Source organism: Musca vetustissima, unplaced genomic scaffold, assembly GCF_032173495.1.
Source record: "Musca vetustissima isolate MV318-11 ecotype Yass unplaced genomic scaffold, APGP_CSIRO_Mvet_v1 utg31293, whole genome shotgun sequence".
Classification (NCBI taxonomy): domain Eukaryota; kingdom Metazoa; phylum Arthropoda; class Insecta; order Diptera; family Muscidae; genus Musca; species Musca vetustissima.
In genome coordinates, this window is record NW_026877557.1 from 13,011 (window position 1) to 157,189 (window position 144,179).

General features: G+C 35.0%; 1 protein-coding gene across 1 annotated transcript; it reads left to right on the top strand.

Moving 5' to 3' along the window:
- The first annotated feature begins 37,812 nt into the window (after positions 1-37,812).
- On the top strand, positions 37,813-40,899 carry LOC133322165 (uncharacterized). Its single transcript, XM_061531209.1, has 5 exons — positions 37,813-38,041; positions 39,792-39,950; positions 40,082-40,286; positions 40,362-40,654; positions 40,706-40,899. The coding sequence occupies exons 1-5, from the start codon at positions 37,828-37,830 to the stop codon at positions 40,897-40,899; spliced, it is 1,065 nt and encodes a 354-aa protein (XP_061387193.1). The 5' UTR covers positions 37,813-37,827.
- Positions 40,900-144,179: the final 103,280 nt, after the last annotated feature.

Below are 144,179 nucleotides of genomic sequence, written 5' to 3' on the forward strand. Positions count from 1 at the left end.
TGAAAAAGCCACGAAAAATAAATGAAAGCATACTTCCCTCAACTTACCCACTTGCTTGACGAAAGCACTCCTTGTCCCGATAATAATATAGAAGCACAATGGCAAAGAATTATCTACTCCCTACAAACTGCAACAAAAGTAACACTTGGGTACCAAAAACCACCGTATTAAGAACGACGATGGAGAATTATAGTGAGAAAAGGAGACAGGAGAAACATATTTCAGAAAAAAAGAAGAAAAAACAAGAAAAACGTGAGCGTGATCAAATCGAGATGTAGAGGAGTCTGAATGAAGTCAGGGAATTTTACCAACGAGTAAAACACCAAACCGCAGGCACATCATCCTGTAGAAATGATCGAAACTTGGTGGGAGATACAGACAGCGTGTTGTGGATCTGGAAGGAGCATTTTGAAAAGCTTCTTGTATCAAATAGTGGCGGTGAAGAAAATACCCCAAAAACAAGAAGAGATGACGGCATAGAGTGTAAACAACCTAGCCAAGATGAGGTCAGAATAGCAATTAATCGGTCGATGAACAATAAAGGAGCAGATGCCGATGGATTACCAACCGAACTATTCAATACCGGTGGTCAGATGTTGGTCAGGAGCATGCCCCAGCTGATTAAATGAATTCATGCCCAATGATTGGACCCTCAGCATCCTGTGTCCCATTCCAACTATAGATGAATAAGTTTCCTTCCCATTGCATATAAAGTGCTATCCAGTGTGGTGTATGAACGATAGAAGCCAATGGTCAATTACATTATTGGACCATACCAAAGCGGCTTCAGTCCTCCATTGACCACTTCTTTACTTTGCGCCAAATTCTGGAAAAGACCCACGAAAAACACATCGATACATTCCACCTATTCGTCGACTGTAAAACCGCATTCGACGAAAAACACATCGATACATTCACCTATTCGTCGACTATAAAGCCACATTCGACAGCCCTATCCGTTCAGAGGTGTTTAAAGCCATGTCTGAGTTTGGCATTCCTGCAAAGTCGGAAATGACCTCTCGGAACCCTTCAATACCGAACGAGGATTCACACAAGGTGAATGTTTGTAAAGTGACATGTTTAACATCCTGCTGGAAAAGGTCATACGGGGTCTGAGTAAGCAAGTCAAAACCAAGCCAGACCATACTTACGCTGATATTACCCGTGCTGTTGTATGGATCTGGATCTGAAGCATGGGTACTTGCGCAAGCAGATGGGGCGACACTTGGAGTGTTTGCGAGAAAAATTTCTCCGGAAAATCTATGGACCTGTGTCGATGGCGAATATCACGGTCGAATGAACCATGAGCTATACCATATATTCTACGACATCGACATAGTCAGACGTATCGAGCTGCAGCTACTACGTTGGCTAGGCCATGTTGTTGTTGAGAATGGGCAAACACTGAAAACCTCATTCGAGGAATTCTTAGAGCAATTGATAAATCAAAATGTTATATGGACACAATAGACATATAAACTAATTTGCAAATGTTTTGCAAAACATTCAATTCATGGAAGTCTTCGTATCGTCGATAACATAAAATATCAAATTATGGTCACTCCGATTGGGAAATGCATTTTTAGAACCCGAAAACTTCAGTTTGATCCACTTTGGCTAACCTACGTTAAATACATTTTTACGGAATCCTCCAATTACACTGTGCGACAAGATTTACGGGGTGAACATTCTTTATTGGGGATGAAAGACTTTGGTAAGTATATGAAAACCCCAGAAGGAAGAATTCATTATAAGTCAACGTTCGGAGATTTTTTTTTTTTTGCTTACGACCATATTATAATTGGGGAGATAGCTTCATATCTTCATTTGTAGCTTTTGTATGTAAAATCGATAAATCCGGTTCAGTTCTACATAACAAGGAATGTATAGTGAATTTATATTTACAAGAAACAGATAAAATTCAGAATAGACCAAAAAACGTTAGAATATCGAATTCTCGTCTTTGAGGACCCCAAACATAAAAAATCTTATAGCGAGGATGAAAATTCGGATCTGGTGATAATTGGAGTACAGTTTAATAAATTAAGGACGAAAATTACACATAAGGAAAAATATCTCATTCGATTTTACTAAAGAAAGTTAATACCTAAAAATAAATACAATAGCTACAAATGAAGATCTGAAGCCATATTTTCATGTAAAATAGGTTCGCCAGCAAATAAATGATCCTAACTTTGGCCTATGACGAATGTTCCCTTCCGGGTTTTTTTATATACTCACCAAGGTTTTACATCCCCAGACCATGAGGCACAGGTTTATTAATAATATCCATTTCGGTTGGAAAACGATCGTAAGCTTCGGGACCGATCATGTGAAATCCTACACCATTACCTCTGGAGAGATAAATTCAGCAGAGCGAAAATTAAGAGGCAAGTGATATTTTGTCCCTCCGGTGTAATAATAACTAACTATACTAACAATATATCCCCAAATGCGAATAGTTGGACTATGCTTAACCGGGAGATAAATTTTTCAAAATGTAGTAACCTAACTGATTGAACCAACATTTTTCTTCGAGTGTAGTTTTAGTATTAACGTCATAAAAGTTACATTGCAGTGCATTTCTTCGAAGTTCCTTTTGGCAGCGGCAGAGGTGGAAATGGGAGAAAAAAAAAACTTTTTGCTATATGGCTCTGCATGTTTTTGGTGTACTCTTTTTTATTATATTTTTATCCTCCATCCTGGGCTCCCTCTACGGCTCTATTTTACCCCTCTGTTACAACGCAACACATTTGGCATTTTGACTAGGCTGGGCTAGGCTATTGTACTTTAGGCCTTATTATTTTTTATTATTATTGGATGTGATGGTGTTTTTGTTGTTGTTGTTGCTGCTGTATTTTCCATTCTATTATATTATATTGTGTGTACTCTGATATGATGTACTTCATCAGTTGTGTCTCTATGTATGAATCTGGGTTTGTGCTATTTTTTTCTCTTTGGTCTCTCTATGACACCTTAATTCATCAGGCATTTCCTTGTGATTTTTGAATTCGTTTTACATTCGTCTTGGCATTGCGTTTCGAGTTTTTATTCTCGGGTGGCACGTCACCTTATATTTTATTTTAAATAACAACAACAAAAAAATATAAAAAAAACGGGGATTGGAGGTTGGGACAAATGGTTGGACTGGCTATGTGCATATGGCGGTGTGTATTTTTTTCACTAACTACATGTAAAACGCTAGGAAATCAAACCATAAAAGGAAAATAGAAAAAGTAAAACAAATGCCAAAGACGACAATGCGATGATGGCGACGAATATGAAAAATAAAGAAGGTAAGCAGAAAAAAATTCTAACTGGAAAATTAAAAGCAATGTGTAAAAAATCTATAATTCAGCCAAACAATGGGTTAAGGAGGAATTGAAGGTATCCAAGAGCCGATGTCACCGCCAACCTACCCACTACACCCTTGCAGTATAAACGGTTCAGATATGTTGAAGGGACTACAGAGGTGCAGTGGTGTGGCAAACACCTCAATATACTAAGTATATATGTATGTAGTAGTCAACCCAAAGCAACAATGGCAATCACAATTTATTTAAATATTCATTCCAAAACGTCATGGAATATTTATTTGCCTTTGCCATACAGTTAGCAGTAGTTTAGTGTCATTCCATGTGGGATATGGTTGTAATTGAAAACACGTGTCTAATGCTAAGTGCACTGCTGCCTATGTTGGTATGTATGTATATATCCAAGTGAGTGTAATGTAAAATGTACTTACAATTTCTGCGACGAAATTCGAGATATTTCGAAAGTCACGATAGAAGCTATAACTGTTTCTGGTATAAAAGCCTTTAAATGTTCCGCTCCTTTAGGTTTTATGCTCAGTTTGAAGATTTTTTTCTTGTTCTACAGCTAAACTCTATCTTTGGGTAAAATATTAAAGAGAGTGTTTTTTTTTGGCTGTCCTTCTCTTCATTCGAAAGAGAGCTTTTTGTTAAACGTTAGAAATTACAGCCTGGCGATTAATATCCGTTTTACATTATGGCACTTCTGTTATATTCATCAACTTACCTAAAAAGAAACAGAAAAACATAAATCGAATTAATGAAACAAATGTAAAAGGGTTAAAACGGCGTTAAATTTGGCCGGAACGAACTTTTTATATCCTCCAGCATAAGGGGTGAATTCAAAATACCTAAAGCCACTTCCATGAAAAAATAAGGCTAAAATCTTCAAAATATAGAAAATGGGGCTAGACCTTCTTAATTGGGCCTATGTCAAAACATTGACCTATATTGATAATTATGTACGCAGATGTATGCCATACTCGAAGAATCCGAAATAAGATGTTAGATTAGGCTGAAAAGAGGGGTGGTTTAAGCCACAACATGTGCGATTGTAGGACATATACTTAAACCTGCGAAATGTATGGTTTACGTTCTAGAAATAAATCTTGATATAGGGTTTCCTATACTTCTAAGAATTCTGTGTTCTTAGTGAAGCCCATCACTATTTTTCCTCAAATCTCCATAGTTCATTTAGATCATGACTAGTATCATTCCCAACAGTGGGGTTCAAAAGTTTGCAACGATTTACAAGCGATTCGCTGTCTACCCACAAGCTCTCTGTCTTCTGATCTCCTCGAACCCAATATCTTTTTCCCAACCAGAACAATACCAAAATATTACCACTGCTGTTCGGAAATTGGCCCGGACTTTAATAATATTTATGATAGGGCGGGACCTTTCTAAGGTAGCTGAATCAAAAGAAGTATATAGTTTTTTGTAGGAATATTTAACATCCAATCATTAAAATGACATTTAAATACCGACTACCGCTATATGAGGACTGTATTATAAACTTGAACCGATATCGATAATTTTTATTAAGAGGATATGAAAACGGGATCATAGAGGGTCACTATTCCTAATTTTTTTAGGGTGTACCAGAGGAGAGGGCAGACGGGTCCCACCTGCGGACTTGGTTTTGGTAAAGATAATTGATTGTGGACCAATGGGTGCCATCTTCGGACTTGATCTAGATGTGGTAAAGACAACAGGTTGTACCAACCATGGTTCAAATTGGACATTCCATTCGCCTGATATTGGATTTATAAATATTGAAATTTTGTATCCTTTGTGTGGGAGGTACCAGAAGTAGTGAACCAATGGGTCCCATCTTAAAACTTAATCTGGAATTGGTAACGATGATAGGTTGTGCAAAGTTTGGTTCGAATCGAACATTCCATTCGCCTAATATTGGATTTATAAATATTAAAAATTTTAACCCTTTGTGGGGGAGGTAGCAGAAGGAGTGGACCAATGGGTCCCATCTTCCTACTTGTTCTAGACTTGGTAAAGATAATAGGTTGTACAAAGTTTAGTGAAAATCGGATAGTCCGTTTCATGTTATTATAAAATTAATTTTAAGCAGTTTTGAACATTTTGTGAGGGATGGATTGGATGGATTGGACTTCTTAATATTTGGAAGAAATATTAAGATGTCCAATGTTTGGATGAAATCAATTATTCCCTTCGAGAGTTATCGTGTGCACCAGCCAGACAGACGAACAACGAACGGACATTTGTAAATCGACTCCAAATTTTCTGAATCGGATTTAGTCCAAACAAACATGGGGTCTAAAACCAATATTTTGATGAGGCTGACGGTATATAAATGCAAACACTTTCCCAGGATGTCTGGTATTACAAATGAAAAGTATCAGCCCACCCTTCGATATAGCTCTCAAAAATTCCTTAATACTCTGAGCATATATTTTTCTATAGAAACAAATTCCTTTGACGAGAGCCACTGAGGAAGAAACATTTTTTCATAGCCTTCCTCAATGCCTGAGGATTATTTGTCATTGGCTGAGGAATTTTTATATCATTCAACACACTGTGGTACAGGGTATTCTGTCTTTGTGCATATGTTTGTAACAACCAAAAGGAAACGAGATAAACACATGCTTCCTTTGAGAATACGTATATTATCACTTTCTGAGTCGAACTATGTATGTCCGTCCATCTGTCCATGTTAAATTGTAAACAAAGTACTGGTCGCATTTAGATATAGCTTTCATATATAGTTTCGTCCGATTTTTAGTAAATGATGCACAAAAGCCGCAAAATGTGGCCGATTGACACACAATTTTGCACATCGTACTAACGTTACTATAACATAACGTGTGTCAAGATGTGTTGAAATCGGTACAGATTTCGATATAGCTCCCATATATTTGTTGGACGTCTCTCTCTAGATCATGTAGGTCTCCCCTTACGTGCCTGGGTGGGGGAATTCTATCCATAAGATTATGGCATGGATGATTCCTGCGATAACACCCAAGCAGGTACTGCATCGACAACATCCTGTTGTGACGATGTACGGGTAAGACCATTGCCTCCTCATGTAAATGGTCCACTGGCGTCATTAGGAGGCACCCTGTCGCAGTTCTCAGGGCGGCATTCTGGCAGGTTTGTATGTTCTTCCACTGCGTATGGCGTACCACACTGGCGCCGCATAGCTTACCATCGACCGACCTATTGCTTTGTAAGAGGTCAACAAGGTCTCTTTATCAGCACCCCAAGAGCTGCCGGCAAGCGACTTGAGGACCTTGTTCCTACTTCTCATCTTATCGCAAATAGCGGTGGCTTGCGCGGACGAGCTACATGAACTAGATGTTCATGAGCTCCCATATATAGTTTCATCCGCTTTTATGTTAATAGTGAACCAAAGACCCAAAATAAAGCCGATTAACACACAATTTTGCACAACGTATTGAACTGATGTTAGTAAAACCTAACGTGTGGAAAGTTTCGTTGAAATCGATTCAGATTTATTTATAGCACCATATATATTTTCGTCCTATTTTAATTTAATAATGACCCAAAGACCCAAAATATTTTCGTCCGATTTTAAGTAGATGACGCATCAAGAACACAAAAATATGGCCGATATGCACAAAACGTACTGAAGTTAGTATGACCTTAATCGTTGAAATCGGTTCGGATTTGGATATAGATTCGATATATACTTTCGCCCGATTTCATTTAAATGGTGGACCAAACTGCTAATGTATATCAGATTGGGATTTGTAAAAATGCAGACATATATATTCGACCGACTTCATGTTAATTGAGCTCCAAATAATCAATGAGCGTCCGATTGAGATTTGGTTTAAATCCATTTACATAATTTTGTCCAATTGCAAACAAACGACTCTTTATCTGTTCATAAGAAAAATTTAGCATAGGTTGCTGAATGCAATGGCTATTATTGATTTAGGTCGGTTCACGGTTAGAAAGAATATGTAATCGTTAGATGATATCTCTATAAGGATGCACCGTCCGACTTTACAACTTTCCTTACTGGTTTCTATATAAAAAGCCATCGTCAGCTACTGAACATTATAGAAAAAACTTCCTAATAGAAGTGAGGATTTTTTATATAAAATATACCCTTCCTCAGGAAACTGAGATTTTTTCTATAGAAAAAAACCTTCCTAAGAGGACTATTTTCAAGAGAAAAAAATATTTTTTACAGGTCTATTGGGGACAAACATTAAAATTTTACATTCCAGATTGATTGTCAACTTCGTTGCATATAAGGATACCACGACTTTTTTACTTGGTCTATGTCAATTTTTTCCAATCGAAGATTTATTTGCAGGTGAATAGTTAGATGTTTTGGAGAAAAACTATTGTTGTGAGGAATCTGCTTCCAAAAAATACTGTGACGGTTAATATTTGCCAAAAAAGAGAACAATGAAAATCCGTTATCAAATGATAACTCGATTTTCTTTATTATTTTTTGCATTTTTTATGAAACGAAATTCGAGCAAAATCTGAAACGTTCTTCTACCTGATATTTATTAATAAAAATTGGAAAAAAAACAACAAGCAGAGCAAAATGAAACTTAAGAAGAGAACAATACCGGGGAGCAAGCGAATAAAATACAGATCGAATACCAGAACAACATTTAAGGTGCTTGTGACCGTTAGTGTTGGTGAGTAGGGGAGTGACTGAGTCAGACAGTCACTGCAACCGACCGACAGATAGAGAATCACATAACAATTTTTGGCTGAGTGAAAGAACAAATGAAGTGAATTTGGGGGCAATAAATAAAGTGTGTAAATATTTTCGGTTTAAGATAAAAAGGCTACCAGTCAGCCAACCATGCCAGACCAAAGAAGCCAACGAACAAATGAACGATTTTTGTTTTCATACATTTCAGAAAAAACGAATACCAACAACAAAAAATGAAAAAAATGGATTTGGATTTGTTTTCAATTCCAGCGAGTAAAGTGTAGTTGTCGCAAGTGTTGCTGGTGCTGCTGCTTAAACAGAAAAAAAATGTTCGCATTGTTCTTGGCGTTGTTGTTGTTGTGGTGGCGTTGCTATTGTTGTAGCCCCAACGTCAGACAGTGAGTCGAAGAGACACACGGACAGTCTGCCAGTCAGTCAGTATGGATTGGCTGTCTCACTGGCTGCTGTCGCTTTTGACGTTGGGGAACGATGTTGCCAAATTTCACTACTATTTACAATTAAATAATTTTACATTGAATCACAACAACTGAATGGAATAAACATAATCGTTGTTGTTGTTGGTTGGGACTGCTGCCCGCTGCCTTCCTATGTCGTCTTGGTGCCCCAATGTTGTTTATCTGCTCGTCTGTCCATCGGCTGTTTGGATGGTTAGTTGGTTCGGTTAGCTGGCTGGCTCGTTGGATGGATGGTAGGTTCAAATGGGGGAAAATAAAAGGAAAAACTGGAGAAGAAGGAGATACGAAGACAGAAAATTCATACATACACACATGTAAATGTGTATCTATGTGTACCTGTTTGTATATGAGTATAAACAATAAGATGGAAGCAACAAAAACAATATGAACGTCATTACCAATAAAAACCAAAAAAAAAGTTCTATATTTTATGGTGCAATGTTGTCACATTTTTTTGTTCATATCAAACAGTGGTGACAACTTGTATTTCATACACCACACTCGAACCACACCTCACCATACAGCTGAAAATCTATAAGCTGAGAAAATAATATATTAGATACCATACAACAATATTCTTTAAAAAATCCACGCCTAAGAATAATCCTTGAAAAAATATTCTTTAAAAAATCCACGCCTAAGAATAATCCTTGAAAAAATATTCTTTAAAAAATCCACGCCTAAGAATAATCCTTGAAAAAATATTCTTTAAAAAATCCACGCCTAAGAATAATCCTTGAAAAAATCCACGCCTAAGAATAATCCTTGAAAAAATCCACGCCTAAGAATAATCCTTGAAAAAATATTCTTTAAAAAATCCACGCCTAAGAATAATCCTTGAAAAAATATTCTTTAAAAAATCCACGCCTAAGAATAATCCTTGAAAAAATATTCTTTAAAAAATCCACGCCTAAGAATAATCCTTGAAAAAATATTCTTTAAAAAATCCACGCCTAAGAATAATCCTTGAAAAAATATTCTTTAAAAAATCCACGCCTAAGAATAATCCTTGAAAAAATATTCTTTAAAAAATCCACGCCTAAGAATAATCCTTGAAAAAATCCACGCCTAAGAATAATCCTTGAAAAAATCCACGCCTAAGAATAATCCTTGAAAAAATATTCTTTAAAAAATCCACGCCTAAGAATAATCCTTGAAAAAATATTCTTTAAAAAATCCACGCCTAAGAATAATCCTTGAAAAAATATTCTTTAAAAAATCCACGCCTAAGAATAATCCTTGAAAAAATATTCTTTAAAAAATCCACGCCTAAGAATAATCCTTGAAAATCCACGCCTTGGAATGATCCTTGAAGAAAATATTCTTTCAAAAATCCACGCCTAAGAATAATCCTTGAAGAAAATATTCTTTCAAAAATGCACGCCTAAGAATAATCCTTGAAAAAATCCATGCCTTGGAATGATCCTTGAAAAAAATATTCTTTAAAAAATCCACGCCTAAGAATAATCCTTGAAAAAATAATATTTAAAAAATTCACGCCTAGGAATAACCATTTAAAAATATTCATTACGAAATCCACGCCTATGAAGAATTCTTCAAAAACTATTCTTTAAAAAATCCACGCCTTGTATAGGTCCTAGGAAAAATGTTCGTTAAAAAATCCACGCCTTGCAATGGTCCTTGAAAAATATTCTTTAAAAAATCGTCGCCTTGAGTAAGTCCTTGAAACATATCCTTCAAAAAATCCTCGCCTTGGAATGGTCCTTGAAACATATCCTTCAAAAAATCCTCGCCTTGGAATGGTCCTTGAAAAAATATTCCTTAAAAATTTCCGCATTGGAATGGTCCTTGAAAAAATATTCTTAAAAAAACCACGCCTTGTGTAGGTCCTTGAAAAAATAGTCTTTTAAACATCCACGCCTTGGGTAGGTCCTAGAAAAAATATTCTTTAAAAAATCCAAGCCTTGTGTAGGTCCTAGAAAAAATATTCTTTAAAAAATCCACGCCTTGTGTAGGCCCACGTCTTTAAAAAAATATTTAAAAAAAAAATTAAAATAGAATTAGATGAAAAATTCGAGAAAAAAATAACTTGAGTACACAAGCGTTGTCATCTTCATATAGAAGAACAAAAAAAGCTGACACATACTTTTAGTAATGCATGGGGAGTTGCACTCCATCGGAGCCGCTCACCCCCAAACACAGCTCGTCTTACCCACGATATTTCAAAAGACCAGAGAGTTATACAAACTAGATGAGAGAAAATTCAACCTCAATTTGAAATGCAACGTAAAATGTTGGAAAATATGAATATATGGTGGTAGAGGTTAGGGGAGGAGATGCCGAACGAGAAACTGAACTCTGAAACCTACATGCATGCATCAAAATCTATATAAAAATGTAAATATAATTAAAAAATGTAGCACTTTGTGCAGCAACACACAAACGCACCCCCCTCTTGAAACAGGGGGATGATGATGGTGATATGAATGGAATGAAAATGGATGCAATGGAAAATGAAAAATATAAAAATAAATACACACTTTCTATTACAATGAATTCTCCTCCGTATTGAAGGCGACAAATAATTTATAGCATTTTGTTTTTGTTGATGTTGTTGTTTTTTTTTTCAATACTACAAAAATACAATGAATTTGCTTTGTATCTCTTGTTTGACTGCTACATTCTACTCTTCCATTTGAAAACGAGGTCGTCAGCAGATGTTTAATATCCAATACTCCACAATGTCAAAAATAACAAAATTAATGAAAACTTTTGAAATTCTTCCAAATTCGATTTTCTTTTTTAATATTTTCCAACTTACAAAACAAGCATCGATTTTTTAAAGAATATTTTTTCAAGGACCATTAAAATGCGTGGATTTTTTAAAGAATGTTTTTTTCAAGGACCATTCCAAGGCGTGGATTTAATTTTTTTTCAAGGGCCATTCCAAGGGTGGATTTTTAAAGAATCTTTTTTTAGGGACCATTCCAAGACGTGGATTTTTTAAAGAATACTTTTTTAAGGACCATCCAAGGCGTGGATTTATTAAAGAATAATTTTTCAAGGACTAATCCAAGGTGTGGATTTTTTTAAAGAATATTTTTTTCAAGGATCATTCCAAGGCGTGGATTTTTTTAAAGAATATTTTTTTCAAGGATCGTGGATTTTTTAAAGAATATTTTTTTCCAAGGCGTGGATTTTTTAAAGAATATTTTTTTCAAGGATCATTCCAAGGCGTGGATTTTTTAAAGAATATTTTTTTCAAGGATCATTCCAAGGCGTGGATTTTTTAAAGAATATTTTTTTCAAGGATCATTCCAAGGCGTGGATTTTTTAAAGAATATTTTTTTCAAGGATCATTCCAAGGCGTGGATTTTTTAAAGAATATTTTTTTCAAGGATCATTCCAAGGCGTGGATTTTTTAAAGAATATTTTTTTCAAGGATCATTCCAAGGCGTGGATTTTTTAAAGAATATTTTTTTCAAGGATCATTCCAAGGCGTGGATTTTTTAAAGAATATTTTTTTCAAGGATCATTCCAAGGCGTGGATTTTTTAAAGAATATTTTTTTCAAGGATCATTCCAAGGCGTGGATTTTTTAAAGAATATTTTTTTCAAGGATCATTCCAAGGCGTGGATTTTTTTAAAGAATATTTTTTTCAAAAAAAAAAAAAATATTTTTTTTGTACTACCAAAGAGGCTTGGATTTTTTATTGAATATTTATTCCAAGGGTAATTTTTATTGCAGTGCTAATGACTTTTGCTAAGGCATTTAATTAGCCTCAAAGCCAAAAATTAATCCATAACCACCCCCAGGTTTTTAGACCCTGATGACGTTTGCTCATTTCAAGTATTTATGTGTTGTTGTTGAGTTTGGTGGTGAAGACGTCTGTCTCTCCTTCCCCTCTACTGGAGAGGGGGACTTAGGACTGTTTGGTCGTCGTGTTGGTATTGGATAATTTTGTCATTTTGAAAACGCATTTGAAAATGTATTCCAAACTGACTCACAACACACACAACTTATTTGCTGAAAAAAAATTTAGTCGGGTTAGTTCGAGGGTATGGTTTGGGGTTTATAATGTGATTGGTAGAGTCGTTGTTGTTGTTCTGTTTGTTTTTTGTATTTAGGTGGATTGGTTTGATTTTAGCCTTTTTTATTTGCAGACATCGACATTTAGACTGACATGACAGTCTGAACGACCGACGGACCAAACGACCCACAGCATTGTCAGTTAGTCAATGAGTTTCGTCATACACGTTTTGTTATTTTGTCGCATACGTACACACATACGTATGTGTGCATGCATATATGTGTGTATGTATGTGAGTAAGTATGTGTGTGTCGCACACGTTTCTTGTTGTCGTGTTATTGAGGGTTACTTTTTTGCATTATTAAAGATACGACGATTATTTGTCGTTTTGCTAATACCACCACTTACTTCAAAACGTCAACAACAACGTCGACGATGACGACGACTACTACCACTAACCATGTGTGGTAATCGCTTGTAGTCCAAACCTTTTGGCCGTCCGTCCGAACATCTATCCATACTTATTTTTTGTCGCGCCTGCCTCTAGCTCAGCTCTAGAGAGGTGGATTCAAAACAACCATAATTGTCCGTCCAACTCCAGAAGTCTGTCCGTCCAAGTATTTGGATTTGGTTTTCGTTTTGTTATTGTTGTTGTAGCTTTCTAGAGTTAAAAAGATTGTGAATTTTGTTGGTGGTGTTGTTGTTAGAGGGGGGCAAAATTTTGCTCATTTTCTGTTTTTCAATTTAGTTCACAATTTTGTTGTTTTCTTTCTTCATAGTCATTCTATTTTTTAGGTCTTTGCTAAGTTTTCTGGGCTCTCTCTGTGTGTGAAAGAAGCCAACAACCAACAACATCAATAATAATAACAAAAAAATAATAATTGTTTGCGTTTTTTTGTTCGTTCGTTGTCTTCTTCTACTTTTCCTCTTCTCTTAATTTTTTGCAAATGCAAACTCTGTTCGTCGTAACGTCTGTCTGCCGGACCGGTTGAATTTTTGTCTGTCTGTCCGGCTATCCGTCTGTTGTTATTTTTTTATTATATCTCTGTTATGGATACATATTATATACCTATATTATTTTTTTTATATACGATATATACAGACAAACAAACATACCTACACATACAGATATGTATGTCCAATTGTGTAGCAAATTCAAACATACTTGTATTGTTTTTTTTTTGTATTTATATACATTCAAATATATGTATGTATATATAAAAAAATATTTGTCTTCTATATACTCAACCAAGTGATGAGTATATAGGCGCAAGTACATACACACATATGCATGTAGATATGTAGATTGTTGAGTATTCATTGTAGGTACTTTGTGTGTTATTTTTTAATAATTTGTTCGTTTTTTGTTTTTGTATTTTTTTTACTACTCGTTTTTTATCAGCATTGCAGCGAGTGGTACTTTCTCACTTTAGTGTGGGCTTTCGTTGGTTACTTTATTTTTTTTTTGTTTTAGTTGTATCTGGTCGTTCTTTAATTATGGACAATAATCTGTATAACATGTGGAGAAAAACCTCAAATGGACGTCACACATATCGGATGCATATTGCTTAATCAGAAACAATTATTTGTATGTGTGTAACAACTCTGAGGGACTTTTAATTTCAAACTATAGAATTTTTATTGTATCCAAAGGCATAGATTTTTTAAATAATTATTTTTTCAAGTATCAAAGCAATTTTGGATTTTTAAGCGATAATATTTTTTAGAGATCGAATTCTTTTCTCAAGACGAATTCTTTTTTCAAGAGCGTGACTTTTTTAAAGAAGATTTTCTCAGAGACCATCATTGCATGTTAATTTTTTAAGATTATTTTTTCCGAGACTATCAAAGCGTGGATTTTTTAAGAATACTATACAAAACGATTTAAGAAAATAACTATAAATTCCTAAAAAATTTTAAATTTTTTAAAGAATATCAAACCTCCATTCTGGAGCAATATATGAATGTCTCTACAAAATTTCAAGTGAAAATCTCAAGAACTCTTAAAAATAACCGATTTATTGTGTCAGCATCAATGGCGTAGATTTTTTAAATAATTATTTTGCAAGTAACAATACAATTTTCGATTTTTAAGAGATTATTTTTTCAGAGACAGCATGAATTTTTTAAGAATATATATTTTAAGGGCTATTCTAAGCACTACTTTTTTTAAGAAGATTCTCTCAGAGACCTTAATCCTATTAATTATTAAAGATTATTTTTTCCTAGACTATCAAAGCGTGGATTTTTAAGAACACTATTAAAAAATATAGATTTAAGAAAATATTTTTTGAATCTTAAATAATATTTTTTCAATGATCATCTCAAACGTAGACCTTTCTTTTTAAAAAATATTTTTTTTTTAAAATACCACTCCTGCATGTATTCTTAAAAATATTTTAATTTTTTAATTATTTATTTATATATATATTTATTTAAAAAATTTTATTTTTTTGCTGGGACCATCATAGCAAGTTTATAATTTTAAAATAATACTTTTCTCCGTGACCAACCTTAGCCTGTATTGTTGAACGACTATTTGTTCAAAGAAATGGATTTTTTAAGAATTTTTTTTTTTTAAACCTTTTGAAAGATGTATTTTGTTCAAAGACTGTCGAATCCTATAATTTTTTAAAGAGCAGTTTTAAGGACCCTAAAAATTTAGTTTTTTTCAGGGATCATTCTAAACATTTTTTCGTGTATTTTTTAAACGTTATTTTTATATGAAAGATTATTTTGCTTTTATAAAAAACAACTATTTATTATTGGGCATTGTTCGCCAAGAGGTAAAGCTTCCCTGCCTTACTATAGTTTCGGATTTCGCCACTGATACTCATCGGTTCCCTTTGTTGTTTTTTTGTTGGGATATTCTCACCTAATTATAGCTTCTTTACAAAAAAAAAAAAACCTTTCATACTTAAATGTCTTTTGTAACAAAGCGAAGTTCTTACGTTACCAGCTATACGACCTCAATGAGAAGTTCGTTGGCGCTGACTTCGTGGTTAACAAGACATTTGCCGAACAACTGATATACATTTCCCACTTCTATGTGTCGTCACTGGTTGGTAATGCTAGTTAAAGCAATAAACCATTTTGATCGTGCCTGCGATTATTTTTTATTTAAGCGTGGAATTTGTAAAAAATAAAATTTTTCAGGGTCCATCAAAGCGAAGATTTTTAAAAAATATATATTTTATGCATAGATTTTGACAGTGTCGTGGATTTTGTAAAGGTAATTTTTTAGGGTCCATAAAAGTGTGGCCTTCAAAGCGTAGATATTTTCTCAGAGGCTATCAAATGCGTTAATTTTTATATATATATATATATATCTTTTTTAAATTTAAAGATATTTATTTTTAGTTTCAATGAAAGCGTGGATTTTTTAAGAATAATTTTTTCATGATCCATTAAAGGCTGGATTTTGTAAAGATTATGTTTTCAGGGTCCATCAAAACGTGGATTAGTTAAGGATTATTTTTTTCTGGGTCCTTCAAAGATTGGATTTTTAAGAACATTTTTAATGACCGTACAAGGCGTGGATTTTTCAAAGAATAATTTTTCAATGACCATATCTAAGGTTTCGATTTTTAAAATAAAATTATTTTAATGATCATCTATGGCCTCTACTTTTAAAAGAATATTTTTTCAATAAACACCCAAGCCGTGGATTTTTTAAAGAATATTTTTTCAATGACCATCATATTTTTTCACTGACTATCCTTGGCGTGGATTTTTTAAAGAATATTTTTTCAATGACCATCCAAGCGTGGATTGTTTAAAGAATATTTTTCAATGAACATCCAAGGCGTGGATTTTTTAGAGAATATTTTTTCAAAGACCATCCTGAGCATGGATTTTTCAATGATTATTTTTTTAGGTTATATCAAAGCGTGATTTTTTTGAGGATATTTTTTCAGGGTCCATAAAAAAATGCATTTTTTTAATACATTTCTTGCAGTGACTTCCAATTTGAGGACTTTTTACTGATTATTTTTTAGGAACCTTTTGAGGCGTAAAGACCTTCCTAATCATGGATTTTTTAAAGCACATTTGTTTAGGGATCACGAATATCTTTTCAGGGATCAACGAAGCGTAGATTTCGTAACGAATATTTTCTAAGGGACAATCTAAAATATTTTTGAGGACTACTAAATCAGGATTTCTACCTCAAGCTTGGATTTAAAAATAAATATTTTTAAAGGACTATCCACAACAAAGTTTGTATTAAGAAATCAAGGACATGCATTTTATGAACAATTTCAAAACAAACAGTATTTTTTAAACATAACTTAAAAAAAATATTATTTTTTAAGGGAAATTAAGTAAGAAAGTTTCACCAACTCTGTCTTAAATATTGTAATATCTCTTGTGATATCCACAGACAGACGGGCACCGGACCAGGTGAATATTTCGAGGTGTTGCGTTCCACCTTATGGTGGAAAATATTTTTCTAGGACCATCGACACTGGAATTTAAACAAATCAAGGACAACCAAACACAGCTTTTTCCAAAACATTAAGGCGAATTCATTAAAGTTTCACATAAAACGTATTTAGATCGAGCTCCATTTCTAAACCAAAAAACTTGTCTGAAATTTTCACAATAAAGACAATTATGGTATACGTATAGTACTATATCCCAAAATATTAAATTCGTACCATTCATCCGACTAGCCAATATTGATAATTTGTTATAACTTGCCCAAATTATTCAAATACAGAAATGTATGAGGTGCTCATATATATGAGGAGGCTACTCTATAAAGTGGACTAACATTGACAATTTAGGTATGAAAATTTGTTACCCAATTTTCAAAATATCGAATATTGGGGTACCTTCACGAGAGGGCTCTACCAAAACGTAGACGTATAAATTTCAATTTAAATTTTTAAAATCAAACAAACGGGCTACTTGAAACAAAAAACAAATCGTTTTAGCATAACTCCAAACTGTGGATTTTGTTATTTTCGAACTATTCATCCGCCGTCCCAATAATAATCGATAGATAATATCATCGATTATTTGCGACGGACTTATTGCTTAACTCCGGAAAAATGCCAAATAATATTAATTCTAAATTATCCCCTAAAATAAGAGGGTAGTTTCAAATACGTACAGACATTCTGGTACTAAGCCTATGAGTCATCGTAGAAGCACGATCAAATTGTGGTAGGCCTGTTTAAATGAGGTCATCTCAAAAGCGAAACGAAATAAAAATAGGGGTTCAAAACAAATAAAAACAATATTGAAATTGAAAACAAAGGGCCAAGGAAATCAATTAAAATTGCTCTTGACGATGTAAATAATATTTCAATTCAGTATTGTGGTATAAGAAAAACAAAAAACGCTGGTAAAATAAAAATTAAATTGTAATAAAGGGTAACTTGAGAAGTTTTACACAAAACTCCTTAAACAAAAATATATTTTTTCCAGGTAGGGTAGTTATTTGAGAAATATAACGCAAATTAATATTATTTGCCACGATTTGTAAGAAGTAAGAAATTAATAAAGGGAAAACACATACATACAAAAAAATCGCATATAGAAGTGAAAATGAGTCAACCGGAGTAAACAACAACCCTTAAAATTTTCCACACACAAAGAAAAATTAAAGAAAGAATCGAAATTGATAGAAATATTTACACAAGGTAATGGATACGACGGACGAACGAACAGACTTTTTACCTAGAATTATTAAAACCTTTGCAAACCTCTAACAAAGTTATTTATTTTTTGTTGGTTGTTGTTCTCAAGAATGTCACCACAGCAAATACAAAAGACACGAGCAGCACTAAACCCGTAATAATTACGCATTAAAATAAAATTAAACGGAGTAAAAAAAAGAATTATATATTTTGTAGAGAGGAAGAAGAAAACGAAGCAAAAATGTGCCAAATCAAATATTGGAATGAGAGGGTAGAATGAAATATTTAACTATGTACACACACGTTCTTACATATATACATACATACATAGTGAGCTAGCTAATAAAAATGTCAAGGTCTGATTACAAATTCCAATAATAAAAATCACAACAACAAAAATTGTATACATGCGTCATATATAAACACATTGTGCACATTATTAAGCAATATATTGAAAATAATTTTGAAATAAATATGAAAATAAATATGAAACCAATCGGACGAAAATCGTGCCCAACAAACTAAAAATACCGAATATTTGGGGGTTCCGTTCTACATTACGGCGGAGGGTCGCTATTGACAGAGATGCTTAGAGTACGTGGGTACCTACCTTGCGGTCTTACCCCACGGTGCTGTAAACACCAGTTAATACAAAGCGTCAACCAACGCCCCACAGTGTCACGACCGCGGCCAAAAATGGTCAAAACCAAGTACCACGGAGGACAATTTTTTTGATGAGGATTGATAAAAAACACTTCAATTAGAATAAATATGAAATTTTATATCGATATGTCAAGTAGTTTTGTCTCTACAAAGGTTCAAATCTGATAATTATGTTTAAACTGATTTTTTACCATATTTTCGAAAAATGGGTGTGTTTTTCTGATGCTCAAATATTTGAATATTCAAATTAACGGTTATTATAAAAGTGTTTATTTTGGTTGCTGTGGATTTAAAAACTAGGATTCGCTTTAGTTTGTATGTATATAGATATCATATGGTGTATACCGTCGTCCACACTTGTAGTACTTAGTTCATCAAATTTTGAAATTAGTGGAGCAGAAAAAAAAGTTTAAAAAAGGTTAGCTCTAATTTTTTTATTTGAGTGGTGAAAAGTGTGTTATTTAAGCAATAAAAAAAATTAGCTGCGTAGTCCTGCGGTCCTAAGAGTTATTTAACTTTTTAGGTGACCACCTTATTAAAATATATGGCATATTCATGAAATGCTTAGAAGCGAATGGTCAAATATGTTATATATACAATTAAATAAGTTATTGAGGGTCAAATAGGAAGGAGAATATGTATTCAGAACATAGAAATAATACAATATTTTACATAAAATATGCAATTAAGTGGTAAAAACGTTATTCGAAGCGAAGATGTGGGAGAATGGGATTTAAAATATAGCTTTTAAAAAAAATTTCAGTCAGTTTGAAGATTATACTTATTTATCAGATCATTTGAGACATAATCTTATAATCTAAATTTAGATGTCGCACATGAATTACCTATGTAAAAAGTTCATACAGAAAAATATTAGTTCATGGCATGGGATATGCAAAGTGCAGTACACTACCTCTTGAGCGACTTTCACAAGATGCTAACAAGTCATGCCAACACATAATTAGTAGCAGCCCGAACATTGGTTAAAGCCGAGTTAACCCTTTGAGCCCCGGATATTTTTTCCGTAATTATAGAACAATTTTCTGTTCACAGATTTCATGCAACTATCCTAGATAAAATATGGACAAAATTTGACATCGCAACATCCTTGCATTCGGGAGATACAGTGCATTCTTTATGCAAATTAAAGGCCCAATATCAAGAAAACCAAATGCAAAATCTACGAAAAAATCATTTTAAATCATTCTCTATATTCTGTTTCACAAGAATCAATAATAATTCGGACGGCAGAATTCGTATATTTCGAATACGATGCGATTTAAATAATTTGGACTGTATACACAAATTAGTACTGTACACATTTGTCCTCTTCTCTATATTAAAAAGCTCATAACTTTACCAAAAATTAAATTTTTTTAAATTTTTCTTCTGATATGTGTCGTCCATAATCAGGTCTTGACATATGAAATCCAAAGAATATATATCTACAAGCAGTATATTAAATATAAGCGCTAAAACATTTTGTTGCCTGTGGACAACATTGGGCCACAAAGGGTTAAATAAGGATTTTATTTAGAATTTTATATTACAATCCGACCTTGTTATATCCTTAAACAGCCATAAAGTAAAGGCCCGAGATTATAACGTGGATAATACTAAATCGTACATTTGGGAAGACAATATTTTATAAATATCTCTGATGTGTGTTTTGAAAATTTTGTTAATGATAAAAAAGTAATTTATTAGTAACTAAAGTATATCAAATATTTTATTATAATAAAAATAACAGTACTATACTTAATTTAGCTGCATATAACGATTTTATAGTACAGATAGTTAAATTTTTAGGGACTTTTGGTATGATAGGTACCTGAAATATGGGCCAACAACTAAATTTGATGTAATTTGGACGAAGACATGAAAATTGTCCTGCAATTTGGATGAATATAAAAAATGGATAGGTCCAAAATGCGGATTTTTCAAGACCTTTTGTATGGGAGGTATATCAAAACTTGGCCCAATGTACCCAGTTTTTGGTCCTTTGCTTTATAGGCATAAGTAAATGTAAATTGCCAATTTTCATTGAATTTGGTTGAATATTAAAGATTATATAGCCCAAAATAGTAAAATTTTCAAGACCCTTTGTATGGGAGTTATATCAAATCTTGGTCCGATCTACCCAGTTTTTGGTCAGTTGCTTTAGATGCCTAATTAAATGTAAATTGCCAATGTTCATTGAATTTGTTTGAATATTAAAGATTTTATAGGCCAAAAAGGGTGACATTCTCAAGACCCATTGTATGGGAGGTATACGAAATCTTGGTCCGATCTATCCAATTTTTTGTCATTTGCTCTTTAGGCCAATAATAAGCACATGTACCAAATTTCATTAACTTACGATAACTCCTTCTATTTTTGGCCGCTGTTTATATGAACTCGCGACATAGTGCGCCCCCACACCGAAACGCAGGTACCAATCGATCACACGTATTTAGACGTGATCACCTCCTGAGGAGCGGAGCCCATCTAAAACTCCTGCCATTCTATTGGTCAGGCACCCGGTTGTAATGCAACTCCACACCGAGCCACAGTTCTACCCGCGATTTGGGTATAAACCACATCCAGCACGATGCTCCCCGAAGGGCCAACACCAACTGCCAGGCTAGATCCGCAGACCTAGGGGCCCTGACACCCGTGCTACCGAAACCTTCGGTCAGGTTCATAGCCAAAGCTATTGCCAGTAGAACCCCAAACAGTTCGAGACTGGTCACTCACAGACTATAGCCTCTGCCCGGCTTCATAGCCAAAGCTACTACCATTAGGACTAACATGCAGGCTCTCTACAATGAAACAATTGCTGAAAGGGGATACAATGCAAAAGTAACCACCAACATCACATGATATTGGTAGCCGCCATGCATCTCACCTCTCCCAACAACTGTTCCACAAGCCTGCTAGTCCGGGAATGGTCCCCCACAGACTAAACTCTGCACGTTTTCGTAGCCGTAACTACTACCATTTGAACTAATTACTGCAAGCTCTCCACAATGGAATGACCAGATGCAAAACCCAACACCTCTCGATGCTAATTCCCACACCGTCTCCATCCTCACCCAATGATCATTCCACAAGCCTACAAAGTTCGAGAATGGTGACCCTACTAGTTTCGATCCACGATCCGGGACTAGTAAACCCAAAGACACCACCGGAACGCCAGAATACTCTCACGGTCGATATTGACAGTATAAACGTACCAAAAATTCCCAGACTAGCCAATATCGATTTTTTTTTGGAGATTTTCTACCCAAGATGGTTGGAAAACGTGCTGAAACTCATCAACCCATATATCGGGGTTATCCTATAAAGTGGAATAACATGGCAAATATGTTGGTAGGAAGATTTGTTACCCATTACATCAACCTCGTTGTCAAAAATTCTCAAAATACAAATATTGGAGGAACCGTTACATGGGGACTACATGCCAAAAAGTGGACCTATAAATCACAATAGATGTGCAACATTTTAATGGTCTATCTTAAATTTTGCCAAAAATCATCAAAATACCGAATATTTGGGATACCAAAGTACCGATGTTGATATCTACCGAATACGATTACAAAATAAAAATTGCATCTGAAAGCCGCATAAATAGCTTTGCCTCGTCAATTTTCGTAGTAGGTGCCTGGTCTTCGAAGATCCGACGATTGCTGGTTTGTTTCGGGTTCATCCATAATTCGTAACCGATGTTGCCTTATAAATGCCTTTATTCTGTTGACATCACCTCAGATTCAGATATAGCTCCCAAAAATATCACTATCATCTGAAAGGCGCAGAAAATACTTTTTGGATCCCTAAAAATGCGTGGATTTTTTAAAGAATAGTTTTTGAGGTCCTCAAGGCGCGTGGATTTGTTATATTTTTCAAAAAATAGCATATTTTAGTGATCCTGAGGATTCGTGGATTTGCTAGGCATATCTCTATTGCTCCTAAAGATGCGTGATTTTTTTAAAGAACATTTTTGATAAAGGTCAATAAAATAATAGGGGAAGGGCCCAGATGAAATTTTCCTATAGAAATCAGTACTGCGGTAATGCCGAGCTTTTTCAATAGAAAAATATTCAGTCCTGCGGTCCTGTAAAATTATTTTTATAGAAAACAGTCGTGACCGTTTTTTTCATTAAAAAACAAGTTCTGCGGACCTGACTGACCTGTATGTATATAAACTCAAACCTGCGGTTCTCACGAATTTGTTTATAGAAAAAAAAAATAATTCTGCGGTCCTCACGATTTTTTTCTACAGAAAAAAAATAGTCCTGCAGTGAATCATGCGAGTTTGAACTTTTGCCATAAGTTTTCAATATCCTCAGCTGTATACCTAATGAGGACATATACACTTTGCTACGATAAAAATGTGCCTTATCGAAATATCTTTGAGTCAAAATAGTTTCGAATAATTTGTAGCCGATTTACAAACTCCCCCGTCAGTGGAGTTTGTAAGTCCATCCCAAATCGACAAAATTAAAACGGGGTAAAAAAACATTATATACACCGAATGGCGAATCACGTGTAGGATAATCCCAACGAACCACATTTAGTGCAACTATCGGATATATAGGTTCATCGTACCACTTAAAAACTGATCAATGTGACTCTACATCTGTCATTTCCCCCTCGGTCGGTCTACTAAATAAATCTGCCCTAAATTTCACAATAATTCAGCACATCTAATGAATAGCCTACAGTTTTGGAAAATTCTAACCTAAAAATCATTTGGTTTGAAAAAACATCAATCAATTATCAAAATGACAACGCCAGCACCAACAACAACAAGTACGACAAACATGTTGGATACAAAGGTTTTAACCTTGAAAATGATAACATCAAACAAAAATATAAGGGTTAAACGTTTGCACATTTTTCAACACCCCGAACCCTGGGCATGTGTCCGTCCTCCTCCACATTCTCCAGATGACCGACCACCATCCCCCTGCAGTTACTTTAATACGAATTTAGTATTCTTGATACGTTTTTGTTCTTTTCAAAACTGAAACACAGAGCCAAACACAAAACGTAAAGAAGAAGAAAATAAAAATGAATATTTGAAGGGTTTGAAAGAATGAACGAGAACGAATATCGGCCAAATAAATTCCTCAGTCAATTATGTAAATTATCGACAACAGATGATGATGCTGACGAAGAGACGACAACAAACGAAATCGCACGTACTGAAAGAGTCAGCCAGTTGCTAGATAGAAATTCAGCTGTTCAGCTGGCTAAGGCGGGGGTGAAGAATCCACCAGAGGAGAGAATCATAAAAGGTCACAGTGATGAGAAACAAACAAAAAAATATCAACCCAAAAGAAGGGCAGACAACGACGACAATGTCTAAACAAAGAATAAACTCCCTTAATGTGATTAAATATTTTTTTTCGAACAGACAGACGGAATGGCCGTCAGACCGAAAGACCGACCAACAAATCAACTGAGGAATGAACAGGCAGGCATGAATAGAAACAAAAAATTAAACTGAAAATTGTTACATTGAATTTGTAAGCAGAGCACAAACCGAACCAAATGCTTGTCATGTTTATTTGTTCTCTTTGTAAATTGTTGTTGTTGTTGTTGTTGACGGAAGAGGAGATAAAGGCGGTGGAGGAGGAGGGTGAAGGAAGGAAACCACTACTCTCCAGTGGAACCCACATAAAGTGGCTGTTTTGTTTCCATTCAAAATCTATTAAAGGGAATGGAAAATTACCACGAAAATAAATACAGATGAAATCTATGAAAAGAAAAAGAAAAAAAGGCAGATTGTGGTGATAAAGAGAGGGTGTAATGTGTAAGAAGGGAAGAGGAGAAGAGAACAAACAAAAAAATATTACACCCTTTTGAGATAAATCACGTCATCATGATTTGATGTTGTTGCAGTGGGTTTTTTTATTTTCCTCTATTTATTAATTCAATTATAACCAGTGTTGCGGATTTTTTCGTCACAACAGCTGAAGGGGAATAATGTGAGATATTTTCCAAAACCTGATATAGGTTTACATTTTGAAATTCAATATGAATGTATGCGGGATCAAGAAAATTTAAATATAGCCAGAATTAATATGTATAGGGCTATTGAAGAAGTATAAAAAATATGCCCCAAGTCGTGGTATTTATTCGATGTGTGGGAAATATGTCTTGCGTCAAATTTAATGAGATTTTTTTATTTCTCCATCGAGATGAGCTAGAAGGAATAGAAGGAACATTTTTGTAAAACATATCCTCCTTCAACGATAATCTAAATGCCACAAGACAAGCTTTGTTGGCCTTCAGACATTCTACATACTTGTCGCTCAACGATTTTAAACAAGAAATCGATGTTCGTATGTTCAGATTTAGATATAGTTGCCATATATATTTTCGTCCGATTTTATGTAAATGGTGCACCAAACTCTCATATATATTTCGTCGATTTTATTTAAATGGTTCAGATATATTTGTCCGATTTAGACTGAATTAAGTCCAGTTTGATGTCTGTTGTGTTTTGTCGTTCCATATTTTCATATAGCTCCCATACATAATTTTGCTGGGTTTCATACAAATGTTACACAAAAAATCCAAGTCTGCCAGATTGACATGCAATTTTTCATACATTTCAGAATAGTATGTGTATGGTTGTTTTATAGGTTCAAATCACAAATTTTTTCGCCCGATTCCATTTCAATGGTATGTCATCTTCATTATCATCTCTTGGTACGACTTTTGTTCTTCCCTTACTGGATTTTCAGATACATTGCAAAAAGTTAACAAAACTACATAGTAAAAGCGTTGTTAGGTTGGGAAAGGTGGACCTATTTATACCCTCCAGTGTGACCGATTGGGTCGATTGGTACTTCTATATGAGCCAATATAATGATAAATCGCTTCAGACTCAGATGCAGCTTTCATATATAAATCAGGTGTCCAGTGTCCTTGCAAATATAACTCGATTCTAAAAAGATTTGGGGTGTATCCGATTTTTATACGAGAAAGAAGACTTCAAAGCTTTTCTAATGATGACAGGCTGGTAGACGGAGATCCAAACCGTAATGGAGTGGTGATAATCTAAATATTACCATAAAATGACTGACGATGACTTTAAGCCTTAATCCAATGACCTTTATTTGCATGGTGATAAAAATCTTTTTTACCTAAAAAGCACGATACTACCTTCTCAATGATGATCAGCTGCTAGACGCAAAGAGGAACCGTTTAGGAGTGTTAATTAAAAAACATTCGTAAATAGGAAGGCATCTTGGGTTTTCCATACAATTTTATATATCTTAAATCTAAAAATTTAACCGAACCGTTAAGGAATGGTGGTTAATTATATATAAAATGACCCATACGACGGAGTCAATGACGTACAATCATGATTACGCATTAATCCGGCTCAATGACCTTTTAATCATGTTCCAATGATGTTCAACAATCCGTCATCGATTGTCGTTTAATCAAAGTCAATAAAATATTGAAGCAATATCCATACTCTAAGTGTGATTCAAGTTTAATTATATGAACACATAAAATTGTTACTCACATGGAAAATTTATCATATCCCATTATATTCCACAAATTGTTTAATTGCTTACCTGAAATGAGAAAATATAAATATTTTGTTAGTATATGATCGATTTTTATTAAAACTTGTCAAAAAATGTCAATCGGTATTGTCGATATATGTATACCCTCTAATAGCTTTGGTGGGGGATGTATCAGGGATAATGGATCTATATATATACTATAATTGCACTAAACCATACATAATTTACAATTCAGTATATATTATATACCAAATCGGACACTCCAATCGCTGTAAATGAAATTTATAAATATAATTTGCAATGTTCACCCTTTATGGTGGAGGTACCAGAAGGACTGGAGCAATGGCTTTCACCATAGAACTTGAAAAATTATTACGATGTGCAAAGTTTGTATTAAACTATTGTGAAGGTGGTACCAGAAACAGTGGACCGATTGACCCAATTTTCAGACTTCATCTAGGTCTGGTAGTAGAAATTTTCCAAATTTTTCTGAAGAAAAATGGGCCGATAAGCCCCATATTCAAACATTATAAAGGTTTGGTTACTATATTAGGTAGCACAAACTTTAGTTCACATTTGTAAAAAAAAAAGTATATACACTGAGGGGAAAACACGTTGCGAAATTAACACCGATCGTTGCCGACTTTTCATCATGCTTTGTCACTTTGGTTTTGACAACGTTTGTTGCCAACAGGCGTTTACAATTCTTAGTATTTGACCACGATACGTTATCATGTTTGAGAATGTGACAACGGATGTTATCAAATTCGAGAATATGCGAAAATCGACGATGATATTATGCTGGTCAGTAAAAGATGCATTTCAAACGCTAAAGTTGCTGAGGACGCTGATGACGATCATCAACTTAAAAAATCCTACAAGCCCAAATATCCAGTATGTGTATAAATACATAAAAGGTTAGTAAATTCGATTAACAGTGTTCAGTATTAGGTCCATATTGATGTATGCGAAGTTTTGTTGAAATCGGTTCATAGATATAGCTCTCATATATATTTTCATCCGATTTTAAGTAAATGATGCACCAAAGACCTAAAGTTATACCGAACGACAAGAAACTTTGTCCAAATGAAAAATTTAGTCTAGGCCGCAGAATGAATGATATGTTTATGGTTTGATCTAAGTCGTTTCACATTTAGATAAACATCACATATTTTAGTTGATCCAATTTCATGTTAATTTTCTTTCAAAAATGCGACGTCTTTTAAGATGCATATGTCGGCCCCGTCCGACTTTTCTACTTTCCTTACAGGTTTTTATTTTGGATTGTCATTGGATCAAAAATTATGAATATAGTAGTCAAATTTTACTACCAGAAATTATCAAAATGGAACCACAGATAGCACCAACCTAAAAGTCTCGAACAAATGTTGGCATTTTTATGGTGCACCTCGCGGAGAAAGGCACAAAAAGTTTGACCCGGCCTTTTGTCCTTTTGTCACGAGAAGTATATTTTCTTTATTATTATAAATGTAATATAAAGAAAAAGAAAACATTGTGAACTGGAATAAGAAACATTTTTTTATTTTCTTATCTTCAATGAGAAGAAATCATTCTTCATGTTGAGAAATGCCACATATAACAAATCATTCTAATAAAATATTCAATAATAACCCGGAATTTTAATTTAAGATACCACAACTACAGATGTGCCAATATAACAGATCATTCGATTATAACCTTAATTATTTATATAAAAATTGTGATGTAATAGTCCACAATATATTTTGTACTTCAAAAAAATTAGAAAGGAGTAACTAAACAAATCAACATGACAGCTCTTAGCGTCAATTATTTAATACGTAATAATGTCATATTGACACTTAGAGCACACATTGTGTAAATAAATATGTATAGCACATAATGGAAGAAGAAAAAACACGAATTGTAAAACAATAACAACAAAATTAATGTAAAAGATGGCCCAAAGTGATAATAAGATATTAGTGATGCGTGTTTGTGGATCCGGTTTTTTTTCAACTGGTTGTATATAGAATAAATACACAAGTGTATGTATCTATATGTACTTTTTAAGTAAATATCTTGTAAATATGTTATGTTGGGTATAACATTTTGAGTTATTATTTTCAGCGTTGGAATGGCGAGGCGACGACAACGATGGTGGCCACTTGCATTTTTGTTGCTATTTTTGCTTTGATCGAGTTTTATCACCAGTTATTTTTTCAACATTTCCCTGGGTTTGTTTTTTTTTTTAGATATTTTACAATGCCAACAACAACAACAAAGGGGGACACAATCAGGCATGGCTGCTGCTGATATCATGAAAATGATTTTGAAATAAAAAGTTAGAAGAAGAAGCAGCAGCATTGGAAATAATGGAAAGGGGGACTTACAGATAAAAAATAGTGTGAAGTAAAAGGCAATAGCAAACAATCGAAATAGCAAGCTAGCAACAACACAAACAACAACAACCAAATCGACGATAATAGGGAAAAAAGTCGTGCAAACATTGTTCAGATATTTTTTGTGGTTGTTGTTGTTGCTTTTGGTTTTATACCCAACCAAAAAAGCAACAACAACCACAACCTCGAGAACAAATTGAGTTTTGTGAAGAGACTTCGGAGTAAATAAACGGCGTAAAAATCAACTAGGTATGTATCATTGTGTGTACATGGTGTATTTATATACATACAGAAGTATGTATGTCGATGCATATGTATATATATATTGGATGTACATATATATACAATGTAAGTATTATATTTATGTGTCAACGAATGTATCCGTGGCACTAGCTAGCTATTCTTGCTAGCAAACCCGAAGTACATTATGTAAATGGTTTGTATATAAGCGGAAATAAAATATGAGAAACAAAAAAAAACACACACAAATTCCACACTCTATCTGCACTCTCCAATTTGCCTTTTGTTATGGGAATGACATCAATGAATGGACAGTGATTCGAAAAGTAAAACGACATTGATTCAAAAAAAGTCGTGGAATTTATAAAAAATAATTTTTAGGAGACCCAATAGGCATTGTTTTTTTTAAGAATATTTTTCCTTGGATCATCAAGGCGTGGATTTTTTAAAGAATATTTTTCCTGAGACCATCATCAAGGCGTGGATTTTTTAAAGAATATTTTTCCTGAGACCATCATCAAGGCGTGGATTTTTTAAAGAATATTTTTCCTGAGACCATCATCAAGGCGTGGATTTTTTAAAGAATATTTTTCCTGAGACCATCATCAAGGCGTGGATTTTTTTAAAGAATTTGTTATCAGAGTTTTCTTTCGCAAACACTGTCCACATTATTCCACCATATCCATGGTGGAGTGCAGTGAAAATAATAAATGAATGAAAGAAATGTTAAATATCCATAATCATCTCAATACGCCTGTATAAATACAACCACTTTACAACACACAACATCTACAAACAAAAAAGGTTTGAAGCAAACAAACACAAAAAAGAAAATATTTTTTATTAAAGTATTCTAGAACGAGAAGTAAATTGTGGCTAAGGCTGCTGGAAAAAGTGGTGACCATCTTCGTTACTTGACATGATATTATTCGCCGTGGTTTTTAAAGAATAATTCCACAACCAGAAAGACCGAACAAGAAACAATAAAGAAAATGAATGAGGGGGACGACGACGATGAAACAACCTTTGAATAGCCACAATCTCAGGTCTTAGGCAGGCGAATTCAATAAATTCAAAAGCAAATATATTTTTCAGCTAAGAAGTATTATAATACATGGGCGGACGGACGGCTGGCAGGGCGTACAAATATTTGCCAGATACTTTGATAATAAAACGGCGTTAACGTCACGACTTCAATGGAGTAACAACAAGAAGAGTTGTTTACATTTGTGTGGTAGAGGAAAACAGGGGATACGACCAGGGTGGAATACAATATCATCCCATATACATATGTGTATCAATGTATGTAGTAGGTGGTTTGTTTGTTTGTGAAAAAACGTATAAAACCTCTGATAAAAAGTCATTGGAATCGAAAATAGTAAAAAATAGATTAGAATTGATTTTTTTCAACGATATAACTCTGTAGAGCATGTGTGTACATTCAAAATAACTGAAATCAATCGGGTATTTTAATATTGGGTCTATACCATGGTAAATTGCTGCCAGGAAAAAAAACTAAAATTACCAATACTAAAGATACCGAGTTTGAAAAATTGTGCTAGGACCTCGACATTGAAAACGAAAATTACGACGGTATTGAGATCTATGTAAAAACATGGAATTAAAAAAATTATTGGATGAAATAGTTCACCTATCAATATCCCGGGATACTAATTTACATCCATTTCGTAATGCTAAAATACCATTAAAATACCTATAAAGAGTCTCATATGGGGTTATACACAAACATTGTCAGATAATTATAATGTTTGATAGGAAAATTTCAAATCACCACAAACACTCACTTGATTCCGATGATCAGATCCCCATCACTGTGTAATATTTCGTAGTTTTACGTGAAAAAAAAAATACAGTCTATGGTATATAGTTCAGCCTTAGTAAAATGTCACCACGATCGGTACACAATTGTCGCCGGTACTTTGATTGCAATTGTCTAGTTATACATTTACAAATGGATCCAGATCCCGTTCGAAATTAATAACAAATGAGTTCGCCAGAAAAATTATTTCATAATATGAATTAAGGTTATGATGAGTATTTTGAAAGTGGTTTTTATACCCTCCATGGGGGCTTTAATCGCATTTTTCGAACGATGTTTTTTTTTGTAGCCGTATATGGTAACAAATCTCCCTCCCAAAAATTATTAATATTCACTCACTTTTAGGGGTAGTCCCCCTATAACGCCCTTTTTATACCCTCCACCAGCAACGTTTTGTCATTCCCTTTGTAACTCATCGAAATATTCATTTCCGACCCTTTAAAGTATATATATTATTGATCAGGGTAAAATTCTAAGACGATCTATCCATGTCCGTCCATCCGTCTGTTGCAATCACGCTAGCTTCTGATGGAAATGAGATAAATCGCCAACATTTTGCCTGCAGGCAGGTCAAGATCGAAGATGGGTTATATCGGTCCATGTTTAGGCATAGCCCCCATATAAGGGTACCGCCCAATTTTTGTCTGCAGGCAGGTCAAGTTCGAAGATGGGCTATTATCGGTCCAAGTTTAGGCATAGCCCCCATATAAGGGTACCGCCCAATTTTCGATATTTTGGGGTTCTTGAGCAACAAAATTCGCCGAAATTTAGTACATTGGGTTCTTTTTGAGTAGCAAATGTTTATACCAAAAATTATAAATATAGCTCCATTTTTTTCGGGTAGCCTCCATATAAGAGTACCGCCCAATTTTCGATATTTTGGGGTTCTTCTGCGCGTTTTTCAACCGAATTTTCTGAAATTTGGTACATTGGGTTCTTTTTGTGTACCAAATGTCTCCACTACAAATTTTAATGATAGGTCCACATTTACTGGTAGCCCCCATATAGCGGTACCCCCCAATTTATGGTATTTTGAAGGGTTTAAGCGCGTTTTAACCCGAATTTGCAAAAATGGGTTCTTATTGGGTGCCAAACTTCTTCATTAAAAATTATAAATATAGGCCCATTTTTCAGGTAGCCCCCAAAAATTACTCGAAATAGTCAGTTTTTCCCCACAAATTATGGAATTCTAAGACGATTTAGCCATCGGTTGTAATCATTCCGCTTTCTAAAGAAATCGTGATAACAAAACTCGAACCTGGCGATAATTAAATATATCGGCCAGCATTTTGGCATCATCCCCATATAATTATACCTGCTGAAGGAAAGAATTGAGACACAAAACAAAAATATTGCGTTCGAAATTGACATATGTCGGTCATTAATTTGGCGCAGCCCTCATATAATTATAACACCAAATACTCGCTAATTCCTAAACTATGTATGATATATTCTACCATGCGTTATTAATATCAGTCTACGCTTTGGGGTTTTCATTAAAAATTGCTGAAATTTGTATTTGGTGACATAAAGGTTTACAAAAACCGCTTTGTAGAATTATCGGTATAGGTTCACTTTTTGGTATGTTCACTATATTTTCATTTCATGTATCTGTCAGTATAGCGGAAGGCATCCAAAGTTCGGCCAGGGCGATCTTCAGGCTTGTTTGTATTAAAATCGTTATCTGATTTGTCCCAGGTTTGGGTCTAGTTTTAAGGCTATGTTGCAATCATTCTACCCGCGGAGGATATCAAGATACAGGATATGTGATACAAAAAAATTTAGTTTCGAAATTGAGCTATATCAGGCCTCAATTAGGCATAACACCTCATATAATAACAACAAATGTTCGGTAATTGGCCCCGCTTTAGGTATGGCCTCCAGGGACGTACCCATACAATTTATTTCTGCAATGACAATTTTCATATTGAACCAGCAGCTTTCACCAAACTCCCCGAAATAAAACCTGACCACTAAATTGGTTCGGCCCGGCCGAACGCTTTTTTCACTTGTTTTTTATAATGTGCTATTTAAAGGATTGTCTTTGGTTTCTTTCAAAAATATATATGTCATGTGGTTTTAATTTTGTTTGTGGCATTGTGTACATGTTAGGATATGTATGTAACGTAATTTGTTTTGTAAATTTAACTAGAAACCCAAGATATGTATCAGAACTTAAAATGGGATTAAACCATTTTAAAAATAAGCGAATTCAAATCTACTACTTACTTGTCGACTATAAACACTACCTTCAGCTTATCCATAGGCGATACCTATTAGATCGCCTATAGGAGAATCCATTTCCACAAAATCTAAAACTAAATACGGTAGAACTATGAAAACCCTGTATTACAATCTTTTGGATGATAACAGTCTATACAATTTGTCATAATAATAAGTTGTTGAATTCCTCTTAATATTGAAGAATGCTGCAGTTTTTAGTTTAGCACAATACTATAAATAATATATTATGTCTTTATTTTTTTTGTCGAAAAATGGTTTATGTCATCATTATGCATTGTTTTATAAATATACCTGGGCTTGACCGCCAATTCCTTCATTCTGACGTGTCGTCACCCCTTGGCAGTCATTCGTTTTGTCAGATGCATTGTCTGAATCACATTTTTTTATCCCAATTTGCTTTGTTGTTAATTTTGTTGTATTTTTATTTATTTATTGAATCAGACATTCTCATTCATTCACTAAGACGGAATATTAAGGCCTTTAAAATGATTCACTTATGTTTCACTTGCAAATAGTTAATCATTATCACGAGATATGGTTAAATATATATATATATATATCTCTAATTCTTAAAATAGTATAGATGATTAGCGAAACTTATTTTAAATTGATTTATGTATTTAATTGTAAGCGATAGAGATGAGAGATGCGTAACATTATTTAAAATTAATAAATTGGTATTTATATTGATTCAAATTTATCACGATATTTTACCTTCCAAAAATCAATATAAGTTTTTTTACATAATTTGTATATGTTTTTGAAATTAGTTATTCCGCGTATGAAATAGTTTCAATTTTTTTCTTTTGAGTTTTCATTGGGTGACAAATCTTCCTGCTAAAATTTAAAATATAGGTTGGTCATAGGGCATATTTCCCATATAAAGCTCCTTTTATAGGTACTTGGTCTTTGGCGCACTAGTTCCTTTTTTAAAAAGGAACTAGTTCCTTTGCTCCATTTAGTTCCTTTACACCATACAGTTATTGTGCTATTTATAGTTCCTGTGCTCCATATAGTTCCGACTCCTGCATTGTTCCTTTGAATCTCTCTCTTTCATCGTTCTTTTTTTATTTTTTTCGCTCACATAGTTCCGTGTTGATTTGTTAATAAATGCAAAAATTGAAAATTGTGCAAAAAGGAAAAAATGAAATGAAGCTACAGAATTCAACTGCAGGACGATAAGCACAAAATATTTTTTTCATAAATAAATAAAAATATTTAAAAAAAGAGAGAGCTGGAACTAGTTCCGTGCGTTCCTTTCTCGGAATAGTTCCAATGAACTAGTTCGTTCCGGAACTACCCAACTCTACATAGCACATCAACATAAAGGAGGTCCCGAACGATAAGAATTCATAGATTTAGACCTTCAGAAGATTTGTATGTTTGCTCCAAAGGTATTTTTTTCATTGTCAGATTCCAGAGATTTTCAATCCCATGGTTATATGCTTCATATATTTATTCTTAACAATAAATGTAAAAAATTTTCTTCGCAAAAGTTCATTTTTTTATCTCATTCCTTCCACTGTGCCATTTAAAAAAATATGTGATCATTCATTTGTCATTAAAATAAAATTTATATACATTTAAATTCCAATGACAACGTCGATGAATTCATAAGTTCCATTGGTATTAATAATAATTTCAATTAGGTTTTTGAATCATTGGAGATTGGATTTTTTGCAAAGATTATTCTATTGAAATGTATTGATTTTATTTTAATTGGAAATCTTACAGATTCGTAATCAAAGTGATGACATTTATTAACCCATAAAATGCAACTGATATTTTACTTCCGCAATGTAGATTCCCGCTAAATTTAATGGTATGACTCCTAATTAAAAACAGTTTATTAAAAAAAATATTGAATATGGGTAATATTGCTGTAGACATTGTTTGAAGGAAGTGTTAGTTCAAACAATGATTACAACATTTGGTGGAAGAGAGGGTTAAATATTTTTTTATTAATCAGATTCAAATAAAAACTCAAATAAGCTGTACAGAAATTCAAGTAAAAAACGAAAACTGGAATGAATGTGAATATAAAAGTTGCAAAAGAAAAATCAATTTTTTCATAAGCTATAAATGGTGAGAAAAACTAAGGGAACAGATCAGTATCAGTAGCGAGATCCGAAACAATAGTCTTCCCTATCCTTACCCCTTGGTAAACAATGTCATACTTTTCCACTAATAAATAATTTTGTTTATAAAAACTACAAACTGGGATAATGCCCGACTATTTTGCAATAAATAAAAAAATAAAACAATTTTTTATTCATAACAATATTTTTTTTTATTCGAGAGCAAACAAAAAATCTGCATTCAGATGCAACATTTTTCTGCACTCAATTACTCTTTACCATCAACCACCTATCCCCTTCTGCATTTAAATTTGCTTGAATAGCATTCGGCTTAATACACTGGGGCTTGTTTGCAAATAACAAAAAAAAAAAACAAAAATCTGACAGAAGAAAATCTCACTCAAGCTATGTTAAACAACAGCAGCAAGATAACTGTGGAAATTTCTATCGGATTCGGTATTTTTGTTGCAAAATATGGAATGAAGCTAGTTCGTTGTGAAGTTTTTGAGAAAAACTTTGAGAAACCCCACAAAAATAAATGACGTTTGATATACTCTTTAAATAATCTTACGAACAAGTAAGGAATAAACAACATGATGCCACTTCGCTGTTGAAACCCCGTCTGACATATAGATGCGTTTTTAACCGAGAACCACACCACAACATCAAATCTAGATGGATATCGACCATGTGGTAGTCAGCCCGATATTAAGGGGACCCCCCCCATTCTCGGGTTCAAAATTTTTGTTGATATAATTCGAATCTACACTGATTAAAGAATGTCTCTACAAAATTTCAAGTGAAAATCTCAAGAACTCTTGAAGATATAGCCGATTTATTGTGTCAGCATCAAGTGACGGCTGAAGGGCTTCTCAAACTTTAATCGCGTTTTTCTCTAAACATTTTTTTTCCGAATGGCGGGCACGATAAGTCAAAAACTAATAATCCAATCGGTTCCAAATTTTGCAACGTTTCTCTGGGAGTGTATAGCTCTCGTATGAACTAGGATAAAGACAATCGGTGAAGATCTTCCTTATTTTTTAACTTGGTTTTTTGTAAAAAATCGTCGATTTTTCCAAAAATATCTTTTCAAAGGCCCACCATTTTGTTAATTTTAGAGCGAAGTAAATAATCCTAGTTCATACGAGAGCTAGACATGTACTCTTTCTAACACCGTTGGAATTTTCGGATTCCGATGTTCCAGTGATGAGTTATCATGCCCGCCATCAAAAATAAGGACTTTTCTTTAATTACAAAAAACAACAACAAAACAATAACAAAAATTTTTTGTAAATTATTTTTCTTCTCTTTTAAATCTTCAGTTATATATGTGCAAAGTTACAAACCTTAACAAGCATTTGTATTCATTTACCAGCCCATTGAAAATCTTGAAAAATTAAAATCGGGAATGGGGGGGGGGGGGTTCCCTTAAATTCGACATAAAAATTCAGCGGCTAAGGTAGGCTAACAATCTAAAAATCGTAAACCACAGGCCCCTATTTTTTCTAACGGTAAAATTCACAAAACTATGCACTCAAGGTTTACTTAGAAAAAATGATCGAAAAAAATTGTAGACCACAGGTCTCAATGGTATTCTATAAAAAAAATCGTAGATCACTGGTATCTAATTCGTAGACCCCAGGTCTATGGATTTTTTCTATAGAAAAAAAATCGTAGACCCCAGGTCTACGGATTTTTCTATATAGAAAAAAAATTCGTAGACCCCACGTCTCTAGTTTTTTTCTGTAGAAAAAATTCGTAGACCCCAAGTCTCTATTTTTTCCTGTAGAAAAAATGCGTAGACCCTAGGTCTTTAGTTTTTTTTTTTCTATAGAAAAAAATTCGTAGACCCTAGGTCTATACTTTTTTGACCCTAGGTCTATAGTTTGTTCTACGATTTTTTTCCATTGAAAAATGTTTGTAGATCGCTATTCTTTGTATAAAATAATCGTCTTTTTTGGGGTAGGTTGCGGATTAATTCGATAATTTTTGTCTTTTAATAAAATGCTAACACACCGGTTGTTGTTTTGATACTAAACGGCATTTCTGTCCAAAATAACAAAATATTGAAAATAATATCTGCATTTCCGAAATCTCCTCTAATTTTGACACATTCGAATTCACACATTTTCATTGGATTTCACAATAAAAGTGAAATTTCAAATATGCACGTATTTTATTTTATTTAACACCTATTTTGCAATAAAAGAAATTGAAAAGTAATGAATGAAATGTAAACCCAGACCCATCGTCATGTCAATAACTCAGGCACTCAGTCAGCCGGCCAGCTGGTCAATGTCGTAATAGAATCGATGCAAATTCAAAAAATTTACACAAAATCCGTTATAACGGACCGTGGAAGGGCCAGCGATGGTGATGATCGCCATGAAGTGTTTATGAATTGAACACGCTGCTTACTGAGCCAATTATCACATTGAACTTGAAGATGATGACCAGACGGACGGACGCACGGTACAATGACAATCGGAGCATGGACCCATCACCCAGTGTTGTTGTTTTTATTTTTGGAAGAAAAGCGATAAAAATTAGTGCATATAAAAAGCTTGGCTCAAATTACAATTCAGTAGCAGTTACATTGTGTTAGGGACAAAGTGAAGAAGTCTTCAAGGAGTGGCAATATTCGACAATAGAAAAAATCAAAACTTATAAAAAAAATTCCGAACAAGGACCAAAAGGATTACACACCGAGTGATTAAAGAAACGAAAAGAAAACAAAAAAAAAACAAAATGAATAAAAATACATTGTGGTTAATGGTTGTGCTTTTGGCCATGTATTTGACATTGGTGTTTTGTGAAGAACAACAGCAGCAGCAACAACAAGAACTACAAGAAAATTCGGAAACTGCACTTGAGGCTGCAGTAAAAGAATTTCTAGGAAGTGATTCAACTGAACTGTCGCAGGATGAAGCCAGAACTAGAAGAAGACATAGGCATCATTTGTGTAAGTAGATCAGTCAAAAGGACAATTTTCCCTTGGGGATTAAAAATAAAAAAAAATTCCGACCAGAGGTCTCCAGAAAAAGAATTAGAGAACCCGGATCTCCATGGTTTCATAGACATAAGTTCTCGATGTTTTTTCTATAGAAAAAGAGTCCTGATTTTTTTTCTATAGAAAAAATTGAGAACTGAGTTCTACGAATTGTTTTCTTTTGAATAAAATCGAGAACTGAGGTCTACAAATTGTTTTCTATAGAAAAAAAACTAGAGACCTGAGATCTACGATTCTGTAGAAAAAAATCGTATATCTCAGGTCTCTATTTTTTTTCTATCGTAGACCTCGTAGAACTCAGGTCCCTAGTTTTTTTCTATAGAAAAAAATCGTAGACCTCAAGTCTCTAGTTTTTTTCTATAGAAACGAATCGTAGATCTCAGGTCTCTAGTTTTTTCTATAGAAAACAATTTGTATACCTCAGTTTTCGATTTTATTCTATAGAAAACAATTCGTAGACCTCAGTTCTCAATTTTTTCTATAGAAAATAATTCAGGACTCTAGTTTTTTTTTCGTAGATCCTGGGTCTATGTTTTTTTCTATACAAAAAAATTCGTAGACACCGGGTCTATGGTGTTTTCTATAGAAAGAAAATTCGTAGACCTAAGGTCTCTAGTTTTTTCTATAGAAAAAAATTCGTTGCCATCAGGTCTCACTGTTTTTTTATAGAAAAAAAATTGTACTGTTTTTCTATAGAAAAAAATCGTAGAACTCAGGTCTCACAGTTTTCCTATAGAAAAAATCCGTAGACCTCAGTTTTCTATTTTTTTTTTGTACAAAAAAATTCTTTGACCTCAGTATTCGATTTTTTTCTATAAAAAAAAAAATTGTAGACCTCAGTTCTTGATTTTTTCTTATAGAAAAAAAATCATGCACCACAGTTCTCAATTTTTTTTTTTTAGAAAAAATTTGTAGACCTTCGTATTCGTAGAAAAAAAAATACAGGGCTGATGTTTTGTAGACAAAAATTGTAAGGAATTTTTTCTATAAAAAATGGTCACTAGCTCTTTACTATACAATAAAATTGTCAGGACTGGTTTTTTCAATAGAAAAAAATCCTCGACTGCAGGATTTTTTCCTGGTATAAGAACTGACTATTTTATATAAAAAAACCCTAAACCCCTTTGAACTTTATCCGGTTATGGGCCGTATGATTGCTGACAGTAGTCATACGCCCTCATATACACCATATTATTATTAATCATACGTTTTAATAATTTGATTTTTCTTGTTGTTGCAATAAACATATGGGCCTAGGTAACTCCGCTGCAAAAATTAAAAACAAATCGCTGACGTAACAACAGTTATTTTCCAAATAATAATTAACACCTTCTTATGTCATATTTATCGTAAGAGTTCTGTTTTTTTATTTATGTATTATCAATTTTTATGGCTATTATTATTAAATCATAGTCTCATTACGAGGGGATTTTTATAAATGATTAGCGCCCCCTGTGCCGCGATGGAAAATAACAATCCGATCCAAATAAAGAAGTGTGAAAGTTAAACGAAAGTTGTTGATTATTGACTGAAGGCGAAGAAGAAATAGTTGCAAATGCAGAGATCACGATTTTTCCCGCCGCAGAGGTGGCACAGTGCGAATGCGTAACACAATTAACACTTTCACTTTCGAGAAAAAAATTATGCAACAACGCATTATTTTTATTAATTTGTTTATTTTTTTTCGTCTCGATATTTGCAGATGCCAGATGGGGCTGGACTGCCATAGCCATTGCCTATTTGATTAAAATCAAGGTTGTCATTGTGGCCTTCTTTGTGGGCAGTGCCGTGTATTTGGGTCTGCGTTATTTGTGGCCCCACAAATGTCAACCTGAAATTATTTTGGATCATCCTCCACCGTAAGTTTCAATTATTTAAAAAATTCAAAAGCTAACATAAGAATGGATTCCGTTTGCTCTCTTTTTCGCAGATCATTCTCTCATCATCATGACCATCATGATCACATTCCCTATTCCTCGGACCATTCGGAAGTCATTAGTTCATCATGGGGAGGCAGTAGCCCTGGTGCCTCATTCGATCCTTATTCGGCTTATGCTGGTTCATATGGCAGTTCTGATGTTTCACCACCCGAAGCCCCCTCCGCTGACGTTCCCAGTTATCGTATCAAACGTGAAGTCATAGAAAATGTAGAACAAGAAGAGTCCAGACAGATGGGGCCTGCAATCAATGAAGAAAAGTAAGGAGATCATAATCACAAAAATCCCTCTACAATCCAAACATTTCCCTATTTTTTTTATATCCCCTCTTCTAGAATCGGCAATTTCATGTTTATGTTTTTGGGTTTGGATTCCATGGCCTGCCGTCGCCGTTTCATCTGTGAAATGGAATTCCGTTCGAAGACCAACCCCCTAACGGCCATGGCTTTCCGTGTGGTGGGACGCAGCTTCTTTGCCAAATACACCAACGATCGCAATGAAATGGGCCAGGCGAATTCATTTGAAGAATGTGCCGCGGTGAATAGTGAATGTGTTTTCATTGAAAACGATAACAATAATCAGGAGCAGGAGGAACAGACACACGAAGAAGAATCATCACTAAACAATAGCAACGAAGAAGAAGTGGAAGATGCAAATACCGAAAATCAAGTTGAAGAAGCAGCAGCAGAAAGTGAATCGAACAACAATGATTTGAATTCGGATGCTCTGCCCACCGAAGAAGATGCCGATAATAATTCCATCGAAAATAATAATATTGAAGAGAGAGCAAATTATCAAAATTTAATGGCCGAGAGAAGGCATTCCTATTGGAGACATCGTAGCGTGCGAGGAGGTGGTGATCGCCAATTTTAAACTTTAATTGAACGAAAAGTAGTGGTGTTGTTAAAAGTGAACTGGTTTCACATAAGAAGACAACAACAAAAACATAGTTTAATTTTATTTATTTATTTCACCTAGTTTTAAGTTCTAATAAAACTTGCCTTTATTAAATTATTTAAAAAAAATCTGTTGCTTTATTGGATCTACTAATCTTGTTCTAGAAATAAGGTGTACCCTATGGCTATTTTTTTTCTATAGAAAATGTTGAGAGCTGAGATTTTTTTCTAGATGAAAATACATAACTCACTACTCCAGCTTTTCCTAGAGAAAAACAAAAAATAGAATCATCACTCTCCTATAAAAACCACCAGAGATCTGAGGTCTACGAAATTTATTTCTATTGAAAAAAATCTGTCATGAGAGCTTGCCAATATATTTTTAAATAAAAAAAAAATCAGCAAAATATTAGACGATTTTGTAAATAGAGAAAAAATCAATCCTGAAGGCCCGACTATTTCTTTGAATAAAAAAATTATTCCTGAGTGCCTGACAAATTATTTTGTATTTTTCAATAGAAAAAATCAGCCCTGAAACATTTTTTATATAGAAAGAAAGCTGTTATCTGTTCTCTAAAACTGACAAAATGTTTCTATAAAAAAACCGTCATCAGTCGGAGGGTCCTGAGGACCCGACGAATTTGCTTCTTTTCAGAAAAAAAGAAGAAAGAACAAGAAAAACGTGAGCGAGATGTGCAGGAGTCAGAATGAAGTCCAGAAATTTTACCAAACAGAAGGGATTGGTTCAGACACATCTTCCTGCAGAGATGAAGAAGGAAACCTGGTGACAGATACAGACAGCGTGGATCTGGATGGAGCATTTAGAGGATGTGGAGGGGGCATTTAGGAAAGCTTCTGGTATACCAATAAGAAATGACGGTATAAAGCCACGATGAGGTCAGAATAAAAATCGGCTGAAGAATAAAGCAACAGTAGCGGTGGGTTACCAGACGAACTATACCAGACTGTTGGTCAGATGCTGGTCAGGAGCATGCATCAAGTGATTAGTACAGACAGCGTGGATATGGATGGAGCATATAGAGGATCTGGATGGAGCATTTAGATGATCTGGAGGGAGCATTTAGGAAAATTTCTGGTATCAAATAGTTTCGGTAAAGAAGATACCCCAGAACCAATAAAAGATGACGGTATAGAGTGTATACCACATAGCCAAGATGAGGTCAGAATATCAATAAATCGGCAGAAGAATAAAGCAGCAGCCGATGGGTTACTATACGAACTATACAAGACTGTTGGTCAGATGCTGATCAGGAGCATGCATCAACGGATTAGTACAATTTGGAATTAGAGGAATGCATGACCAATGATTGGACAGCATCCTGAGACAAGACGATATGTGCCAACTATAGAGGAATAAGTCTCCTTCCCATCGTATATAAAGTGATATCCAGCGTGCTGTGCGAAAGACTGAATCCAATGGTCAATGATATTATTTGATTATACCAACGCGGCTTCAGACCTGGCAAATCCACCACCGACCTGATTTTCACTCTGCGCCAAATCCTGGAAAAGACCCTGCACATCGACACATTCCATGTTTTCATCGACTATAAATCCGCATTCGACAGCCCTATCCGTTCAGAGGTATTTAAAGTCATGTCTGCGTCCGGCATTCCTGCAAAATTAATACGTCTACGCAGGATAACTTTAAGTGGCACAAGGTCAGTAGTTAATGTCGGAAAGGACCTACTGGAGCCCTTCAATACCGAACAAGGATTCAGACAAGGTGACAGTTTGTCGTGTGGTCTTTTTAACATCCTGCTGGAAAAGGTCATAGAAACGCAAAGGTAAACAGAAATGACACTCTGTACACCAAACAACACATGTTACTCGCCTACACCGATGAACTCGATATAATTGGTCGAACATTGCGAGCGGTAACAGCCATCTTTGAACAAATTGAAAATGAGGGGTTCTGACAGTAAATGGCGAGAAGACCAAGCTAATGGTATTTATGAGCAAGACGTCCAGAGACTTATACAAACTGTGGAAGTTGAAGACTTCAGCTTTGAGGTAATCAGAGATTTTATCTACCTCGGTACCCCCATAAACAAAACAAGTGACGTCAGTTTTGAAATTCGGAGAAGTATAGTGCTGGCCAAAAGATGCTACTATGGTCTAAGTAAGCAGTTTAAAAACAAGGCCACCTCCCGCCAGACCAAACTCAAACTTTACAAGACGCTGGTACTACCCGTGCTGTTATATGGATCTGAAGCATGGGTACTTGCGCAAACAGATGAGACAGCTCTTGGGGTGTTTGAGTGAAAAAAATCTCCGAAAGATATACGGGCCGATATGCATCGACGGTGAATATCGGCGTCGAATGAACCACGAGCTTTACAATCTATACCCGGAAATCGACGTAGTCAGTCGTATCGAGCTGCAGTGACTAGGCCATATTGTGCGAATGAATGAGATTGCTCCAGGCATATAAAAGCGAGCTTACTGATGGTTCGCGCAGAAGGGGAAGGCCACGAATTAGATGGAAAAATCAAGTAGAAGACAACTTCGCGGAACATGGTCTTTCAAATTGGAGGAGATGCACACAAGAAGCGCTTGGAAATCTTTTTAAGCTCGGCTTATGGACCAATCGTTCTGTAACAAGCCAACTAAGTAAAGGTGAACTTTGCCGTATGTTTGTGGTCATTGTCCTGTTGGAACACTCATCGATTTGGCATATTTTCTTCTGCATAAGGAAGCAAATGATTTTGTACAATGTCATGACATGCTTCATTGCTGAAGCTGTTCGATCATTTTCGATTTGCTCCCCAAAATTATCTAGGTCATTCACTTTGTTCCATAGTTCACTTTAGTTCAATCATTGGTACACGTTATGTAATTCGGTCAATGATCAGAAAATTAAGATGATCGATTTGAGCAAATGGAACTATGTGACCGACAGAAAGAAACGGTTGGAGCAAAAAAAACTAGATGAACGAAAGAACCCAACCTAGCACCGAAGGTTCCTTTTGCGGAATAGATTCTTTGAACAAGTATTTATTTCGCTAAAGAACTTCAAATGCACTTTAACATTTTTACTTTCCAAGCACTATGAACTTTAAGGTTCTCTTTAATTAGTGTTGTCTTCGAGTTGTTGATGAGTCGATATTAATTTTTAAATAATTTTTGCATATGTTTCGATTAAATAAATGGATCCACTAAAAAGAATCCACTTAATTGTACTTTCTTCCAGTATTCTTGAAACTTCAAGCTTCCTTGCAATTTTTATACATACAATTATTTCCATATTTTTGCTAAGTGAGTAAAAATTATACGAAATATTGTAATACTACGTTTACATTGTACCGATTTATACAGGTTAAACAGAAAAAAGTGTTATAGAAAAAACACTTACTCCTGGAACCTAATTTTATTCTTTCTATTTGGGAATTAGGACGCGCAAAACATTTCATTTGAATTTTGGATTAATTAAAATTATAAGATCACAATTTATTATCCTAACCTAACCTCAATATCAAACAATTTACTTTATAATTCCTACAGTGTGTGAGGATAAATAATTCCAAATACAACAGCACAAATACAACAACACAAACAAACAACCAACCAAGCACCGAAAGAAGAAGAAAACAAAAAACACATTTCCAACCAACAACATAACCTACCAGTAATTCAGAGCCAGCAATAAGCGAGCAACAGAAAATAGAAAAAAATAGCAACTTTATATCAACAACAGAAGGCAACAACGACCTTCTCTTTATTCGCTTTTTTCTGATATTAAAAATTCATTCAGAGCCAAACACAGCAAGCAACAATCAAACAAACGAGTACAAAAAATCAACGAACAACTACAATAACAACGCTGAGCAAGCAATATAATATGAAAAGCCATAGAGTAAAAAATAAACAAACAAAACGACGACGAAGACCATGACGAGGAACGACCGACCAACAACCGAAAAAATAATAATCGTCGTAAGCGAAACTAAACGACTCTGAGCGCCGTATACAAAAAAGAATGAGAAGTCACATTTTGCGCGTTTGAAATATGTGAAGAAATGAAACAAATGCAGGCATACATGCAGGCCAAAAACAACAACACACAATTCGTTCGTTATTTACTCACATTATTACGAACGACCTCGAGAGTGAGTGTAAGGAACTTGCTGTACAGAGCCCCGACGACACAAGAAGCTTTTACCCATGCCAGCCTTCCTTCCATCAACAAAACAACAGAGCAACAGAAACGATGAGAGCAGCACAACAACAACACAACCTGGTACAGCCATGATACAGTTTTAACATTGTGTGTGGGTAAGAGACAAAGAGCAAGAGCCGTTTACATTGAGTATACGTGTGAGCAACAGAGAGCACTCCTGGCAGGCATGTTTAAAATTCAGTCGTTGTCGTTGCCGACATCGCTTCTGTAGTTGTCGTCGTTGAGTAGCAACATGATGACATTGTTTGTTTACATTGAATTCATTTCGTTCGTTTGTCATGAATGAGTTTTGTCTACTACTGTCTGCCTTCGTTAAATTGTTGAGGTTGGCACTGTGTTGTGTAGTGGCGGCGGCGTCGACGCCTCGTCGAAGCTCAGCGCACACTACACACTTAATAATTCTCTTGTTGGCTGTTTGATTTTCTTAGTAGGCTAATCATGTGTTTTGCTTTTCATCACCGATTCATTTAACAACGAACGGCACGTTGGACTGGTGACCGGCTGCATGGAGATGGTTGGCTGACTGTTGTTCGACTTGTCTGTTTGTCCGCACATTTGTGTGCGGCGGGTAAACCGGCAAAGGCAGCATGGCATGCACAAACACGCGTCATAATATGAGAATTTTTGCGGATTATAAATGAAAACCGACCGGCAAGCACACAAATTTGCGCTTTGTGGTGGTGAAGTATTGGCGTGATGATGGTGGTTCGGTCTGGTTGGTTTGTTGGAAGCAAAACAAAAAATATTCACACGCTTCAAGTACCAAGCAAAAAAAAGACAGCAGACAAAACAGCATGTTGTTGTAGTGTAGTTAACCCTTTCAGTGTTTTTGTCGAATATATTCGACATTTAAAATTACTCTCTTCCTTTGCAATTTTTCGATTGTCCTATGTACCGTTACAATTGATGTCCTTGTTTTTGCTGAAAGACAGACAAAACTGTCCGAGGGTTAAAACAAGAATTGCTTTTTTTTCTAAACTTTGTGCCTTGATATGATTTTAAGTACAAAATTTTAGATTTTTATTCTGACCAAAAATTTTTTTGACACTGAAAGGGTTAATAAACGGCAGTGAATTGTTGTGTACTTGACTTGGGGCTACAGTATTTCAACGAGCATATCCAGCTTAGACCGAAGAGGAGTTCGTTCGCTGTTACCGTCGTTTGATGGCTTTGGCTGAATGAGTAAGTGACGGACTGTTGGCTGACAAGCAATAGTAACCGAGCGCTTGAGGCGAACAAAGTGGTTTGCATGATTCCATGGATGGTTGGTTGGTTAGACGGTTGAAGGTGGGTGGTGAAGTACAAGGATTATCAAAAAGGCGTTTGGCTGGTGTTGCTTTTGGTATGACTTGGTTCGATTTGGTTTGTTGCGATTCGTTCGCCTGATATCCCCAACGATTTGATGTAAATAAAATGCTCTAAATGTTAGTTGGTTAACCCAACGAACTTATTTTCCCCGCGATGACAAAAAAACGGCGGAGGGAGGAAGCTTAGTGTTGTGTTCGTTGGTACTTGTCGGCGGCGACATGGTATTAATGTCAGTTCAATTTGCTAAAAGTTTAAGTTGTTGGCAAATGTGTGGGGAAATAAATATATTATTGTGCCGTGGTGGGCCCAACTCGTTACTGGTCTCAGGAGGGAAAATTCGTTGAATAACTGCGCAACACATATTGCTCTTATAAGTGGATAGCTGGCTGGCAGATTGTCTCGCTGAATGAATTCCGAAGATGATGACTAGATGTTAATGTACTCTACAATGTTCTTCGGTCATTGTGTTGCCGAGTAGTTCGTTCTTGGCTGGTAAAATTTACGACAAGAGGGTGGAATCAGAAAGACATTTAAATGCTCCATTTGTTTGGTGGTGACGAAGGAGAACCAACCTGTTCAGCAAATACGCTGATGGTGGTGGATTCGCATTACACTGTAAGCTTTACAGCGTTACGGTCAATGATGTGACGACTGTTGCCCGACACGATACTCGTCGCAACATTCCATTTCGGCTGCCTGCTGCTCCCATTGTTATTTGTTTATATGGGAAAAAGGATTAACAGCACAAACGAGCGGGGCAGAAACCAAGCAACAGCACCACATTAAATGATTGCTATCTCGGTTTCGGTTTATTACCACCATTCAATTTCTGTTGTCATTAATTTTTTTTTCTGCTATAAAATGAAATCTGGCAAATAAAACGCCAACTATTTAGCAACGTCGATGGTGACAACAGTTCAGGCTCTCAGCATAGCTGAGTAGGCGAACGAACGAACTTTTTTCGACTACTACAAAACCGGACGTACTACAAACTATAATATGTTGACGAGCGCAATTTACAGATACAATGAAAAAGAGAGATAGAGAGGGAAAGAACAAGTTTTCACACGACTCTTAGTGGCTGATTTTACAACACGTTCGTTCCTCTTCAGGGCTATAAACAGCTGCTGAATGAATTGCAATGTAGGAGGGTAGTTTAATTAGGGAGAGAAATAAATTTCATGTTAAAAAATCACATAATTTTTTAGTTAGAAAAATCCTTTCATGAGTGGAGCCTAACGTGGCGCTTTACAGACTACACCACTAAATTGTAAAGCATATGTGGGTGATGGATGTTCATTCGGTGTAACCTCTCGGTACTGGCATATGGCTGAACGGTTGTTCCATAAGCCAGACATGGCTTTAAACACCTCGGAACGGATATGGCTGTCGATTGCGGTCTTATAGTCGACGAATAGGTGAAACGCGTAGAGTGAAAATCTGGTCAATGGTTTATTTGCCAGCCCTGAAGCCACATTGATATGGCTCAATAATGTCATTGACCATTGGCGTCAGTCTTTCACACAACACACAGAATATAACACTTTATATTCGATGGGTAGGAGACTTATTCTTCTATAGTAGGCACATATCGTCTTGTCTCCTTTTTTGTGCACAGGACACAGGAAGATCTTTTGCACTTATATAAGTTATAGCATTTCTATTAGAACATCTCTTGCTATTCAAATTATGATTGATCTTACTTATGAGAGGATTCAAATATTTTCTCATTAGAAATTATGTAGGTCTTTTCATTAGAAGCCGATTAGAAATACTATATATCCTCCAACAAGTCCGGTAAGTAAGAAGGTCAATTGGTCTTTCAATTAGAAGGTGGAAAATATATTAAATTAATCGACTCCTCTACAATACCTTGAAATATTCGTCGGATACAATTCCATATCATCTCAGAATATTTCCCAATTAAGTCCTCGTTGTGGTATAGCCTCCGATAACGATACCGACAATTTCAGAAATTGAAAAGATTTGAAATGTCTTTAAGTTAGCATTTCGGATTCTTGGTGGGTGAAACAAGATGTTTTGCGGATAATTATCTATATAGCTTCATATATTGGCATGGTCTCAATATAAAGTTTATGCGCTATTTTAAGTTTTTTTTTTTTCGAGCGGAAGTGTCTTTATTCATTAATCCGGGTTCTTCTCCACAGAGAATCAACATTATATATCCCCCTTCTCATCTTCGATAAGTTGAAGGTCAACATTTGCAAACCTGAGTGTCTGTAATTTTGCATTAGAGTTTATATGTCCGAATTCCCATTTTTAAGATCCCTTCTTCTCTTTTATTAAGTTGAATGTTGTTGAAAAATTGAGCGAATCTGTAATTTAGTATTTCGTTTACTTAGAGTTCGGACTTCCGAATTGAAAGCAAAATATTCGAACTGAATTAAAATCCATTTAATAAATTTTATACAGCCAATCATTCAAAAATCGATGTGTCTGCCGTCGACTTCGAAAATTCGCAACGTTCCCACAATCATCGAACTACCCCACTTAAACCAACAAATATGCTAACGAGCTGCAATAAACGACACACTCGAATAAAATAACAACAGAAGTCCATAGCAGCAGACACAGACCAGCCAGTCGAACCAGCCGCACAAAAAAGTCAGTCACTTAATTTTCCAAGCGGTCGTCGGTCGGCGTCGTAGTCAGCATTTTAAATTTATGGCGTTGTTTTTATTGCGCCAAATAAACGGAACGAAACGAAAAGAATGTGCATACGAAAAATGTGTGCCGACAATGGTGCATCACGACGACGATTGATACGGCGAGCGAGTAAAACGAATCGAGTTCGCACACATAAAAGCCCCAACTAGACACATGTTCACAGTCAAGCAATGACCAACAAACAAGCAGCCAGCCAATTTAGAGAAAAACAAGACCTTAACTTTTAAAAAATATTTTCTGAATCAGTCAGTCAGTCGTGCGTTGGCTGGCTTGCATACCAGAAGTCAGCCAACTTGTCGTCTTAGGCGGCGGCGTTAAAAACCAAAACAAAATTTATAGACTGCTACATAATATTAAAACTGGTTGTGTGGCTGGTTGTTGAACTGAACGGCGACGGACGACGAGTCATGTTGGATGACGATGGCGGGATAAAAAAAAATAATAAGCGAAACGGCCAGACAGTAGTATTGAAGGAACTTGATACGTCGGCATTTTTTGCAATGCGAAATATAAGACCGCCGACAACGTCAATAATAATAACTATGACGGCGTTGGCGGAGAGAAGGAAACGGCGTTGTTGGCAACTATGGCCAGCCCCACACATTCTCAACAACGGCCATGACAAACAAAAATTGTTCGTTGGTTCGGGTTGCTTTGCCTGACTGCGATTTGAAACAAAATCGTTCGTTCATTTCAATTGCTGCTTGTTGCCTGCCTGCCTGCTGGTGCTTGCCGTTCGCTGTCTGTTTTGCTTGATTTCTTATTAATCGCATCGGGGGAATTAAGAAAACCCCTCATGACAGACGAGAAAAATAAAACAAACACGTAAACAAATTAAATAAATAATGTATGATAATAATACTACAAAATGAATGCTCCCGAGCAGGATTATGATGGTGGTTGGATAGAGGCAACAAAATATGTTGATGATGATGATGCGGTGCAAACAAACGAACAACTTTGACGGCGGTGGCGGCATTGTCTGGTCTGGCATCATCATAGTTGATTGTCGTCGTTAAAATCTCATCGAAATCGAGATTCGATATTCGAGGGAAAAATTAGGCAAACAGCAATAACAGTAGGTGTTATCGCCGCAGAAAAATAACGCAAACCAACCAAGCAACACAGAAAAAGCAGGCAAAAACTTGTCGGCAACCAAACACAACAAGAAGAAGCGCACTCGGTCAAAATAATGGAAACAACAACTCTGCACACAGCCAGTGTATGGGGTTTGTTTACTCTTGCATATACATGAGAGAGACAGAGAGAACACAACTCACACTCAGATAGCTGTTATTTTGTGTGCTCTTTCTCTCACACCACCACTGTGCCAGGGAATACGATTGCCTGACTTGTGTGCTTGGCACAACATGTTTTGGTGGCTGTTATAAATTTTACTTCGGGGTTTTCTCGCTTTTTGTTTTGGGCGCCGCATCATTCATTTGTTGGGCCCGCCGTTATTAGTTTGTTTACATCGAGAACGCCAGTCATCCACACAACCAACTATTTTTATATTTTGCCGCCGTTAGTCACAGTCAAGCCAAAAACACATGTTTTATCGAGCCAACCACAAACAGCTGAGTTGGTTGGTTGGGTACACAAACACACGTACGCTTCCACGTTTCTGCTACGCGCAACAGTCGTTTCCCATTTCGTTTCTTTTTCTGGTTGTTGGTTGGTTGTGCGCGTCAACCAGCCGGCCATCATTCAACCAACCTGACGACAACGTGTAACCGCCAATGTATTAGGCGAACAGAACTGCTATATGAATTCGTAGCAAGTCGAAGTCGCAAAAACCGTTTTGGTTCCGTATGTTGGTGTCGTCGATACACGTGAGAAAGAGACGAGCATGAAACAACAACAACAAACGCACACACACATTCACTCAGCTATACTTTTCGTTGAAACGAAGAAAATAAGAACAAAAACAAATTGAGTGTGTGCACGCCAGCCATCCGAATAAACGAAAAGCTGCAGTGTTGCCAAAAGTTGGCAAAATGTAAAATTTATGACTTGGATGGATTTTGGGTTTTTTTTTTATTCCGACCATGACCCAATAATCAGGTCGTGTAAATAATCGTTATCGGTAATTTTGGTAGAAAATCCCTCAAACTTTCAAATTTTTGTTTACGTTTTCATGGGATTACGTCAAATTTGATAGCATTTAACAGCTCAGGTGAATTCATTTCAGCTTATCGGACGACCTTATGATTCCGGTATATCGATATTTTTATACACCTGCAACGCCTAAAACTATGCAACGGAGACCCCATTAAGTATAGGGGAGACTAGGGCACCTTCGGCATCGGGGCACATTCGGGATTCGCGTTTTCGATTTGAAGCTCTTACGGCTCTTTTACAAAACTGTAAAAATTTTTAACTAATACTAATTTGTTATATGTTTTGGGTACTAGTTTTTATAATTAAGTATCAGAGGACAATAATCAGCCATGAAGGTTTTATATCTGTAGTATTGATATATAGAGCTCTAAACAAAAATTGCTGAAGTTGCCCCAGTCTCCCCTATACATATTAGGTTGGTTAAAAAAATCTATTATTTTTTTCGGCAGATGGCTGTACTGATAAATTTCTCGTAAAGTATCGATCAACAAATTTCAGATTTATGCTCCTTGGAAGGGTGACCTTTCGCAGTAAAAAATAGTTTGCTGTTTTTTTTTTTTTTTTTGTGCATTCAGTTGTTAGTAACAGCGTGTTAAAAATGGAAGTAAACAAAGAGAAAATTCAGTACATTTTACAGTTTTTTTTGACAAATGCGAAAATGCAAGCCAAGCGGATAGATCGGTCCACTTTTAAGAGTAAACCCCATATAAAGGTACCCTCCAATATTCCATATTTCCGAATTTGTTTCATATTTGTTTCCCACTGAATAGAAAACATCCCTACCAAAAATTATCAATATTGGGTCACGTTTCGGTGTACTTCCCATGAGCTCATTTTTCAACCGATTTGCCTCCAATTTGATATGTCGAATTCTCATTGGGTAAAAAATCTCCCTACAAAAAATGTTCAATATTGGTCGATGCTTCGGGTTAGACCCCATATGACGGTACTCTCCATTATTCGGTAACTAAGCGATTTTTGGCACGGTTTTCAACCGAATTGCCAAAAAAATCTATATCGGTCCACTTTTTATGACAGCTCCCATATAAATGTGCCTCCCATTATTCGCAATTATGAAGGGTTTTAAATACGGTCTGCCTATTGGCTTATATCGGTACACCTAATATTCGGGTTTTTGATGGTTTTGGGTACATGCTCCTATCTAATTGGTTGTAATTAGTTATTTTGGGATGTGGTATGGTATTAAATTTTCCACCACCTTTTAGGAAAGCCCCCACATAACTCTACACCCCAAAGATCGGTATTTTGAGGGCACGTGTGTGAACCAATATGGAAGCAATTTAATATTTTAGATACTCATTGGGTAGAAAATGTTCCTACAAAAAATAAACATTGGCTCATGTTTCCGGGCAGCCCTCATATAAAGGTAACCCTCATTATTCTGTATTTTGTGCGCTGTGAGCACGTTTCTTTGATTTGATTTTTCAGGTTCTCATGGGGTGTCAAATATTGACAATATTTTTTCTATGGAATCGCCCATATTGGGCTACAACTAGCGTTGACTAAAAGGTAGACTTTTCGATCTTTACACTTTGTGAAACCAGTTCATAATCGATTTTCGACTACAAATTTAATTTTTTATATGAATTGTTGCCAGCAGATAAAATAAAGTTTCGTAATGTGTAATTTTTGGGCTTTTTGATAATAAGCCAAGTATTTATGAAGAAAATCGTAAATCGATCTTGAAAAATCGACTTTTCGATTTCCTTAAAGATGAAAAGTCGACTTCGACTTTTAGACTTTTTAATACAAAAAGTCGATTAATCGAAATTCGATTTACTTATCCCTAGCTACAACATACCAAACTTCGGAATTTTGGGGGCACGTGCTTCAACAAAATTAGCTGTTATTTTATATTTTTGATTCTCATTGCCTTAAAAATCTCCCTACCAAAAATGATCAATATTGACGTAATGGTACACCCATTATTCGGTATTTTGGTACAACAACTATTCTGTATTTTGGATGGTTTTGGCATGTTTCTCCAATTTCTCCTGCTGCAGCGGAACTTTCCCCTTTTCGGTATCTTGAAGGCCTTTGCCGCGCATTTGGAAGGCCCATCTTTTTCGATGTTAATAAAATTTTTACCGAATTTTCTCTTGGGATTGACTATAATTGGATTAAAAAGACTGTAATTTGGAACACAATTTGTTTTGGAGTATGAATGACCTACTATCACGTAACGCCATAACATAGTTTCCATATAAATCTCCCGATAGACTTAGGGAATTTTGAATGCATCCCACGTGGTGGAGGGTACAAAAGTTCGACTAGATTGTGTACATTGTTGCATTTTTTTAACATATGTAAATCAATTCCAAGAATGGTGTCCATCAGTTCACTACTACTGGCATCTTCCCAAGAAATTGTAAAATTTTTGCAAATTTAGAAATTTCAGATGAATATAATGTGGAGTATCCGATTTCTGTTAAATGCATACCTTAATATTAATTACCAAAAACAGATCAATACTCAAGGTTACAGTCATCGGTTAACTCCTTTCGGTATCTCCCCTGTAATAAGCTTAAGACCAGTACACACTATAATTTTAGACTGATAGTACTTCTATCGATTACTGGCTGTCCACAAGCCTGTGGTAGCCAGATGAATGTCGAACATAAGAGGCCACACTATCAAAATTAGGCAAGAGTTTAATTCAATTTTGTCTCAATTTTTTCAGCTTGATAATAATAAGCAAAAATTTCAATTCAATATTCAAATTTTATTCAATTTGATATTTTATGTTGTGTGTGTTTTTCTTTTTTTAATTTGTAATTATCTCGCAGCTTGTTTCGATTTTTAGCAAACTGGAAAAATGTGCGAGTGTCCTTTGTAAATTCTTCTTCCGTCAGCCCAATAGACAATGCTGCACCTATACATTTTAAATATTTCAAAATTATAATATTGCGTTTAATATATATTTTTTTAATTTGTACTTACTTCGTATTGCCTTTGTTGTCATCAGATTTCTTACACTTGGCTTTGCCTCAGTTCCTTTCCAACATAATTGCTCTCCTAGCTTGTCCGTTAATAGTTTTCTCCAGCAATTTTTTGTAAAGTTTGGAGCTTTTGCAACTAGTGTTAGTTCATTTTCCTAAAAGAAATTGGAAGAAAATGCTATATATTTATTTACAGTAAATATGATACTAATAAAACTTACAAATATTGTAAAGTCTCCCTCGCTGTTTTCCTGAAGCCGTTTTTCAAAATCGAAGAAGGGTTCAATTTCTTTGAATGGTTCAACAGGCATTACGACACGTTTTGGTTCTGCCTTTTCTTTCTTTAATAACTGCAAGTCCAGGCGCAAACTTTGGACTTCATTTGTTAGGCTGGCGAACATTGGCCGGACTGCGCCAACTACTTGATTCGCAATTTCTGAAATAAAATAATGAGTATGTATGAACAAAGTTGTTTAAATTTCGTTATAAATTCTTTTTTACCTTCAGATTTTGGGGAGATATGTGTAGTTGGTTCCATTTTGTTCATAATTACCAACAGATCATTATACGCATTATTAGAAATTGAATGTTTTACACTCCACTTAGCCAATTCAATGCGAATGTTAAAGTTTTCAAAACTATTATTAATTGACAATTCATCATCATTTTCACCTGAATTGAAACATTCGAAATTCGTTTCTTCAATTGGATCGCAATTGGAAACACCACCAACACTGGAATCTTCACATTCACTCATTTTTTCTGTTTTATTATTGAGAAGAATATCTATTATTTCATTAGATTCTCTTCTAACACTTTTCTGATATTTATTTGACATTTTATTATCTTTTGTTTATTTTAGCTCTCTATGGAAATACACGTCCATTCACTTGATTCCGAAATCTTGCAATGAATTTACAGGCAAACAACTCAAATTGCATGAAACAAACTAACGGTACACACTGAGTAAAAAGGAGACAACATGACTTGAGAAACTATTGAGAATAATATGTTTTCTCCAATTGCCAGATTTCTTCAATAATGCTTTAGAATCTGTTCTGTACAACAATGGTTTCTCAAGCTTAGTTGAAAACTGCTTGTAAATACACGTATGTTGGTATACACAATGAGAGATAGAGAGAAAAAATAAAGTTATGAACAGTGTTGCCGTTCGAACGGAAAAATCGGACTAACATTTACGTAAAAAGAGACCAACATTGAAAACTCAAGCGGAAATATCCCAAATTATTAGCATGGACCAAATTTTGTCCGAAATATCCAAAACGGCAACATTGGTGGTGGAACAGATATTTGAGCATTTTTATTGTGTGCAATACAATGGGGCAAACATTTAAAATATTAAAATATTGTATTTTTTGATTTAATTTCGGTTCCAAAATTGAACACTGTAAGGAGGGTAGGAATAAAATTCGAAAATATCAAAATACTGTCGAATCGTCTTAATTACAAACTGTTTAAGAAAAAATTTCTGGCCATACATGGATCATATTGAGACTCCAAGTTTAAAGAAAATTCCTTCTTTCGCTACTAACTACTATTAGGTTGGGGAAAAAGAAACCAAAAAATTTCCGGTCGTCAAAAATGTCGAAAAAATCGGAGAAATTATCGAAGTTGACCGGCATATTAGCTGTCGTAACATCGCCCAGGAGCTAAAAATCGACCAAAAATAGAATGGATCGAATTTCCATCTACAAAGGCTGGCCAAATTGATATAGACCCATTTCTTAAACGGATGGTGACTGGAGTTCCTTACATCGTTCAATTAAGTTCTGGCAGTTCAAGCAACCGTAATGAATGATTACCTTTCACAATGATTCGAAGGACTTTCATATCTATTTTCTCCACTTTGTTAATGGGTGGTGGTCGATGGCATAACTCCGTTATATTCGGCAGCGCACTTGTTTGCGCTGCAGTTGTTGCTCCGAACACCTTTGCTATTTTCCGTGGTTTCCAGTTCCACGGTTATCTATAAGGTAGCTTTGGTTTCAAATGTCGCTTCATATTATTTACTGACCCTCCAGCTATACGTAAGACACTACTGCACTACTTTGATGTTTTACGCACCGCATTCCATGAAATGGGACAACAATATATTACACGTACCTTCATTCAATTTAAAAGATTTTTATATGAAATTGTTCTTATTTGACGCCGTTCAGTTGGTCAAAGTCAGAGGACCTGTGAACAACAGTCAATGTGTAGAAGAAAATACAATGTCGTACATTGAGCAAAGTCGTTCAGAGACCGACTGCCCAAAGGGGCCACCAAATTATGTACGATCTCTACAATATAAAATAAACAAAGTTTTTATTGCCTATATTGGTATAATTTTATAAATTAAATTTAAAATGTTGCCCCACTGTGCCGAGGAGGAGAACACTCATTGCCTATGCCTTGCACATAAAATGCTGTTGTTGTTTTGTTATTGTTTTCATTCTGCACTCACTCAATACTATAATTGTGTTGTTGTTCGTTCTTTCAAATGGTTATGGAACAAACAACACATGTATGCAATCACACACAAGAAACGAAACGAGACAACGACGACAGCATTAACAACGAAATGCCAAGAAGCATTTTTGTTGTACAATACGAATGTCAGCTATTAGGCGCAAAGAAAACAACACAGGGATGGTTGGCCGACCAAGCAAGCAATGACCATATGGTTCCGTTCATTTCGTTGCTAGTACTCAACAATTATTATTATTGTTGTTGTTTATGAACTGTGTTTGTGTGTGGCAACAACACCAACAATGTGGTGAATGAACGAAAGCAAACAAATGTCGATACAAACAACAACACAACATATAATTGGCCGAATAAAACGAGGAAGAGAGAGAGAACAAGAGCAAAAGGTTGCCATTATTGATAGCTTAATCGAGAGAAGATGATTAGAAGGAGAAATGGAGGAAGAAATATTGGAAGGAAAATGTAAAAAGAAATTAAATGGAATTGTATGTTTGAAAACCAAAAAACCAACTAACAATGGAATGGAAATGAGGAATTTAATAAAAAAGAAGTGGAACGTTTATTTAAATTGGAGCAAACCATAACAATTCCAGTAAATCGTGCCTTCTTATTTAATTTTATTGTAATTTAAATTTGGCTAATCGATTAACTACTCAAAAATTAACTCACATTCCCCCAATAATTTAATTGGCAACTAATTCGATAATTAATTCAATTAGACAAAGAAAAAATATATCCAACAATAATTTATGACATTTTTATGCGACCGCTATAAATAAATTGCTGTTAAAATTAAAATTTATTTGCATTTAATTCCGTCGTTTCACATCGCAAGTGTGAACAATCAAAAGCCAACAAACCGCAAAATATTTAAAATTAATAACCCGGTTCATATCTCAAAATCATTAACGTCGTCATAGTGAAACGAACGCCATTCACAGCCATTGCATGACAGCGAAACACGAACACCAAAACAAACCACAAACGCAGTTGTGGTGAAATAAATAGCACAATATGTATGAAACGGAATTCCGTCAGTAGGGGTAATGAATGAAGTTTAAGTTACAAAAGATTGAAGTTATGCTGATAGTTTTTTTCGGGAAATATACTGACTTTTGGGAAATCTTCAGTTAGCTACAGTCAAAAGTATCCACTTAATATGGGCCCCATCTTTTTACTTGATCTAGGCTTGGTGAAGATAAAAGGTTGAGAGTTTGGTTAAAATCGGATAGTCCGTTATAAAATTTTTCTGCACAGTTTTGACAATTTTGTGGGGATGGAGTGGACCGATATAAACCATCTTCGAACTTGAAGTATGTACGGAAAAAATAATGAGATGTACAAATTTTAGGCGAAATCGATTACTCCATTCGAGAGTTATTGTGCGCACCAGCCGGCGCACATTTGTACATCGATTCTAAATTTTCTAAAAACGGATTTGGACCAAAGAAACATGGTGTCTAACACCAAAATTTCGATGAGACACATTGCCACCGTATCAAAGTGTATATAACCTCATTAGCCATAATTATTGTTAAACAATAGCAATTGCAACCTCATAGTGAAAAGTATCCACCGGTATTATTTACAACATAACGGTTAATAGTCAATCTTCTCATGGAATATCAAGTTACATATTGCATCAGTTCGCTTATTTGGATAGCCATCGTGAGAATTTGAAACTCTGGGATGACACACACCAATTGTCGAGAGAAAATTAGTTCTTCTTGAACTATGAACATCTCAATGGAAAATTGCGGAAATACTCAACATTACTCGATAAGCTGTCCAGAAAAAAATATATAGATTCACAAAACGAAGAATCCAATTTGCAAATGTGTATGAAAATATTCGATATTAGAGACGAAAAGTGGTTGCTTCGACAAGTGATCGAAAATCCAAAGCTAAGTGCACATAAAACTTGCTGAAATCGCAGAGAAATAACTGAAAAAGAAATGTAAGAAGTGTATATAGAAAAGAAGTGTATAAAAGCTTGGTCTTCACGAAGAATTCTACAGAAAAAGCCATTCATAAACCCAAAAAACCGAAAAATCCGATTGGAGTTCGTTCAGGAACACGAAAAAAAATTTTGCATTTTGGAAATCTGTTATTTTTGCTGATGAAAGCAAATGTTCTTGTTTGGGTTAGATGGACCAAGTAAGGTATGGCGCAGGACGAAAAACGTCTACTTTTAGACTTTTCAATTTTTGCCTTTGACCAAAAAGTCGATTTTCAGACTTTTCGTTTTTACCTTTGACTAAAAGTCGATTTTCAATCTTTCGATTTTGTCAAACCTCTTCAAAATCGTCATTTGACTTTTACCACTAATGTAAAATCGATTTATTATATGAATTGTTGTCAACAGATAAAATAATGTTTTGGGGGAGTGAGTAATTTTTGTGCCATTTTGTGATAATAAACCAAGTATTTATGAAAAAAATCGAAAAACGATTTTAAAAAGTCGACTTTGCAATTTCCTCAAAAATCAAAAGTCGACTTCCACTTTTGTATTTTTTATACATAACGGCTAGTCAAAATTCGATTTACTTATCCCTAACCTAACCACACAATTCCGATCATAAAGCACGTAGAAGGCACTGTAAAAGTATGGGACTGGCTGTATGAGCGCTGTCGGAATAGGAAATCTATTTTTTTATTGAAGGAATTATAGATAAGATTTGTTATTTAAACATTGAAAAAGATAGTTTGAAATGTAGTACTGTAGTACAATATTTCAATTTTATCCAGATAATGACCCCAAACACAAGTCCCAGATCGTTTGAGAATGGATGCTTGGTCCCCGGACTTAAATCCTATAGAGAACTTATGGAGTATTTTGGAGAAAAATGTTAGAAGCCATAACATCTCAATCATACCAAGTCTGAAAAAATGGGAGAAATTCAGAAATCTTACACGAAAAACTCGCAAATATCTATAGCGGCAAGGTAGAAAGCTGTAAAAGATAACAAGGGATATTATATTAACTATTATGTTGGGGAAAATGAAATCCATTAGGCCGGTCGTCGAAAATGTTTGGGTACCACACCATTTAACAGAAACAAATAAAATGGATCGAATTTCCGTCTGCGAAGCCTTAGCCGAACGGAATGAGATAGACCCATTTCCCAAACGGATGGTGACTGCAGATGAGAAAGGGATAACATACGATAACCCTGTGCGAAAACGTTCGTGGTCAAAGAGCGATGAAGCATCTCACTCAAATGGTGGCCAAACCAGGACAAACAAATTGGTATCTAAAGACGATTGTGAAAATCGAGAGCAAATAGAGAGCAGGACTTCTATGAGAGAGGCAACAAATCATACATCAAAATGTTCCATATTTGGACATTATGAAGCATGTTAAATAAAGTCCTATAGTTTATATTAAAATAATGGATTTTTCCCCTAACATAATATTAACCATCCAATATTGAACTCACATAAATATTCTTTATTTTATTGCATTAATTTTAAGTTAAGATGTTCATGTTCCCATATAAAAAGAATAGAATTTAATTGGCATGCACTTATGACACTTTTATTATAAAAACGAAGTAGATATTTTTGCTGTGACTCACTGTTGCATCAAAAACAGAAATATTTTTTCTGAACAACCCCTCTCTGTTGCTTTCTGATTGTTTGTTTTCCCCTTACAATAAATGCGAAAATTAAATTAGTATTTTGTTTCTTTTTCGTACTATCAAATTTATCCCTAAGCCTTTATATTTATTGTTTTATGAAAATGTGTATGACCTGGAAAAATTTCAAATTTTTTTATCAGAGATTCTATTAATGTTGCTATTTTTCCGCCCATCATTATAAGCACGGCTATTAAAGCAAATCAAATGTTGTTTACTGGCACACAACACCCTCTGTATTTACAAAACAGAACACCACTCTATAAAGCTGTTTGTCTCTCTCACGCTCTATGGCCATATGTTTTATTTCTGTTCATTTATTAAAGGCGAAAGAGTGAGCTGACAACACGCATTAATTTATTGAGTATGATTTTGTTTAAATGCCATAATAATACACTCCCCCTACCAACACCCAGCAAATGATAGGGGATTTATTGGCGTTGTAATACAACTCTCCTGGGGAGGGGGTATTGTTTATTTGTTCGGTTGGATTCGTACACGAACATCAAAAACACAACAACAATGGCAACGAAATGAAATGAAATCTGAGCGCCAACAATACACCAAGCAAAACTAAACAGACCGTTGAAGTGGGGTTAAAGAGAGTAGCACAGCAAAAAAACAACACAACAATGCAAAAAAAATCACAAAAACAAATCAAAAAAAAAAAGTAAACGGTATGTTTTGCTTCTCACTAATCCCCCCGCGAGGAACGGTGGGGAGAAAAAAACAAATCAACGACTGTGGTGTTTGTTATGCTCGTCAACAGCCTCATCGTCGTCGTATGTAAGCAGCGCAGCAGTGGCGTCAGCAGCAACACATCGGAAACCCAATGACTGACTGAGTGAGAATATGATGTCGTTGTTGTTGCTGATGTTGTTGTTGTTATTGTACACGAGACGTCGTATTATGATAATACTTAGGCATGACGCCGTCAAAACAATTCACAGCCAAGAGCCAGCAGCCACACAGAGAGCAGTAGGAAGTAAGGAAACGAAGGCGAAGATGACGATGATGATAACATTAATAAATAAAAATAGCAGAGTATTTTTGTTGTTGCTGTTGTTGTTGAGTGTGTTTGTGGATATAAACGAAGTAAATAACTTTAAAGTACTCGTGAACTCAAATTAAATGCGAACAAATAACAATAATCATGTGTGGTGGCGGCGGTGTCGTCTACTGTAGAAATGTCACTAAGTGTAATATTATTATTTTATTTTTATAACAATAACAGCAGCAACAACAACAACAACGAAATTATAATAATCATCAGCATGATGCAATGACGTTGCAGTCTAAAAACGTTACCAGGGTTTCAGCAACTGGTAGATAGCTCACGGCCAAACAGGGACAATGAACAGCAGCAGCAACAACATTTAGCAACAGTAAAAGTTGAAAAACAAAGTGTCAGAGAGAAAGAGAGCGAAAGAAGAAAAAGAAACCTGTTTGGTTTGTTTTTGCAAAATCGCGTGTTGCTCTCTCTTTTTTGGTTGGGGTTTTATGATATTTCAGGAGACGAAAGACGGTTAAGGGGTGACTTTAGAGTTGCCATTGCAAGTAAAAAAAAGTAGGTAAAGTACCGTTAACGGAAAACTGACCAGAATTCAACACAGGACCAAAATTAATTTCTTATATAAAGGGGTTTCCAATAAGAAGGGTTATAGTGGTTAGTGTCATGGAAATTTTAGTTCTTTGAGGTACATGTTCGTAAATGAACTATTCTGCATTTCTTTTGTTCTTCGTTTCTGCTTGTAAAAGCTAAAAAAAGTGCCAGCTTTGCTACGTGAAATGTGTGTAATTTTATGTAAATCAGTCTGGAAAATTGGGTTAGGACTTGTATATGGGGACTATGGCTAAACATGGACTTATATTGGAAATGTTTTGTGAAGAAATTGTTCACCCACCAAGGTCCCGGTATGTCAGTCAAATTACATGCACTTCGTAATCCTAAAATCTAATCAGGTCCTGGACCTTTGTATAATATTATGGGTGATATATACCCGTAGTAAACCGTTAATTTAGCCATACCAAATTTTTGACAAAGCCTAGGATCTGATTGGGGTCTATTTTGGAGAAGAAAGCTAGGTTATCAATTTCATATCTTCAAAACAGCCTCTGTCTTCTGCCAATCAATGATGGACATCTACAGATGATGTGTTCAATTGTTTCTAGCTCTTCTTCGTCCTCACATAGACGACGGTGATCCTCTACGTTGGAGTCCCATTTCGAAGTGAGGGATCCAATCTTACAGTGACCTGTTATGATCCCCACAATGATTTTAATCTTTCTCTTATGTGACAACAGCGAAGAAGTTCTTCGGCGTGCGAATTCAGTTCAGATAGCTTTCAAGGTTCTGCAACCAGGTTCTTTTGACCATCTGTTGCCGACTACCTCACCGTGGATCAAGCAGATTTTACCAATGAAATAGTCTGTCAATCGGATGGTTGGACGATTCTGAACTGCCTCGAACAAGTCCGTCGGCTATCTCATTCCCTTCTATGTTGATATGTCCTTGAACCCAACATAAATTAATTATCCGTCGTATAACATGCAGAGCAGCCTTGCAATCAAGAACTGGTTTTGAGTTTATAGTGCATGACTTTAACACCTTGACTGCCTGCCGCCTGACTATCTACATATATATTCACCGGTTCCGATTTATCCGCAGTTTAAGTTTAAGTCTATATGAGTTGTAGATTTCTAATTACCTACAGTAAACGCCTGCACCAGTGCTTTCCTCCATTATTGACCCGTCTGCCAGAGGCAAGGAGTCACTAGTCTAAGATTCCCTACTAGGAAACACTATTCTGATGTCGTTAAAATCTGTGCGAGAGGGAACATAATCACTAGTGTGAGTACTCCACCTCAAGAAGTCACAACCTGACGTTGAATACTAGCGTGACCAAAGTTCAGCGACTTCCAGGCATCAGTTTGACGAGCCTCAGGGCACATCTAGCAGCCTGAAATTTAATCAAATAGTCCAGTGGTTGGAGGTTCAAGATCTCATTCAAGGCTGCCTGGGGTGTGCTTCTTAGCGCTACGGGAGTCAGGATCGAAGCCGATCGCTGTACTGTGTTCATTTTAGTTAGCATTATAATTTTTGTTCACCCCCTGTCACCATAGAAGGCATCCATATGTAAGAATGGGGAGTACGACCGTCACACACAGCCAATGTATGAGCTCTCGTTTTAGTCCCCAACTCTTATTATGGAGTTCTTGCAGGAATAGAGAGCTATTAGTCCTTTCTTAGTGCGTTCTTCAACATTCCTATTCCACGTTAATTTGTGGTGAAGGATTTTTACCAATGTATTTTTCTTCTTCAGAAAGGGATAAGGTCACTCCACTCAAAGATGGCAAGCGGAAATTTGGAATCTTACGTTTCCTAGTGAAGAGCACCAATTCTGTGCCCAGTTGGACAGAGTTGAATGGGCGCCCTCCATATTATCTGAAATGGTCGTCAGAACCATCCAACCGACTAGCAATACTATATCATCGACATAGGCTACAATAATTATTTTAAGATGGTCGAATTTCAGCAGTATCTTATTTATCACCAGAAGTCTGTGGTGTGAATCTGTTGACAGATTTTCTCACGGAACTCTCTCCAAAGGACGAGTTGATAACTCTGTCTTAAAGCATTCTATAAATACAGTCCTTTAGAAGTAAGGAGCAGAATGGATAGCCTCTTGCTTCACATTGTTGAAGATCCTACAATATCGAGGACTGACTTACTGACTTACCTTTGATGTAGGCATGCTGGGAGTTGCTAATTTTATTCGGGTCAATAATTTTCTTAAATTCTGAGTCTAGAAACCTTTCTAAAGTATTGAGTAGAAAGGAATAGAGGCTAATCGGTCTACAGTCCTTTGAAAGCGTATGACTCGGCTTCCCGGCTTTCGGTCACTGTTACCTCTTGCCATAGACGAAGTGTGCACAAGTGTGCAGAGTGGCTAATACTCGTTCATCTGCGTGTTGCAGCATGACCGGTATTATACCATCTAGGCCTGGGGATTTGTAGGGTTGAAAACTATTTATCGTCCATAAGCCGATGCGTACACTGCACATAGTTATTATGGTTCATACAACCAGGGAATTGGGTTGATGATAGAGACGATACCCATTCTTCATAATCTAAAATTTTTAAAAAAGTATTCTGAGCAAGGACCCTTGTTTTTGGAGACCCTATTTAAAATATAGTTTTATAATACTTTTACCACATGGGTTAATTCTTGGGGAAATACCCGAGTATTTACAAGATTATTACGTCCTTAATGATCCCACAAAAATATATGCTGATCGGTTTATTCGTTTTAGAGCTACTATGGATACTGCAAACTGCTTTAGTAAACACAGTATTTCATAGGCGGGCATTTGTCACAAAATAATGTACCATTTTTAACCAAAAAAAAAAAAATCGAAATTAGGTCCCACCTCAAATGGTCAAGTCTTGGGGATTTATTTATTTTTTAATGAACCGCCTGTATTAGACCGTAAAAAATATTCCTTATAAAACCCACGCTTCCAAGGAACAATTCCCGCGAATATTTTTCCCTGTGTACTTATATCTTCTATAATTTCCATCTGCAAGCAAGCTCGCAGGTTCTGATCGTCGAACTTACATATCTATATAATTATACTAGTAATGAGTATTTGTTAAACGTTGCATTTTGTTGTTGATTTCTGCATGCAAAAAGAAAAACAAGTTTCAAACAACAGCAATTATGTGGCTTGCTAAACATAGCCAACCAGGCAGATCAACGAAGCGATTGTTTGGTCCGGACAGACCTATCCAACTTAATGTGTATACCTACGAGTTTTTGTTTTATTTATTTTTTTTTTTTCTTTCAACTATAATTTTTTTCTTACATCAACATTTTGCAATGTTGAAATTATCTTCGCAACTGACGTTGGCCCGTTCGGCAAACTGCTGGCCAGCCGCACTACATTTAGTGCGTTGCGCATTTTGATTCTTTGTAAACTGAAGGGGCAGGCGGCAGAGGAGCTCGCGAAATATCTTAATTTGGAATTTGCAAATAAGCGACGAATGCGCAAACAAGTAGAGTTGAGTTGATCAGTTGTTTCGATTCGAGAAAATGTGGTCGGAATTTAAAATTAGGTAAGTGAACGGATCTCGATCGGTCTTGGAATGTAGAAATGTTTGTTTTGTTGTAATTGTTGTTGCTATCGTTGGTTAGATTTGAATGCAAAACAATAATTAGATAGATAGGCTACTTGTTAGTTCATTGGGTAACAGAGGGAAAGGTAAAAATAAATATATTTTATATATACAAAAAATCGAAGCGGATTTATATAATAAAATCAATTGTCATGTTCCATATTTAAAATGGTCAAAATATATGTTAGCAACATTTTTATGAAACCTCCTCCATACATAATGTGACATGTTATGGGAATATTTACCTGATTTTTAGGATTACATACAACAGTTATAGGTATTGTAACTTACCTGAAAAAGAAGAAGAGAAACATCAAACTATAATATAATCAATATATTGAATATAAGTCTTTGAAAAAGTTGTTTTAATCAACGACTCGGGAAATCTTTGATTTTTTTTAAATCCACGATTCAAATATTTAAAAAAATCCACGCCTTCGAAAATCTTAGAAAAATATTAAAATAAACCGACGCCTTCGAATATCTTTAAAAAAATATTTAAAAAAACCACACCTTCGAATATCTCTAAAAATATATTTTAAACCAGTGAGCGGAGCAGTATAGTCGGACGGGCCGACCATATTATACCCTACACAACTTCCACGAAAATCTAACTTTGTGTGGTTTTATATTCTGAGCTTGGGCAATAATTCGCGATAATATCTGAATACGTAAGCACCTGCAAATATTTAAGTGTAACTCCCACATCCGAGTACATACGAATATATTGTGAATATATTGTCAACTTCTCGGGTCTAGGTACTTCAGGGGTAAATCTATAAGCTATAGAATACAAATTTTGTCATTTTTCACACAAAAGTCAGGGTCCATTTGACCCGCTAAATATTGACCGATCTTTATCAAAACAGGCATGCTTATTCTTTGGCCCAATCCCCTTCTCCATGTAAAATTTCGCGATGTTCGGGACATAATTGTGGCTTCTGGGGCGACCAGAAAAACCGACAAAAATTAAGTATTTGGTCCATTTCATCCCCTAAATATGAACCTATCTTTACCAAAAACAATAGGGGTCTTCATTGGGCAGAATCCATCCTACATGCAAAATTTCGTGAAGATTGAGCCATAACTGTAGCCTGTATCGTGTTTACAAATTATAATGGACAGACGGACGAACGGACGGGCACACATGTCTAGATCGACTCAGCTAGTCGACATATGACGATCGGTATATTTAAAGGAGGGTCTAGGACCAATATTTCGCGGCGTTACAAACTCTTGGGGCTGCACAAAGCTATAATACCCTGACAACATAGTTGTGTAGGGTATAAAAATCCTCACATTTCAAAAATATTTTAAAGCTGTATCTAGCTTTTAAAGATATTTATGGATTTGGTCCACCATTTACCTTAAATTGGACGAAAATATATAAGGGAGCAATATCTAAATCTGAACCGATTTTCACGAAACTGGTAGTACAAAATGAAAAAATTCGCTGTTACAAACATAAATTTACTGTGAAAAAAATTCATTTCGGGGGGGCCCGGCCCCCCCGGGCCGCCCCCCTGCGTACGTCCCTGATAGGAGCTATATCTAAATCTGAACCGATTTTCATGAAACTTAACACACATCATTCTACAATTAATTCAGTACACTGTGCAAAATTTTGTGCAAATCGCGATAGGAAATAGGGACTTTGTTGTACCATTTACCTTAAATCGGACGAAAATATATATGGGAGCTATATCTAAATCTGAACCGATTTTCACGAAACTTAGCACACATTATTCAAGGCTTAATTCAGTACGCTGTACCAAATTTCGTGCAAATCGAAAGATATTTAGGAACTTTGGTGCACCATTTACCTTAAATCGGACGAAAATATATATGGGCGCTATACGTAAATCTGAACCGATTTTTCCCAATAGGGTTCGTCCTAGGGCCAAATAAATGAGCTGTGCTAAATTTCATCCAATTCGGATAAATATGCATAAATGCAACCTGTACTTTGTTTACAATTTAACATGGACAGGCGGACGGACATGCATAAATCAACTCAGAAAGTGATTCTATGCATATTCTCAAAAGGAACCATTTGTCTATCTCGTTTCATTTTGCCTGTTACAAATATATTCACAAAGACATAATACCCTGTACCATTTGGAAAATCTTTGAAAAAATATTTTTAACAAATTCACGCCTTCGAAAATCCTTGAAAAATATTTTTAATAAATCCTCGCGTTCGAAAATTCTTGTTGGGTTTTTGAAAAAATATTCTTAAAAAAATCCACGCCTTCGAAAATCCTTGTTGGGTTTTTGAAAAAATATTCTTAAAAAAATCCACGCCTTCGAAAATCCTTGTTGGGTTTTTGAAAAAATATTCTTAAAAAAATCCACGCCTTGTTGGGTTTTTGAAAAAATATTCTTAAAAAAATCTTTGTTGGATTTTTAAAAAAATATTTTTAAAAAATCCACGCCTTGAAAATCTTTGTTTTTTAAAAAAATATTTTTAAAAAATCCACGCCTTCGAAAATCTTTGTTGGGTTTTAAAAAAATATTTTTAAAAAATCCACGCCTTGTTGGGTTTTCGAAAAAATATTCTTAAAAAAATCCACGCTTTGTTGGATCTTTAAAAAAATATTTTTAACAAATCCACGCCTTCGAAAATCTTTGTTGGATCTTTAAAAAAATATTTTTAACAAATCCACGCCTTCGAAAATCTTTGTTGGATCTTTAAAAAAATATTTTTAACAAATCCACGCCTTCGAAAATCTTTGTTGGATCTTTAAAAAATCTACGCCTTCAAAAATCTTTGTTGGATCTTTAAAAAATCTACGCCTTCAAAAATCTTTGTTGGATCTTTAAAAAATCTACGCCTTCAAAAATCTTTGTTGGATCTTTAAAAAAATATTCTTTAAAAAAATCCACGCTTTCTTGGGTCTTTGAAAAAATATTCTTTAAAAAAATCCACGCCTTGTTGGGTTTTTGAAAAAATATTCTTAAAAAAATCCACGCCTTGTTGGGTTTTTGAAAAAATATTCTTAAAAAAATCCACGCCTTGTTGGGTTTTTGAAAAAATATTCTTAAAAAAATCCACGCCTTGTTGGGTTTTTGAAAAAATATTCTTAAAAAAATCCACGCCTTCGAAAATCCTTGTTGGGTTTTTGAAAAAATATTCTTAAAAAAATCGACGCCTTCGAAAATCCTTGTTGGATTTTTGAAAAAATATTCTTTAAAAAAATCCACGCCTTGTTGGGTCTTTGAAAAAATATTCTTTAAAAAAATCCACGCCTTGTTGGGTCTTTGAAAAAATATTCTTTAAAAAAATCCACGCCTTTTTGGGTATTTGAAAAAAATATTCTGTAAAAAATCCACGTCTTGTTGGGTTCTTGAAAAAATATTCTTTAAAAAAATCGACGCCTTGTTGGGTCTTTGAAAAAATATTCTTTAAAAAATCCACGCCTTGTTGGGTCCTTGAAACAATATTCTTTAAAAAATGCACGCCTTGTTGGGTCCTTGAAAAAATATTCTTTAAAAAATCCACGCATTGTTGGGTCCTTGAAAAAATATTCTTTAAAAAAATTCACGCCTTGTTGGGTCTTTGAAAAAATATTCTTTAAAAATTCACGCCTTGTTTGGTCTTTGACAAAATATTCTTTAAAAAATGCATGCCTTGTTTGGGTCCTTAAAAAAAAAACATTTGTTTTAATCCGCATTTTAGTCCTTGGCAATGTGCGTGAGCATTGTGGGCTGAGTGTAAATATGTTAAAGCCAAATCAATGTTGAACTTGCTCCAGGACAAACACATTGTTGATATCGTCTGATATAATAGCACGAAGTGAGTCAGACAGAGATAGGACACATCACACGCTTGTGCGTTCGTTCCCATAAAAGTACCATCACTTTACTTTTTTACACCCACTTGAAAATTGTTTTGTTAGTTGGCGACACAACAAACAGAAAGATAGGCAGAATGTACGTGGTACCCCGTCCGCAAAGGCGTACAACGTACGCTATTCGGTTTTGCCGATGTTGCTTAAACCGTACAGTAAATCATGCGAACCCACCAGGCCCACAGAAATGCTAGTTAGACGCATGCACCACTAAAGTAAATTTTCTTTCTCTGAGGGGCATCATCACCATCGACAAACTCGAATCACAATTTTTTCGCAAACCTCAAAAGGCCAACAACGACGAACCATTCATCCATCCACCAACAATAAAAACATCGTCGTAAAACTTAAAAAACACGAACCAAAAAAAAACTATCTAATGGATAGGAATGAAGAAAATGTAAAAAGTTGTTTTTTATTTCTTGGAGAGTACTAGGAAAACAGGCCAGGCAGCAGGGCAAGTGGTGAAGGTGGGGGTGAAAATATTATTGCCATTTCAGTTGTTGGTTTTTACTGCAGCAACCTTTGTTTGGCCACAAAACGAGACAGTGTCTCTGTGTGTTTAATGGTTGTCTAGTTAGCCGGCCGGGTCAGTCAGTCAGTTCGGCAGTGAGCGGAACACTTGCTGGGTAGAATGAAAAGGCACGAGCTGCTATCGACCCAACAACAACTATTTGGCCAAGTTGTAAAACATTGTTTATTTTTCATTTTTTTTGCAATGTCATTCTCTATTGACAACTACCAGTTAGCAGAATAATATGGGGGTGAAATTTAAAAATGGAATTGTATTAAAATTTTGGATTACATTTTTTCAGTGAAATCGTGGATTTATTAAAAAATATTTTTTCAAAGGACCACCAAGGCGTGTATTTATTAAAAAAATACATTCCAAGGGACCACCAAGGCGTGAATTTATTAAAAAACTATTTTTTCAAAGGACCATCCAGGATCATCTGCTTGAAGAAAGCACTTCTTGTCCCGATAATAGTATAGAAGCACAATGGCAAAGAATTGTCCAATCCCTACAAACTGCAGCAAAAGCAACACCTGGGTACCAAAGACCACCATCGAGAAATCCGTGGTACGATCAAGAGTGTCGTAATGCTACTGATAAGAAAAACGCAGCGTATAGGGCAACCATGCGGACAGTAGCAACACGTAATGCGATTGAGAACTATCGGGAGAGAGGAGAACCGTATTTTCAGAAAAAAGAAGAAAGAACAAGAAAAACGTGAGCGTGAGCAAATCGAGATGTACAGGAGTCAGAATGAAGTCCGGAAATTTTACCAAGGAGTAAAAAACCAAACCGAAGGCTTTGGTGCAGACACATCCTCCTGTAGAGATGAAGAAGGAAACCTGGTGACAGATACAGACATCGTGTTGAGGATCTGGAAGGAGCATTTTGAAAAGCTTCTAGTATCAAATAGTGGCGTTGAAGAAGATACCCCAGAACCAATAAGAGATGATGGTAAAGAGTGTATACCACCTAGCTAAGATGATGTCATAAAAGCAATTAATCGGCTCAAGAACAACAAAGCAGCAGGAGCCGATGGGTTACCAGCCGAACTAATCAAGACTGGTGGCCAGATGCTGGTCAGGAGCATGCACAAGCTGATTAGGACGATTTGGCTAGATGAATGCATGTCCAATGATTTGAACCTCAGCATCCTGTGTCCCGTCCACAAAAATGGAGACAAGACGATATGTGCCAACAATAGAGAAATAAATCTCCTTCCCATCGCATATTAAGTACTCTACACTGCTGTGTGAACGATTGAAGCCAATGGTCAATGACAGCATCGGACCATACCAATGCGGCTTGAGACCTGGCAAACCCACCATTGACCAGATTTTCACTCAGCGCCAAATCTTGAAAAAGACCCACGAAAAACACATCGACACATACCACCAATTTGTCGACAATAAAGTCGCATTTGACAGCCCTATCCGTTCAGAGGTGTTTAAAGCCATGTGTGCGTTCGACATTCCTGCAAAATTAATATGGCTATCCAGCATAACTTTTAATGGCACAAGGTCCGCAATTAAAGTAGGAAAGGACCTATCGGAGCCCTTCAATACCGAACGAGGATTCAGAAAAGGTGACAGTTTATCGTGTGATCTTTTCAACATCCTGCTGGAAAAGGTCATACGAGACGCAAATGTGAACAGAAATGGCACTCTGTACACCAAAGAACACATGTTACTGGCCTATGCCGATGACATCGATATAATGGGTCGAAGATTGCGAGCGGTAACAGCCACCTTTGAACAAATTGAAAAGGAGTCTGCCAAAGTGGGTCTGGCAGTAAACGGCGAGAAGACCGTGCAAGACGTCCAGTAGACTCGGACCAACTGTGGAACTTGAGAACTACAGCTTGGAGGTAGTTAAAGACTTTATATACCTTGGTACCGCCATAAATAAAACGAATGACATCAGTTTTGAAATTCGGAGAAGGATAGTGATGGCCAACAGATGCTACTATGGTCTAAGTAAGCAGTTTAGAAACAAGGCCACCTCCCGTCAGACCAACCCTACACTTTACAAGACGCTGATACTACCCGTGCTATTATATGGATCAGAAGCATGGGTACTTGCGCAAGCAGATGAGGCAGCTCTTGGGGTGTTTGAAAGAAAAATTCTCCGAGAGATCTACGGGCCGATCTGCGTCGACGGTGAATATCGGCGTCGAAGAAACCACGTGCTTTACAATTTATACGCGTACATCGACATAGTCAGTCGTATTGATCTGCAGCGACTACGGTGGCTAGGCCATGTTGTGCGGATGAATGAAAATGCTCCAGCTCAATGGGCATATAAAAACGCGCCTTCTGATGGTTCCCGTAGAAGGGGAAGGCCACGAATTAGATGGGAAGACCAAGTAGAAAACAACATCTTGGGCCGTGGTCTTCCAAATTGGTGGATTTGCGCACAAGACCGACGCGCTTGGAAATCTTTTTTAAGTAAGTATCCAAGGCGTGGATTTATTAAATAATGTTTTTCAAGGACCATCCAAGGCGTGGATTTATTAAAGAATATTTTTTCCAGGACCACAAGGCTTACATTTAAAAATATATATATTTTTTTAAGGATATTAAAGGTTATATTTTAAAACATCCGTTTTATTCCTTAAACTTACCAATAGCTTCCTAAGAATCATAATTGTCACATCATGCTGGAGGCCCGGCAGCAGCTAGGATGCATTTTTGATTTGCAGCTACAACTGTTGAACTTATGTTCTTCCTCTAGTTCTTGATTCTAAGTCTCTTAACTTGTAAAATTTTTCAAAACTCACATTTACACTCACTGAATGTGTGTGCGTGTGCCTGCGTTCGAGCTCACTTACACTCACTGTTGCACTATCTTTGTGTGGCGGCAAAATTAAAGTTTCAATTTTCGGTTTCTACTCGGCAGCTGCACTGGCAGCACTTCAAAGACGAGGACGACGACGACAACAAATGCAATGCCAATTTCGAATTTGGGGAAAAGGCAGACAACCGGACATATGGATGCGGTGGGGTCGGATGGGGTGTTACAGATTGCACAATGTTCGGCACAATTACTTTATGACTCTCCAGGGAGAGAATATTTATGAATTCCTTTTTCGGTCTGGCTTTCTTCTTTGTTTCTCATCACACGTTTTGTGTGTGCGTGTGTGTGTCTTAGATGTTCGCTTTTTGCCATTTGCCTTCAACAAAAGCTACACACCGGTGTTAAAACTTGGAGAAATGCAACTACACCAAGCACCAAGGAGGAATGAGAAAGAGAGTACACACGCATACACACATAGATACTCATCATATCCTCCTCATTGGTGATGTACATCACCAAAAAGGAAGATATTAAACTAAAACTGTGTGGATCCTCCAATGGGCCAGGAGGTGGTGGTGATGATGCCTCAGGCGAGGGGTTGTGGATGAGTAATAATTTGACAGCGAATGTTTGACTTGGTTATGTGGACCCCGATTGCCTTATTGACTATGCGGCTACACCAATGTCCGTATGTTTGAGTGTGTCTAACTGGCAGGATTGCTGGTAGCCTCTATGGTTACCCTAGCTTAACTGGCCATGTGGGTTGTTGCTGTTGTTGTTGACTTCGCCTAAGCCTCATCGCCATCGACTCTTCTCTTCTCAACTACGACTACCACCACCTCACCACCCAAAAAAATAATGCCATGAACTCTAAACACGAAGTGTTACAAATACGCGACGCGCCGAACCTTCAAATGCTGAAAATGGCCTTAGCTTTGAAGGATGCTGGCTGCGAGATGCGTTTGTCGCGTCTTGTTTTGGTTGCAACAACTGTCGACGTATAACGACAACGATGTGGAGGTTACGGCACCGAAGACATAAAGCAACAACAACAACAATACTAGTTAAACTAACAAAAACAACAACACCACGATATGTATGTACGCGGTGTATATGACGATAGGTGGCAGTGGCTGGCAGCACCAACAAAAATGGCTTCAAATGCCAGTTGTTGCAACAATGCGACAGGCTGGCTGGATGGCTGCCTAGCTTGCTGCAACTCACTCACTTCCTACCTACCTAGTCAGAGTCGGAGGAAAGTTGCAGATTTTGAAACTTTAACATCATCGGCTGGTTGGTTATTGTTGCTGGTGTTGTTGTTGTTGTTGCAACTCTACTTCTCCAGTGTTAAATTGTTGCAACAACTTTCAAATGACTACAGACTACCGGACGGTATGTTGGCCTTAGAGCTTGCCGCGTAGAAAATTTGTAACGCCGTCATCATCTCTGTCGGTCGGTAGGTTGGTTGGTAGTGGCCTCATGTGAATGTGAGTTTGGCGCGGCTATGTTTTGAGTAGCATTTAATAATAACACAACGAGCACACGACACGTCCAATTTGGCATATCAAACAACATATATACATAGATTTCATTTACTATGCACACAATATTTAGCTAGGTATACATAAGGATATTTCTCATAAAATGGTATACCTTATTTAAAAATCCAGGACCGATTTTTTTAATGAATCCACACCTTGGTGGTTCTCGAAAAAATATTTTTTTAAAAAATCCACGATTTGTTGGTTCTTGTAAAAAATATGAACATATATTTTAAAAAAATTCCACGCCTTGGTGGGCCATGAAAAAATATTTGTTATCAAAATCCACACCGTGATACTTTTTTCTAATCATCTTCCACGACACCCTATTAAACCTGATATTGTATATCTAAACACAAGCACTCACTAGCACACCCACCCACACACACACCACTTCAAAATCTAATCGTATACATAACATTTTGCTGCAAGCTGTGTTGTTTATTTTCTAGAAAAAAATTAAAACCCTGTAAAAAATATATATCCTTCCAAAAAAAAAGACAAAGCACAACAACAACAAAATACAACCAAATAACTAATCTATGTACGTATGTGTTCACCATTGTTCAGCAATGCACTTCAGGGTGAAGTATAAACTTTTTCAATATTTTCTCTACACTCCATCTATCATTTATGTTCTGCTGAATGTCTGCTTTTCAATCTGGGTCGACCTCGAAAGCCTGAATAGCTGGCCGGCCATTACAAATCGAATTTCCGAATTTCGTTGACAAATGGTCAATAGGTTTGAATATATGCCCGGGCGCATTCGGGCAATATGCGCATCTTTAAATAATGTACCACCCATCAAACGAGGGGAGGCTGAAAATTCAGGACCGAATATTGGACGTTTTCCATAGCAACAACAAAACATAATCATGACCCGTTGTGCCGAAAAAAAATTCGTCAGGACCTCAGGACTGATTTTTTTTCTATAGCAAAAATACGTCTATAGAAAATATCAGTCCTAAGGGCATATAATTTTCTTATAAAAAAATAAGTTCACGAGGGCCTGGCAAATTTTTCTATAAAAAAACCGTTAGGACCTTTTTTCTATAGAGAAAAAATCGTCAGGACCTCTGGATTATTTTTTTTATAGAAAAAATACGTCAGGACCTCAGGACCGATTTTGTTCTATAGAAAAAAAATCGTTAGGCCCTCAGGACTGATTTTTTTGTAGAAAAAAATTCGTCAGGACCTCAGGACTGTTTTTTTTTTTCTATAGCAAAAATACGTCTATAGAAAATATCAGTCCTAAGGGCATATAATTTTCTTATAAAAAATAAGTCCACGAGGGCCTGGCAAATTTTTCTATAAAAAAACCGTTAGGACCTTTTTTCTATAGAGAAAAAATCGTCAGGACCTCTGGATTTTTTTTTATAGAAAAAATACGTCAGGACCTCAGGACCGATTTTGTTCTATAGAAAAAAAATCGTTAGGCCCTCAGGACTGATTTTTTTGTAGAAAAAAATTCGTCAGGACCTCAGGACTGATTTTTTTCCTATAGAAAAAATGTATCAGCCATCAGAACTAATTTTATTTCTATAAAAAAATTCTTAGGCCCTCAAGACTGATTTTTTTCTATAGGCCCTCAGGACGTTAGGCCCTTAGACCTAGAAAAAAATTCGTCAGGCTCTTAGGACTGATTTTTTTCTATTAAAAAAATCGTCAGGCCCTCAGGACTGGGTTTTTATAGAAAAATTTGCCAGGCCATCGTGGACTTATTTTTTTATAAGAAAATTATATGCCCTTAGGACTGATATTTTCTATAGAGAAAAATCAGTCCAGTCAGACCCCCAGGCCGTCAAAATTATTTTTTTCTATAGAAAAAATCGTCAGGACCTTAGGTCTGATTCTTTTCTATAGAAAAAACCGTAAGGCCCTCAGGAATCTAATGTTAGTAGTTGTTGTAGGACCTAAGAACATATTTTTAAGGAACAAAAATTCGGAATCCTTATTTTACCCAATATTGTCATATCACCTCCTTTAATTTTGGTTTCAGCAAAAACTAAAAGTTATTACTCTCCAGGGGTTATCGCAAGCACTTTTTCCAAGGAGAGCGAATGGAATGGTTATGTGAGCACACAGTGGGTAAGCAAATACGCACAGGAAGAAGAAAAATGAAAAAAAACGAACAGGAAAAAAGTGTGATGTACTTCAATGCTCTCCGAGTGCATGGAAACCTAACAAGTGCAAGGTTGCATGCGGCGACAGAGTTCAGGGCAGCAAGAAAATGGCAACACCAACAACAACATTGGCCTAAGTGGTAGAGAATTGTTGACATGGACATGTGATACCAAAATGGAGGGGGTTCAACATATTTTTGGGAATGATAACACCTCGAAGTGTTTGTGTTTTCTTTAGAAAAAAATGAGTTAAGTTAGTGAACCCAACGTGTGGCTGACCCCTAAACCACCCTCATCCTTTAAAAAATATTTTTGTTTAATGTTTGCAAATTTGTGAAAAGTAAAGATTATCAAGACATTATAAAAAGTAGGTATCACTTCTGGTATTCACACTTGTTAGGTGCCTACGCAGCAGAATGTAGCAAATCCGAACCAACTGATTGTGCATATGCAGCAACCCAGTCTGAGGATGAGAGTGTACGATTTGTGGCACGGCATGATGAGGAGAAACCTGCCCAAAATTGAGATGGGAAGGGGGAAGTTGAACATGGGAAATTTTCTAGAAACATATTCGCCCCATTATGAAACTTGTGGCGCTGTTGTTGTTGTTGATGCTGCTGCTTCGGTTATGCCAACGTGTGTATGTATCCATCGATCCATACTTACGCACTGCTTTTGCAAAAGATTTAGCATAGCTGTTGGAACTGAAAATTGTTTAACTATTCCCGGGATGCGTTTGCTACCTAAACAAGACACACAGGCCGACCATCTACTATACAGGCCATCATGCAACGGGGCTGCCTGCAGCACCACCAAATAAATAATGCGTTGAAGAGAGAGCAGTCAAACTTCCACCTACTCGTCTATACATACACACATAAATAAACATCGTCTTTTGAGTGGTCTAAAACTCATTCGTTATTTCCGGACCAAAATAGGATAAACATTTTTGTTGAATTTTTTTGTCGGACAACTATTGATTAGTTTGGTGGGTGGTGAGAGTTGTAAACAAAAATTCGGTATAAATAAGTACTAAAATGTAACTGAAAAGATATACAACTTTTATACGAAAACTGAGGTCTGGTTTTTTGTTGGTGATTTTTTAGCAAACAAATCAAACTATGGACCAGGCGAATTTGTTATAAAAATGATCCTATTAATTGGAATCCTGCTAATTTTTCAATATACACAAAAGCAAGTCTGAGAATTTTTACAAAATTTGGTTCTGTACAAAAAACAATCTGTTATGTGTTCTTGTGAATTTGTATCTGTAGAATATAAGGCGTCCAGGGGTCCTGGACATTTGTTTCTATAGAAAAAAAATGTATTGGGACATGCGTTTTTTTCTATAAAAACCTGTCCAGAGTTTCTACGTTTTTTTGTATAAACGGCATTTTTGAGGTTCTAGGATATTTTAATATAACAAAAAAAGTCCAGTTAATTTAGTGCCTATAGAAAATAGTATTAAGGTCCTATTTTTTTAATTCTGTGCTGAGTTCCTGTTCTTTTATAAAGAACAGTCCCAGGTAATTTTTATATAAAGAAGCAGCCCCGAGATCATACAAATAATCCTTATCTATGCTTTTCTATGGAAAAAGCTGTTCGCAGGTGCCTCGATTTTTTTCTTTAGAAACAAAACCAGTCCTTGTCTTGCGATTTTTTTTCTTAGGTCCTGCGTATGTTTTTTAAAGTAATCATTTTTTACTAAAACGCTGTCCTGAGGTTCTGCAAATTGTTATGTATAAAAAAGTATTCTGAGATCCTATAAAAAGTTCTATAAGTAAAAAAAAATAAATGAAATAAGTGAATGTTTTTATAAAGTCCATTAAATATTTTCCATAAAATGTTATTATGAGGTCCTGCGAAATTATTTTCTGTAATAACTAATCCGACTACTACAGTATTTTGCAAATAGAAAACAGGACTTCTATGAGAGAGGTATTATGAAGTTACCTTAAAAATGGCAACAAATCATACAACAACAGAGGGGTCTACGATCCGAAACGACCGGAGTCTACTCGGCCAACGTCTGTCACCTCAGCCCGTTGTGTAAAAGAAATAGGGCTGCTACCACAACAACAACAAAACGGTGCATATTTGGCCCAAATCGGACAATCCGAAGCATGTTAAATAAAATCCTATAGTTCATATAAAAATAATGGATGTATTTTTCGCCAACCTAATACTTTATAGGATCGGAAAAAACACGAGGTCTTGCGAATTTGTTTCCATCGAAAAGCAATCTGTTATTTTCTAGTAGAAAAATCGGCATACTAAGAAACAAAGGAAATTCTGAAGTTGTGCGAAAAAATCCGTGGAAATTCCTCAGGTCCTACTAGTTTAGTAAAAACTTCGTTAAGTTCGACCGAGCCTACTCTTTATTTATTGGTAGGTTGTATATGATCTGATGATCAGATGTCTAAACATGGATATAGATCTTTTTCAACACATATTTAAGTGACCCTCCAAGAATCCGAAATACCGATTTAAGCTTCTTCGTCTGGAAAATACATTTAAACCTTCAAAATATCAAAAATGGGGTTGGAACTTTAATTGGGGACTAAAACAAAGGATGGTTCTATTATTCTACAAAGATGTGTGTTCAACTTCTTCTTCAACTCCTGAACACCATGATAAGACAAAAGATCGTCTATGAAGAAGTGTAGAGGCTGATAATATGGTAGAGGAAGTAAGGAGCCAGGATGAATGGGAGGAACAAGTGCGAACAGCAAAGTGATGCTAATAAGGACAAGCCTGCCATTTATTCCAAGACCTCCGAATAGGCGATGATCGATGGTCTCCGGAAGAGCAGAAGATAAAAAATAAAAGGTATTCCAGTCGGCTGACATAAAAAACAGAACCAACGAGAAATCAAAGAAGACTGCGAGACGAACGCGGCATCGGAATCCTCCGCAAAGATCGGTAAATCCACAATAGCTACCTTGAATTTACGAAAGAGGATAACAACAATTGGCAAGGAACCGCCATATTATGCTAAGTTTGACAGAAACCTCTATGCAGTGATCGACGGCAATAGTGTGTCTGGTAAACTAAAAAAAGGAGATCTATAGGAGGTGATGGATGCGTTCAACAATAAGATCATGAAGCAATTTCTGCAAGGGTACTCTATTTAATTCAAGATTGAGAAATCAATGATTGGAAAAGAGTAAATCACAAACCAGTAAGAAAAGTAGTAAAGTCGGACTGGGCCGACTTTATGATACCCTTCACCACTTTGCGTATATTGTACATATTTATCCTAACAATTGCATGTCTATGTTCCCTCTTTTTCCAACCTATCCTAACTTTAATGTCATTCGAGCAGATTTAGAGCCGTCTGCGTAACATGGGGAAAATTTATGGAAAACGATTTATAGCAAAATTGATACACGCTATTCGGTACGCCGGGTTGTTAAAAATATCTGAACCGATTTTCACGAAATTTAACACACATCGTTCTAGACTTAATTCAGCGGGCTATGCGAAATTTCGTGCAAATCGAATGATACAAAGGGACTTTGGTGCACTATTTACCGCAAATCGGACGAAAATATATATGGGAGCTATATCTAAATCTGAACCGATTACCACGAAATTTAACACACATCGTTTTAGACTTTATTAAGTACGCTGTGCCAAATTTCGTGCAAATCGAAGCATATATAGGGACGTTGGTACATCATTTACATAAAATCGGACGAACATATATATAGGATTTTCCCGAAACTCACCACTCATCATTCTAGACTCAATTTAGTACGCTAAGCAAAATTTTGTGCAAATCGAAGCATATAAAGGGACTTTGGTGCACTATTTATCTGAAATCGGACGAAAATATATATGGGAGCTATATCCAAATCTGAACCGATTTTCAGGAAACTTGACACACATCATTCTAGACCCAATTCATTACGCTGTGCCAAATTTCGTACAAATCGAAAGATATATAGGGAATTTGGTACACCATTTACCTTAAATCGGACAAAAATATATATATGGGAACTATATCCAAATCTGAACCGATTTTCACGAAACTTAACACACATCATTCTAGACCTAATTCATTATGCTGTACCAAATTTCATGCAAATCGAATGATATATACGGACTTTGGTACACCATTTACCTTAAATCAGACGAAGATATATATGGGAGCTATATCCAAATCTGAACCGAATTTTCCCAATTTCAATAGGGTTCGTCCTTGGGCCAAATAAGGTCACTTATGCCAAATTTCATCTAATTCGGATTATAAATGCGACCTGTACTTTGTTTACAATTTAACATCGACACACAGACGGACGGACATGCATAAATCGACTCAGAAAGTGATTCTATGCATATTCTCAAAAGGAACCATGTGTCTATCTCGTTTCCTTTTGCCTGTTACAAACATATGGGAAATTACAAAAATCTTTTAAATTCCTTGAAGCTGAGGTTTGCAAGGTTATAACTCGCGAAAATTGAACATATTGCATAAAATTTAAATTCAATTCTATAAAATGAAGTGTTCTTGTCAAAATCTTGAAATATTGGTAATAAATAATAAGTTGCGTGGAAGCTGTGATGGTGGTAATGTAAAAAAATGGGTGAAAATGTGTTGAAGCCAACGAGTTTTTTTGTGTTCGTTCCCGATTTGTGGCTAAACTACACAACGCACACACATGTGATCAGTGACTAAGTTGCAGAATACCCCATGGACAATATGGTTCTAATGTATGATTTTTCGATATAATCACTGCATCCACCCAAAATGGATGCTGACATTTTGAAGCCGGATTTTCGGTGTTTTTTGAATTTTTCTTATAATTAGGATGCGCATCCAGACAATAGAATAAACTAATTATAGGATCGTAGAACTCGTGATTCTGCTTCGTTTAGTGTATATCTCATGAATGTGCTCACTGTAGCTTCTTTGCAATTGGGTTCCAAAGACGAAAATTTAGTGCGTAAATTTTTATAAAAAACATATTTTTTTAGTCTAAAATTAAGAAAGTCCATTCAAATTCCGTGGAACCCCGCGTGATTTTAGTTTTTTTACGTGCCGGATCTAATGAGCCCATCCATGTTCAATTCCGCCCATTAAAACGGCGGATATAGGTACCTTGAATGTGGGAAAAACTGCAAAAACTTATTTTGACAAATTCGCGTAAATAATCGCGGTTTTCTTCGAATTAATTTTACATGCATTTATGCTTGTATTGTCAAATTCGCGAATCTGCGTGGAAATAGGTCAAAAATACATCGATACGCGAATAATATGCGTATTTTATCCAAAATTGATTGTGGAGGCACATCCGCGGTTCTTAACCGATCCTTTTAAAATAGGTGTCCTTTTGCGTATTTTCATAGGAGATTACTAAAATCGGATGCGCATAAAAATCGTATGCACGTTGCGTGATTTTTAGCCATTTTTAGGGTTTTTGCATAGTAAAGTGCATCGAGTGGCACACTTTGACCGCTAAATTAAACATTGAAAAATTAATAATTATTGAAAGACATTGATTCGGTTTATACGAAAATCGCATGCGCATCAACTGATTTCAATTAATTCGCGAATTGCAAGCTTTTCAATATTGATCATTTTTATGTATTGTAAAAAAAAAAAAAAATAGTTTTAATTCAAAAATTAATTTATTTTATTTTCCGATATCTTCATGTTTCTATTTGTTTTTCGCGACTATTAAACCGTATTTCAGTGTGATTTGACTAGTATGCAAAGAAAACAATGGTGTTTAAGCATTTGTGAAGAAATTCGCGAATTACAACGAATAGGAATCCATTTAATATATATTTGAAATACAAGATTTAAAACCGCTATAACTTTTGTGCGCAGCATCCGAATTTGTGAACGCGAACAGATTTTGAATCAGCATATTTTTCTTAACCTATGTACCAAAAATCATAAATGTGCTCGCAAAAAAAATTTTCAAAATTTTTTTAATGGAATTTTAAAAGAATTTTGTAATTTCCCATATGCACAAAGACATAATACCCTGTACCACAGGGTGGTGAAGGGTATAAAAATCAGTCCTGAGGGCCCGACGGAATCAGTCCTGAGGGCCTGGCGATTTTTTTCTATAGAAAAAAAATCAGTCCTGAGGGCCTGACGATTTTTTCTATAGAAAAAAAATAAACCATAATACCGAATATTGGGGGTAACGTTATATGGGGGGCTATACCAAAACGTGGACCGATGTATCGCATTTGAAATTGCAATCAGTCCTGAGGTCCTGACGATTTTTTCTATAGAAAAAATAACCCAAAATACCGAATATTAGGGAGTAACGTTATATGGGGGGCTATACCAAAACGTGGACCGATGTATCGCATTTGAAATTCCAATCCCAGAAATAATAGCAATGTCTTTGCAGAACTCTATCTTTAGTATTTCAGAGCTCTATCTTTAGTATTGCGATCTCTATCGTGATCATACGATTTTTTTTAAATATATTCCCGATGCCCCGCAATTTTTTTCTATAGCAAAAGAAAAAATAAAAAATAGAGAAAACGTCCGTCCATATGCCTTTCCAATTGTTTCCCTTAAAATAAGTCTGGAGAATTATTGAGATCTAGCGACTTAAAAAAAATAGTACTGAGGGACGGCAAAATCCTCATTTAAAAAAAAAACAAATCAACAAGTCTGATCCTGGGGAATAATAGATAAAACTTCGTCCAACGGACGACACGTAAACTATATTTCTTTAAGTGTAGCCTTCCATTAGCCTCTATTAGCCATTTATGTCGTTGATTATTTTCTTAATTTCTACTCACCTCATTCTACCTGCCTCTAAGGTAGAAATTAGTAGGCTATTTCTTGACTTCTTATCAGCACAAAATAAAGTTTCATTTAATAACATATTTTGTGACCGACCGACCGAACGGATGAAAGGCAATGTGTGGAGCAGCTACTACGTGTTGTGCATGTCCGCCATTAGTCACAATTCACAATGTAATCGACTTTAATATTAGCTTTTAGTTTCCATATAGTTTTTCATATGAGACATACAGAAAGGAAGAAAGGGGGAGAGCGGGTCTTTCATTTGGAGGTGATTTGTTACGTGTGGTGGTGGCACAACATCAGAAGCGTGTAAATGTCTTAAATAAGTAATGTTTTGTGGTTTTCGGCTTTTTATTTGCCAAAGAAGTCGAACTGTTCCCGCTGCTGCTGTTCATTTTATAGCTTCTCTAGGTTTTTGTTCGTTCGTTCGACCACACGAGTAGGACGACGACGACGACAATTTGTGCTTAATAATAATACAAAATTAAATGTTTCCCTGACACGCGATGACTACTCCATCTTCTGCTTCGTCTTCGCCATTGGTGTGTACTATTTTTTTGGTTTGGTTTTTATGCCCCCTTGTTTCCAAGTCACAAAATTTCAATTTTGCTTTCCAAGTTGAAAGCTGAAAATAAATTCCAATTCTTCACCCCTAACAGGTAGTGGTAAAAATAAGCGAAAGAAGGAGAAACGCCAGAGAAGAAAATCAATTTTCTTGTCTGACATTGAATAGCTTCCGCCATGACAATATTTTTTATTTAGCTCAGAGTCAATTAAGGCGTTACAACAGGAAAGAAAACAGCAACACCAACAAACCGACGGCCTCCCAAGCCCAGCAGGCTATAAGCAATGTTGGCATGTGTAATCGTTGGCATGTCCATTATTGATTATTACCATAAACAGGTGTATGTCATATAGTTAACTGTGCCTATATCGTAATTTTAACTCTTCTTTAGTTATATATCAGGATAATGGGAGATTTTTCAAAAAGGAAAAGAAGAAGTTACCAGGCCCTTGGGACGGTTTTTTTTTGTATAGGAAAAAATGTCAGGCCGTTATTGTTTCCGCAGAAAAAAACCTTCTGCCCCATCCTGGTGGACTGACGAATTTTGTTCTATAGAAAAAATTCCGGACTTCGGAAAACCTGCCTGACGTTGTTTCTATGAAAAAAACAGTTCTGAGGGCCTGACGAATTTTTTATTTTTATTATAGAAAATTCAGTACTGATGCCTGGCGAATTTTTTTCTATTTTCTATTTTTCTAAAACCTCTTTACTAAAGGGACTGACAAAAATTTTTTATAGAAAAAAATCAATCCAAAGGTCCTGACAATTTTTTTTCTATAGAAAAAATTTTTATTATAAAAAATTCAGTACTGATGCCTGACGTTTTTTTCCTATAGAAAAAAATCAGTCCTAAGGGGCCCGACGTTTTTTTTTATAGAAAAAAAATCAGTCCTACGGGTCCCGACGTTTTTTTTTCTATAGAAAAAAATCAGTCCTAAGGGGCCTGACGATTTTTTTTCTATAGAAAAAATCAGTCCTATGGGCCTGACGAATTGTTTTATAGATAAAAATCAGTCCTATGGGCCTGACGATTTTTTTTTTTATAGAAAAAATCAGTCCTATGGGCCTGACGACTTTTTTCTATAGAAAATAATAACTCTGAGGGACTATCGATTTTTACCTATATGAAAGTCGACCGATTTTTTCATTAGAAAAAATTGCCCCGAGCTCCTGACAAAATATAGAATTCTATAGAATTTTTTTTGGTCCGGAACTATTTTTTCTATAGAAAAAATGGGTCTTGAGGACATCAAAAATGTATCTATAGGAAAAAAAATAGTCCTGTGGGCCTGATGATTTTGTATTTTTTATTTTTTATCTATAGGAAAAAATTAGTCCTGTGGACCTGAAGATTTTGTTTTAAATAAAAATATCACTTATGATGGCCTGACGATTTTTCTTTTCTAGAAACAAATAAGTCCTGAGGGGCCTGACGACTTTTATTATAGAAAATAATCACTCCTGATTCCTTTTTCTATAGAAAAAAAAAAAATAGTCTAGAGTGCTAGACAATTTTTTTAGATAAAATGGTTCTGAGTGTCGGCCGATTTTTTTTATTAGAAAAAGGTTGGCCTGGATTTTTTATATAGAAAAAATCATGTTTTTCTAAAGGAAAAATTGTTCTAAAGGACTGCCAAAATTTTTCATATATGGATCCTGGCGAAAAATTGAAATGAGGAGTAATAAATCAGCCCTTAGGCTCTTACGATTTTTTTAGAGACAAGTTGATCTAATGGAGTTCGCGAATTTCCAAACTGACAGGCGCTCAGTATTGACGTTATTTCTGTAGAATAGTTTATTAGACCCTAGTGACTGATTTTTTTCTGTAGGAATACATCGTCGGACCATCAGGACAATTTTTTCTATAGACTCGAATGTTTTCTATTCTACCCTAACAGGAAATTATCAACCCTCAAGACTGATGTTCTTTTACAAAAATGTCTATTGAAAACATTCGCTAAGTTTATAGGACCTGTCGAATTCAAAACTGATTTTTTTATATTATAAATATGGTCATGTATGGTAAATGGTCATGGGAACTTATCGATTTTACTCAATACAAAAAGACCTCAGGACCATGTAGTATGGTATTCTAAAGAAAAATATAAATCTTTTAATAGAATAAATGTTCCGTAACTAAGGACTAATTTTTTTTATTGAAACAATTAAATAAGTTCCCGAACTAATTTCTTCCATGTAACCGTTTGCCATGACTCATTTTTTCTTTAGAAATAAATTCTTCATTCTATCAGGACTGATTTCTTTCTACAGAAAAAAAAATCACAGACCCTCAGGGCTGATAGCTGCAATTCAGCTGCTCTTAACACAAACATACAATATTATTATACGGTAAGTATGCACGCAAATATGTAAATATTGAAATTTGTCTTCCAAACATTAATAAAAACCCAAAAAAAAAAAAACGATGAAGAAAAAATGAAGAAGACCAAGACATTCTGGAGGATATTTTGTAAGAAGGGGAGGATGGGGAATTCTTATTCACTATGTATTCAATGCGACAGCAAAGGCTGCTTGGTAACATGGAAACAAATAGTAATACCACTACCTATCAATGGAAGTTGAAGGAAACAAAAATAACAACAACAAAAACAAAATGAAGACAAAAAAGCAAAAAATGTATTCGCTGTAAATAAATTTAAAGAAAATTAAGAAAAAGGAAAAGCAGCAACAACAAAACATGCTATAATATAAAGTTCCACCAGTGACCGCGACCACTGCTGCTGTTACTCCTTGCTCTTGATTTGTTGTAGTTGTTGTATTTTTTTGTATATTCTTCTCTCTTTAAGAAGGCCAAAAGTTCTTCGGTCGCCATGCCATGCCATGCCATACCTATTGTATTGGACACCTTTGTCGCGAGCGAGCGCCTCACCTCTCCTATACCCCACCCATGGCTTGGCAAATCCTTTTTGTTTTTGGCCTTTTTTGCATCACTCTGTGTCACATTGTGGCATTGGGTAAATGCGCAGCGCGTGTTCTGCCTCCTCGCCGTTTGATTCCAATAATATCAACTACAACATGCGTTAATATAAAAATAAAAAATAAAACAAAATATCCGAAATGTTCAACAAAAATAGAAGAGCAACTCGAAGAAGAAGCAGCTTGCAGCAAAAAAATAAAACAAAACAATATTTAAGGCAACAACGATTTTTTGATGGTTACATATACTCGCTGCTTGAACAGACACAGGCACATACATTAAGGAGGCAAATATATATGTATGTGTGTGTATGAATGTCTACAGAAACCTCTTGGTGGCTTTGGAAAGACAAACGAATATTCCAGTTTAATTTTTGTTTTGTTGGTTCATAGTTGTTAGTCAGTTTGCCGGTCTGTCAGTTGCCGAACAACAAGAAGAGCATTCATATCAATGTGCATATACAAAGCGAACATATTCGCAAAAAAAAACATTTTTTTCCAGTTGTTGTGTTCATATTTGGAAGTGACACCCACCGCTCGACCACCTTTATTTTCGGTTCCCATACCACACCCAGTTTTTCTTGTTCCAGTGGACTTTAATTATTTTAAGAATGTTATGTATACTCCAATTTGTTTTATATTGGTTTATGACAAGGGCAAAATACAAAATACTAAATTATACTATTATTATACTCCTCAAAATTAGATCGATGTCGATAATTTTTGGGAAAGAGATTTACTATCCAAAGAGAATTTAAAATACTAAATTATAGCCGATTTGGTTGAAAAACGTTCCCAAAATTGCGAATATTTGGGGTACCGTTCTATGGGGATCATTACAAAACATGTCCCGATATATTTCACTTTCATGGTAGAGGTTGACAAATTAAAAATGAAGTTCGAGTATCCCAAAATAAAGGTTCCATCTGGCCGAAATTGTTACGACGTATAACTACCTAATTTATTATCATAACAGGTCGCTGCTGATTTAGATCTCTCGCATCCAATAGAGTGGACTGCTGCCGTTTTGTGTGTGGATGAGGAAGAGCAGAAAACGGTCGTACATATAGTATGTACATATATGTAAAAAAAGATCCGATGAAAAACATAGATTTGCCAAAAATCTGCCATGATTAAGCTATAACACTTAATTTCATCCTAATTCCTTCCGCCTATTTTCTCTTCTCAGGTTGTCAGGATGAAACAATGGACCAATGGTCCTGCTACATGATTTGCGATTGTACATCATAAATCTAGCCAATGTAAAGAAGTAAAAAAGTGTCAGTCGGTGTTGCCGACAGATATATACCCTCACCCTATGTTTTGCGGAACAGGTCTTTGGAGTTATACACAGATTTTGTTATTCGTTTTACATAAGAATATGTTTAATTGAAGATGTTTCGGATTTTATGTTGATCAAATATATAATATTGACTCTTTTTGTAGGATGTACCAGAGGAGAGGGCAGACGTGTCCCACCTTCGGGCATGATAATGGTTGTGCAAAATTTGGTTCAAATCGGGCATTCCATTGGATTATTGGATTTATAAATACTGAAAATTTCGATCACCTGTGGTGGAGGTACCAGAAGGAGTGGACCAATGGGTTTCATCTTCGGACTTGATCTAGTTTTGGTTAAGAGAATAGGTTGTGCAAATTTGGGTTTAAATCGGGCATTCCAATCGCCTGATATTGGATTTGAAAATATTGCAAATTTTGACCATTTGTGGGGTCATAAAGATGAAAAATTTAGAAATTCTGTGTGGGAGGTACCAGAAGGAGTGGACCAAAGCATCATTAAACTTGATCTGGGTTTGGTAAAAATAATAGGTTGTGCAAAGTTTCGATAAAATCGGATAGTCCGTTTACATGTTATTATAAAATTAATTTTTAACACAATTTTGACCATTTTGTGGGGGAGTTACCAGAAGGAGTGGGCCTATATTCTCCATCTTCGAACTTTAACTAAGTGCAAAGATTGGACCGTGCACAGCAGCTAGACAGACAGACAACGGACGGACATACATATGTAAATCGACTCCAAATTTTCTGAAATGGATTTGGTCCAAAGAAACAAAGGGTCTAAAACCAATATTTCGATGAGGCACATTTTCACCGTGTCAAAGCCACAAGGCCGAGGGTATAAAAATCTACGCATATTGACTTCAAAAATTAATTGAAAATCTGCACCTCTTTACGTCTAAGTGAGCTTCAAAAAGTGATAAAAAAAATCCGCATTTAATTGCATCTTCCTAACATTTCCAATATTATTATAAAAAAAATATATCTAATATCTGGTGTATTTCCATTTAGTACCCCTCATACATTATACAGATCCAAAAGTGTTCACAATTCCAATTATTATTCCACATTTAGTACCAGTTACCTTCGGTATTTCTTTTAAACTCTCCATCAGTGACCCACATTCAAAATTTTAGGTTTCCATCTCTCTCAATCCTACACTTCAACAGTAATCTTAATTCCAAATCTCGGGATTCTAGTTATATCCATTCACCCAAATCCAAATTCTACCAAATTTAGTACCATTTAGTACTTTTCCTACTCTTAAGTAAGAATTTCTAAAATTACATCAATCCTACGCTCTAACAGCAATCGTATTTCCGCCAAAGTCCCAATTGTAATAAATTTAGTACTTTTCGTACTCATAAGTACAAATTCCCAAAACTACCTTAATCCGTTTTTAAAACAGTAATAGTATGTTCAAATTTAAAAATTCAAGATCTATCTGTTCACCAAAATCCAAATTGTACCACATTTGGTAGCATTCTGTAGGGGAGACTGGGACACCTTCGGCACTTTTTTTAGAGCTCTATATCTCAGTACTTATTCAACATATATAACAACTTTATGGCTGATTATTGTCCTCAGACACTTTATTATAAAAAATAGTACCAAAAAGATATAAAAAAAATAGCATTAGTTAAAAAAAATTTAAAGTTTTGTAAAAAAAGTCAAATTCGCCGAATGTGTCCCAACCCTTCGGCATTTGATGGGGCACATTCGGCAACATAGTCATAGGCGGGTAATTGTCATCGCTATCAGTCTGGTTGAAATTCTGATTCTCTAAAGGCTCTATTTGGTTTTAATACGACACACAATGTTTGAATTATAGGGCTTTATTTTCTAACGACGGACGTTTACATCTCAAGCTCGCACACACCATCAGAAATAAGGGTTTTCTATCGCATTTTCGTCAATACAAGTACGTTTGATCTTATATATGCAATTTCGAACCATATTAAAGGATAAATTTTAAAGAAAAACTCAAAAACATTTTAAGGAAATAATATTTCACTATCTGTATATGGCCGAATGTGCCCCACTTTAAAATGTCGAATGTACCCCGAATTTACTTTTTATAGTTTTTTCATTTGTTTTGATCAGTTTTGTAAAAACATTATATTTTTAAATATTTCCATAATAATACACATCGTAGTTAACCACTTTTTACGAAATGGAATTGAAATATTACAGAAACATCTATAAAAAAATATAAAAACCCATGTATCTAAATAAGTTTATTAGCTAGAAATTTCAAACTTTGTGTCAGTTATTTATTTCGATATTCGATACCTATGTATCGAAACTAGTGATGTACGGTGAGAGCTTCATATCGAAAACGCGATTGTCGAAGGTGCCCCAGTCTCCCCTACTTTTGGTACTCATATTCCAAAACTACCTCAATCCAACACTCTGACAGTAATGTTAGTTGCAAACTTTCAGGATTCCAGTTCTATCCGTTCCCCAAAGTCCAAATTGTACCAAATTTAATAATTTTCGTACTCATTCATGCACTCCAGTAACAATCTTAAGTCCACATTTAAGGATTCCATCTCTATCCGTTCTCCTATATCCAAATGGTACCAAATTTAGTACCATTTATTATATTTCATAGACGTAAGTACGATTTTCCAAAACTTCCTCAATTCTACACTCCGACAGTAATTTAAATAATAAATTTCCGTTCACATAGTTCCAAATTACATCACATTTAGTATCATTAAGTACTTTTTATACTTAAAAGATCGAATTCCCAACACTACCTCAATTCTATAATCTAACAGTAATTTTAATTTCAAATATAAGTTTTTCATCACTATCCGTTCACTCAAATCTAAATTGTACCATTTAATACACTCCAATCTAATTTTAATTTCAAATTTTAGGATTCCCGCCCTGCCCGTTCACACAAAACAAAGTGTACCATATATAGTACAAATAATTGATTTTCATAATCCTGTAGTTTTAATTCCAAATTTATGTTGTTCATCTATTGTATATGGAATACGGGTTGGGAAGTTTTGTTGACGTATATACTAAATAGTACTAAATTTACCCTTTGTTGATGTGTATACTAAATAGTACTGAATTTAGATCTATTTAGTATACACATCAACAACACTTCCCAACCTGTATCCCATATACAACTTCGAGATTCTAGCTATTCGATGATCTGTTAGTCACTCACTTAACACTAAGCTCTTTATATATATATATATAAAGATTAGAAAACAGACATATATACTTACGGGCAAAGTCTAAATACATAATTTCCAGACAATGTATCTTCATCTGGTTAATTGCAATAAACACTTACCTGAAAAGAAAAAAGAGGAAAAACAAACTTTTATAAAAATTGAAATAGGTATAGACTATTTAATATTTGCCAAAGAAATGTAATATATACATTGAACATTTTAAAAGCTTTGAGACTACATGAAAAGAACTTTTTCAAAAATACACTTTTTTTCTTTTTAATTTATCCTTTGTCACTACTACTTGTAAACATATTCTTTAATAAAAATTATACTTAGATACTATATTTGTTTACACAAAAATAATCTTTTAAAACTCAAGTTCGGCTTTAAGAAAATATTCGTTTTTTTTTTAGATTTCTTTGTATGCCTGTCATCTTACAAGAGATGCTGTAAATATATTACACCATCAATTTGGCATTTTTATTATAATCGCATAATTGCCATAGCTTTAGCTAGCTATGGCCTAGCAATCATCATTGTTGTTTACAGAACCAGCAACTATAACAACAACAACAGCGATATCTTCGATTGCACCTCCACCATCAGACGCCGTTGTTTTTTCTTCAGATTCCAAAGTTTCCTTCAAATGGTGGTTGGTGGATCTGCCCCTGCCAATTCTTGGTCTTTAGCTGAAGCTAAGTTGTTTTCGTTATGTCTTTACAATATAATATGACTGACAGACTGACTAACTAACCAACCGACCGACCGACTAGCTGGCTGGCAGGCTATTTGACTTCTTGCTGTTTATGTTGCTGTTGCGCTGCTCTTCATTTCACAATGTCGACAAACTTAAGGTTTTCTTTTCGCAAAGAGTATTCCCATTAGAGGTTATTCAACTTTTAGACAAACTGACTGACTAACTTGACTATTCTTCATTATTTTTCATACACATAGTTGGAGGTACATACTACATAAGCATATACCAGATATAGACATATTTACATATGTATATACACACTCGTATATACATAGATTTTTATAAAAGTAAATATGTATCCATCCATCCACTGTTGCCTCTTCAATGCCTGAATTTGGCGACTTAGCAATGATTACAACGAACCAACCGAACACAATTCTCTTCAGCATATGGATTGGATGGTCTAAATGACTGCTCTGGTGTTGTGGCATCGTGACTGAGTGTCTTTTAGTCTAATTGTCTGTCCGTCTGTCTGCCTGGCAATCGATTTGGTGTGTCAGTCCTCCCGGTTATTTATTTGTAATGCCATTGTGAAAATGAACTCTTTTTTGTTTTGATATTTCCAACAGAAAAATTAAATTGAGGTGAAGAGAAAGAGAGAGGTTTTCTCTCTCAACTGAGCAACATTAATAGAGATCAATGGCTGGATGGCCTCTTGTCCGTCTGTCCAGAGTTATTTTCGCTATTGTTTTATCCAATCTAATTGTCTGTCGGTTTTTTTGTTCATATTAAATTGCTGCTACACCATAAAACCCACTGATGTTGATATTTTATGGGTATGCTTTTTTTAGATTCTATTTAAAAAAAAAATTATTTTTTTCAAGAATAATGACAGTCGTAAATTTTTCTATGACTAACCAAAGGTTAAACTTTTATACCCTCAGCCTTAGTGCAAATGCTTGATACATGTGCCTCATCGAAATGTTGCTTGTAAATCTGCAAGCCTCATATGAATCTAACAGAACATCCAACTTCATCCGAAGATGGGTCCCATCGATCCAAACCTTCTGGTACTTACCCCATAAAGTGTCAAAATTTTGAAAATGTTTAAATATTCTTCCAAGGTCCATCCGAGGCATTATTTAACAAATATTTTCTCGTCGATATAAAAAAATGTTTGCTCGAAAACCTTCCAAGGCGTCGATAAAAAAAAAATATTTTCTCAAAGGCCTTCTAATGGTGGATTTTAAATAAAATATTTCCTCAAGTACCAACCAAGGCATGGATTTTAAAATTAAATATTTTCACAAAAACCCACCAAGGCTTGGATATTTAAATTAAATATTTTCTATAAGGACTTGAAAGGCATTGATTTTTAACCCTTTGTGACCCGAATTTGTTTCCGTAATCATAGAACAATTTTTTTCTATTTGGACTGTATACACAAATTAGTACTGTACACATTATTGCCCTATTCTTTATATTGAAAAGCTCATAACTTTACCCAAAATTTGATTTTTGAAGATTTTTCTTTTTTTGTCGTACATAATCAGGTCTTGACCTATGAAATCTAAAGAATATATATCTAATAGCTGCATATTAAATATAAGCTCTAAAACATTTTGTTGCCTGTGGCCAACATTGGGCCATAAAGGGTTAAAAAATTATTTTTTTCGAGCGTGAGTTGATAAAAAATATTTTCCAGAGGCATTTCTAGATATAAACCAGTGAGCGGAGCAGTATAAAAAAAATCTAACTTTCTATGGTTCTATATTCAGAGCTTGGGCAATATTTCGCGATATTTGCACCTTCTTGACAAATATTTATAATATTCAGAAGACGAGGGCTGCACTTGTCCAGAGTTTTTGGTCCATTTCATCCCAAAAACGAAAATTATAGGCGTTGTTCTTGACCATAACTGGAATGTCATAGACATTTTCAAAGCGATCAGCACCAGATATGGCCTGTCAGAAACAGTGACGTAAATGACATACATTTCCGACGTATAATACATACGTCAGAAACGTCGGAAACCTACCTAAATCCATTAGGTTTTTGACAATATAGCTATTTCCATTAATTAATTTGGGAATTACGCATGCTTTACTCAAATCGATATAAAATTTCAAAATTTTCTTCTCAAAAAAATTTAGAAATTTTTATCAGTTCTAGTAAGGAATAGTCAGATATATGTAAAAATAATATATATTCTTGAAAATAACTGTATATGCTGATAATATTGATATAAATGACGTTTACTACGTTTATTACATTTTATACAAGTATATGACGTTTTCGACGTTTACGCCTTTTTGACAGTCGAAAACCTAAAAATTCGTCACACGGACCATCCCTGATCAGCACTATATTTCCGCCCTCTAGTGTGGTAATGGGTTACTAAGTAATATCTCAGTACGTAAGCAGCCGTAAATATTTAAGTGTAACTCCCATATCCGAGAACATGCGACCATATAATTGGTATCAACGACTCCTCTTGGATATACAATCAACTTCTAGGTTCTATGTCCCTTAAGGGTAAATATATACACTATAGAATACAAATCTTGTCATTTTTCACACAAAAGTCAGGGTCCATTTGACCCGCAAAATATTGGCCGATCTTTATCAAAACAGGTATGCTTTGGCCCGATCCCCTTCTCCATGTAAAATTTCGCGATGTTCGGGCTATAATTGCGGCCTCTGAAGCGACCAGAAAAACGGACAACAAATAAGTATTTGGTCCATTTCATCCCCTAAATATTCACCGATCTCTACCAAAAACAATAGGGGTCTTCATTGGCCAGAACCCATCCTACATGCAAAATTTCGTGAAGATTGGTCCATAAATGTGGCCTGTATCGTGTTTACAGATTATAATGGACAGACGGACGGACGGACACACATGTCTAGATCGACTCAGCTAATCGAGATATGACGATCGGTATAGTTAAAGGTGGGTCTAGGACCAATATTTCGCGACGTTACATAATCTTGGGGCTGCACAAAGCTATAATACCCTGACAACATAGTTGTGTAGGGTATAAAAATACTAAATTGTACTAAATTTGGTACTATTTACATTAAGTTGAGCTTATAGAGATGGAATCCTGAAAGTAAGAATTGATTGGGATTGGATTGAGGTAGCTTTATAAAATCGTACTTATGTGTATGTAAATAGTACCAAATATTTTAAAATTTCTTGTAATGTTGGATTGGGATGGACTAAATTTCGTACTACTTGGATTTGAGTGAACGAAAATAAGATTACTGTTGGAGAACGAATGAAAAACTTTTATTTGGAATTAAAATTACAGGATTAAAGTAGTATTGGAATTTCGTACTTATGAATACAAAAATCACTAAATGATACTAAATATGGTACAATTTGTTTTATGTGAACGAGCAAAGCGGGAATCCTAAAAGTTGGAATTAAAATTACTGTTATAGTGTAGGAGACATTAAGGTAGTTTTGAAAATTCGTAATTATGTGTAAATGGAACTAAATTTGGTACACTTTAGATTTGTGTGAACGGATAGAGATGGAAAAGTTATAAAGATTTACTTTTAGAGTACAGGATTGAGGTAGTTTTGGAAATTTGAACTTATACGTACAAAAAACACTAACTGGTACTAAAAATGGTACAAGTTAGTCTAGGGATCCTTAAATTTATGAATAAAAGACTGTTGGAGGATAGACTTGATATTTTTTTTTTGAAAAATTGTGCAAACGTCTACCAAAAGCAATAAATGTTACTAAATTTGGTACTATTTGGATGTTGGTGTTCGGATAAAGCTGGAATTCTTAAGTACGGACTTAAGATTATTATTGGAGTGCAAGACTGAGGTAGTTTTGAAATTCGTACTTATGGGTTTGAAAAGTATTAAATTTGGTACAACTTGAACTTTGGTGAACGGGTAGAACTGGAATCCTCGAAGTTGCAATTAAGATTTCTGTTAGAGTGTAGGATTGATATAGTTTGGGAATATGGGTACGAAAGATGCAGAATGGTACAAAATCTGGTAACATTTGGATTTCGGTGTATAGATAGAGTTGACATTTTTAAATTTGAACTTACAATTACTATTTGAAAGCAGGATTCTTAGGAAATTCGTACTTATGGGTACTAAATGGTAATAAACTTGAAGTTAGAAGTAGGAATAGAGTTGGAATTCGGAAATATAGTGCTAGAAATTATACGGTATTCATGATTTCCATATAAAGTATTATTTATTTGTTTTGTATTCCCTTTACGCATACGAAGCAGCGGGCACTTCGCTTGTAAATATAATAAAATAATGGATATCTTCTCAAGGAATTAAAAACAAATATATGTTTTCAAATAAAAAAAATTCTCAAAGACCATCCAAGCAGTGGATAACAAAAATATATTTTTCCTCAAGTTCCTTCCAAAGCCTAGATTTAAACAAGCGAAAAAAAAGTGATAAAAACCCTCCACCATAGATATACTGACAGGTACTAGAAATGAAAATATAGAGAACATACCAAAAAGTGGACCTATACCGACATTATGTAACCGATTATGTAAACCACAACACAAATTTCAGAAATTTTCAATGGATAATTACACCCTCAGCCTTATGGCTAATGAGGGTGTATACACTTTGACACGGTGAAAATGTGCTTCGTCGAAATATTGGTTCTAGACCCCATGATTCTGTGGACCAAATTTTTTTCAGAAAATTTTGATTTCATCCAAACTTTGCCCATCTTATTATTTCTTCCTAATTTAGTTCAAGTTCGAAGATGGGGAATATCGGTCCACTCCTTTTGGTACCTCCCACACAGGGGCTAAATCAGATAACTATTTTAATATAAAAAAGAGGGTTATTCGGGGACTACCCCAAAAGGGGGCCGAATATGAACATTTTTTGGTGGGTAGATTTATTACCATAAAGGACAACAAAATACCTAATTGCAGCGAATTCGGTAGAAAAAACGCGCTCAAGATCCCCAAAATACTGGAAATTGGGGGTACCCTTATATGGGGGCTATCCGAAAAAATGGACCTATATTCATAATTGGTTGTGGAGAGATGTAGTACCCAATAGGAACCCAATGTACCAAATTTCAGCGCATTCGGTTGAAAAACGCGCTCAATAACCGCAAATTACCGAAAATTGGGGTTTACCGTTATATGGGAGCTATGCCTAAACGGGGACCGATTAATCCCATCTTCGAATTTTCAGCACCCCTTCAGAAGAGCGTGATTACAACAAAAGGACGGAATGACAGACGGACGGACATACGGACATGGATCGTCTTAGAATTTCACCCTGGTCATGAATATATACACTTTATAGGATCGGAAATGAATATTTCGATGAGTTACAAACGGAATGACAAAATTAATATACCCTCCATACTATGGTGGAGGGTATAAAAAATAATGTTTCTCAATTACTACCACAGGCCTGGATTAAAACAAAATATACCTTCCAAGGCAAGGATTTAAAAAAGGTCCTCCCATGGAGATTTTTTTTCCACGGAGTGAATTTTTTAATATTCACTTAAAGTCCTTCTAATTTGTGGAATTTAATATATATATTTTTTATAAAGACCTTCTTTCAATGCGTGGATTTTTAACAATTATTTTCTAAAAGTCTTTCCTGTCTTTTGAAAATAAATATTTTCCCAAGGTCTTTCCAAGGCGTGGGGGTTTAAAAAAATAATTTTCAAAGACCTTTTAATGCGTGTAATTAAAAAATATATATTTTCCCAACAGAAAATCAAAGAATGAATTTTGAAATAAGATTTTAGTTTTCAGTATTCAAATAATCAGAAGGATGTACAGTTACTGCCACCACAAATCCTTTCAAGTACTATAAAATTAGAATACATACACATTTCACAAGGATACACAGACTAATATATTGGTATAATTTCTATTCCTTTCAGTGGTAACGTGGGATTATCATTTGTTGAAATATAAATTAAATTTATGTGTACGGCACGATAGGATAGAACGCAGGACACAACACACACACACACATGGTATCCTTTTATAAGTCAGTAGATGAGGTAGGTAGAGTGTGTGGTTTATCACATTGTGAATAGGCAGGAAATAATTTAGAGTAATAATATGATTAGTACTATGGTATAGGTACATTCGAAGGATATGAAATCGGTTATACCCAGTCTGCTATTACTCGTTCTATTACTATCCAAGGGTAAATAAATGTTCATATTTTCAAGAACCGAACCACCCCATATATATTTAAAATCGATTAAAAAACTATTCTCTGTTTTCCATTTATTTCCCTGTGTATCCTATCCCCACGTCGCCCACCTCTGTAACCTTATATATCCCCACATGAAAATATCAAAGGGAATATTCAATATAATACGATACAGATTTTATTTCCAATTTTCCAATATGAAAAACGTTCGTTTTTTTTTTTGTTTTGCTTTTGTTATATTTTATTCAAATGGAAACGATTGTTGTAAGCGAAATAATATTTGAAAGCTTCAAATATAACTTAGTTATTAAAGTATAGAGAAAATATAAACAAACACACATACATAAATACATACGGCGATATATAGCCTAGTCAAAGAGCTGCAAATATACAATGCCGTATTTTTTGGTATCCTTCAAGGTATACTACCAGCATCACTACTCCATAACAACAGCTACAGCGCCACAACACCATTGCCCCGTCATATAACGCCCCGTAACCATTATCCTTTGTGGTGGTGATGGTGAAGGTATTGCTGGTGCATAAATGCACCAGGCTGTGCATTTTTGGTGCATTGTGGTGAAGAAGGCTAGAGTTGCCATTTTTAGGAGTTTTCCTAAACCATAAACGGTCGGAAATATATTCTACCTTGAATTTTAACAACTAGTTTCAAATCTGAGGTTTTCAATGAGGTTTCAAATTGTAATACAACAACACTGTTTTGTGACCCCAAAAAGTATGATACACACATGCCAAACACCAAAACTGTTCCAGCGACCAAAAACCCCAAACTGTTTGTCTAACCAAAAATCCAATAACTACGAATTCCTATTACCAAAAGGATTTGTTTGAGCTTTTGGTTTTGTGAAACAAAATACACACACATACGCACAAACACACTGACACACACACACACATCCACGGTCGCACTTGTAGTTATTCATATTTGAAATTGTTAGCTGTGTGCATTTCGTTGTTTGTATGAGTGAGAGCAACAAGGATCCATTATGTTATCAAACTAATATTTGGGGTAAAAATTGTTTCCTTTCGCCAATTACGCCGTCCTCCCACACCTTCTAAGCCGTACTACACATTTTAAAGTGTCGAAATGTTGCTACACTATGAAAAGAATTTACAGAATACTTTTTTCTAGGAACAAACAAGGAGTGGATTTTTTAAAGGATATTTTTTCCAGGACCAAACAAGGCGTGGATTTTTTAAAGGATATTTTTTCCAGGACAAAACAAGGCGTGGATTTCTTAAAGGATATTTTTTTCAGTAGCTTTCAAGGCGTGTATTTTTTAAAGGATATTTTTTCAGGACATATCAGGGCGTGTATTTTTTAAAGGATATTTTTTCAAGACATTTTAGGGCGTGTATTTTTTAAGGATATTTTTTTCAGGACATTTTTTAAAGGATATTTTTTTCAGGACGTGGATTTTTTAAAGAATATTTTTTCAGGACATTTCAGGGCGTGTATTTTTTATAGGATTTTTTTTTTCAGGACATTTCAGGGCGTGTATTTTTTAAAGGAAATATTTTTTCAGGACATTTCAGGGCGTGTATTTTTTAAAGGAAATATTTTTTCAGGACATTTCAGGACGTGTATTTTTTAAAGGACATTTTTTCAGGACATTTCAGGACGTGTATTTTTTAAAGGATATTTTTTCAGGACATTTCAGGGCGTGTATTTTTTAAAGGATATTTTTATTTTAATATTTGTCAACATTTAACATATTTCATGTTCCAGAAAATTCAATTCAAATTTAATTCCAACGAAAATATTCCTTTTCGTGTGGTATTTATTTATCGATTTTTTGCAGTATTCAGTTTGCTCTTTATTGTTTTTTTTTTTCGTTTTGTTTCAGACGGTGTCGTTGTGGTTTTATTTTCGCTTTTTTTGCCGAAAAAGACACATTAAAACAATGATGTAAGGACAATAAAAGACAACAACACCAACGACATAAAAATTTGAACCAGCCCAATGTTTCTTATGTATTCAACCAACCAACTTTGCTACTCGTTGCCTGAAATTTTTTGCTGAGTTGAATGTCGCGTTGACGTTCTCTCTCGCTTGTTGGTGGTGTTGTTGTCGTTGGTGTTTAGCGTTAAACTTTTCCATCGGTATATACGAAAACAAAACAAAAACCAACAAAAAATGTTAAACACGTTGATGGTATTGGTTTGTGCACGATGACGACTGATGGTAAATGCGGATGCGGGTTCTTTAAGCGAAATATTCTCCTCCTCGAACATTCCAGGAAATTATTCGTCGATGTCGTTTTAGTTGTCCTTGTTGTCGGTGCAAAGGCTTCAACATCTTATTTGCCGTTGTTGTTGCTATTTTGTTTTTGTTGTTCGGCACGTTTTCTTTCGTACATAAATGCAAAAACAACAACAGCAGCAGCAACTGTATTGCAAGGCACCACCGCCGCACGATTGAATGTCCGTAAGGATGCATACATATGTATATTCGACAGAAATGCATCACAACATTCTGAACTTGGCCGATTTGAATTGTAGTTATGCTGTGGGTTCGGGGGTAGTGCCATAAGGCAAGGAAAATATGTAGACAATTTCGTAATATTAAATAATGGGAAAATTAATATGTGGCGTATAAGTAACGTTGTTAATCGTACGTGAAGGTAAGCTAAAGGGTGTATGAGCAATAGATGTTAGTGTTACTAATACGCCACCAACATATTTTTATTATTAATGAATTTCAATAAATGCAGTCCGATATATCCTTTCAGATTCGAGATATATGCAATTTTCCACGGGCCATGGAATAATATTATTTTAAATTTAATCTCTGATGGACCCTGAGAAAATATTTGTATAAAAATTTACGTTCTGATGGATCCTGAGAAAATATTCGTATTCAAATTTATGCTCAGATGGACCCAAAACTTATTATTTTTAAAATTTACGCTGTGGTGGGCCATGAAAAAAATATTCGTTTAAAATTCTACGCTCTGATGAAGCTTGAAATATATTCTTTCTAAAAATCTACGCTCTTATGAATCCGTAAAATATATTCTTTCTAAAAATCTCCGCGCTGTTGGGAACCAAAAAATTATTATTTAAAAAATCTACGCTGTGATGGAACCTGTAAAAATATTCTTTTAAAATCTACCCTCTGATAGTCCTTGGAAAAAATATTATTTTAAAAATTTTTCTTTTGAAGATCTACGCTCTAGTGGACCCTGAAAAATATACTTTTAAAAATCAACGGTCTGGTGGACCCTGAAAAAATATTATTTTGAAAATCTTCGCTCTGATAGATCGTGAACATTTTTTTCTTTTAAAAATCTACGCTCTGATGGTCCCCGGAAAAAAAATACTTTAAAAATCTGCGCTCTGTTGGAGTCTGAAAAATATTCTTTTAAAAATCAACAGGACCATGGAATATTATTATTTTAAAATTTAATCTCTGATAGACCCTGAGAAAATATTTGTATTCAAATTTATGCTCTGATGGACCTTAAAAATATTATTTTGGAAATTTACGCTCTGGTGGACCATCAAAAAAATATTCGTTTAAAATTCTACGCTCTGATGAATCTTGAAATATATTCGTTCGAAAAAAAAATCGGAAAATATACTAAAAATCTCGGCGCTGTTGGGAACCAAAAAATTTTTATTTTAAAAATCTACGCTATGATGGAATCTGTAAAAATTTTCTTTTAAAATCTACGCTCTGATGGTCATTGAAAAAATATATTATTTTGTCCCTCGAAAAAATAAAATCTACGCTCTAGTGGACCCTGAAAAATATACTTTTAAAAATCAACGGTCTGGTGGACCCTGAAAAAATATTATTTTGAAAATCTACGCTCTGATAGATCGTGAAAAATTTTTCTTTTAAAAATATACGCTCTGATAGATCGTGAACATTTTTTATTTTAAAAATATACGCTCTGATGGTCCCCGGAAGAAATATTATTTTAAAAATCTGCGCTCAGTTGGAGTCTGAAAAATATTCTTTTAAAAATCAACAGTCTGGTGGACCCTGAAAAAATATTATTTTGAAAATATACGCTCTGATAGATCGTGAACATTTTTTATTTTAAAAATATACGCTCTGAAATCAACAGTCTGGTGGACCCTGAAAAAATATTATTTTGAAAATCTACGCTCTGATAGATCGTGAACATTTTTTCTTTTAAAAATATACGCTCTGATAGATCGTGAACATTTTTTCCCCAGAAGAAATATTCTTTCAAAAATCTGCGCTCTGTTGGAGACTGAAAAAATGTTCTTTCTAAAACTCACGCTCTGATGGATCCTAAAAAAGATTCTTTTAAAAATCTACGCTCAGATTGACCCAGAAAAATATTCTTTTAAAATCTACGTTCTGATGGACCCCAAAAAATATTCGTATAAAAATTTACGCTCTGATGGCCCCTAAAAATTATTCTTCAAAAAATCGACGCTCTGGTGGACCCTAAGGAAATATTAAGAATCTGTCATCATTTATTCCCATGGACATTTGCCTAATTTGTCATACCACACATAGCTAACTAGCTGCACGTGTCAAATATTCTAGAAATCTATGACAGATACACACACACAATTGTGATTACACAGATACACACACACTTGGTCATACTTGGGCATATTACCAAAGCAATGAGGAGTTTATGATTGTTACGGCGCGTTGTGCTAAGTTTTGAAGCGCGTATATGTTTGGTGGGCTGATTGGGGCTCGGGTTGCTTGATTGACTGGCTGGCTGACGGAGTGACTGACTGAATGGAAAGCTAGGAGGAGCAATCCGAAAGCTTTCCACACACACACTCACTCTTACACATACATATTAACGCAATCACTCACAAATTCATAACAAGTTCCCTACAACAAATTCACAACTATAAGTGCGAGCGAATAAGTTTGAGTGCGTGCCTGCCTGTCGGATGGCTGCGTTGGTTTAGGGCGGGATGCATTGCCATATGCGCCTTGCCTTTTGGAATATGGACCAACAACAACGACAAAGCTCAAACGCCACCATCATCAATTCTTCTTAAGTTCGTTTATGACTCGCTACTCTTCGCTTTGGCAAAAGGCTTTAAACAGAATGTCCTAGATGGCAACACCAACTAGTTGTTGTTGTAAGGATACTTTCGCACACAACCACACACTGCAGTATCCTCATAGCTCAACTCTTCCTGTTATTCGTTGTTGGTGTTATTTTTGTTTTGCATTTTCAGTTGACGCTTCCACTCTGCCCCATGTCATTCGTTGTTGTATTTCGATTGTTGTTCTCGTTGCTGTTGCTAAATGCAATGTTGATATGATGGTGGTAATGTTTACTTGCTGTTGTTTTGTTGGTGGATTTTGCTAAGCAGCCATCACCACGTTTGTTATAGGCTCTCTAAACACACGACGACGAAGACGTCAACGACGCCGACGAGCATTGCAATAAGATTTCAAAATGGCATTATGGTTGGCTATAACAGGTTGACTGACTGACCGAACGACCGACTGTCTATCTGTCGGATTGTTTGACTCAGCTGAATGGTATAGTATATGGAAAGTTGATGGGAGCTGCTCTACATACATGCCAGCGGAGTGCTGCCACAAACAAACCGAATCTCCTCCGTTTATAGGATATCTTCTTTACACTACAAAGGCAGGTTGTAGGTAGATGGGTGTGGATGGAGGAATGCGTCGGTGGCGGGTGTAAGGCTCAGTGAATGTCAGTGGTTGGCTTTTGTTGGTGTCCGCCGCACATATCATCTAGATTGCATCTGTAGCTGAATTCAATTGGACATTAAGCTGAATCTATGTAAACCGCAGATGAGTGTGTTGGTGTGTGTGTCTTGAAACGAAAATTAGCTAAAATTACGCATTTCCCCTTTCGGAAGAATATTAAACAAGATGATTTCCGAGACATAGGAAGGTAGATTTTTTAAAGATTTTTTTTCAAGGATTATCAGATTTGTTCAGGGTCCTTCAGTACGTAGATTTTTAAAAAAATATTTTTTTCGAGGTCGCTCTGAGGGAGCCTGAAAAAAAATCTACACTATTAAGGACCCTGAAAAATGTTGTTTTAAAAACCTACGTTCCGATGTACCCTGAAAAAAATATTATTTTAAAAACGTACGCTTTGATAGATTTTTAAATGAATATTTTACAGGGACCATCAGAGCGTAAATTTTTAAAAGAATATTTTCCAGGGTCCATAAGAGGGTACATTTTTAAAAGAATCGTTTTTCAGGATCCATCAGAGCGTAAAATTTTAAAATAATATAATAAAGTTCCCCCCAAACGTAGATTTTTCGAAGAATATTTTTCTAAATGTCCCTCAAATCGTAGATTTTTCGAGGAATACTTTTTGAGGGCCCATTTTTAAAAGAAATATTCCTTCAGAGCGACGATTTTTAAAAGAAATGTTTCAGGGTCCTTCAGAGCGACGATTTTTAAAATAATATATTTTCAGGTACAGCAGAACGTTGGTTTTTAATTGAATATTTTTTCAGAAATATTTTTTTAAAAAAGAATATATTCCCAGCGTAGATTACTAAATTAATATTTTGTCAGGGTCCATAAAAGCTTAGATTTCTAAAAGAATATTTTTTCCAGAATCCATCAGAGCGTAGATTTTTAAAAGAATATTTTCCAGAGCGAAGAAGATTTAAAAGAATATTTTTCGGGGTCCTTCAGAGCGTAGATTTGTTAAAGGATATTTTTTGTGAAGATTTCTAAAGAATATTTTCTTAAAGGACCTCAGAGCGTAGATTTTTTAAAGGATATTTTTTGTGAAGATTTCTAAAGAATATTTTCTTAAAGGACCTCAGAGCGTAGATTTTTTAAATTATATTTTTTGTGAAGATTTCTAACGAATATTTTCTTAAAGGACCTCAGAACATACATTAAAAAGTATTTTTCTAATGGTCCCTCAGAGGGCAGATTTTTAAAGAAATAATTTTCTAAAAGTCCTTCAGAACGTATATTTTTTAAAGCATATATTTCTAAAGTTCCTTCAGAGCGTATATTTTTAAGGCTATCTTTCTAAAGGACTTTCACAGCGTACATTTTTTAAAGCATATCTTTCTAAAGGTCCTTCAGAGGGATTTTTTTAAAGCATATCTTTCACATGAACCAGCTAAGTAAAATAAGTAAAGGAAATCGTAGTTTTTTAAATAATATTTTTCTAAAGATTCCAGCAGAGCGAAGATTTTTTAAAGAATATTTTTCTAAAGATCCCTCGGAGGGCGGATTTTTTAAAAAATATATATTTTTAGCTCCATCAGAACCTAGATTTCGCAAAAAATATTTTTGTGGATTCCATCAGGGCCAAGATTTTTTACAGAATGTGTTCTTTCCAAAAATCGCAATCCTCTGAACAAATTTTCCACTAAAGATTTTTTGTATCGAATTTCTTTTGACACGTTCAACAGAAGAAAAAACAAGGTGAACTATGACAACAACAATTACACTGTAAAAAAATACAAACAAATAAAAAACGACAAACTAGAGATTTAAAAGGAAAATTTGGCAAAAAAGAAAAAGGAAAAAAGAAGAGGTTTCACGTATATAATGTAAATACCATTATATACTTATAGCGAAAATGTATATAATGTATACCAAAGAAAAAACGCCATTGCTACGCAATACATATGTACAAGAATGACAACAAAACGCATATTTGGAAAGCGATACATAAATGTGAACTCCGAAAAAAACAGCAGCAACAATAATATCAGCCAGCCTTCATGGTAAACGGGTAGTGTAAAGCAGTGTCAGTTAGTTTTTGGTATGACTTGTATATAAGCCTTCAATATAAGTACATACAAATATACAAACATACATACACACCTTCATACATATGTTGCATAGTTAGTTATGTACCAACTAGATGTTCAACGTACACAATTCATATGAATTTAAGCGAAAGAATAAAATCCAATGTACAATATTGGTAGTAGATGGGAGAAGAATGAATTGCCAGTGAATGAAGGTATACACACACGCACTCACGCACCTACATACATACACACGGATATACATGTCGCAATCCAGAAAGAAGAAAAGCTGCACCCATCCTGTATATACTCCATTTAAACTGACTGGCTGACTCACTCTCGCCCAGCTAGCATGTCCCGTCACCCCATCATTTGCCCATCGCCCAAATGCATACATTAAAGGCCATAAACATGGAATTCTCTTTCATCAAACAAATGAAGACAACATGGTGGCCGACCTACTAGCTAAATATTTGCGATGGGCCAGCTAATGGGCAGGTGTGTCTAAGCCTAAGTTCATGGCCGGAATGTTGTGGATACAGTTTAAAGCTGAACAATAAATAAAGGCAAATCATTTTTGTATGTAGAAAAAAATCGATATCACCCTTGGGGACTAATGGCGACTTTCTTTTCTATAGAAAACAAAGCGTCAAGGTCCTTAGGATCTGATGATCCTATGGACAGTTCCCTTGGAACTGACGATGAATTTTTCATATAGAAACAAATTAATCAGACCAGATCAGAACGCTCTGAAGGTCATTGAAAATATGTTCTAAAAAATCTAATGAAACGCTCTAATGGTCCTTGAAAAAATCTTTACAAAAATCTACGCTCTAATGGGCCTTGTAAAAATCTTTACAAAAATCTACGCTCTGATGGTCATTAAAAAAAAATAATTTTTAAAAATCGATCTCTTGATGGTCTTTAAACAAATATTTCCTAAAAGTGTACGTTCTGATGGTCTTTAAAAACTCGATGGTTTGATGGTCCATAAATAATATTCTCCTAAAAATCTATGCTCTGAAGGTCATTGAAAAATATTCTCCTAAAAATCTACGCTCTGAAGGTCATTGAAAAATATTCTTTTAAAAATCTACGCTCTGAAGGTCATTGAAAAATATTCTTTTAAAAATCTACGCTCTGAAGGTCATTGAAAAATATTCTTTTAAAAATCTACGCTCTGAAGGTCATTGAAAAATATTCTTTTAAAAATCTACGCTCTGAAGGTCATTGAAAAATATTCTTTTAAAAATCTACGCTCTGAAGGTCATTGAAAAATATTCTTTTAAAAATCTACGCTCTGAAGGTCATTGAAAAATATTCTTTTAAAAATCTACGCTCTGAAGGTCATTGAAAAATATTCTTTTAAAAATCTACGCTCTGAAGGTCATTGAAAAATATTCTTTTAAAAATCTACGCTCTGAAGGACATTGAAAAATATTCTTTTAAAAATCTACGCTCTGAAGGTCATTGAAAAATATTCTTTTAAAAATCTACGCTCTGAAGGTCATTGAAAAATATTCTTTTAAAAATCTACGCTCTGAAGGTCATTGAAAAATATTCTTTTAAAAATCTACGCTCTGAAGGTCATTGAAAAATATTCTTTTAAAAATCTACGCTCTGAAGGTCATTGAAAAATATTCTTTTAAAAATCTACGCTCTGAAGGTCATTGAAAAATATTCTTTTAAAAATCTACGCTCTGAAGGTCATTGAAAAATATTCTTTTAAAAATCTACGCTCTGAAGGTCATTGAAAAATATTCTTTTAAAAATCTACGCTCTGAAGGTCATTGAAAAATATTCTTTTAAAAATCTACGCTCTGAAGGTCATTGAAAAATATTCTTTTAAAAATCTACGCTCTGAAGGTCATTGAAAAATATTCTTTTAAAAATCTACCCTCTGAAGGTCATTGCAAAATATTCTTTTAAAAATCTACGCTCTGAAGGTCATTGAAAAATATTCTTTTAAAAATCTACGCTCTGAAGGTCATTGAAAAATATTCTTTTAAAAATCTACGCTCTGAAGGTCATTGAAAAATATTCTTTTAAAAATCTACGCTCTGAAGGTCATTGAAAAATATTCTTTTAAAAATCTACGCTCTGAAGGTCATTGAAAAATATTCTTTTAAAAATCTACGATCTGAAGGTCATTGAAAAATATTCTTTTAAAAATCTACGATCTGAAGGTCATTGAAAAATATTCTTTTAAAAATCTACGCTCTGAAGGTCATTGAAAAATATTCTTTTAAAAATCTACGCTCTGAAGGTCATTGAAAAATATTCTTTAAAAAATCTACGCTCTGAAGGTCATTGAAAAATATTCTTTTAAAAATCTACGCTCTGAAGGTCATTGAAAAATATTCTTTTAAAAATCTACGCTCTGAAGGTCATTGAAAAATATTCTTCTATAAATCTACGCTGTGAAGGTCATTGAAAGATATTCTTTTAAAAATCTACGCTCTGAAGGTCATTGAAAAATATTCTTTTAAAAATCTACGCTCTGAAGGTCATTGAAAAATATTCTTTTAAAAATCTACGCTTTGAAGGTAATCTACTCTATGAAGGTTCCTGAAAAAATAATCTCTTTAAAAAATATGCATTCTGATGTTCCTCGAAAAAAATATTATTGAAAATAACCTAGGCTCTGAAAAAAAATTGTCTTTAAAAAATCTACATTCTGTTGGTCCTATAAAAAAATATTCTTTAATAATCAATGAATTGGCGGTCTATAAAAATATTATTTAAAAAATCTAAGCTCTGTTGGACCTTGAAAAATATTATTGACAAAAATCTACGCCCTAATGGTCTTTGAAAAAATATTCCTGACAAAAAACTAGGCTCTAATGATCCTTAAAACAATATTCTTGACCAAAATCTACGCTCTGAAAAAATCTACATTCTGTTGTTCCTACAAGAAATATTCTTTACAAATCATAGTCTAGATATTTATAAAAAAATCTACACTATGATGACCTTTGAAAAAAAAAATATTCATTAAAAAATCTAAGCTCTGTTGGACCTTGAAAAATATTCTTGACAAAAATCTAGGCCCTAATGGTCTTTGAAAAAATATTCCTTAGAAAATCTACGCTCCGATGGTCTTTGAAAAATATTCTTTAAACATCAACGTTATGTTGTACCTTGAAAATCTACGCTAAGATGGTTCTTGAAAAGATTTATTTTTTGAAAATTTACGCCCTGATGGTTCTTAATAAAATATGTATTTTTTAATAATCTACGCTCATAAGTTCCTTGAAAAAATATTCATAAAAAATCTACTTTCCAATGGTCCTTAAAAAATATTCTTCTGTTGTACCTAGAAAATATTCGTTAAGAAATCTACGCCCAGATGATTGTTGAAAAAATATATTTTTTGAAAATCTAAGCTAAGATGATTTTTGAAAAGATATATTTTTTGAAAATTTACGCCCAGAGGGTTCTTGAAAAAAAAAAAAATATATTTTTTTTAAATCTACGCCCTTAAGGTCCTTAAAAAAATATTCTTGAAAAATCTACGCTCTGCTGGACCTTGAAAAATATTCTTTAAAAAATATACGCATTAATGGTCCCAGGAAAAACATTTTGTATGTGATAGTTCTTGAAAAAATATTCTTTAAAAAATCGACGCTTGAAAAACTATTTCTGACAGAAACCTACGATAGTTCAGATAGTTCTTTTTAAAAATATTCTTTTACAAATCTACGCTCTGATGGGGCATGAAAAAATATTTTTAAAAACGTCTACGCTTTAAAAATCCGGAGCATTGTATTTTTCATTTAACACATTTTTTTATTCCTATATTCCTTGATAAAATATTTCATAAAAATATTCCCCATTTGAATGACCTGGCCCATTGATATTTCAATGGTCGGACATCTCTGATTCAATAATGAAAATAGAACAAAACACAAAATATCCCAGTAGTTCGAGTAACTGGTTATGAACTAGTTATTTTACTAATTACCTGTAACTACCACTAGTTACCACATCATACCCTAGACTGGTGAATTTAACATGTGTATGTCATTGGGGAAGTCAATTGTCCCCTGCCTGCATTACAAGTAACCAGTCATTTGGGTAGATACCATTGTTAAGTATTATTCATAGTTACAAATATGTAGCAAATTGGCTATTATAACAGTTTGGAAAATTAAATATATAAATGTTATACGGAATGTGTATTTTTTATTTATTTCAAAATTTATATTGCACATAGTTTATGTTTCATTTTATCAGAATTTTTACGCCGTCATATTGACATTTGCATTTCTTTTGTCTCTCGACCGTTTTAACATCCGTTCTCTACGAAATATTGAAGCATCTGAAACAGAAAATTACAAAATATAAATAAAGATATGGGTCATTTTGGAGAATATTTACCTATTCAAAAATTAAAGTTGATTTCTCAATCTGTTAGATGCTTCTGAAGTGACATCTATTGAATATCTGTTAGATAATAATGTTGAAATATTACGTACATATATATATATATTGTGTTGCAATAATAAAACTTACCCCAGATTTATCTTATGTATTTTTCCCGGATTTTTAATTCAACAGCACTTCATCTTGTATATCGTGGATATATGTATATGTCTTATACGACATCTTGTTTAAAAACATATTTTTTTAAAAATTTGCTTTCAGAATTCTGAAAATTACACTATGCAGCACTAAAATCTTGAACCAATCGAGACCCCCAAAATCTTGAAGCTTGTGATGGTGGAAGAAAATCCCTAGCTGGGTTTAGCATTATTAGCTAAGGTTTTTTTTTAAATGAATTTTTAAATTAGCACAATTTTCAAATAATACGTACGTATTATTGAGTCTATATCTCGTGAACTATTTGAAATATTGCTTTTCTCTCTTAAGCAATATTTTTCCTCTTAATTAGATCTAAAAATTTTCTCTTGAGATAAAATCAATGAAACAACACCATCATACTGAAAATAGCACAACTGCAAAAAAATTAAAATTTCGACATACTTTTTCCATGTTTAATTTTTACTTCAATTTTGTACCTATTTATTGAAAAAAGCATAGCAATTTTTATTTCTATAAACATACAATTGGGAGTGAATTTCTTTGGTTCATCTTGATGAATTTGTGAGGCTATAACTATGTGAAGGAGTCAACCAATGAAATCGGGGTTTTAAGAAAAGTTGTTTGATTTGCTATTGGCTATCTTCTTGTCATATACTGTTTGGCCGAGTCAGTAGCAGTTTCTGAAAAAAGTGTGAAAAACATGGAAAAGTATGTCTAAATTTTAATTTTTTGCAGTTGTGCTATTTTCAGTATGATGGTGTTGTTTTATTGGTTTTATCTCAAGAGAAAATTTTTAGATATAATTAAGAGGAAATATTTCTTAAGAGAGAAAAGCAATATTTCGAATAGTTCACGAGATATAGACTCAATAATAAGTACGTATTATTCAAAAATTGTGCTAAAATCCGCCCCAGTCGAATATTTTAGAAATGAATTTAAAAAAAACCTTAGCTAATAATGCAAAACCCAGCTAGGGATTTTCTTCCACCATCACAAGCTTCAAGATTTTGGGGGTCTCGATTGGTTCAAGATTTTAAAGTTGAAAAATGTGTCACTGTGTTATAAAAAAAACTGAAGAAAATGACAATTCCTTTTTTTGTCTTGTTTGTCGATTCACTACTTTTTACATTACCAGTAACTACAGAATTAGATAGCTTTTTCAATCAACAAATGAAGTCAATTGTATATTTTATGTTCCATTTTTGATATAAAGTAACTAGATCACTAAGTAGCTAGCTATATAACTAAGTAATAGAAGATAATTGATATTTTTTGAACAACTGGGATTTCACAAAACAAAAGAAACAAGGACATCAGAAAAAACATATCTTAATATTAAAATTGTATACACATTTACCTTCTCTATATACATATAACACAGACACACATTCTCATATATATATATATATATATATATATCTTAAGTCGTGGGTTTATTATTTTTATTTTCGGCGAATTCTTTTATTTTTATTATTTTATTTTTTATACGAAATAAGATAGAGGAAGATAGATGAGAAGACAGGACACACATTCGGCTATATACAGTACATAAAAGTAAACAAGGCAGTTGTCCTTGTTGTGGATAACCCAACATTGGTAGTTATTCCCAAAAGAAAAAAGTGGAATTTTTATTTTTGTCTTATTTCCATTCAATTTATTTCGAAAAATAATAATGAAGAACCGTTCGCCATATAAAAGGAACAAAATGAATAAAAAAATAAAATAACAAAATAATTTTGTAAATGACATGCTCTTCTGGGCTGAAGACGAAAAAGGATACATTTATGTATTCTTTGAAGACAAAGGAAAAAGACTATGTGCATATTCGAAAAAATATACATACGTGATGGCATGAATATGGCAAGGTGCAACCTTCAAGGAAGAGGCCATACATTGTTTATAAATATCTGAGCATTTTTCCCCATCCAGGATGGCAATATTAATCACAATAGGGTTTCTCTATTTATATACCCTACACAAACTGTGATACAGGGTATTATGTCTCTGTGTAACATGCAAAGTAATCAAGAAGGTGTCATGGCTATTTTTGAGAATGCATAGAATTGCTTTCAATTTATTAATGGCCGTCCATACCTTCGTATATATATATACATATTTTATTGAATAGTATATTTATTTGACCGACCAACACTATTCAAATTGTAGAAAATCTTCCATATATAATTTTGAGATAGTTCAATAGATGGTAAGAATCTACATTACAAACACGAAGCGCCATCGAATAACAATTTTCCAAACTAAAATGTATTATGTCACCATTTTAACCGAATGTCCACCTTTACCCTACTATTGATAAATTGCCTTGAGAGTAGATGATATGTAGACATTTGGTTAAAATTGTTTGATGGTTAGTGTCTAGGCTAGAAACACGAAACGCTGCCTAACGGCAATTGTCATAGCTAAGATGTAATATGACACCATTTCAACCGATTGACCACATTTACCCTACTGATAGTCATTCATCAAATATTTGTAAAAAGAAAGAGTATGGATAGGTGGAACAATGTTGGGAAGACAATTTTTGAAAAATTATGCACCAAATAACCAAGATTTCTCAAAACGTACCGAATCGACCCTAATGTATCGTGTATGGAATTTTGTAGAACTCCGTTTCGATTTATATATGCCCCTATACATATTTTTGCCGATTTTAATATTAGATTGGGGAAAAAGAAATACATTATTTTTTCGACAGAGGGCTTTACTGATAGATTTCTTGTAAAGTATCGATCAAATAATTTCAGATTTATGCTCGTTGGAAGGGAAAATTTGGTACATTTTACAGTTTTTCTTTGACAAAGGCGAAAGTGCAAGCCAAGCGCCTAAAATTGTGAGTGGTTTTTATGGTTCCGATACTGTAATAGCCAATTATGTGCAATTTTGGTTAACATGTCGATAAAATCGGAGAAATGATCGAAGTTGACCGGCATGTTAGCATGTTAGTCGTAACATCACCCATCACAGTCGACCATAAAAAATGTTTAAGCCTTTTACAATTGACCAGAAACGACCAGAATTGGCCAATTGTGTTGTTCTATTTGGGTTCTATTATCGTAGCTACTCCTTATCATTCAATTTAAGAAGGAAAAGGGACATTTAATTTTTTTTTTCACGTGTGTCAAGGAAACCTGGACCAAGAATTTAGTTCAGTTTCAAGTACCATCAAAAAGAGGCAACGTGGTAATTTTTCAAGCACCACTTTTCGATGAGGGAATCGAAATCACAAACACATTTCAGTTGTGTAGCTACAGGGCTATCTACTAAGAAGCTGTTTTATTGAAAGAATGCGATCCTGCACAAAGTGAAAAGGACATATGTCCACTTTTTCTAGAAATTGAGATTTCGATACAGACATATTCCATAAGTAAAAATTCATCGATTTAAGGGAACCCCTCCCATTCATACATATGTCCACTTTTTCTAGAAATTGAGATTTCGATACAGACATATTCCATAAGTAAAAATTCATCGATTTAAGGGAACCCCTCCCATTCTCGATTTTAATTTTTCAAGATTTTCAATGGGCTGGTAAATCAATACCAATGCTTGTTAAGGTTTGTAACTTTGCACCTATATATTTGAAGATTTAAAAAGGAAGAAAAATAATTTACAAAAAGTGGTTGTTGTTGTTTTTTGTAATTAAAGAGAAGTCCTTATTATTGATGGCGGGCATGATAACACCTCACTGGAACATCGGAATCCGAAAATTCCAACGGTGTTAGAAAGAGTACATGGCTGGCTCTCGTATGAACTAGGATTATTGACTTCGCCCTAAAATTAACAAAATGGCGGACATTTGAAAAAATATTTTTGGAAAATCACCGATTTTTGACCAAAAACCATGTTAAAAAATAAGGAAAATCTTCATCGATTGGCTTTATCCTAGTTCATATGATAGCTATACACTCACAGAGAAACGTGTAAAAATTTGGAATCGATTGGGTTATTCGTTTTTGAGTTATCGTGCCCGCCATTCGCAAAAGAGAAAAACGCCTTTAAAGTTTGAGAAGCCCTTTAGCCGTCACTTGATGCTGACACAATAAATCAGCTATATCTTCAAGCGTTCTTGATATTTACACGAATTAAATAAAAAAAAATGACCCCAAGAATGGAGGGGCCCCCTTAATAAAAAATCCTGATATATTGTAAAATATGGACTTATTGCCTTTACATGCTAAGCCAGCGATATCATTCATGTTGAATTCCCCTTTTGGGTGCTGTTATGGTAGCAACCCCTTTCAATTCACTTTAATAGGGAAAGAACATTTGTATGTTTTATTCACGTGTGTCGTTCAAAAAGGGAGAGAAAAATAAGGACAAGAAAATCTGGACCAAAAAACAACAAACCTAATCTAGCTTCATTTATGTTGAATTCCTCTTTGGTGTTGTGTTATAGTAACTACTCCCTAAGTTGGCTGCACTCAAGTTTAATGATGGGAAATGTCAAACAATCGCAGAACGCATGTTAATATCTGGGGATCAATAGGGATGCCTGTCGCCAACACAACTAGCATGGATAATCTGCATACTTAACTCAGGAGAAGTGAGGTCCCTTTGGCAGAGTTCAAGCTGATCCCAAACTTCTACAATGCACATCAGAAGCACGAGTTCCAGTGCTTCTGATTTCTTCTGATGTCTAAAACCCCAAACAGGTTTCTTACATCAATAATCATTGCCCGATCCAACCAGTGCAGTGAGCGTGCGATCAAAGTTATGATAGACTTATGCCGAAAGTCTACAACCCCGTAACTAGGACAACCTCGTATGAAGGACATTTTTATAAAAACAACATACTAGGATTCCGCCTGCCTATGTTGCAAAAACCAAATACGACATAGTTTCTGATAAAAAATCGTAAATGCTGTCTTATGAAAACAATCCACCGTCTGTATATGCCAATGGGACAAAATCTTTCATTATCCGTTTTTGAAAATTTCTCCTGCACCCTGTTTTCCCGAAATGCATGCATAAATTCCTTAAGACCATACATCATACAAAATTGTATACTTATTAACAAAAATTAACTGTTCACACTAAAAAAGTTGTTAATTATTTACTAATTAAGTACAACCAGCTAAATAATTAAAATGCCACCACCATCAGCAACAGCATGACGACACAATTCGTAAATGAAATGCCACAAAATAATCGACCATAAAATCTGAATAAAATCCACGAAACAAAAACACAAACCAAAATCACAGCTAAACAGCTCCTTAAGCTTGAGGTAACCGCAACAGAGAAGCCCCACAAAAAATCTGAAACAACAAAACAAATGTAAAACCGACAACTGCAAAACACGCGCATGTGTGCCGAGATCTGAACATTGGCGTAAAAAGACGAAGACAATACAACGTAATGACATTATCTTGACCTTGATTTTTTTGTTATCAAAAATACTGACACATACACGCGGATAATTTGTGAAATAAGGAGGATATTCAGAAATGTTGCTGCTGCTGCATTAAAGTAACTGATCTGGTCTTTTGATCAGGAACAAGGCAGATTTTTGACACATAATCAGGTATAACGAGTTTCATTTTAGTTATGCATGGTTTACACATTTAAAGACGCCTTTTTATACCCTTCACCACACTGTGGTACAGGGTATTATGTCTTTGTGCATATGTTTGTAACAGGCAAAAGGAAACGAAATAGACCCATGGTTTCTTTTGAGAATATGCATAGAATCACTTTTTAAGTCGATTTAAGCATGTCCGTCCGTCCGTCTGTCTGTCCATGTATTTTTGTGAGCAAAGTACAGGTCGCATTTATGATCCGAATTGGATGAAATTTGGCACAGCTCATTTGTTTGACCCAAGGACGAACCCTATTGAAATTGGGAAAAATCGGTTCAGATTTAGATATAGCAAAAACCCTAAATATCTTTCGATTTGCACGAAATTTGGTATAACGTACTGAATTGGGCCTAGAATGATGCCTGCAAAATTTCGTGAAAATCGGTCTAGATTTAGATATAGCTCCCATATAAAGATTCACCCGATTTAAGGTAAATTGTGCACCAAAATCCCTATATATCTTTTGATTTGCACGAAATTTGGCATAACGGACTGAAAAATCAGTTCAGATTTAGATATATCTCCCCTATATAGTTTCGTCCGATTTCATGTAAATTGTGCACCAAAATCCTTACATATCATTCGTTTTGCACCAAATTTGGCATAACGTACTGAATTGAGGCTAGAATTAAGTCTGCCAAGTTTCGTGAAAATCGGTCCAGATTAAGATATAGCTCCCATATATAGTTTCGTCCGATTTCATGTAAATTGTGCTTCAAAGTCCCTATATATCCTTCGATTTGCACGAAATTTGGCATAACATACTGAATTGAGCCTAGAGTGATGTCTGCCAAGTTTCGTGCAAATAGGTCAAGATTTAGATATAGCTCCCATATACAATTTCGCCCGATTTGATGTAAATGGTACACCAAAGTCGCTATATATCTTTCGATTTGCACAAAATTTGGCATAACGTACTGAATTAAGCCTAGAGTGATGGCTAACAAGTTTCGATAAAATCGGTCCAGATTTCTATATAGCTCCCATATATAGTTTCGTCGGATTTCATGTAAATGGTGCACCAAAGTCGCTATATTCTTTCGAGCCTTAATATTTGGATAGAGCTTCCATATATATTTTTGCCCCGGTTTCAAGTGAATTGGGCATCAAACTCCTCATGTTAGTCAGATTGACATCAAATTTTGCACAACTTAAAAAATTGAGCATAGAATTACGTAGTTGCGTTTTCTAGATGTACAGATATAGCCCAACGGATGATCTATTTATATTTGTTTGAAGTCGATTTACATACTTTGTGGATATATCTAGGTAGATTCACATTTAGATAAATATCACATATTTTATTTCATCCAATTTCATGTTAATAGTCCTGTTTAATATACCCATAGTGGTGAAGGGTATCATATAGTCGGCCCCGTCCGACTTTACTACTTTCCTTACTGGTTTTGTAATGTTAAATATGAGAGAGAACTTGTCTGGAGTTTTTGTTTTCCTCTTAAGGATATTTAACGTAATGCAGTAGAGTATGGCGTAACATGTTGCGGAATAAATACATTAGGGATTACCTGGCACTTCTATAGATAGATGAGAAATATTATACTAAATAGCAAATTTTGTATAGAAAAACTAGTAAGGAACGGGTGGACTATATGATACCCTACACCACATTGAGTCTATTCAGATGATTTGTTCCTACGATTCTGTTTGTATCCTATATTATATATATATATATAGGGGAAAAAGAAATCCATTAGGCCGATCGTCGAAAATGTCGATAAAATCAGAGAAATACTCGAAGTTGACAGGCCCAGGAGCAAAAAATCGCCCATAAACTGATTTAAACCATTTACACAAAGCTGGATTCAAAAAGAAGCTCGATGTTTGGGTGCCACACTAATTAACAGAAGAAATAGGATGGATGGAATTTCCATCTGCGAAGTCTTGGTCAAACGGAATGAGATAGACTCATTTCTTATCATGGTCAAAGAGCAGGGCAAACGGTGGCCAAGCCATGACTAACGGCCAGGAAAGTTCTGTTATCATTTGGTGGGACTGGAAGGGGATTATTTATTATAAGTTGCTTCCATATTGTTAATAGCTGGACCGTTTGTAGATAGCAATTGACCATAAACAACCAGAATTGGCCAACAGAAGAGGTGTCGTGTTCCACCAGGACAACGATATGCCACAAACATCTACAGTGACTCACCAGAAGCTTCGGGAGCTTGGTTGGTAAGATTTAATTCATCCGCCATACAGTCCGGACTCTATGAAAAAAATGGTATCTATGGAGGATTGTGCAAATAGAGAACAGGACTTATCTGAGAGAGGCATTATGCAGTTACCGTTAAAATGACAACAAATCATACAACAAAGCGGTGCATATTTGGCCCAAATTGGACATTCCGAAGCATGTTAAATTAATATTATAGTTCATATAAAAATAATTGATTTCTTTTTCCCTTTCTTTTTTACTTAAATTGCATTTAGCATTCCGAATCATTGAATGTTGTACAACATCTTTGCAGTAAATTTCCATGTTTTGGCATGGCCCATCTTAAAAATTCCGAGTAATTTTTGTCATTAAAAAGTTTTAGCCGAATTTCACTACCGAAGTGGCTCTAGTTCAACCTTCTACGTTTTTGGAGGCTGAAAGATGTCGCTGCCCACAATCAGTCCATATTGGTCAAAGTTTTCTCGAAGTTTTAGATGCATTTTTGGAACGAAGTTTCAGAAAATTGTCGATCCTTGTTTATAACCTCAGCCTTATTACTAATCAGTGTATATAAACTTTGATTGGGCAAAAATGTGCCTCATCGAAATATTGGTTTTAGGCCCCATGTTTCTTTAGACCAAATCCGTTTCAAACGATTTATAAGTCCCATATCCCAACAATATACAAGTATGATTAAAATATTATGTCTGTCTATCTGGTCGGCTAGTGCGCATGATAACTCTCGAAGGGAGCAACAGATTTCATCCAAATTTTTCACATCGTAATATTTCTTCAAAACTAAGTTCAAATTCGTAGACGGGGAATATCGGTCCACGCTTCCTTGTACCTTCCCGACAAAATGGTCAAAATTTTGCTGTCAATAATTAATAATTATTATTTTTACAAAGCCCAGATCTAGTCTGAAAATGGGATCCTTCGGTCCATTCCTTTCATTATTTATAAAACCAGTTTTAGGGTAATGGAATATCTGATTTGATCCAAAGAGTATACCTCTTATTATTTATTTCAATTTCAAATTAAGGTCGAAAATAGAAAAATTCGAACAGAGCATCCGATTCCATCCAAACTTTGCACGACATAATATCTTGTATATTGTGGGGAGATGGGACTTAATGGTCCACTTCCAGTACCACACCCTAAAGGACCAAAATGAAACGAACGAAATATCAAAATATCATCCAGACTTTACTCACCTTAATATTGTTAATTGCCCTAGATCGAATCATAAGATGATACCCATAGGTCCACACCTCCTGGTACCTTCCCCACAATAGGTGAACATTTTGAAAATTTGTTAATCCAATAGCAATGGTGTAGAATGTCCACATCGTAATATTTTTTTCAAAGTCAAATCAAGTTCGAAGATGGGGACAATCGATCTACTCCTTCTGGCTAAAGATCAAGCTTGAATGTGGGACCCGTTGGTCTCCTTATCCTGGACCTTCCCCTCAAAGTGTCAAAATTTTGAAAATTTGTTAGTTCAATATTAAAATAATGGTTTGTGTAATTTGATAAAATTATTGCAAATCACAATATTTTTTCTACATTAGATTCTAGGATGGTCTATTCTTTGTAAAAACATATACCATATATAAAGCGTATAAAAAACGTGTGTTTTATTGGTATACCTCTGCAAACCATAGGCTAAGGGTAATATATCTGTCGACAACACCGACTGACACTTTGATACTTGGTCAAATACTTGTAAAAAAGACAAAAAAGTTGGTTTACCCCGGATTAACAGGCAATGATCCGGAATTAAAAGTCATTGAACACAGATTAAGACATAATCCATATGAAAATTCATTTAGACCCAGCTTAACTATCATTTTTAATTAACCACCAAATTGAAACGAATCGATTTACATAATTGGAAATATCCTATACCCTTTCAGGTTGGAGATACTAATATGCACCAAAATCATAATAATATGCACATATTTGCTTTGACAATATAGACTTAATCCGGAGTCTACAAGTCCATCATTGGAAAGGCCTTGAAGTCCTCTTTCCGAAAATTCAGAGACCTTCCTATAAACGGCAATTTTAAATGAATGTCCTTCTACCAGGGGTTCAACGTCCGTCCACCGGATGATCATTGGCAAAGTCTTGAAGTCCTCTTTCCTGTAGAGAGATCGGATATATCAGTTTGTTTTAAAAAAATCGGTTTAAAAAAAATCATTGACCATGGACCAAGGATTAATACGGATCAAGATTCATTTAACCCCTGTTTAAGAGTCAATGACTTTGGATTAAGGGTTAATCCGAATGATTATTGACTCCCAGTTATATGGTAATCAGAATAAAATTATATATCGATTTAGCCATTTTGATCTGTCTGTTGAAATCACGACAGAGATCGCAATATTTAAGATAGAGCTGTATTTAAGATAGAGGACTGTAATTTGGATGATGTAAGCAGTAAATTTTGAGTTCATTTTTTTATGAAAATACCTACCATAATGTGGAGTGTATATTAAATTTATCATTCCGTTTGCCACACTTCGAAATGTTCACCGGAGACCCATCAACGTATATTTATTCTTGATCAGAATAAAATTCTATTTCGATTTACTAATGTCAGTCTGTTCAAATCATGACAGAGTTGGCAATATTTAAGATAGAGAATTTTGCACAGATATTCCTAGTACCCCTATGATGTTTGGTATTGAAAATGGTCCACGTTTTGGTGTAACCTCAATATTCGTTATTTAGGAGATTTTGAACACAAAATCATGTGTAATTTTGTATTTTGGGTTCTCACTATATATCACATCTTCGTACTAAAAAATATTAATAGTGACCCCAAATTTTACCGGGTAGGCAGCATACAACGGTACTCCTCAATATTCTGTATTTTGGACAAGTTTTTCAACCGAATTGGCTGTAATTTGGTATTCTCATTGTGTGTCAAATCTCACTACCGACAATTATCAATATCGAACCCCGTTTTGGCCCCACTATTCGGAATTTTGAGTCCCTCATTATGGATGGCAGAAAAGTTCGGCCTGGTCGATATTTACATATTTTTTACTTGTTTTTTTATGTTACAAGGTATTTGCCGAATTTCACCACCAAAGTGGATGTATTTAAACCTTCAAGGTTTTGGGGGTCTGAAAAACATCTCTGCCGAATATATTCAGTGTTTTCGAAAGTTTTAACCATAATTTTTCAATGAAGTGGCTGTTACTCTCATTCCGGTTTTTAGCTCTCGGCCGATATTTTTCGATAATGACCCATTTTATTTAGCCCATTTTTGCCATAAACCATATTTGCAGAAAATGTTCGATATTGGTCCATATATTGACATAGCATAGATTTTTGCCACATATTCCAATTGAAGAGGCTGTAATTTGGCATTCAGTGTCTTTAGAGGGTAATCGGCATATTTGTTTTTATGGATATATGTTTTGATGTAATAGTTTGGCATTCATATTTAGCTCGACTTTCCAACGTAAGCGGTTTTAATGTTGCATTCCGGGTTCTTGGAGACCGAAAACATCTTGCATAAAATTTTAGATAGGATCTATATCTAAAATTTTATGCAAGATTATCTTTCTTATTTCTAGATATTATCAATATGGGTATATGTGTTTAAATAGCATTCCATACAAAGGTCATCCATATTATTTGGAAGGTTGTCGTACCCGTGCAAACACCGTGGGTCTTTCCACTAAGCCTTTCTAAATGGGTTAGTGGAAAACGGGGGACTGGGAACGAATTAAGAAATTTGTGACCAGATCGATGCAATGTGTGACCAGACCGAGTTCAACCAATTGTTGACTTTATAAACTTTTAATTTATATAATACTCACAGCTTTGCATTTTTTAGTCTAAATATTTGAATTGCTTACCTAAAAAGAAAAGAAAAACGGGATTTATTAGCAAAAGTATAAAACGGATCATGTTAAATATTAATATATAAGTTCCGGGGATCATCTCGAGACCTCTTGGACATGAAAACTTTTTATGTTCACGCCAAAATTGCATGAAAATGACACCTTAGGTCCTAAAGTCCGATTCATTCCACTGCAGGTGGAGCCCATGGGCAAATCATCTATCCCTGTCAAAATGTATGTGTGGGTTTGTGGATATTTGAAGTAACCCCATGAAGTAGCGCGACAGGCATGCATATCAACCTCAAACATGTATGACGTGAATGCAGCAACATTAGAAAAGCAGAATATGGCAGCAGGCAAAAAATTAGACCACCTAACCAGCCAGATGGACAACAACGGCAACCAGAAGAAAGAACAAATTGCTTCTGGCAAATTCTCTCGTTGAGGATTTTCAGCGAATTTCCACAGAGTGGCAAGAAAAAAGTGCAATTGTGCAGTGCAATGCGGGACAGTGAGGCAGTGGCAATGCTAACACTCAGCGGCAACCATCATCGACAGAGCTGAACAATAATAATAAAGTGATGAAGATGACGGTGATGCTCGCGATGCTCTGTGTGATGACAACGGGATGCATTGGGGGGATGCTGAGGGCGACGAGCATTAAGAGGGAATCATTTCAGAAAGAAAAAAACAAAGCAAAACAAAACAAAAAAGTTTTGAAAGAAAATACAACGACGATACAAAAAAACATAGCACTTTTGTTGTTGTTGTGATACTGCTGCTGTGTGTTCCTGTCGTGTTTTAAAGCAAACTTGTGAATTTGCAATCGTTAGTTTGAGTTGGAGTGAATGGATGCATGGTTAGTTGTTTCGGCCCGGTCAACATCCTACTGCATGCCTGCCTTGCTGCTTCATCCCCCCTCGTTCACTCTTTCCCACCAGGAAGTCATCATCAGGGTATAGAGTCATCTCTTTATGACTTTAAATAATTTTACAATAATTTAGTGTGTTATTTCTTTTGAATGCCGTTCGGCTGTTGTTACTCCTGATTCTGCTGATGCTGTTGTTGTTGCACCTTTAGCTCCTTGATGGTATTGGTGGCTCCTCTATGGAATGCCTAGATTGTATGTATGTCTCGTTGTGTATGTGAGTGCGTAACGAAGAAAAGCCATACTCGGCTATGTGGCATGACAATCAAATAAACAGGCTTACGGTCGTCGAGGTGGTGGCACACGCATCCGATAAAAGCGAACAAGTGCAGCGGAGGAGTACAACACACGCGCATCAGAGAAGCCAAAGCAAATGTAATTCACATTTTAAAGTGACGAGTTGTAGGGAAGGAATGGAATCAGCAGAAGAAGGGAGGGAGGCCCTAGGTGGGTTACTATCGTTATTGTAACATTTAGTAAGGATAGAGGATATTGCCTCTGAAGAAAAAATATATTTCCAAAATAATAATAAACTAAACCATAACAAGGTAAAACGTCATTACATTTGGACGAACTTGTGGTATATATTTAAAATTTATATAAATAGAGACGAAAAGAAATGAAAAGATAGACGAACATCTCCTAAATTAGTCGCATAAAAATCGAACCAAATTGAAAATATTTGTCCAAAACGTCGATACTGTACCGAAGATAAAGTGAGAATTTGTTATGGGGTTAAATTAAAAAAAAAAAAACAAGTGAAAAAGGCTTAAGTTCGGCCGGGCTGAACTTTGGATACCCTCCACCATAGGTGTACTGACAGGTAAATGAAATGAAAATATAGGGGGCATCCGAAAAAGTGGGCCTATACCGACATTTTACAAAACCGATTTTGTAAACCATAATGTAGACCAAATAAAAATTTCAGCAATTTTTAATGGATATTCATAACCTCAGCCTTTTGGCTAATGAGGGCATATGCATTTTGATACCCCCACGTTTCTTTGGACCAACTCCGTTTCAGAAAAGTTGGATTTCATAACTTTGCACATCTTATTATTTCTTCCAAACTTAGTTCAATTTCGAAGATGGGGAATATCGGTTTACTCCTTCTGGTACCTTCCACACAAAATGGTCAAAATTGTGGGTTGGGTGGAAGCTGCATAGGTGTACTGACAGGTATTTGAAATGAAAATATAGGGGGCATACCAAAAAGTGGACCTATACCGACATTTTACAAACCGATTATGTAAACCATAATGTACACCAAATAAAAATTCCAGCAATTTTAATGGATATTCATAACCTTAGCCTTATGGCTAATGAGGGCATATAGACTTTGATACCCCCATGTTTCTTTGGACCAACTCCGTTTCACAAAAGTTGGATTTCATCCCAACTTTCCACATCTTATTATTTCTTCCAAACTTAGTTCAATTTCGAAGATGGGGAATATCGTTCCACTCCTTCTGATACCTCCCACACAAAATGGTCAAAATTGTGGGTTGGGTGGAAGCTGATGTTTCTATATGAAAACTGGTATTGCAGAAAAATATTTGTATAAGTACGGCCCTGGAGGCTATATCTTAAGCAAGACCAATGTTGATTACATCGTGCAGGAATTACCGAGCATTTGTAGTTATCATTATATGAGGTGCTATGCCAAATTGATGACTGGTATAGCTGTATTTCGAAACTAACATTTTTGAATCAGAATAATTTTTTTACACCTAATATTAAAAATACCTAAAATCGGAAGGTATGGTTATATGAGGGTTAGGCCTAAAAGCGGGCTATAGCGCATATATATATATAATTCATTATCGAACCTTACGTTCTAGTTTTCTTTATCTCGATATCCTACGCAGGTGAAATGATAACAACAGTGTTTTAGAACCAAACCCAAAACGCGGAAAAAATCAGATAACTATTTTAATATAATAAAGGGGTTATATGGGGACTACCTCAAAAAGGGTGCGAATATTAATAATTTTTGCTATTGAGATTTGTTACCATATACGACTACAAAATACCGAATTGCGGTGAAATCGGTTGGAAACCCCAAAAAAATCGAAAATTGGCGTAACCTTATATGGGGGATATTCAAAAAAATTAACCTATTTTCATAAATGTTTGTGGAGAGATTTGGTACCTATTAAGAACTCAAAATACTAAATTACAGCCAATTCGGTGGAAAAAATACGATAAAACCCCCAAAATACTGAAAATTAGAGGGTACCCTTATATGGGGGTTATCAGAAAAAGTAGACCTATAATAAATTTTAGTGGAGAAAATGTGCTCATTTGAAAAATGTACTAAATAACCCCAAAATACGGACAATTGGGGGAACCCTTGTATGGGAGCTATGCCTAAACGTGGACCGATATATTCCATCTTCAAACTTGACCTGTCTGCAGACAAAAGACAATCCTATGCAAAATTTCAGTACCCTATCTCCATTTTTTTCAGAAGATAGCGTGATTACAACAGACGGACGGACATGGCTAGATGGTCTTAGAATATTTTGATAAGTTACAAACAAAATTAATATACCCTTCATACTATGGTGGAGGGTATAAAAATGGACCCATTGCAAATATATCGCTCAATGATGTAGTTCAGGAACCCGTAATGTCAAAACACACAAAACACTTCGGTTAGGAAACCCCCTTCAAAATATGTTCAAAATGGCGGGAGTTTTATACGTCAGCTTTGTAAAACATGGTCCCCCTTTCGAAATAGTTCAGCAAAGATTTGTATTAGCTTCCATGTACCGGGAATGTCTAATTATAGCCCCTGCATCTGACCACATTTCACAGTACCAAAAATGGGACTAAATTTCTATATGGAAATATATATAAAACCACGGAACTACTAGAGCCAATGGTCAATGACATTATTGGACCAATGCGGGCGGCTTCAGACCTGGCAAATCCACCATAGACAAGATTTCCGCACTGCGCCAAATCCTGGAAAAGACCCACGGAAAACACATCAACACATTCCACGTAATCGTCGACTATAAAGCCGCATTCGACAGCCCAATCCGCTCAGAGGCATTTAAAGCCATGTCTGGGTTCAACATTTCTGCAAAATTAATACTGCAATGCAGGACAACTTTATCTGGCACAAAAAGGCAGCAATAAAAGTTGGAGGACCTTTCGGAGTCCTTCAGTACCGAACGAGGATTTATACATAGTAACAGTTTGTCGTGTGACCTTTTTAACATCCTGCTAGAAAAGGTCATACGAGATGCAAAAGTGAAAAGAAATGGTACTGTGTACAAAAAACAACATATGTTACTCGCCGAGGACATCGACCAAATGGGTCGAACATTGCGAGCGGTTACAGGAGTCTGCAAAGTTGGACTGGCAGTAAGTGGCGAAAAGACCAAGCTGAACAGTGGAACAGTGGACAGTGGAACTTGAAAACTACAGCTTCGAGGTAGTGAACGATTTTATATACCTCGGTACCGGCCATAAACAAAACTAATAACATCAGCTTTTAAATCCGGAGAATAAAAGTGTTGAGCAACAGATGGTATTAGGGGTCTGAATAATGTTTTCCATTGCAAAAATTCGATATAAGAGTGTGACGATTTTTTCTCTACAGAAAAAAATCGACCTATCCGTCACAAAAGTCCTCAGTCCTGAGCCTGACGATTTTACGATCTATAGAAAAAAATCAGTCCTGATGGCCTGAAAATTTTTTTCTATAGAAAAAAATCATTTCTTTGGGCCTGACAAATTTTTTTCTATAGAAATATCCGGAGAAGAATTGTGTTAGGCAACAGATGCTATTATGGTCTGAGTAATCGTAATATGTTTTCCGGTTTGGTGTCAAGGGGTAGCCACGGTTGCCTGCCGTGTTTCGCATGCTGTTCTAGAGATCAGTTCGGAATTCATTTTCAATACATAAAGGCTTTCCACGACAAACTATTAAAAGTAAGTTCCATGTGTTATTGTCCTATTTAGAACAGGATATTCAGGTTAAATTGAATTGTATATTTGAGATGGAGGATAAGCAATACATGTTCTCAGCTATTTTGCTAAATCAAATCCAAAATTAATTTTTATATATCGTAATCCGGACCAATCTAATATCCCTATTAAACTCAATATTATACATTAAAATATTTTATTAAAGAATCAAACGAACACCCCAAAGCAAAATTGTATATCCCCCACAAACCCTAATAAATTCCCAGAATTTTTAGTAAAGATAAAAAATAACTACCCCGACAGAGAAAGTTAAATTCGAAAAAAGAGAGAACATTTATTTCCACCTCAAATCTGTATTGTTCCACACCATAATGTGGCTATGGTAGACTTAAGGGACCATAAAGATGCAAACTAGGAAAACTGCATCCAACATAGTGGCGTTAGAACCTCCACACAAACTTTCATAGACACCAACACGTTTTCAACACACAACCCCAAACATGCTCTCTTCTAACGTTGCATTTAATACTCTTGGTGAATTTTTTTCCTTTCATTTTGACGTTGACATTCAGAGGAACTGAAAGTCCCAACCCTAGATTTTTCCTTGTCTCAGGGCAACATGGCTTACAAACAACAGCCATTAGATGGGATTCTCTCCCGAAGTAACATGGAATGACTCTCAATTGTGCGATGTCTGCTGCAACGACGATGCGCTGCGCTTTGCTTCGCTCTGTTGCGCTGCCTTTGTTTAGAACTTCGAAGGTGTTGAATTTGTTCCATATTAGACGCATTTACAACAACAAACACACACACTACACCGGAGGTTTTATATTTTAGGTCAGGTCAAATCTATGTATAACGAAATGAGAGGAGCGCATCAGCAAAAAATACAGAAATATCGGGCGCATTATTACACAGCAACAGAGACATGTTGTCAGCATAAATCAGGCACAGTGAATAAAGAAAATGGGGGTGCTTGGATCAGAAATAGTTCATAGGATTTCTTGAGAAAAAATCAATCCTGAGGGCCTGACAATTTTTTTCTATAGAAAAAATCAATCCTGAGGGCCTGACATTTTTTTATAGAAAAAAATCAATCCTGTAGAAAAAAAATCAGTCCTGAGGGCCTGACATTTTGTTCTATAGAAAAAAATCAGTCCTGAGGGCCTGACAATTTTTTTCTATAGAAAAAAACCAGTCCTGAGGGCCTGACAATTTTTTTTTCTATAGAAAAAAATCAGTCCTGAGGGCCTGACAATTTTTTTCTATAGAAAAAAAATCAGTCCTGAGGGCCAGACAAATGTTTTCCTATAGAGAAAATCAGTCAAGACCAATTTTTTACTATAGAAAAATGAGTCCTGAATGCCTGACAAATTTTTTCCAATAGAAAAAAATCAGTCCTGAGGGCCTAAAATTTTTTTTTCTATACAAAAAAAATCAGTCCTGAGGGCCTGACATTTTGTTCTATAGAAAAAAATCAGTCCTGAGGGCCTGACAATTTTTTTCTATAAAAAAAAACCAGTCCTGAGGGCCTGACAAATTTTTTTCTATACAAAAAAAACAGTCCTGAGGGCCTGACAAATTTTTTTCTATAGAAAAAAATCAGTCCTGAGGGCCTGACAAATTTTTTTCTATAGAAAAAAATCAGTCCTGAGGGCCTGACATTTTGTTCTATAGAAAAAAAATCAGTCCTGAGGGCCTGACAATTTTTTTCTATAGAAAAAAAACCAGTCCTGAGGGCCTGACAAATTTTTTTCTATAGAAAAAAATCAGTCCTGAGGGCCTGACAAATTTTTTTCTATAGAAAAAAATCAGTCCTGAGGGCCTGACAAATTTTTTTCTATAGAAAAAAATCAGTCCTGAGGGCCTGACAAATTTTTTTCTATAGAAAAAAATCAGTCCTGAGGGCCTGACAAATTTTTTTCTATAGAAAAAAATCAGTCCTGAGGGCCTGACAAATTTTTTTCTATAGAAAAAAATCAGTCCTGAGGGCCTGACAAATTTTTTTCTATAGAAAAAAATCAGTCCTGAGGGCCTGACAAATTTTTTTCTATAGAAAAAAATCAGTCCTGAGGGCCTGACAAATTTTTTTCTATAGAAAAAAATCAGTCCTGAGGGCCTGACAAATTTTTTTCTATAGAAAAAAATCAGTCCTGAGGGCCTGACAAATTTTTTTCTATAGAAAAAAATCAGTCCTGAGGGCCTGACAATTTTTTTCTACAGAAAAAAATCAGTCCTGAGGGCCTGAAAATTTTTTTTTTATAGAAAAAATCAGTCCTGAGGGCCTGAAAATTTTTTTATAGACAAAATCAGTCCTGAGGGTTAGACAATTTTTTTCTATAGAAAAAAATCAGTCCTGAGGGCCTGACAATTTTTTTATAGAAAAAAATAGTCCTGACAAATTTTTTTCTATAGAAAAAATAAGTCCTGAGGGTTAGACAAATTTATTTCTATAGAAAAAAAAAATCAGTCGTGAGGGCCTGATAAATTTATTTCTATAGAAAAAAAAACAGTCCTGAGACAAATTTTGTCTTTGTCCTGATGACCTTTTGGCCATTCCCACTCAAACCACTGTAGCAAAAATATAGCAAACACTGAATTAAATTCTACAACAAAAATAATTGAAGGCAAAATAGTTTCAACAACAAATGAAAAGCAAAAAATGCCGCCGGTGCTGGGTTCTCCATGTTAGTTGAGGTTATGTTCATGTTGTTTCAAGTTGTTATTACCAGAGCATAAGCAAGTTCATCGAACTTGCAACAGCAGAAAAAACAACAACAGAACTAAAACATAACCAATAGTAGAAACAACGATGTTGTCTGCACCATATGTAGAGACCTCGACCGACAGACCAACCAAGGTATCACGCCAACCAACCAACTAAGTACGATATTCAAACAAAACTCAACTATTATTTAGGAAATCGCATCACATGTACGTTCGTAGGTAGTTACATAGATTCGTACATAGTATTTTTTTCTAAACAAATCTAATAGAGAGAAAGTGTCTGTGCCTCTATTCGTTTTTTGGTTTTGCAAAGTTTGGAGAGTTTGAATGAAACTTTTAGTTCGAAAATTTATGGAGTACTGTTGCTGCAGCAACTCCCGCTGTGTGGAGTAGTAGCATACAGAGCACTAACAATGGCAAGAATCCAGCTTAGAGAATAACATAGTTCTTTTTTGTTAGGTTGTTGTGTGTCTCTAAACTCGCGAATCATAGTCATAGATTATTCTCTCCTGGTGGGGCTCCATAGCATCTGTCGCTACTTATGCAACACTCAAGTAATTCGCACACTCATTTTTACCTTTCGTAGGGTGGTTTGGTTGAGATTTAGGGGACCGGAAAAAATACTCTATTTCAAAAAAACTACACCAGTTAGTTATTTTTAAAATATTCCTTACAAAATTAACCCTATACTAGCAGAAATGATAGAAAACCGGCCTAAATTATTGTTTTCCTGTAGACAACCAGCACCTCACCCACAATGAACTGCTTTTCCTGCAGACATATGTAAAGGGGATTTATTTATTAGTTTAAAAGGAGGTCAGAATATATTAGGAGATTCTCAGAGGTACGAAGGATCCGATTAACCTATAATGAATTCCTAATCATTGATACAGAGGTCAAATCCGATGATGAGAAGTAAAAAATAAGATCCGATAATTTGGACTGATCTTTTTAGAAAAAAATATTTACTGAATTTTTTTCTTCATTGTCCGGACTAGGACCGATTTTTTCTATGGGAAAAATTGTCAGGACCTCAGGACTAATTTTTTCTATAGTAAAGAATTTGTCAGGGCATCACGACTGACTTTATTATAGAAAAAATGTTGGAACCTCAGGACTGATTTTTTTTTAAAGAAAAATATTGTTTGTAGATATTTTTACTACAGAAAAAAACTTTTCACGATATAGTAAAGAATTTGTCAGGACATCAGGACTGAATTTTCTATATAGAAAAAATGTGCAGGACATCAGGACTGATTATTTTCTATAAAAAAAATTGTCACGATCTCGAAACTTAATTTTCATATAGAAAAATAAGTTCATGACTCATTTTTTCTATAGAAAACATTTTGGAAAGACCGCAGGACAAACAAAAATCGTCAGGGCCTTAGGACTAAAAATTTTCTATAGTAAAGAATTTGTCAGGACATCAGGACTGTAACTTTTTAACAACATTCGACATTGTTTATTTTACAACAATTTCATTTGTTTGTTTAGTTGTTTTTACAATAACAAAAGAAAATAAAACAATATCGAATGTTGTTAAAAGTTACAGAATAGGCTTACAGGACTGAATTTTCTCTATAAAAAAAATTTGCATGATCTCAGGCACAATTTTTTTCTGTAGAAAAACATTTTCAGGGTTCAATTTTTCTTTGGAAAACATTTTGCAAGGACCGAAAAACTGACTGTTTTCTATAGAAACAAATTGTGAAGACTGATTTTTTCTGAAGAATTTGTCAGGACCTCAGGATATTTTTTTATAGGAAAAATTGACAGAAACTTAGAACTAGAGAAAAAATTGTCTTGACCTCGGGACTGTATTAGAAAAATTAATTATATCAGGATTGATTTTTTATAGAAAAAAAATACTTTTTTTCTATAAGGACTGTTTTTTTTTTTTTTATATAAAAAACAGTCAGGGTCTCAGAAGTAATTATACCCTACACAACTATGTCGGGTATTATAGCTTTGTGCAGCCCCAAGGGTTTGTAACGCCGCGAAATATAGACCCACCTTAAATCATATCTCATATATCGACTAGCTGATAAGATCCATAAAAGTGTATTCGTCCGTCTGTCCATTATAATTTGTAAACACAATACAGGCCACAGTTATGGACCCAATCTCCACGAAATTTTGCATGTAGGATGGGTTCTGGCCAATGCATTGTTTTTTTTGGTAAAGATCGGTTAATATGTATGAAATGAAATGGACCAAATTCTTATTTTTTATATGTTTTTTTCTGGCCGATTCAGAGGCCGAAATTATGGTCCGAAGATTGGGAAATTTTACATGGAGAAGGGGATCAGACCAAAAAATAAGAATGTTTGTTTTGATAAAGATCGGTCAGTATTTAACGGGTCAAATGGACACTGACTTTTGTGTGAAAAATTACAAAATTAGTATTTTATGGCATATATATTTACTCCTGATGTATTCGAATGTGGGAGTTACACTTAAATATTTACAAGTACTTACGTATTCAGATATTATTTAGCTATACAAAAAATTCAAGACCTCAGGACCGATTTTTTTTTTTTTTTTTTTTTTGATAAAATATGTTACAACCTCTAGAAAGAAAAATAGCCATTAAATAATCCACATCTTGTGTTTGTTTAAAAAATCCGCAAATAGGCTTCCTTCAAATTTAGTACTTGTAAAATATTAATGAAATTCACGCCTTGTGTCAGTCCATTTCAAAAATATTCTTAAAATGTCCTTAAAAATATTATTTAAAATATAGTCCTTGAAAAGTAGAAACCGTTTTTGAAAAACACAAGTTTTTAAACCTTTTCAGAAATGTTATTAAATAACCCTAAAAAATGTTTAAAATCTAGACGTTAAACATATATTTACAACCAGTAAGGAAAGTTGTAATTCGGACTGGGTATATTGTACATATGTATATGTATGTATTACAATACTCATGTCTTTCTGCAACCTATGATAAATTTAATTTCATGCGGGCAGATTTAGAGTCATCGGACAAATTTATGGAAAACGATTTATAGAAAAATTTATACACGCTATTCGGTACGCCGCACTGTTAAAAAATTAATCTCAATCAGACACCCGTTCGAAATACATATAAAAGCTATGACTGCATCTGCATACATTTCAACAAAACCTAATAACGTCATTCAAACCTCAATTTGATACGTTGTGCAAAATTCCGGTTTAATCGGACAAACATTAGGAGTTTGGTGCACCATTTATGTAAATCGGACGAAAATATATATGGGACCTATATTTAAATCTGAACGGATCTTCACGAAACTTAGCATACAACATTCTAGGCTGAATTCAGTACGCTGTGCCAAATTTCGTGCAAATCGAAAGATATTTAGGGACTTTGGTGCATTATTTTCCTTAAATCGGACGAAAATATATATGGGAGCTATATGTAAATCTTAACCGATTTTCACTAAACTTAGCACACATCATTCTAGGCTGAATTCAGTACGCTGTGCAAAATTTCGTGCAAATCGAAAGATAAATATGGACTTTGGTGCACCATTTACCTTAAATCGGACAAAAATATATATGGGAGCTATATGTAAATCTGAACCAATTTTCACGTTTTCCTTTTTCCAAAATATTTTTTTAAATATTAAAAATAGTCTTTAAAACCTTGTCCTTGAACGACATGAGATTTTTAAATAATATTTTCTTTAAAATGTAATATTTAAAAAAAATATTCTTTAAAATCTAGTCCTTAAAAATTTCACAAAGTTTAGCACACAAATCTAGACACCTTTTGTTGATCCAAATTTTAAAAATATTCTTTAAAAAGTCCTTGCAAAATATATCTAAAAAAATCTGAGTCCGATTTCAACAAAAACGATACGTCAAAAAAAAAGTACTCGACTTGCAAAATTTGGCCCTTTTCAAAAATATTGGAAGTTTTGTGCAAATACATAAAAAAATATTCTCTTAAATGTAGTTATTAAAAATATTTTTAATAAAAACTCACTCCTTGTTTTGATCCTTTTTAAAAACATTTTTTAAAAGACATAATACCCTGTACCACAGTGTGGTGAAGGGTATACACATGTAGAATTTGTTTTCCTGTTACAAACTTATGCACAAAATATTTTTTTTACAATATTAAAAATTGTTTTCCCTTTTCAAATATAATTTAAAAACTTTACGACATGAGATTTTTAAATAATATATTCTTTAAAATGTAGTCCTTAAAAAATATTTTTTTAAAATCTAGTCCTTAAAAATTTAAGTTTATAAAAATCCCCACCTTTTGTTGATCCTTTTAAAAATATTTAAAATTTAAAAAAATTTAAAAAAATTTAAAAATATTTTCAATAACATTTTTTAAAAAAAATCTTTAAAATCTAGTCCATGAAAAATGTTCACTGGCACTTTTCAAAAATATGCTTTAAAAACATTTTAAAAGAGAATTTTTAAAATATAGCCCTTAAAAAATATTCTTTAAAAAATTCACGTTCTGGACATTTTCAAAAATGTTCGTTAAAAAATCCTTTAAACATGTTCTTTAAAACTTAGTCCTTGAAATTTTCTTCTTTAAAAAAATCAATTCCTTGTTTTGGTCCATTTCAAAAATATTCTTTATAAAGTAAAGACTGTTGAGTCCTTTAAATTTTATTTAAAAATATATAAAAATTACCTTATATCGTGTCATTTTACTGACTTTGCGATGTTTGACGACCGGCATTGGTATTGATTTTGTTTTTGCCACTTATTGTCAAATTGAAGAATGGATGGATGGTTGGCTCCGAATTTTGGCCAAAACTGGATTTGAAGTTTTTTCTTTTCTATTTAAATATTACTTATTTATAATTTTCACCATTTTTATAAATTTATTCGACATTATCTGGTATTACTCTTTATTATTTATTTCTTCACTTTCTTCTTCAAAAAAAATAAAAATAAAAGAAAATTGAAGAGACTCAATTTTCATTCACAATTTGTCAACGTTGCCATCTATCGCCTACTCTTTTTTTATTTTTATTCAAGTTTATTTTTTCTTGATTTTGTTTTTGTTACAATTTTCTTTTGTTAGTTGATTTTCTATGTCGTTTATTCGTCTCTTCTCTCTGCTTTTTTCCTTTGGTATTTTATTGTAATTTGATTTGTGATTTTTTGTTATTTTTGCTCTGCAAATATTTGTACGGCAGCTACTAGACATCATAGGGAGGACGGGAAGTTACCGACCGTACGAACCGAGTCATACCACACTCACATAAACGTACCGAGAGATAGAGTAGTCATTGGGGTTTAGTCAAGTTTTACACGCGTCTTAAGACGGCTGACTGGCTGGTTGATGATGTTGTCGGTGGTGTCGGCGACTACCGACAACATTTTGCCAGTGCAACACAGGCCAGGCGAACAAAAACGTGGCTGAGAAGGAAACGCGCCTCGTTGACGTTGTTTTTGTTGTTGTTGTCTCTGGAAAAGGTTAAGAATGCCAACGGCTGTTACGAGGCTTCTTTATCATTGTCACAATCCTCCTCCTTCTATAGAGTTGGCAACTGTGACTAAATGACTGGTAGTGGTGCCGGTGATGATGGTGGATGTTTCTAGTAAACTCGGCTCCTTTGGGTACCTCTGCTCCAACAGGCTAGGAGGTGTGATGGTGATAATGACAAATAGGAACCCAGAGAGAATGCATACGATGATTCCTGTTTTTGTGGATGTCAATAATAATTAGCTCCAAATAGTTCCGACCACTTAGCCCATGTGATTTCGTTGTGGAGCACCATCAATGGTCCTTCTTATTGTTTATATTTATTTAGTAAAAATTCAAAGTTGCTAACTTGGCTATTTGCAACCAACAAAATAAATATTAGGGCCAACGTACACACACACACTCACACACAATACCACCAACACACCACAAACCTCAGCGGAGCGTGGCAATAAACTGAAAAAATCTCGCAAAAATATCTTTTTACTATCGATAAATGGATGCATGAATAGATGAAGAATGTTTTTCAGTTGTTGTAATTGTTGCTGGCCGTGTTGTTGTTGTTGCTTTCATTTCGTTGGTTTGCCGCCTGCTTCAACTGCCTGAGGAGTAGAAGTACTGCTGAGGAGTGTACACATATTATTGTCGTCGAGTCGAGTACTCGTCGTTATTGCTACGCTTTGTTGTTGTTGTTGGTGTTGTGGTAGCAGGCTAAGCTGGCAGCCAGCAGTCAGCGATCCAGCCAGCCCCAAAAAGAAACACTGCCGACTCTATTCAACGAGTGAATGGTGGAGGTGCATATTGCCGAATGGCTGGTTGGAGGACATGGTCAGAGAGAGAGAGAGAGGAGGTAAAAATGCAACCCAGAATGCAACAGCAGCAGCAATAACAATATCAAGGCTCCTGGGCAGGGGTGGACCATGATGGAAGGCCTCAACACATGTTTCAAGATTCAAAAGACCTAAAAGAGTGGATTTTTAAAGAATATTTTTACCACTCCCAAAGAGGCGTAGATTTTTTAAAGAATATTTTTAGGGCTCCCAAAGAGACATGGATTTTTTTATAAAATAATTTTTAGGGCCCCCAAAAAGGCTTTGATTTTTTATAAAATATTTTTAGGGCTCCCAAAGAGGCGTGGATTTTTTTATAAAATATTTTTTAGGGCTCCCAAAGAGGCGTGGATTTTTTATAAAATATTTTTTAGGGCTCTCAAAGAGGTGTGGATTTTTTATAAAATATTTTTTTAGGGCTCCCAAAGAGGCGTGGATTTTTTATAAAATATTTTTAGGGCTCCCAAAGAGGCGTGGATTTTTTATAAAATATTTTTTAGGGCTCCCAAAGAGGTGTGGATTTTTTATAAAATATTTTTTAGGGCTCCCAAAGAGGCGTGGATTTTTTATAAAACATTTTTAGGGCTCCCAAAGAGGCGTGGATTTTTTATACAATATTTTTTAGGGCTCCCAAAGAAGTGTGGATTTTTTATAAAATATTTTTAGGGCTCCCAAAGAAGTGTGTATTTTTTATAAAATATTTTTTAGGGCTCCCAAAGAGGCGTGGATTTTTTATAAAATATTTTTTAGGGCTCCCAAAGAGGCGTGGATTTTTTATAAAATATTTTTTAGGGCTCCCAAAGAGGCGTTGATTTTATATAAAATATTTTTTTTTACCAAATTCACAAAAAAAATCAGTCCTGAGCTCTTGAAGATTTTTTATAGAAAAATCAGTCTCGCATTGCTGACGATTTTTTTCTATTGAAAATCAGTCCTGAGGTACTAAAGATTTTTTTTCTATGGGTAAAATCAGTCCTGAGGACCAAACGATTTTTTCTATAGAAAAATATCAGTGCTGAGGTCCTGACGATTTTGTTTCTATAGAAAAAAATCAGTCCTGACGATTTTTTTTTCTAGAGAAAAAAAATTTCTATAATAAAACAGTCCTGACGAATTTTTTTCTATAGAAAAAATCAGTCCTGATGTCCTGACGATTTTTTCTATAAAAAACAGTCCTGACGATTTTTTTTCTATAGAAAAAATCAGTCCTGAGGTCCTGACGATTTTTTTCTACAGAAAAAATCTGTCCTGGGATCCTGACGATTCCGACAAACTTTTTTATAGAAAAAATCAGTCCTGCGGTCCCGACGATTTTTTTTCTATAGAAACAAATTAGTCCGGTTGTCCTTATAAGTCCTGATATCCTGAAAATTTTCTATAGAAAAAAATCTTCTTAAGGCCCTTGAACAGGGCCTATTTCTAATCACCTTTCACTATCACACAACTAATGTTTGCCCTCTTGTTATCGCAGTTCGGGTCGTTGTTGTTGTTGGTGGTGTTGTTGCAATAGTTGAAAGTAATAGTTGTAGACTAGACCGAGTCATCATCCATATCAACGGCCATCCCATTCAGCTGCTCGATGTTGATGGCTGGCAACCCCACCAACAAAAACACGAAGAGTACTTGCAACACGATACCGTGGTACGTAAATACTATACTCAATGGCTGACTAGCTGGTTGGTAGACTGGCTGGATGGCTGACTGACTGTTGTTTTAGTTGCAGTTGTATTGTTGTTGTTCTTGCTGCTGTTGTTGTTGTTTGGCCGTCGTCGTCGCCGTTGTTGAATTTGTAATTCCTCGTATTAGATTTGGTGTGTTGTTGTAGGGATTCTCCCGAGAGATTTTGTTGTTGACTACAAATGTAATACGGGATGGATGGATGCAGCAGCAGCAACAGAAGTCGGTGAGGTAGTTAGGCAGACAAGCAGTTGCATCCCCACCAAGAAAAACAAAAGCCATAGGGACTTGAATCAGATGCATGTTCTTCTGCAACAAAGGCTACCAAAGAACGATGAGTGTTGGCTGTTGCGAGGACAGAGTGAACTCGTTGGGTGGAATTGAACCGGGGTTTGGTGGTGGGGTTCGGTAACAAACAAGAATGCCGCCATCATCAAATGAAAGGTCAAAAGAAGAAAGTCGGTGCAGTAGTTGGTAGGCAATTCTTTAGTTAGTTTTTAATTTCGTTGCGTTTATCGAATTTTTTGGTCCGATCCGATGGTGTGCCTATTAGGCAGGAGTGGAGGAGGAATTGGTGTAGAATGTTCCGGCCAGAAACCAGTTTACACAAACACTCAATTCGGCATTTGGAGATGTTGCATTTTGTCGTTCGTTATTCATTTGTTTGTGGAGGTTGCAACAACAGCACACCAAAACTAGTTGAGGTTGGATCTAACGCAGCGGCAGCATGCATGTCAATCAAAAAATTTTGGTTGTGCGGAAATTGTTGGTTTGGCTTGGTTTTCGCTAAGTAGAGGCAATCAACGACGACGGGAATGCCTTATTACAAGGCCTTTGAGGTATATATCCTGAGTGGAAGGTAGTATGGAAATTTGAAGAATAAAATTAGAACTTAGATTCTGACGATTTTGTTTTGTATATACAAGTTATAAGTCCTGAGGACCAAACGATGTTTATTGTATTGAAAAAACTGAAATGAGAAAAATTAACAGTCCTGTAGAGAAAAATTATCAGTCCTCAATTTTTTATTGACAAATTATCAGTCCTGAATTTTTTTAACTATTTTTTTATAGACTTTGACTATTTTTTTATAGAAAAAAAAATATTTCTAAGGGCATAACAATTCTTTCCTACAGAAAAAGCCTGTCAGCAGACTGAAGTGGTATGACAACTTGTTTCTATAGAAAAAAAATCAGTCCTTTCCTATTTAAAGGTTATTTCCGATGACAGCTTCGTAAGACCCTCTGGTCCAACCTGCCATTCGCTAATTTAATTTTTACCTGAAACAAAAACCAAATGCGTTTTAGTAAACAGACATAGGTTTGACTGGATGTGAATAGAAAGCCACGGCTACAAAAACAACTCAAAATCCATGATATGTACCAACAATGAGAACGACAACGAAAAACCCGTCAACATTGTTCTGAAGAAGAATAACAACAACAGAAGCAGCAGCTGTATCATCGCCATCATTGCCACGTTGAGAGCATTAACATGACACAATACAATGCCAGGGACAGGGAAATAATTTCCTGACTTGAGAGTATGCATAGCTTTATGCAACATCAAGTTACAACAACGCCGACAGTAACAACAATTGCAAATATGTATGGCAGGAGCAACATGAAACCCAAGCAGTGCCACCGACACATGGTTGCTCTCTCTCTCTCTTTCTTCATTCTCAAACTCTCAATCTATATATACCCTATATTCGTTATCCTTTGATTTTCTCTTAGTAGGGACAACAACAATTCTATAGGACAAAAATCGCATTTAAAACATTTTTTTCTATAGAAAAAAAATCGTCAGGCCTCTCAAGACTGCTTTTTTCTATAGGAAAAAATTCCTCAGGCTTCTAAAGACTGATTTATTTCCATAGAAATTTCGTCAGGCCCTTAGGACTAATTTGTTTCTATAAAAAATTCGTCAGATCCTCACGATTGATTTTTTCTATAACAAAAATCGTCAAGCTCCAAGACTGATTTTTTCTATAGAAAAATTTCGATATGACCTCGACACTGATTTTTTTATTTCACATTAGGACTAATTTTTTTCTATAGGAAAAAATCATCAAGCTCTTGGGACTTATTTTTTCTATAGAAAAATTTTCATTAGGACCTCAGACCTCAGCAAAAAAGTAGTCCCAATGGGCCTGACGAATTTTTTTCAGGACTGATTTTTTTATTGAAAATAATTCCTCAGGCTTCTTATGACTGATTTGTTTCCATAGAAAATGTTCTTCAAGCCCTTAGGACAAAATTTTTTCTAGAAAGAAATCTTCAAGATCCCAGGACTGATTTTTTTTCTATAGAAAAAAAATTCTTACAATCTCAAGACTGACTAATAGGGGTTTCTATAGAAAAAAATGCATCAGGCCCTCAGGACTGATGGATGTTTTTTCTATAGAAAAAAGTGCATCTATAGAAAAGAGTGCATTAGGCCCTCAGGACTGATGGAGTTTTTTTTTCTATAGAAAAAAGTGCATCAGGCCCTCAGAACTGATGGAGGTTTTTTCTAAAAAAAAGTGCATCAGGCCCTCAGGTCTGATGGAAATTTTTTCTATAGAAAAAGTGCATCAGGCCCTCAGGACTGATGGAGGTTTTTTCTATAGAAAAAAGTACATCAGGCCCTCAGGACTGATGGAGGTTTTTCTATAGAAAAAAGTGCATCAGACCCTCAGGACTGATGGAGTTTCTTTTTATAGAAAAAAGAACTGATGGAGGTTTTTTCTATAGAAAAAATGCATCAGGCCTTCAGGACTGATGGATGATTTTTCTGTAGAAAAAAATTCATCAGGCCCTCAGGACTGGTGGAGTTTTTTTTCTAAAGAAAAAAAATGCATTAGGCTCTCAAGAATGATTTAGGGTTTTTGTATAGAAAAAAATGCATCAGGACCTCAGGACTGATGGAGGTTTTTTCTATAGAAAAAAATGCATAAGGTTCCTGGGACTAATGAAGTTTTTTCTGAAGAAATATTTTTTTCCTAGTAAAATAAATCACCAGACCCTCAGGGCTGATTTTTTTCTTTAGAAAAAATTTGTCAGGCCCTTAGGTCTGTTTTTAAAAAAAAATCGCCAGGCCCTCTGGGCTGATTTTTTTTTGTAGAAAAAAATTTCAGGCCCCCAGGAAAGTTTTTTTGTATAGAAAAATATTGGCAGGCACCTTAGGAAAGTTTTCTTTCTATAGAAAAAATCGTTTGGACTTCAGGAGTATTTTTTTTCTACAGAACTTTTCTATAGAAAAAATCGTCAGGCCTTCAGGTGTCATTTTTTTTCTACAGAAAATTTTTTTCTGACTTTTTTTACAGGAAAAAGTTGCTTTCATATGCTGCAATAAAAATCCGACCAGAGTTGGAACACACTTATAAGAACAGTGGCATAAAACAAACTAGACCAAAAAAGCTACTAAACGAAAAACGAAAGAAGAAAAAAATCCATGAATCAAAGAATAAAAAAAGTATAGCAACAAAAACAAAAAAAGGACATGGCCAAGGTAAAACAATGACTGACTGAACTGTTGGTTGTATTTATGATGCCAAGCCAACTTAGCTTCTGCTGCTACTGAGGACGACGACTGAGGCGATGAAGGGCGTTTTTGTTACTGCTACTTCTTCTACTCGTCCCATGGTTAGCAATGGAGAACATTGAGCCGTCGTAACATCATCGTCATGACTATCATGGTCGACTGCCTAGCTGACTGACTGAATGACTGGGTCTGGAACTTAGACTGGTTATTGGTTGGTGGCTTCGTGCAGTGCAGAGAAAATGCACGAACACATCCTCTGAGAGTGTGCCACCATCACGCTGTTGATGGAGTACATAAAATTAACCCAATTCTATTCGTTGCACTATTTGCTCTGTGGCCCTGTCTGCAGTTTCTGCTTCGTTTTTTTGCCTCTGAATGTATACATACATATTTTTCATGGTTGTTGTTTTTGTTGCTGCTGTGGTTGTCAATAATGCGGAAATTAATTTAAAATCGGCTTTTTTTTTTGCTTTTCGTTTTTGTTGGTAATGGTCCATAAATTTATACAGTTTAGGATTATTGGTGGCGAGAGATAGTTGTTTTTAGAATTTAACCTTGATGTGGTGTAAATAAAGCTTTAATTAGGAGTATGTTTTTAAATATAAAATACATGGATTATTAAAAAATAATGTCGATATATAAAACACTTTTTCATTTACACATAATTTAGTCCCTAGCTACTTTTTAAAATTGTATAGTCTGGACATTGAATAGCTTCCAGAGTTTTTTGAGATATGTAAGATGTTTAGAAGACACTGACGATCTTCTATATAAGATACTCACCAAGTTTCCTATACCTATAGAAATAATCAATAGAAATAGTATCTGGAGATATTTCGCTTATAGAGTAGTGGAAGAACCTCCGATGTCTTAATAGAAGTGTTGTGGCATCTTGGAAAAACAAAATACATGAAATATTTCTATAGAATATCATGCATTAGGTCCACAGGTGAGATTTATTTCCATGCATAGGTAAAAACAGATCTTCACGGCATTTTTACTGACCCTCAAGACGGATTTATCTAGAGAAGGATTAGACCGACGGGCGCCATTACGTTGTGCAATGTTTCTATGAAATAGGAAAATCGGATCGCTTCATATGTGATGCACAATTTTTCAAAATTGTGACCCATTGTGGGGGTGTACTAGAAGGAGTGGGCCAATAAGTCCCATCTGTAACATCATCAACTTTATAAGGTCCTGGTTAAAATATCAATACAAATCGGATAGTCAGTTCGCGTGATATTCAAAAATCAATTTTCGGCCAAATTTAAACTATTTTGCGGAGAGGGATGAAGAAGGACTTGACCGACGGGTATCATCTTCGGTGAGGTAAAGATATTACGACGTGCAATGTTTCGATGAAATTGTATATTCCCCGTTCGCTTCAGATGTACGAGCAGAGATGGCCTTTCAGAAACAGTGACGTAAATGACATACAATTCCGACGTATAATACATACGTCGGAAACCTGCCCAAATCCAATAGGTTTTTGACAAAGTAGTTATTTCCATTAGTCAATTTTGAAATTACGCAAGCATTACTCAAATCCCTATAAAATTTCAAAATTTTCTTCTCAAAAAAATTTCGAAATTTTTATCAGATCTAGTAAGGAGTAGTCAGATATATGTAAAAATAATATATATTCTTGAAAATAACTGTATATGCTGAAAATATTGAAATAAATGACGTTTACTACATTTATTACATTTTATACAGGTATATGACTTTTTCGACGTTTACATCTTTTTGGCAGTCGAAAACCTAAAAATTCGTAACACGGACCATCCCTGTGTACGAGTTTTCTAAATTTTGACTCTTTTTGGGGATGTACTAGAAGGAGTGGGCCGATAAGTCCCATCTTTCAATATTATATAGTCATGGTTATTAGGTTATGCAAAGTTTAGTACAAATTGTATAGTCTATATTATAAAATAATTTTTTTAACTGAATGTTGACCATTTTGTGGGTGAGGTACCAGAAGGAGTGGACCCATATCCTGCATTGTCGAACTTGATCTTAGTTTGGAATAAATATAACGATGTGCAAAGTTTGAATGAAATAGGCTAACACTTTTGAGAGATATTTTGCACAGTAGCCAGACAGACAAGCGTACGGCCTTACATTTGTAAATCGACTCCAAATAGTCTGAAACAGTATTGGTCCTATGAAACTTGGTATCTTAAACGTATATTTCAATAAGGCAAATTTTTGGCTGATGGACTGATTTTTATTTATATATAAAGATTTCAGATGTTTCTATTCTTCATTTTGGGTGTTTTCGGAAAAAAAAATCAACCGAAGTTTGATAGTTTTATTATATAGTTTTGTTCCCATATGACGATGTACCCCAAATTCGGTAATTTGGGAATTTTTCAGCTAAATTGGCTTAAATATTCCTAAAAAAAATTATTATTATAAATAGTGGTAGGTCATTGCGTATAGCTGCAATCTAAAGAATTTGCATTACGAAGTGACCGGACCAAGTCAATGTTTCTGAATAATTTCTCTTTTTTAAATCCAGTCGCATTTCGGGTTCATGGAGAATGAAAGATATTTTTGTAAAATTTTTCCCTTTTTTCGATCTTGTACATAGGCCCATATAAAAATTCCATAGCATATTCGGTTGTACTCCGATTCTTGGGCTATGAAAAACATTTTCGCAGAATATGTTCAACATAGAACTACATCTTGCCCACATAAAGTTCATTTTAGCAGAATGCCAAAATGCTGTTGAATCCGCGATCGTATAAAAACCACAATTTGTTTTTCTCGAAGTCTTCTAAAAACTACAAAAGAGATCCCAAGTACATAAGAGCAATTTTTGTGGGAAACTTTGGCTGAAAACATCTTTCTGGACGGAATCTCAGCTAAGGAGAACGCAGAAATTGCGCCAAAGCGATTTCCTATTCAGATAGTGTATAACCTTGGCACGCTTTTGCAGGACAAACTGAGGATCCCCCTGATCTTCCATTCCAGAGATAGTGGCTGACCAAAGACCGGCTTCAAAGAGCAACCAGTGACTATCGCTATTAGATCTTAAAGGTGACTATCGCTATTAGATCTTAAAGGTAGTCATTGTAGCGACCACAATGTGTATGGTGGTATGGTATCGTATCGTATGGCTTTTTGCGCCTTTGACCATATGCTTTAAAGTTATCTTTTCCGGAG

What these genes read in the sequence shown, in the direction of transcription:
- LOC133322165 (XM_061531209.1), top strand. Translation starts at nt 37,828, where the DNA reads ATGAATAAAAATACATTGTGGTTAATGGTTGTGCTTTTGGCCATGTAT. An exon ending in AAGACATAGGCATCATTTGT is followed by an intron (nt 38,042 to 39,791) that starts GTAAGTAGATCA and finishes CGATATTTGCAG; the next exon opens with ATGCCAGATGGGGCTGGACT. An exon ending in TTTGGATCATCCTCCACCGT is followed by an intron (nt 39,951 to 40,081) that starts AAGTTTCAATTA and finishes ACCATTCGGAAG; the next exon opens with TCATTAGTTCATCATGGGGA.